The 106,245-nt window shown below is 47.3% G+C and overlaps 2 protein-coding genes and 2 long non-coding RNA genes across 5 annotated transcripts; 1 reads left to right on the plus strand and 3 right to left on the minus strand.

The window, feature by feature from the left end:
• Positions 1 to 4,312: 4,312 nt before the first annotated feature.
• Positions 4,313 to 6,891, minus strand: LOC116964221. Its single transcript, XR_004408619.2, has 2 exons — positions 6,638 to 6,891; positions 4,313 to 5,026 (listed from the first exon to the last, which is right to left on the minus strand). It is a non-coding gene; the product is annotated as an uncharacterized LOC116964221 (long non-coding RNA).
• Positions 6,892 to 16,619: 9,728 nt separating this feature from the next.
• Positions 16,620 to 19,328, minus strand: SUPT4H1 (SPT4 homolog, DSIF elongation factor subunit). Its single transcript, XM_042791845.1, has 5 exons — positions 19,190 to 19,328; positions 18,855 to 18,961; positions 18,699 to 18,754; positions 18,485 to 18,538; positions 16,620 to 17,042 (listed from the first exon to the last, which is right to left on the minus strand). Exons 1-5 carry the CDS (start codon positions 19,256 to 19,258, stop codon positions 16,975 to 16,977), a joined length of 354 nt encoding a protein of 117 aa, XP_042647779.1. The 5' UTR covers positions 19,259 to 19,328; the 3' UTR covers positions 16,620 to 16,974.
• Positions 19,329 to 19,672: 344 nt separating this feature from the next.
• Positions 19,673 to 81,936, minus strand: RNF43 (ring finger protein 43). Of its 2 annotated transcripts, XR_006165257.1 has the most exons (11): positions 81,803 to 81,936; positions 80,372 to 81,698; positions 38,795 to 38,917; positions 34,589 to 34,663; positions 33,159 to 33,290; positions 32,534 to 32,635; positions 31,747 to 31,902; positions 31,081 to 31,183; positions 29,091 to 30,620; positions 22,542 to 22,933; positions 19,673 to 22,352 (listed from the first exon to the last, which is right to left on the minus strand). XR_006165257.1 is itself a non-coding variant. In XM_042791847.1 (10 exons), the coding sequence occupies exons 2-10, from the start codon at positions 80,606 to 80,608 to the stop codon at positions 22,890 to 22,892; spliced, it is 2,502 nt and encodes an 833-aa protein (XP_042647781.1). In that variant the 5' UTR covers positions 80,609 to 81,698; positions 81,803 to 81,936; the 3' UTR covers positions 19,673 to 22,889. The 2 variants fall into 2 exon arrangements, 1 of the variants encoding a protein (XP_042647781.1); XM_042791847.1 differs by having other exon boundaries at positions 19,673 to 22,933.
• A 1,956-nt stretch (positions 81,937 to 83,892) lies between these two features.
• On the plus strand, positions 83,893 to 105,076 carry LOC116964455. Its single transcript, XR_006165239.1, has 3 exons — positions 83,893 to 84,044; positions 84,140 to 84,312; positions 104,858 to 105,076. It is a non-coding gene; the product is annotated as an uncharacterized LOC116964455 (long non-coding RNA).
• Positions 105,077 to 106,245: the final 1,169 nt, after the last annotated feature.

Genomic DNA, 106,245 nt, shown 5'->3' on the forward strand with positions numbered 1-106,245 from the left:
CACCAGGAGAGACTGCTCTGGGCCTCCTGCCCCAGGGGAGGTACCATGTAGGGGGTGTCTTTGGTGCCCCTTTTAGGCACCACTTTCTGAGCACCGCCTTTGAGAGCTTCCTCAGCACAGCCAGATGTGTCAGCTCTTGAAAGAGATGCCACTGGCTATGCGTCATCTCTGCCTGAGCAGAGGCAGCACAGGCAAATCACCTCTAAAACAGTTATTTCTCACCACTGACTGCAAATGGTGTAGATGACCCATTTAAATGGAGTCCTGTGCTGTGGGGAGTTACCACCAGGTCCAAGTCTCTCATATCAACCTCACACAAGACCCTGCCATCCTACCCAAAGCCTGGATCCCTGAGCTGTCTGCTTTTAAGGGCTTGTGCATGGTGGCGGAAAGCTCCAAGCTGGTCATGAGCAGCAAATGCAGCCAACAGACCAGAGGGAAGATTCCAGATCCCACCTTTCTGTGTTTTCTGGTACTTGCGTGCCTTCAAAACACCAGCTTAAGTGACCCCTTCACCTCCAGGAACAGCTCAGAATGAGTCCCACCGCTGGGATCCCCCTTGGTCCCTGCCCATGACTGTTTCCCCCCCCTTCCCCAGAGAGACACCAGGCAGGATCTCCAGGTGCTGCACAAGCATGGAACAAGGCTCAGGCGCTGCACAGCTCGCTGACAAGACAGAACAAGCGGGTTTAATGAGCAGTAGACCAGAGCCAGCAGTGGGAAGGGAAATGCACCACTGATAAGATCGTGTGGTTGCGAGCAGCGCGCACACCGCTCGCAGCTCAGCCTCCTTGGAAACCCTGCTCTGACATGTCTTGTTTTGCATTTCCACTGCCATGTGCTGCTCATCTCATCCGGGACATGCTGAGCCGCTTTCTGCTTCTCCCACTCACTAGTGCCAGACCCACATGGCTCCATGGCACTCCTAGGGCTGGCTACCCTAGAGAAAAAGGGTCCAGGGAAAACCCCCTGGGCCAACCCAGATTGAATTTTTGATCTCCCATAGCCTTCATCGAAGGCCCCAGTTAGGTGAGTTGAAAGCCCTGGATGGGATGTCCACACAGCCCCCACCACCAACCCTGGGGAGAGGATGCCCCCTGGGGCCTTGAGCTTGGGAAGTTGGAGATAATCTTTCACACCTTGGCCAGCCTACAGCTATTTAGCCAGCTGGATAAGTCATGGCTACAGACCATCCTTAGGAGAGAAGAGAACTTTATGTGGGCTATTAAACAAAGACTGGCTCAGAAGCTCTCTGAGCTGCAAGTCAGTTAAGTCTTCATGAGAGCTATGGAGATGGTGTGCTACAGGCAACCCTGGTCCTCCAAATCACCCAAGGATCTGCTGTGGGGCTGCACTCCCTGTAGATGCACCAAAGCTCTTCCTAGAAACATTCTTGAAGCTCTCCCAGGACAGAGGAAACCACAGGCTCAGGGAAGAGGCAATGATATACAGCAACCAATAAAAAATGGGTGATATTGAAGAACTCAACATCAACAGCTCAAGTCTGGAAATATGAAAAAGGATCCCAGCAGAGCCCCCCAGCAGCACCCACTGCTCTCCAAAGGCCTCCAAGGAGCCAGACCTGTGCCTGGTGATACAAGGACAGGGGTACAGTGCATGGTCCCCTAGGGCTTCCTCTCTTCTGTCAGGGAGCAGCAAGGATCGGGCTACTCCACAACAGGCAACAAATAAGAAGCCACACGTGACACCAGCACACAGAGTGCTCAAAACCTAGGGAGCCACCCCACAACTTTTGAGCAGGTCACCAGTAACAGGGTCCCTTAACAGTCCCAGACAAGTTGAACCAGGACCAGTGATCCCAGCCAGGACTACAGGATAGGTGCATGGGGTCCAGTGTGCAAGGCCAGAGACAAGCTACCTGTGACAGGAATTGAGGATCCATCCCGAAGACATGGCTGGAAAGTAGCTCCTTACAATAGAGATCCAGTGGCCATCCAGGAAAACAAGACCAAACAGAGACCTACCCACATCAAAGCTCAAACGAGGACTAAAGACCCAGGGCTGAGTTTAAATAATGCTCCTGGCCCAGGGGCAGCAGGTCTGCTGGGTGGGGTCCCAGGTGAGGCTGCTCAGGTCAATTAAGACCAATTAGTGCCTGCTGACTCATGTTGAGCTCCTCTGGTGCTGGGGATGGCGTTTCGCAGGGATCGAGAGGGATTTGTAAGAGCTCCACTGTGGCCTCAGCTGGGGAAGGAAGGGTGAGGATGAGCACCTGGGGCCATGCCAGCCCTGGGGGACCCACACATGGGTGCGGGGATGGTATCCTGTGTCAGCACTCATGGGCATCTCCAAATTGAGGTGACTGGTGGGTGCCAACCCATTTCCACCTTCTTTCTGGCAAATCCCCGGGGATGGCCCCAGCGAGATGGCCCCTCCTGCCTCCGTGCATGAGCTCACTCTGGTGACTGCAGAACCGTGCAGTGACACGAGTGGGTGCCCGCTCTCCCAGCGCAGTCCTTCAGCACCCGTTTCCCCACTCTGTGTACCCACCCCCTTGGCCAGGGATTTGCTCTGACACGTCCTGGCGCAGCTCTGAGGAGATGCAAGGGGTCAGGTCGCCCACACTCGCTCTTCCCCCCGATCCTACAACCCCCCAGCAGCACACGGCCGCTGGTGGGGCTGTGCCGTGGAGCAGCGCGAGGACCTAACCCCGGTTAAAAATAACCTAGCAGAAAAGGGGATGTGATGGGCTGGCCCTGCCGGAGGTCACGGTGCAGCCGCAGACGTGGTGGCCCGGCACAGTGCGGTGCGGAAACACCACGACGTGCCCCGGGGCTGGTGTGGGAGACACTGGCTCTTACCCTGAACACCCGCAGAGCCTGGCCGGGTGGCTGTCGGTGCCTATAGCCCTCCCCAGAGCCACCCTGACAGCGCTGGGACGGTCACCCCCACCCTCTGCAGCACCCGGAGGGGTCTCAGCCCCAGCCCCAGCCCTGCTCAGGTCATTTCTGGGTCTGCGAAGCAGCGGGACCGCGCTGCCTGCCCACCTCTGCGGCATCAAACAGGGCAAGGATAAACCAGCCGAGGTCCTACGGACACCAGGAGCTCACCCCAATACAAGGAGAGGACACATTTCCTTGCGGGAACCTGTCAAAACGCATCCAGTACAGAGGGAGGGCACTAAAAAATGGAATTTTTTTTTTTTTTTTAAAGAGAAAAAAGTAGCAGTTTCTGTTTTGCTGCTCTCAGCAAGAAACGTGTTTTCAAATGTCTCTCCCGGCAGTGAATGCTGAGTGGCTGCAATATTCATAACCACAATAGTCCTCGATCAAAACCATTTGGTATTTATCCTTCTTAATACTTGAATATTCATCATTAGGAGGTGAACTTTCAAAACTTTTGCATGTTGAAAACTTGGACTTGCGTTTCCTTTCCAGCACACAGCAAAATGAAAGCTGCTCAGAACAGTCTGCACTGGCTGCTTAGGAGTTTTTTTTAGCTCTTTTTCGTTTTTACTGTTTAAAAACTTGCCTCCTTGTGACCATGACGACAGTTTTGATTTGATTTTTTTTTTTTCCTTCCACATCCCCTTCAAACAGTCACAAAGCCAGGGAACGTGGGAAAGCCAGGACAGCAAAGAGAAGCAAAATACCCTGGTCCTTTCTGTCCAGCCCAGGGAGGGGTCAAAGTGAAAGAAAAATACCCCAAACTCAATAAAAACACCCACAAACGCTCCCAAAACCAGCACAAGAAGTTTTACAAAATGTGGAACCTTCCTATTAACATTTGGGCTCAACAAAGGGAAAAAAAAGTGTATTTTTAATTCATTTTTTTCTACTATTTTTAGATGCCCTTTCCCACAGGCAGGAGATAGGGAGTCAAAGCCAAGGGTGAAGGTGCCTGGGGGCAGGGGTTGGGAGCTGATGTCTGGGGAACAAGGACCCTCCTCCTGCATCCCTGGAAGCTGGGTTGGTTTTAGAACCCCCCCGGGAACGACGGGCCAGGGGTGTGTGACTGGAGGGAGACAGGGACCACAGGAGGGTCTCTTCAGTCCACGTGGCCTTGCGACCATGGCCGGGGCTGCAGCCGGACACGGCAGCTTTCCTGGTGAGCCTTGGGGGACTGGAGGTGATTTCCCCGTGTCGATGGGCTGAGATTTGCCCAATCCTCTTGAGCTATTTCCAGTCCCCCCCCCACCCGATCCCACCAAGGCTCCCCCAGGGCTTTGAACATGGTCTCCAGCAGCGTGCAAGCTCACGGTGCCTCCCGCTGCTGCCCATGGCCCTGGGCACTGCAAGTATCTCTTCCCCGGTTTTGCATTTCTCAGGAGTAGAATAAAAAAGTCCACAAGTCAATGCCAAAAGACTTTTATTTAGCAGCCCCTCGCCCTGCTGCACCCAGCAATCATTCAGCAGCACAAAGCAAGCCAGGACCCCCCCGTCCGCCTCCCATGCCGCTCCCCACTGCACGTGGCTGCCCCCTCCCAGCTCTTCCCAGGGCTTCGCCATATGGAAAATGAAGATGGGTGGAAAAAAAAAAAAAAAGGGAATTGGAGGCTTTGCTACCTACCTGGCCTCCCAGCATGGTGCTCGCTCTGACCCGACAGGCCCCTCCACCGCGCACGTGGGGCACCGGGCTGTGCAACCCCTCTTCCCCACGTGGCCGGTCCCCAGGTGCCAGAGGGACAGTGGGGGTGAGCAGAGCATCCGCAGCCCGGGGAGGGTGGTGGTGCCCATGGGGTGGGTGGCCAAGCGTGGGCACCCTCCTGGGAGCCAGGCACAGCCTGTCCTCTGCTCTCGGACCGCGCACAACTCGTGACGGGCACGCGGGTCGCGGCGGTGCTCTCTTCTCCGTAGCCCACAGTACACTCATCCATAAAGTAGGAAACACTACACCCTGCAGTGCTGTTTAGTAGTGCTTTCTACTTTATGGGTGACTGCACTGTCTCTCAGTCGGTGTCCGGCGGTTGCTCTCCTCTGGCGAAGTGCTCGCTTCTGCCTGTGCGGGGCCACCTCGCGCACCCCACGTGGCCCAGCCATGGGACCACCTTCGACGTCGGGCATGGCTGGGGATGCAAATTGCAGAGCTGATCTTGCCCCAGGGACAGAGACCCTCTGCCAGCGTCACCTCCCGCCTCAAGGAGCTGTGCCAAGGATGGTGGACATCCTCATCCCCATGGGGGAGATCCTACCTTGTGCTCCCTCGTCTCCCCTAAAACCCCATCCTGCGCACAGGGGACATCTTCACCTTGTCCCCACGGGTGATACCCTACCTCAAACCCCATTGTCCCACCTGAAGCTCTATCCTGGGCAGAAGGGACATCCTCACCTTGTCTCCAAAGCAAGGAAGCCACCTAATATCCCATCCTGGTCATAGGCGACAGCTTTGACTTGTTCCCAAAGGAAGGACCCCACCTCAGACCCCATTCTGGTCACAAGAATAAGCTTTCACTTTTCCCCCAGGAGGACACTTCACCTAATACTCCATCCTGGTCATAGGAGACCACTTTGACTTGTCCCCAGAGCAGGGGACTCCACCTCAGACCCCATTCTGGTCACATAGAACCCAGTTGCCTCGTCCCTGCTGGTGGGGACCCCACCTCAAACCCCATTATCCCCGCTCAGACCTCATCCTCGGCACAGAGGGTGTGTTTGCTTTGCCCCCATGGGGACACCCCCAGCTCATACCCCATCCCACTCGCGGACGGCCATCCCCTTGTCCCCACAGGGGAGATCGCACCTTGAACTCCGTTGTTGCCCTTCAAACCCCATCCTGGTCTCAAAGGACCCCCTTGCCTGGATCCCAAGAGTGAGATCCCATCTCAAACTCCATCATCATCCCTCAAATCCCATCTGCGTCCGCAGCAGCCCCCCTTGCCATGTCCCCACGAGGGGACCTCACCTAAACAGTACCCTGGTCACAGAGGACTCCTTTTCCTTGTCCCCACAGTGGGGAGCCCAGGGTGATCTCCATCCACATGATGGAGAACCCTTGCATTGCCATGTCCCCATGGTGGAGACCTCACCTAAATGTAACCTCTGGTTACAGAGGACTCTTTTGCCTTGTCCCCATGGTGGGGATCCTATGGAAAACCCCATCCTTGTCACCCTTGAAATGTCCCCATGGGGGACCCCCCCTCACCCCCCTCATCCTTTACCGACAACCCCCTTGCCTTGTCCTCCTGCCCCTGAAGACACGGGAGCTCCGTGACTGGGGCTCCCTGTAGGACCCCACCTCACCCCATCTGCCAGCCACACGGAGACGCTTTCAAAGCCCCCATTGCCCTTCGGGCCATGTGGTGGGGGTCACCTGGAGGTCCCTGTGCCTCAGGTCACGCAGACCCCAGCCCTGCCAGCCTCACCTCACCTGCCCCACCAGCCTCCGTGTCTACCCGGTCCTGTCCTCGCTGCCACTGAAAACCCCCTGGGTGGCACTTCTGCTTCGGGCACTTCCCGCCTCCGCCCGCGCGCCAGCGCGGCACCTCCTCCCCCCACCGCTCCACCCCACTGCGCCCCGCTCCCCGGGATGGGGGGGGCACCCCCTTACCTGCCATCAGCCCCCAGCACCCACCGCCCCCCCTCGCAGCGGGATCGGGGCCGCGGCAACCGGCACCTCAGGAGACCCCGTGCTGCACCTTGAGTGCCACGTGGGCACCTCAGATGGGTCCCCCCATTACCGGGTTGGGGCACAGGTGGCCCATGCTGGGTGCTGATGGCCCATGCCGGCTGCTGATGGCCCATGCCGGGTGCTGGTGACCCACGCTGGGTGCTGGTGACCCGTGCCGGGTGCCGGTGGTGCATGCCAGATGCCAGTGGCCCACGCCGGGTGCCGGTGCAGTGGGGTGCTGCATGGGGTGATGGTGGTGGCCGGGGAGCAATGGGCCCCTGTGGGGAGCAGGGCCACTTTTAACCCCATCCTGCCCACGTGGCCCCGACCACAGGAAGAGCCGTAGCTGCTGAGGAGATAACGGTGCATGGTCCCACCCAGCGCCACCACGCAGCCTGACCGCAGCCGGCCCAGCCTCGGGGCAAGGGGCGGCCGCCTCCGAGCGCCGGAAGCACCGGGGGCCGTTGCAGAGCAGCCGGTTACGCTCTCCTGGGCTTTGCTGCTGAGAGAGACAAACATGTTTGTGCAAAAAAAGAAAAAGGGAAAAAAAAAAAAAAAAAAATGCTCTTCGCACAGGGTGACAGTAATTGAATCCACCCTCCCCACCCCCCAACACGGCTACTTGGGGGCCCCGATGGTTGTGTTGCTCCGCTGTGTCCCCTCGCTCTGTCCTGGTGGTGAGACTTGCAGGGGTCTGAGATGTTCCTGACCACGGAGAGAGCTTATGGAGGGGCCGGCAGCCCGTGGCAGGGGTCTGCAGGATTCAGGGTGTTGCGCGGTGGTAGGGGCGAAGCTGGCGGGGACATGTGGGCCAGCAAGCTGTGAGCCCCAGTCCTGCTCTTTAGGAAATACGTGTTGCCCAAGAGACCTCCTGGAGCCTTTCACTCGCTCGGTGCTCTGCAACACCAGACTTATCCCAGCCCCCGGGCAGCCGTAACGGCTGACAGGGACTCCTCTGGGGAGAAAACCAAAAGCAAGGTCTGCAGGGTTTGCACGCCCGGGTCGCAGTGGCCGTCGCTGCCTGACGGCACCAGGGCTGGAGCAGCCGTGGGATGCAGAGCAGGGGGGTTTGCACGGCCAGCAACACGCTGCGTGCCAGGAGCTTGCCCTGCCCCAGTGCCAGGTGATGCTGCCCATTAAACTAGATTAAAAACTACAAGCTAAATCCCCCAAAATGACTGTAAATGGGACCACATTGGTCTGTGCAATGATTTTCGTGCTGCTCTGCAAAAGGATCTTTTTTAGGCCAACGCGATTCACTCACTACATTGATAATCTGGACGGAAATGTAAAAAAAAATACCAACCTACGGGTGAGGCTTGCAGAAGGCAGGGGAAAAGCAAAGTCAAAAATAACCGAGCAGTGGCACAGTAAGAAGTGATTTGACTCGAGCGGCACGTGTGCTGATGACAGCAGGTAGAAGGGGCTTTGGTGGAGGAGGAGGAATTGGTCAGGAAACTCTTTCCAAACCAAGGTTGAACTGCTGAAAGAGTTTCACTGGAAAAAACCTCAGACATGGCTGGAGTGAGCCAGCCTACCTGCACCCCCGGCCCCCAGAGGGCTGACCTGTCTGCCACCCTTCACTGGCCCAGTCTCCATCCCTTATGGTCACCAGGCTGGGACCATTGTCCTCCCTGTGCCAGTGAGAAATTCAACAGGGAAATCTAAGCAGCCATTGGTGATGTCTCCACAGGGTCTGTTTGGCAGCTGACGCAGTTCTGACCCGGGATAGCATCCCTCTGCCTTGCCAGAGGCATGTGGTGAGCGGCTCCTCGCCGGCGGCAGAGGCCACCCTGTGCAGGGCTGGCCCCACGTGGAGCTGGGCTGCGTGCCGCCTGAGCTCCCCGAATTAGCCCTTCTGAGGACACCTGAAATGTGTGAACGTCAGTTTGGGTGTCTGAGCAGGTTGTTCTCAACCCAGAGACCCTCCCTGGAGACAGCACCCAGCGCCGTCAGCCACCTTGGTGCCGTGGGCCAGTCGCCAGTGGTGGTGGGTGCCATCACGAGGGGGTCGGTGTTGCAGAGAGTACAGACAACCATGCTCTTAGCAGAGCCGAGGAGCCTTTTTTGGGCCAGCCGGAGGGAACTTTGGTCCCAGAGGTGCTGCTGAGGGACTTTCCCCCATGCTCCGGGGTCAAGGCCACATTTCCTGCAGAGTGCCTGCTCCGACAACAAGCCAGCCCCTGCTAAATACAGGGAGCTGGGAGGCAGGGGAGTGAAGGTGAGAAGCCAAACCCTTGCAAGAAAAGGTCCATTTAAGGCTAACCATGTTGCAAAGCAAGATGAAGGTATGTTTCCTAAAGGAAGCAGCTGGGAGAGACTGCACCGGAGGGCAAGCTGTCAGGGGGAGGGCGAAGCACGTGGCCAGTGCCCGGGGAACGCTGTGGGGACCGCAGTGGGGAAGGAGCTGTGCCCTCCCAAAATGGGGCTCTCGGGCAGAGCCCATGCTGCTGGGTGCTGGGGTGCTGCGGAGCTGTGTGGGACGGCCACGGGCGCCTTCCCGGCAAGGAAGTGGGGGGAGGCGGCGCTTCCTCTTTCCCCAGCCAAGCATGGACTGGGGGACATGACAATTTTGGTTGTACCGAGCTGGTTTTCTTCTGCCAGCAACAGCCACTCGCCGCTTGCACTGCCTCTCGGAAAGGAGGAAATCAGCAGATCTGGTTCCTTGGGCTCAGGAGAGGAGGCCTGAAAGTCTCCAACTGATGATGAACTTACCACATCCCCTGGCCATTGGTTAATTTTACTGACCGGCAAATGAGGCTGCAGGAATTTCTGCCTCAGCCCTTGCCCCCGGATTGCTGGTCTTGCTCTGCTCGGCATGCCAGGCCAAAATAGCTCCCAAAGGGCTGAGAGCACAGAGGCTTTTTGGGGTCGGGGGAGGCTGAAATGGCTGTTTCCTCCCCCAGGGACCTTGTGAGAGTGTCCGGTCCCCAGCGCTCTCAAGGTCCCTCTCCGCACCCTGTTCAGCTGCTCAGCATCACCCAGGGACTTGCTGATGGACCCCCAGGGTGCTGCTGCTCCCCGGGGTGCAGCTCCCTAACCCAAACTGTCTCTCACCGTGGCACTGCTCCCCCGGCTCTGCCCTCCCCTGCCCTTGCCTCAGGGCACCCAGGTGCGTGTTGGACACCCGCAGCATCCCCATGCACCCAGGGCTGCTACTCAGTTTTTGCTCTGTATTGAGCACTGAGGGGGCATTGCTGCTGCCATCCTCCAGGACCCAAACTCCCTGCTGCCCTGCGGGACACGGGCTGTTGCTTTTCCAGTAACTCTCCCAGTATCGGCGAGCACAGGGGAGCGGGAGCCAGGGGTTCAGGGGGCAGCAGCACCACCAGTCCCGGCCCACGGGCAGGGGGAAGGGCCCTTGTCGGACGGCGCAGCCCGGGCGCTGTGAAAGCGCTGATATTTCTTATCGCGCCTTGCAGCAACTTCCCCTCCTCGCCTGCGGTCGCGGCGCTCGCTGCACGCAGGGGAAGTGGCGGCCAGGCCAGCTGCCTTCGCCCTGCGCCGTGTTTAAAGGAGACGAACTCGTGCCGGCGCCCTGGCCCGTGGACCCAGCTCTGTGCCGGGTCTCTGCCCCTGCCGTGCCCACATGGCTCCCGTCCATCCAGCATCTCGTGGGCCTGAGAGCTGTGCTGGAGGAGAAGGAGAAATGGGGTGGTCTCACCCAAAGCCTCCCTGAGCCCCCTCCACAGCCCTGGGGCCAGTGGGAAAGGTGGTCTGCTAGCCGCTGGGTCCGCAGCCCCAGTGGCATGGCCAGCCAGCAGCATCTCCTGGCCATCATTGTGCCAGATCCCAACAGACCCACAGTGCCTCAATTGTGTCACTGTTAACACTGAAGCCTAATGAATGCATTCCCGACATGAGCCACCAGCTCCACACTCTGAACAGGGAACAGAGGTGCGGGGATGGGCACAGCCCACTCTGCTCTGCAAGGGGTGGCCTCAAAAAAGACCCACAGGGGGGGTCTGACCTGGCGATGCTCCTGGAGAGCGCGGGGAGGTCTGCTGCTGCACCCAAGAATTCTGGGGCGCCTACACCGGTCCCCGAGAGCTTTTTGGAAGGGCAAAGCATTGTTTGTCACCATCCTTCCAGGCACAACGGGGCACAGGGAAGAACTGTAGCACCCGTAGCACGGCTGAGCACCCTATCTCTGCGCCCAAAAAAGAGGGGCTGCCATGCGCACGGGGCTGGGCTCGGGCTGAGCCACGTTTTACCACCAGGACCCCAGCACCAGGCAGGATGCTGGGGTGGGCTCCCCGCCTGACCCCCCTGCCCACACCCTGTCCCCCCGGGAAGCACCGCTGCCGGCGGGGCCGGGGTTGGAGCAAGGCCGTTAAAAGTGAGTCAACTAGAAACTGCCGGGGTGAAAGAGGCGGCGGGCGGGAGGCAAATGAGAGCGTGAAGGGAAACCTCAAAAAGCCGAAGTGACGCGCCGGGGCGGGCGCGGGGGGACACACGGGTTAACGCGGGCGCCTCGCTTTGCCCATATATAGACAAATCGTGGCCCGTCTGCGCCAATGACGGGCGCGGGACCGTTGGGCTGGCGCTGGCGGGGCACAAAGTGCGCCGTCATTTTCCATGTCACCTGCTGCAACCGGCCTTGCAGGTGGGGGGAAGGGGAGGCCATGGGTCAGGGGGCCCCAGCACCCCCGGAGAGGCCTCCCCGCGGTACCCGGCGCTGCACTGCGGCAGCACGGCTGGGCGACTCCTATTTTCCCCTTTCTTGCCTTAATCCAAGGGTTGCGCAACGTCCCGGGGTGCTCTGCGCCAGGGTGGGCCCCCGTGGGTTGGAGGATGCTCTGGGACTGAGCCCAGCAGTGATATGGGGAAGGAGGGACGAGAGCCACCCCGCTGGGCTATGGAATTCCCGGGGCAGGACAGTCTCAGGAGATGTGGGGCTGAACTCAGTGGTGACAGTCCCTCCTTTTCCAGCAGCCTCTGACCTGCCCCAGGACAAGGTATAGGAGGAGCTGAGCACCTCTGAGGTCCCAGAGACTCTGAGGTGGGACAGGCACCCAGGGATGCCAGGAAGCATCTCCCCAGACCTGGTGTCGAGGGCACCTTTCCAGACTGCCTGGGCCGGGTGGTGCTGGGAGAGCAGTGTCGAAGTCCCCAGCCTGGCCAAGGGACCGGATCCTGTGGCCACCAGACCGTGCTGACCATGCTCCTGGGCTGCTTGGGGACCCACCAGAGGAGGTGCAACTTCCTCGCTCAGCCCGTGTCCCAGGGCTCTGTTTGGGCACTCAGCGGCTCTTCTGCAGCTGCCCACGCAGGAGGACCATTCCCTCAGCTGTGGGGGAAAAGCCCCTTCCAGCCCAGCGCCCGCTTTGGCCAGAGCCTGGGTGATGCACATTTGTCCATGAGGAGGAAGGACAAGTGCCACCTGGGATGCAGCAGGAGGTCCGTGAGAGCTGGGGACAGAGTAAATACCATCAGGTTCTCAAATCCCTCCTGTGACTTCAGCTGTGGTCTCACTCTGCCATTTGCCCTAAGGAATCGTGCCCTCAGCACCCCCAGTGCCCTCCACCGTCAGGGTGGGACCCCACTCTGCCCCGCCAATCCCTGGCAGGTCCCCTTCCCATGACGCAGAGCTGCAGGAACAGACCACGGAGGTGAGAGGTCTCAGCCAAGAGGAGTTTTGGGACCCTCCACCAGCTGCTTGTGTTGCCCCCGCTACAAAAACCCCAATTGTGTTGGCAGACCAGCGGGTTTAGAGGTGTCCACCATGAAGCACTTAAGGCCTCTTTTCAGACAGCACTGAGCTTGCAAGGAGTGGCAGTACCATCTTCACATGCCCTTTGCAGGCCTACTCAGGAACCGATAGCCCACCAGCCTGTGGCTCCTTCACAAAGCAGAGCCTCCTCCTTCCACTGCAATTCCTAAGAGGCAAACACCCAGAGGACCCAGCACACATCAGAGCTCCCTGTTTTCCCTGCAGATCCCCTCAGCAGGGGACACGTCCCAGTTCCTTGCCCACCCACCTCCACCACCAGTGCACCGAGAACCCCCTGGGATGGTGCACGTGGCAGCTGTGCCTCGTTTCTGCCATGCTTTGAAAGCTTTCCTAGCTGCCTGCACCTTCGAAACATGCGCCCATCCCCTCTGCAGCCCGTCCCAACGGCTGCTACCGAAACCTGGCCCCAGGCCCCCTCCTCTCCCCACCGCATCAGACACACTCAGGTGCCTCCGTGGCTTCTGCCCATGGGCCCTGACACAGGGGTGATGGGCAGGATGGGCCACCCGTTAACAGCAGGCACCGAGGCTTTGCCATCCTTGCTCCAGCAGTGTTTCACCCCGGCCCCGGGCAGGCAGCACAGGTAGCAGGAGGACAACCCAGGTCATCTTCCCCTGCACCTCCACCCTGCTAAGGTCTCCTCAGCTATTTTCAAAGGAAAACAATTCTAAGCTGGGGTTTGTTTCTGTTTTGTTTTGTTTTTCCATCCAGCACCTACCACTAAGGGTCTCTGCACTGCTGCAGTAACCAGCCCCCCCCCTGCCCAGGTGCACAAGGACAGCTGAGAGCCACCTGGGAAAGCCTGAAGCTGCGTGCTGGGAGGCAGTGAGGCCACAAGTGAAAGCAGATTTAGGGCAAAGCAGGGCTGGTGCTGCTGCAGCCGGCCCTGGGCAGCACCCCTGCCCGCTGGCTTTTGCACCAGCACAGGGGTGACAACGGGGGAGGATGCCATGGTGGGCACGGAGCATCCTTGGGAGCAAAACCAGGGGGGCTCACCCCGCCACAGTCTCCCTTGGCCGGAGCCCAACGTGCTCTAACACACGACCCCCTTCATCTGAAGCCCAGCTTGTCCAAGCTACAAGACAAAGGTCAATGTGAGCCACTTTCAACGCCGGGCAGTGGGGAGCGGTGTGCGTGGGCACGTCCCCGTCCCCAGGGCGGCACACGGAGGGCCCCCACACAGGTGGGGACGGCTCAGCCGGGCATTTCCCAGCACCGCCAGCAGCTGCTTCACTTAGAAACACCGTGTGCTCTGCGGTTTTGGAAAGTCGCTTTTCTCGCCCAGAGGGAGAACCGGGGTATCGGTTCTCAAAACCCGCACAAAGAAATCCACTGGGTCGTGCTTCCTGCCTGCGCTGCCGGGGGCTGCCCCAGCCCCCCCACTGCCTGAGAACTGCCAGGCTGCTTTGGATGCCAAACCTGCAGGATTTTCAGGCCCGGTTGAAATATTTTAGCGTCATTTGGTGCAGGGGGAGGAGCCGTCTTAAATCTACAGCTCCCTGCCCGGTTGACGCTTTCTCTCCCTATTACAGCCCAGGCTGCCGCCGCACATTTTTCCTTCAGTTTCTTCAACGTGAGAGCTCCCTGCCCTACTTTTCTCAGCAAATAAAGCTCCACATCCGTTTGCTTTTTGCTGCTACAAAACCCTGGCAGCTCCGGGGCTGGAGTCTAACTGAAATGCTCATTTCAGGTGCTTTGCAGAGGTCCAGCGCTCAGCTCCGGCAGCCTGGGAGCAATGAATCACTTGGGCGGCGTGGGCTGGGAGATGCGGTGCATGCGTGGGCGAGCGAGCAAGCTCGAAGGGAAGCAGCTCACCGAGCCAGACCGATTAGAGGCACCAGGTTCTTGGAAGCGCTGCGAGCTGCTGCAGGCAGAAGAGGTGCAGCTCCCCCCGAAAGACCACCGGTATTCAGCCTGAGCCTGTTTTCCTTGCTGTTCTGGCTCTATTGCACTGCAGCCCCCACCAGTCTTAACTCTATATAACTTGGAGCAGTTGTACTTCCTAGCAAGGGGTGGGATTCCTGTGGGGTTCAAAAGTCCCCTCACCTTCCCTGAGAGGCACGGTGACAACCCTGGGGACAATTTCCTAAGCAAAACTCCCAGCCCTGGGTAGTGACTGTGTTACTGCAAGACTGCAGCTTCCCAGGAAGGGAGATGTGAACCACCGTGCCTGCAGACCCATACCCAGAGCCCAGCCAAACAAGCCCACCCTGCCCAGTGTCCTGTGCAGAGCCCTCTTGTCACCTCCTCTGCACCGTGGGGCCAGGGGACAAGGTTGCCTGAGACTGGGGAAGGGGTCCTGGTGTGCCTCCAGCATTGAAACAGCTCCAGCGTGGCCATCCCCATCCCTGGAGCCAGGGAAGAGGGACACAACCTGGGAAGCTGGAAGGGAGCGAAAGGCGCTGTGGAACACAGCGGAAAATGGAGATGTGCCTCGGGTCTCTCTTGCTCGGGTCCGTCCCCGGCAGCTTCACCCCAGCTCAGCACCAGGCTCCAGCCCCGCTCCACAAAGCCGTGCTGCCACCCCGTGGCACTCGCAGGGGGAGGCTTCGAGGGCTGGGCCTGGCCAGGGGCGTTCATCATCTCCTGCATCCTTCCAACCTGGCTGGAGCCAAAACCTCACTCCCCAAACCCATCTCCCTCCAGCCAGAGGAAAAGCTGCCCACCTCATCCGCCTCGACCCTTTTAATTCTGAACCTCGTCAGCTCTTGTCAACCTCACACGGCTGCCCAGGCAGCGCTGGCCGCAGCTTTCCTGTGCCATTCTTCAGGGGATGAAGGCACCCCAGGGGGATCCCAGCTCACCCCGTGCCTCTCACGGCACAGCTGGTCTGAAATTGCCCTCCAGGGCCCAGAGGTGCATGTCCAAACTGTCCAAACCTGAGCATCCTTGCGGAGTCATGCCCTGGGCTGCCAGGACAGTCACACATCTCTCCCACAGACCTGACCTACTGGGCGTTTCCAAGGTGCACCTCCTGCCCAGTCTCTGCAACCGAGCAAGCCTGCAGGATAATTATCAGGTAACTCCAGTGCTTTGGATGCTCCCCAGGGATGTGTGAAAATCACGGTCAACTCCCTCCTCTGCCTGAGGACGTGAGCCTGCAGCTCCATCTTGCCAAGAGGAGGCTGTAACCACCAGGCCAGGGGCTGTAGCACACTCAGCTCTTCCCACAAAAGGCAATAGGTGTCAGCTGGAGCCCAGCACCCACCACCAACTTCACTTGGTCCTGGTCTGCACCGAGCAAATACTCTTGACTTCAGCATCGTGTCTGCAAGTCCCCAAGAGATACATGGTTTAAGCTTTTTCCACGTTGTTATGTCCTGACTAGTGCTACGGCCCCCACATAGCCCCCGCTGGGCTCACAGCAGTCTTCTCTGGACATCAGCTCCAAAACCCCGCAGGAAGCCACGCTCTGGCTGGCCCGTAGTGCTTGGGACTCTTTCGGGGCCCAGCTCTACAAAGCAGAGCAGGACAGAGCACATCACCTCCGGGCCCCGGACAGTATCACTCACCAGCAGCGACACGTTCCCTTCGCTGCAGCCACCTTCATCCCAGATTGAATGCAGTTTTCAGCCTGTATTGGTTTTCTACTATTTGTCTACAGAAAATAATAATTGAGCTTTCCAGCTACAGGATTATGTCAAAAAAAAAAAAAATGCTTATTTCACAGTTACTGATCTAGGACTCTGCCCTTGGAGAAGCCACCCTTGTGATCGGTAGCTGCTGCTGAGCTAGAACAAACCAAATTAAGCAGGAGCCATCAGCTAAGGAGACCAAGTTTCTCAGGAGCCCGTGCAATGCAGACACTAGCCAAGCTGACACTCAAACCAGCCAACCAGCTACAAATATGAGGCTGGATGCATGTTTCCACTCCTGCTTGTGCATCCCTCCCCTCTGCAAGGCCCACTGCTGCCTCCCAACCACACCAGCAACGGGCTCATCTCGCTCCATCTGCCCTGGGGGCCAGCAGTGGCCAGCTGCAGGTCCTTCAAGCCAGCCCCCACATCCCTTGTACAGGGCAGGCCCAGGGCACCATGGCCTCCAGATAACTACCTCTGCGTGAAATACTTACCATCTTACCTATTCCATCCAGCCACAAAGGTGAGGCACAAATCACTTGTCTGCTTATTCCTGCAGCGAAGGCCACCACAGTTCAGGATCTCCCTCTCCAGGTAGGAATGTGGCCCAGGGTGTAAGAAGCGATGGTGGTCCCAGGCTCCTGACAGTCTGGCGGGCAGGGGGCCGAGTGCCCTGGCCACACCACCAGCTCCCTGCGGCGGGAGAAACTCATGACTGAGTAGAGAGATGGACTCAACTCTGACCAGGCAGTATGTTTTATTGAAGTATTTACACAGCTACATCCCAGCTCTCCTCTTTTCTACACCAGCTGTAAAAAAGCTTGTGCATCACCGCTGAACCCCACTTTCCCAGACCCACTCACACCCTCCCCCCCTTGTCAAGGCTCAAAAGAATGTCTGTGGTCTGTGTGGCCAGACCATCGTACGGCAGAGTCCAGAGGTATTGAGCGAGAAGAGCCGAGCCAGAAAGCTCCCTCTGAGTCTGGGCTGGCTTTCCCACATGCTAAAGCAAAAAGGTTTCAGAGCAGAGCCCTGCGTGCCCGCTGCCTCTCTGAATGCAGCACCAGGGAAGCCTGCGGGCAGCACAAGAGCCCCTTAGGTTTTTATAGCTGTGTCTCGGGACTTGTAAGCCACGCCACGGCTCTTCAGCTCTCGGACGATCCCTGCAGCAAGGAGACAAACACATTTCAGTATTCTCTAGGGATAAGGAGTCCTGGAAAAATCTGGTTGCTCTGTTATGTAGCCTTCATTGCAGAGATCGGGAACTGGACAATCATCATCTTCATTTCTTCTAATAGAACTGTTAAGTGTTCCCTCTTCTAGTTTAAATGCCTAGATAGAGCTCCCAAACATCAACTCTTGCTTCGCCTTGGGAAAGAACCAGGTAGATTTTTTAATTTACATTATTTCCTATCTGAAAACGCTTGAATATTAGGACTGTACTGAACCCGTCAAGCTCTTAAGGGTATTTCTTAAATCTTTCAGTCCCTTCTGTGGCCTGCTGGCATGTCCCACTTTCTCACTAGCCCCCTTAAGCACAGGGACAGCAGAAGAGCACCACGGGGTTCAGCACGGCTCTCACCAGCGCCGCGCATCAAGGGGCAGCCAAATGGCAGCCTGCACGGCCCAGGAGTGCAGCCTGCTGGTTACCCGCTCCCCGCTCCTCTCGCTCCTCCCCGTGACGCGACGCGACGCGAGGATGGGCTGAGCGAGGCCGAAGACAGCACCTCCCGCCTGTCCTCCCTCCGCCTGCTGCCCTGTGCTCCTGCCCGCAGCTGCATCGAGCTCACGCCACCATCCGCTGCACTCCAGTTATTTCAGATGTGCCCAAAGCTGCGGCGGCAGGCCCCGGCTCTAAGCCTCGTGATGTTCCAGCTCCTTCCCAACGCAGACGGCAGAGCTCAGGTCAGAAGTAAGGAGCCTGGGATTCCAGACACAAGCAGAGCTTTCACCCTGGGGGATACGGGACTGCAGCACTCCCGGGTTAGGAGTCTGCTCTGGGGCCACGTACAGGGCAGAGGCTCTTGGCTAGACAGATCATGCAGTTTCTGCATTACAGAGATAAGGCCAACCCTCTACTCCCTTCACTCTGTTTATAAACACACAAAACCCATCTTAATGCAAGCACTCAGCACGGTATGATGACAGAAATGGGTATCTGCTCACTGAGACTGCCGTAACAACACTCCATTCTGCAAAACTCTTTTCTGTGGGCAAACCTTCATGTTTCCCCGTAGCTGAACAGTTTGAAATGTGCCCACTTTCTGGAGTCGCCCTTTAATCAGAGTTTATGTCTCTGATAACCTGTCTGGTGTCACATGTTTTAGTCAGCAGCATCTTCAATATCAACTTCTGGCAGGCACAGTGGTGAATGACGGCAGGTAGAAAAGCATTCTGCAGAACCCCGAAAAATCCCTTCACCCACACGGCGTGTACACTGTTCACAATACACAGCGTTCACTGAACCCCCGAATCCCGATTTCATCACACAGGTACAGCACAACGCGCCTCTCTGTCACCTCAGAGGTGGCTACAGCCCCAACACCTAATGTACAGAATAATCCCTCAGCTGCCACCTGTGCAGGAGCCTCCCCTTAACACAAACCTTGGGGCAGGCGGCCGGTCACAGACACTGCGTAGACGCCCGGCTTGAAATTACCTGGGGGAAAGAAAACACTGAGTTACCCCACAGGGCAGCAGCCGGGCAGGCAAGCATCCCCACCAGCCCCGGCAGGAACCCCCACTGCCCCAGAGAAGGGTTTGCTGGAGAAAAAGGCGCCTCCAGCTCCCACATCGGCTAGGAAAAAAAACCCACTCACTGATCCGCTGCCACTTGGAGACCCAGCTGTCCTCAGGGCTCATCATCGCGATGATCCTGCGGGAGGGACGGGAGTGAGGGGACATGTCCCGGCCGGGTGCCACCACGGTGTCCCCTCGGCACCCCGGGGGACGCAGCCGGCCGGGGCCCCACTCACCCGTCGAAGGAGGAGCTGGTGCAGTCGTAGACCATCTCCCGGTTGCCCTTCATCTGCAGGTAGGCATCGCAGTTGTCGCAGCCGTCGTACTCGAACTGGTCAATGGTCTGGGGGGGGGGGGGGGGGGGGGGAAAGAGGCGTCAGCGCGGGGCCCAGCCGGGAGCGGGGAGGCCGCAAGGGCGGGGAGAGCCGGGCCGGGCCGGGCCGGCGGGAGCCAGGGGGAAGGCGGGGAAGCGCCCGCAGGCCGAGGGAGGCCGGAGCCAGGCGGGAGGCTGGGGAGAGGGGCCCGGGCCGGGCGGAGAGAGACCCAGGGCGGGGAGCGGCGCCGGTCGCACCTTGACGAGGGAGCAGAGCAGGCAGGCGCGGAGGTGCCGCAGGTCCTTGGGGACGGTCTCCAGCGCCATCCCGCCGCCGCCGCTTCCGCCGCGCAGGCGCAGAGCGGGGCGGAGCGGGGCGGGGCGGAGCGGGGCGGGGCGGAGCGGGGCGGGGCGGGGCGGAGCGGGGCGGGGCGGGGCGGGGCGGGGCGGGGCGGAGCGGGGCGGGGCGGGGCGGAGCGGGGCGGGGCGGGGCGGGGCGGAGCGGGGCGGGGCGGAGCGGGGCGGGGCGGGGCCGGCAGCGCGGCCCGGGCGGGCTCCGCGGCCCCGGTGACGGGCAGCGCCGCCCCGCGGGCCCCGGCGCGGCCTCCCGGGGCAGCGGGCCCGGCCGCAGCCGCGCTCCCCGCCGCCTCCGCGCGGTTTATTTCCGCGGCGCCGGGCGGAGGCGGCTGCGGCAGCGCGGCCCCGGCGGCTCGGTACAAAGAACAAAACCAGGCGAGCAGACAGGGTACATGGATAAATATATTAGTAAATAAATATATTTCTGAGCACATCAGCATATTCACACATCTTTGTTTCTATCGGACATAAATACACAGTTTTGCATTTATATAAAACGTAGTCTTTTTTTTTTTTTTTTTTTTTCTGGGGGGGGTGTGTGTGTGTGTCATAATTTATTCCCAAGCCCCAAGAGCCAGGACAGACTCAGAAAAACAAAACAAAACAAAACAAAAACCAACAACAAAAAAAACCAAACCTATATTCACATTTCAAAAGGATCTGAACATTACAAAAGGGAGAGCAGAGGATCTGTGCAGGAGGTCCGGCCAGCCCGGCCCGCAGTACCCATCTTGGTGGGGGGAGAGGTCCTGGGAAGGTGAAGGGCTGGTGATGTGGTTTTGGATAGAAGGAGTTTGGGATGCTCTGGCCTCCATCCGTTTACAGCTGGGACTTTGGATGCAATGAAGGAAAATTAGCTCCGCTTCACTGCGGTGATGCTGAAGAAACTCGGTGATGGAGCCCAAGGGTACTGAGCACTCAAAAGCATCACCCAGAAGCAAGAGGTGCAGGAACTGAGATGAGCTGTTCCCCGTTTTCTCAGATAGTGCTTCTTCCCTTCCAGGCAGCCAAGGATGGTAGTCCATCTACTGAAGAGGATCTTAAAAACCACCTTCCTGGAGAGTTCTTCCCTCTCCTCCCACCTGAGAACCCACCAAGGCAGACCTGCACACTCTCACTCAGCTCAGCAACCCCCGGGGAGGGGGCCCAGCATTGAGGATGGCTGTTTTCTAAATGAAAAGGAGCAGCAACATAACATCAGGAAAAGAAAACACTTTAAAGCAGGCATTGCCCTGCACAGCTGGTAATACTGCAATAGGGAGTGGAAGGGGTGCGTTAGTGCTGACCACTTTCTCCAAGAAGCTTGAGGCTTGCTGCAGATTCAGAGCCCTCCTTTTTTTTAAAGATGAGGAGGGAAAGAGAGGAGGACTTTTAGACTGCAGACTAGACGCTCGTTCCTTTGAGGCAGCGAAATGCATCCCTGGAGGCTCTCAGACGCCTTGATTCCTAAAGAAACCAGGGGGGGAACCTGGACTTCATGACCCTCCCCTCTGTAAAGTCATCTGAGCATTCCAGGATGGTCAAAGATGTAGGGATCTGGTTGAGACAAGCCATGGACCACGCGCACAAGAAGTTGAACAGGGGGAATTTAGACATGCTCCTGGGTTTTTTTCCTCTAGTTTAAGACTAACTTCCCTGTATGGGAGAAAACATCTGAGCTTATGTCTTCTGCTTGCTCTGTAGGACAAGGAAGAAGAGTCTGGAGAGGTTAAAATATAATTCTGCTGGTTTCTTTGATGAAAGAAATTCAGCTCTTCTCTAGACGGAAAGGTCCTGCAATGGCCACAAGAGACAAGAAATGAACGCTAGCAAGGGAATAATGTTTTGTTTAGAACAGAGCTATTGGCTGACTTTTACTACCATCACTTGAATGTCAATGACTGATTAGCAGCTGGGACAAAGATGCCTTTTTTGAAGGCAGCAAACCCTGTAAAAACTTTTCCTCAACAATGAAGGCAGGCTGAGGCAGGATTATCCTGAACTGGGACTACATAACCAGTGCACTCTCTTGAACTAGAGAATAAGCTGCTGCTTAAAAGGAAGACACAGAAAGCTTACTGAGCACTGAACAGATGGGGGAAGTCTGCCCCTACACCAGGTTTCAAATTGTCAGGAGTTACCTTCAGCTCCAGTGTTGTATCCTCACCAATGCTTCAATAGCATTAACTCTAGAAACACTTGGTGCAATATAGATGTGCACTTAATGTGGGAATCTGGCTAATTCTTTGGCCTGAATGATCATGTGGAGCAGTGAACTCTACAGCCTATTTCCCTGCTGTATGAAAACTGTTTGGGTTCTATGTTTTGAATGTGACAGGTTTATTTTACTCGAACGTCCCTAAATCATGAGATGTAGGAAATAAGAACTAGTGACATTCAAAAAAAAAAAAAAAAACAAAACTCAAAAATGGGAGTGAAAAAAAGTAATAAACTGAGAGCCTAGCAATTCTCAAGTTTTATCTCTCTACCATCAGAAAGTTAGAAAAGGCAGAAGGGTATTTTGAAAAATTCCTTCGCAGGGTCATTTCCAGTGTCTCAGAAATATGAAGATAAGGCTAGGTGACGGATGGGGCTCTGCTCTGCATTATGGATGCTTTTGCTGGGAATTTCTGCTGTGTCTTGGGGCAATGAGAGAGGAAGGAGAGAAGCAGGAGCCATGGAACTCAAGGATTTTCCATGACTCCTGTGATGGGGGCATCTCAGGTTTGAAATACGCTCAACAAATGAACTGATTTTAACAGGGCTGGCCATCACACCTATATTGAGGGTAGGCAGAGCAGTTAGAGGATGAGTGAGAGACTTGTTCACATTGCCAGATGAGAGGGTGGATTCCTTGCAATGGAAAGAGTCTGACCCAGCTCCTTCCCAGAAATGCTGATATTGTCTCTGTGTCTTCACCTCTCCTGCTGCTGGCAAAATGCAGCAAATGGCTGAGATGGCATCAACTGAGGGATAGTGAAGTGATCAAAAGTGGTGAGAGCTGTTGGTTTTCAGTGAGGTCAGAAGCAGCACCTTGCAGGGCAGATCTGTGAGTGGTGAGATGGAGAATAGCTTGTTCCTGTGTCTGAAATAAGAGTGGAAAAGTTAAATGAAGAAGTCTGGCTTTTGACCTAAGTGAGGAAATTAAGTCAGGAGCTACCAGGCCACAGAAAGTAATTTCTGCAGCTTTTGGTCTTGCAGGCTTGTTTATTTTTGAAGTGTTTAGCAAAACCTTCTGTGGCATGAACATGCCAAAATAGCAGCTTGCACTCACTCCACAAACTCTCCAGACGGTGACTCCCAAGACCGGTCTCTGAACGAGCCAGCCCATGCAGGTAGATGCCACGGGATGAAGATGGGCCATCTGTGCCTTCAAAGGAGAAGGGGACCTGGAGAACACGGCTCTGTGTTTGTGTGACCATCGCAACGTGGGAACGTGTGAGGAGACCACAAGTGTCACATTGCTTATTTTCAGTCTGCACCTTGGCGTGGGCCATGCAGGTCAGGGCTGGTTATCACACATTGCCTGGGCAGAGAGCAAAATGTGAGCTCCTCTACGGCTGGTATGCTGAACATCTTTGTCCATTCCAGCTCTCCAGTAAGCAAACAGACCAGTGTTTTATTAAACTGAGTGCTCATGGACATCCTGGACCTCCTCTTCAGATCCTACATTCAAAGAAAAAGGAAAAAGTGTCAGCTACAAGTAGCTGAACATTCCTGGACTCTGCAGGTGCTGGGGCCTTGACCCTGCAATACAGAGAACAGATGCTGCAGTTAAAGCCACTAAGTTTCTCCCAGTATTTTGGAAGGACTTTTCTGGCCACCCCCACCCCCCACCCCCCACCCCCAATCAGTTTATTCCTCTAAGTTAAAGCACAGTAAAACAGAAAGATAAGACATCAAGCTACTCTTTAAATATTTCAGAAGATACAGGCTAAGGGCATGGTGCCCTGCAGGATTCACATTGCTACTAGATGTTTGCTTTTCAGGCTTTTTGATGTTTGCTCTTTGAGGAAAATCTGTACAGCCATTTAAAAAATTATTAGAGACAGAAAATAACACTGATTCATATTCACACAGTGCCATGGCAGCACCTTTCAGGGACAGGGGACAACAACAGAAACTACAGACAACAAAAGCAGACTGCAAGTGATGTGTGCATGCAAGAAAAGGATTGCACATGCGTTTCATGGTGTTCAAGAGGTCACACAAATTGCTCCTGAGTCCCAAACAAGCCAAACCCAACGAGTGGTAGTTGGCCACAAATGCCAGTCCCTCATGCCCGGCTAGCAAGGACTGCAGCTCATGCTCTTCACCAAGCCCTTCTGCCTGGTGAATTATTGACAGGCAAGTGCTGAGTAGTTTACTTGGAAACATTCAACATAAGGGCTGCCTAGAAATGGTGCACCCTGAGTTACAGTGTCAGATAGTCCCTTTCTCTCTGGCTGAGTGCTGATGCACACACCATGGTCCTTTCCCAAATGTCTCTCAAGTCTGCCCAGAGCTCTCACACAAGCTCAGCACAGCCCAGTGAAGGCATACATGCATAATTTTACACATCTCCCTCTTCCTGAATGTTCATGAAATCAAAAGGAAACAAATGCCCATATATATATTCAGAGAGAGCAATTCTAAACAACTTTTCAAAACAGCCACAACAAATTCTTGTTTGTTATAAATCACCAGCTGTAGGAACAGGACCTCTGAAAATTATGGGAAGAAAACAAGTAAGATTCTGCTTTGAAAATGTAGCTAGTTGACGTGGGAAAATTAATGCACAGACAGTGTTATACATATACATATGTGTGCAGGCATGGCCAAAGGACCAGAAGACAGAGTTTGAGTGTATCTGGCATTTGTGATTTCTGTCACCGGTACGTTGCATAAGCCATTGCCAACTGCTTCTCATGTACACCAGCTTATGTGCAACGCAAAAGAAACTGTACAGCTTCGATCACTCTGTGATCAGTCAGATGCCCCAAGTCTCAAATAGCATTATTAAAACATTTTCTGAAAATAGTGCCTGTGTGAATGTCCTCTGTTACACAAACAGAAAGGAAGATTAAAAAAAGGTCTTGAACTGGGAGAGGTGGTAGAGCCTCAGCTGCTGAACTGGCCGTCGAGACCCACACAGGGCAACGACCTGAAGGAGCACACCTTGGTGCTACACAGAAATCACGGTCTTTGGGTATTAGGTTTTAATGGTGGTCTTTTTCTGCCCTATAATTCCTTTCCCCCTCTCTAGTAAAGATCAAAGACATGACATGAAAGGGAATGGCTAAAAGGATGAGCAGGAGATGGAGGAGAGAGGGAGGATGCTGACGGCGTGCTGCAGGAGGAAAGATTTCCCAGAGAGAAAAATCAAGACATTTCATCAGCCTGTGCTGGGAGTAATCTGGCTGTTCTGGGACAAGATCCGTGTGTGCTGGGGTGGTTTAGGAAGCCATCTAGCTGTAATACACTGCTAGTTGTCTGACTTCTCTTAAAAGGATCCATTCAGCATTGCTTGAGGATTGATTCTTCAGTGAAACAACTAGGTATAGTCTCCCAGGCAAGAGAGGTAGGGATGTATCTTTATGCAAACCCCACCAAAAAAAGCTGGTGGAGGTGCTCAGGGAAGCTGCATAAACTCCAAGGCCATGCAAGCTTCTTTGGGGATCATCTGCAGTGCCCTGGTGATGGCTGCGGGCAGCGTTATTCCCTGCGATGCCGGTGCATGGCACTGCCAGCACAAGTGGAGCTTCTCCTGGGGCTGTGGACCAAGATTCAGCCTCACCTTGCTGCTGGGTGAGGTAAGCACACACCTGGAGGGTGCTGCATCCCACAGGAGCACTGTCAGCTTCTGGAAACCCTGGTTTAGGGACTTCCTGAGCCAAAGAGGGTATTTGCATCTCTGCATTTGATAGCTCTTGATCTAGGCTCTTGAACCCATTTTACTTCTGGCACCTACATCCTCTGGCAATGAGCACCAGTTTCACTACACACCGTGTGTTACCTTATTGGGTGTTTTAAAGCTTCTGGTTCCCATTTGATGCCATCACTTGTTTTGTTATGAGCACCAGCGAGTCTCCCTTATCTGCCTTCTCCCCTGCTCTCCTGATTTCACATCTTCTCTTTCATATCCTCTGCTAAACATCTTTTTCCCACAATAAAGTCTCTATATTCTTTCTGCTTTCTCAGAGAAACCTCATCGCTGTGACTGTGCTTGATACCTTTCTGTACTTCTCCCAGGTCTGCTATATCCTTTTTTGAGAAGCAGTGATCAGTGGTGGATGCTGGCTACGAAAGCACCACAGACTTACACAGCTGCATAATGGCACTTTCTGCTTGTCTCTCATTTGGTCCCTGGTAGCTCCTAATAATAATTTAAATACTTAGAAGCGGTTCTGCTCGTGTCTGGCATTTTGTGCTACTTACATGGGATTTCATCCACCAGACTATTGCCCGATAACTCCGCAACAGGAGATCCTTCTGTAACACTCTGTAACCAGTTTTAAAGCTGACAATACTGAAGGATTTTGACTTTTATAAACTTTGCTATCTCCCCTCTTCATCCAGAATATGAGCTTGCTGAAAGGTGCAGACAGTTGAAGAACTCCACTTGCCTCCTTCTCCAAGTAACTTTCCTCCATTAAGACTGATCTGCACTTTGTCTCCTATTTTTTAGTGAGTTATTTACCTATAAGAGCACCTTCCCTTTTATCCTTTGAGAGCTTCATTCCCCTAAGAGATTTGCGAGGTGTTATCTCTCTCTACAAAAGTAGTATTGCCTCCTCCCCTGGTTTTCACATTTAGCCATGTGCCTGCAAGTCAGACCCTGTATTTGAATTTTTAACAATTTGCTTGGCAGGAAAGTCAGGCTCATCGTTCTGTAGCTTCAGCTATTTCAGGCTGATGTTGCCCTCAGCTCTTCCTCTGGCTCTGAGCATGGGTAGCAGATTGCAGTCCACGTTTGTGATTTAGCAGTTTTGTGCTTGTGCCCCTGCATGATGCCCAAGTGAGTGATCTGTAGCCCTGGCAATTTGTTACCATCCACTTTACTGATACGTTTCAGAAACATTCAAACTGATTATTTGATTTATGAGGGATCCTCTACTCCATGCCCTGCATGAAGATGTGCCAGGGTGAGAACCTCCTCAAGCACTTCTACACTGATCACTAATGCAATAAATTCAGTTTGCTCTTCTGCTATGCAGTTACAGCCCTTGAACATCCCTCTTAGACCTGCATTACTCCCTGGACCTGCAGGGCCTCTGGCAGCCTTCTTCCTTCTGATGGAGTTGAAAATGTTTGCATTAATAGTCTCTTTCTTTTTCACAAGTTGTTCATAGAAATCTTTCCTGGCCTGCTCACCATGGCTCTGCATTTAGCTTTGCATCCAACTCTTTTCGGATTTGTCTAGCCACACCTTTGCTTTGGAAGAACAGCTTCTCGCTTCTAATTGCCCTCTCTACTCTGCTGCTTGGCCAGCCCTTTTCTGGGGCTTTAAATGATCCCTGTGCCCAAAAGCATCTTATTCTTTTGACTGCTTCTTTTAGTATTATTTGAAGAAGATTCTCATGTATATGTAGGCTCCTCTTTTGCAGTCTGTGCTAATGCAGTGTATTATAACCCTAATACCATACTCCTCCTACTTAGGTGCAATTGGGGATTTTTGTGTTACTTGTCATTGGACTTTACACTCTCCTTAATGCATAGTGTCTCTCCCATGACACCAAAAGAGACACACTCTTCTCCTCTCTGTAATTTCACCTAGGAATTACAGGGTCGCACATTTTGTTGTTGGTTTGTTTGTTTTTTGTTTTTGTTGTTTTTTTTTTTTAAACTGGGTTTCTAAAAAGTTTATGTCAAAACTTTAAAGCTGGGCTTTCTAATTCATCCACTTATATTTTTAGCCTTACAACATTTATCTAGAGGCATGTATGCATTTCTCCTTGGTCTCCTTATCTATTTTTTGTGTCCCGCTTACATGGGACTGTCTATTGAGAGTGTTCTTTGCTCTCTTTACTCGTTCTCTATTGATTTATGTCCAGTCCCTTTCCAAGATAAAGAACTGATAAGTTATGTTGTCAACCAACACGTTTTCAGCCTGATGGCTTTTCTGCATAAGCCTTGTCTGAGCTCCAGCTTTCTTCAATGTCCTCAGTTCCTAATAAAGTTAAATCCTTTATTTCTATGTATTTTCTCAATCTCACAGGGAGATTCTGACTCTGGTCCTGAAAGTATCCACAGAAGCTACTGCAAATAGTCACACTGCTTTCATACACACTGGTCCTTCTAGCTCCCAGTAAAGGGAGGTAAGAGGCAGCGAGGGCTGTGTGTGCTTGGCAAAGCACGCTGGCACTGGCTCTGGGTGGGTGTCAGAGAGCCTTCCCCCATCACGCTGTCAGGAGGCGGGCACAGATCCGGGCTGCTGGGACCACCTTACGGACAGACATCACAGCATGGACCCCTGCAACGCCCTGGACACTGCAGCACCCAGTGCCCCGCGTTAGGTGCACAGACTCCAACTCTGGTGCCCTGTGGAGTCCTCCCAGTTTCATTTGGAAATGGGAGCTCAAAGCACCTCCTGAGCAGCCTGCCCTCATGCCAGGAGGGCTCTCTCCATGTGGAGGTCCCTTGCTGTGATCCTGGGAGGGCTGTGTCTTGGCAATATTGCTGCCCACTGCCTCCGACTCAGGGGACATCAGCACTCAGAGCTACCTGCAAACCAGAGGGACATCTCTACACTGCTGCCTCCTTATCTCTTGAAATGGTAGCATCCCTCCGGGGCCTTTGAAGAACCTCTCGTATCACCTATCTGCAGTGTCAGGCACTTCTGTGCCTGGGAAAAAAATAAATCTGTTCCTGGGAGTCTGGGAGCCCAGAGTGCCGCAGGCAGCCAGCACCGTGCCCCATCCAGCCTCTCCCCCTTCCCTGCTGCCTGGGTGTGGTGTAGGGCTGGATAGACAAGAGTGGGGAGGAAGTTATTATCTCTGCAGCACAATGGGCATGGTGAGTCATGAGTTTAAGGCCAGCATTTTAACAGAAATTAGGCGGCTAGATCTGTTTTTGGTACCTAAATCAAAACGATTTGCCTGAGGACCTGCAATGAGTCAGTGGCAGGGCGAGGAAGGGAGCCAGGCTCTGCCCGGAGCCAGCACCTGCCCATGCTGACTCGCAGGTTGCTGTATTCAGAGGAACCTGAGAGAGCAGACCTGGAAGCTAAACTCAGTTAGGTTCTTTCAAACAGCACCATCTCAAACACATCTTCCCTCTCTCAGTGAGAGACGTACAGCAGTTAGGCAAAGGGCCAAACTTTAACTACGTCTGTTTTCCAAAAGACACTAAAAAGTGATTCCCATGCAACAGAGGAAGGTGAGAAACAAGGGAAGGGATGTGCAAATCCATAAACTCATTTTGTCCACTCTACTACCACTGGTCAGTTAGCTGGGGTTGACTAAAACAACTAGAGCCCAATAAGCCTTAAGGATAATGACTTTGCCAGTAAGACATCAAGACTGATGTAAGGACACTGAGAAATGTGGTCCCACCTCTTCCTTTGTGAGATACTCCAGCTGCTAGAGATGTTTAGTTAGAAATAGCTACCTAATTTCTCATCTGTATTATTTTAAGACTGCAGGGTCTGGTGTACTCATTAACAGATTTGCTTATCATTCAAGCTATCATCTCCAGACAGGTGAGGTCTGAAATGCTTCTGTTGTCAGTGGTCCTGTAGGAAAGCCCATTGTGGAGGTGTCAGGTCTACTGGCAGCCAGAGCACCTTCAGTGAACTGCCCTCATTCACCGGCCCGCTGCGAGAAGAGGCAAACGCCAGACTTACCCTGACTACCCTGCTGAGACGGGCCGTGAAGGTGAAGACTCTGACTGTGCCTGGGGGTGCCCGTCCCTGAGAAATCAGCAGGAACCGTGCAGTTCCCCTCCCGTCCTGACAACCCCTCCTCCTGCTTTTTCAGCTCTGAGCCGGACTGCGGCACTAAACACTTCCAGAGCGGCCGAGAGCCCGAGCCGCAGGGCAGGGGAGCGCTTGGGATCAGGGGCTGGACTTCGGGCGAGCAGCGGTAGCCAGCGGGATGGCCGTGAGGAACGTGAGCGTCACAGGCTTTGGGCAAGGCTGAGTCCTCAGGCAGGAGAGTGGGGTCAGGCTCCAGGGGACACTTTCTTTTCCTTCGGTGATGACGGCTCTGTAAGCTGTGTCTCGGGGGCAGCGGGACAGGGGATGTGCCAGCTGCTCCTGATTGTCTGTTGGCACCTACACTGAAGTCCAACCTGTTTGGAGAAGTGGAAGGGGCATGAGGGGGCTCCCGGCCTTGCTGGGGACAGGCTGGCTGTCCTGCCGAAGCTGCCTCCTGTAGCCCAGCGCTGCTTTCCAGAGGCTGCTGACAGTGATGGCTTTTCTCAGTCCTCTTTTGTGTCCGAGGACCCTTGAAGCCAACCTTGGCCCCAGAGTACCGGGATTTGCGCTGCCCAGGCACCTGCCCGGCCGGCCCGGGTGGACATTCTGTGTCTCTTCTGTAGTGATGGTGCTGGTGGTGGTGGTAGTGGACGTGGCTGAGCACCTGGGGCTTGGCTGGAGCAGCACCCCCGGGCACCATCAGGTCCAAGGACCTTGGCCGTGTCTCCCTCAGCAGCCGCGGCTGCTCCTGGCTGTTGTCCATGGCAGGTCCCTCCAAGCTGCAGTACACGAAGGGGTCGTAGTCGCTGCTGAGGGAGCTGCGGAAAGTAGAGCAACTGCCGTGGATGCCCTGCAGACTGACGTCCGTGCAGTTCAACATGGAGTCACTGGAGGAACCATGGCAGGGCCCCGAGCTGGAGTCACTCCCTGGCCCGTCTGCCAGGTACCCGCTGTGGTCCGTGAGATAGCTCTCCCCAGAGCCACTGCTGTTGTGCTGGTGCCCGTGGCTGACCCCCCGGCGCAGGGCGGGTGCACGGTGCTGCTTCTGTGCCAGGGCTGCCTTGAGCCCCAGGCAGGGGGGCTGGGGCTGGAGAGAACAAGTCCTGTGGGGTGGCAGCGTCTGCCCGCACGCCGAGGGGTTGGGGTGCTGCTGGCCCAGCAAGCCTGGGGCCAGGGGGGACGGGTGGCCGCAGGCTAGCAGGGAGGTGGCTGGCCTGTAGGGCATGTAGTGGATGGTGCCAAAATCCAGCTGGGAGAGCTCTGGAGAGTGGAAGAAGGGGTTGCCATGGGCTGGCTCCGGGGGAAAGCTCCTGAGGTTCCTCTGAGGATACGCGTGTGGGAGGTGGTAAAGGGCATGTCCCGGGTGCTGGCGGAAAAGGTGGAGTCGCCGTCCAGGCTCCATGTCCCGGGGGGCTAGCCTGGAGCCAGGGGCTGTGGCCTGGTCCACCGAGTCTCTGGCTGCGGAGAGAGAAAGAAGCATCCAGCATACGTCCCACAGCCCCGCTGCAGTAGCCACAGCACCAGCGAGCCTCCACTGCACTCCCACTATGGTCCCACGTCCCACTCGTGCCCTGTAACCCCTCACTGCCACAACCAAACCACCTTGATGGTCCTGCACACTCAGCGCCCTCCCTGCTGCCCCGACCCTCAGATCCCACCTCCCTTTCCTGCAGGTCCCAGGACTGGAAACCCTTCCTCCTGGTGCGGGTCCCAGCCCAAGCCCAGCACCTCGCAGGGGCTCACACGCACAGGGACCCCTCTCGCTGCACACACTGCCCCGTACACCCACGTGCGCAGAGACACACGCTCCTGCTGATGCACCGACTGTGTGCATTGCCCAAGGGTGCATGGACCTCCTGGGCACAACCCCTGCAGCCAACCCCATCCCTGGCTGGGAAATGCTGCGTCTGAGCCCTACCAAGAATATTGAACATGCAAAGCGGACACGTGTGGTGTTGCTGCAGCCAGGGATCAACACACTCCCGGTGAAACTCATGGGAGCACGAGATGATCCGCAGTTCCTAGAGAGAGGTAGAGAGAAGAGGAGGAGCATGAGCAAGGAGAACTGTGGATGGGTCCTTCTTGATGGAAGCGAGCCCTGTAAGATGGGAAGATGTCTAACAGCGAGCGATTTGCAGCCCAGCTTTGCATGGAGGAGGCTGTGCAGCAGCTGGGAAGCTCTGGTCCTGCTTGCCGTGTCCAGCTCTGGGGTGTGAATGTCCAGAGAGGTGCTAGCCCTTAGGAATAGGGGGCTTTCAGGCTGAGTGCTTTGGAGAAGCAAAACCCACTTTTGTCCCGTTGGTTCAGCACGGACGTTTTACCCTACAGCAACAGTTGGAGACCTGTCTTCAGGGAATCTGAATCTGCAGGCAAGTGACTTCAGCAGGGGCAGGGCTTTTTTAGCCAAGGGGCAGGCAGACTTCCATCCATGCCAATCCTTTCCCAGCCCTCAGGAGTTGCTGTGGGAAACATCCCAAGGGCCTCTGACCCCTGTCAGACGGCTCAGCTCCCACCGCAGCTCCCACCTGACTGTGGCTGGGAAGCTCAGAGCCCTGGCTAACCAGCGGCCGTGCCCGCAGCCTACCTGGCCCTCGCTGAACTCCTCCAGGCAAATCGCACAGACTGGGGCTGAGCTGCAGCTGCTGGCCGAATCCCACTGCGACGCTTGCCGGCACCGAGACTGGTACCTGCGCGTGGCCAGCTGCCCGATGGCCTGCATGGTCTGCTGCTGCAAGGAGTCCTGCCAGGGAGAGAGGAGGCTTTAAGGAGAGGCTCGGCCTTACATTGCCATATTTCTCATTGCCCTTCCATTTTTGAATCTGGGAGGCAATACTCATTCCCAGAGGTGACTTTTTGTCTAACCTGACTTAGCCAGAGTAGGCTTTGTCACCAGCAGAAGACATCTGGCGCTGGACATTCAAAATCACTCAGCAGTGCGGAATTTTTGAGCCCCAAAGGCTTGTCTTTCTATAGGACAAATGGGGTATTCTCAAATCTGGAAATACATCTGACTCTAGAAAGATGATTATTTAATTTGTTAGTTTCTATTAAAAAATACTAGATCTTCTAATTGCTACCAATACAGATGATACTGTTAAAATCAAGAGCTTGTGGGCCAGCTCTGCAGCTTTGAGTGCTGGGACAAGCTCTGAAAGGTGCTGGGACTGCAGGCAGCCGGAGAGCAAGGCCACTGCACGAAGGATGCTGCCAGCCCAGCTCAGGATCACTCTGCTCATCCCTGGGCTGCTCCTGGCTCATGTGGTCACATCTTCAGTTCACACAGAAGCACATTTCCCCTCCCAAACTGTGTCTGTTCCTGCGCTTCTCATGTTTCTGTTTGCTCAGACACATCTGCTCCATGAGATTCCTACCTGAGTCCTGTTCAGCTGGCACTTTGTGCGGACAACAAAAATCAAAATGATGACCACCACAGTGCTGACCACTGTGAGAAGAATCCACACGTCGTAGTCTGGCTGTTGGATAAAACAGGAAAGAAATTACTCTTGTGTGGCAGAGGTGGGAATTAAAGTCTAGGCAGGGGAATCCTGGTCTCTTCCTGGCCATCAGCTTTTGAATACATGATCCTTGGCCAAGCTTTACCTCCTTGCTCTTTACAGGTAAAAGAAAAAGGCCTCAGTCTTTTTTGCACGTGACAGCAGGAATTAAATTTCTCTGTCTTGCAGCATCTCAACTCCCTAGAAGCCATGGTCTAAGGGACAAGATGAGACAATCAAGGCTGAGTCTCACCTGAAGAGACAGGGATTCCCCTTGCCTCACTCACGACATTTAAGCAAAAGAAACTAAATCAGCTGAAATCACTTTTGAGCCTTTATTTGCAGCATGTCATCTGAATGCTGCAGACAGGCAGCTCCTGCAAAGGACTGGGATCTGTGCCCCTGGGGAGGAAAGCTCAGCATCTTTGGGAAAGTTCTATTCTGTGGCACAGCAGCTTGGGAGGGGGGATACAGAAGACAGTGCGAATGGTGTGTCTCTCACCCAAGCTGGTGGCTCCTTGACCTCTATCTTCACATGGGCCTCTCTGTTCTTGTTCACGACACCCATGAGAAGTTCAGCATCGTGGCCCCTGATCAGAACCACAGGCTGACTCAGACCTCTGGGCTTCCTCAGCTGTAAAGAAACAAACTCAGTGAGAGATGGTCCAGAACAACCTGAAACAAAGACTATCCTGGCCCCCTAGGCACGTCTGGTTCCTCCTGATGCTTCTTGCATCAGGCTGACTACTCCCCCAAAATTGCACTGTCCCTTTATGATGAAATTAGATGCAAGCTCCTTCTCTTTTACTAACTTTTCAGCATGACTATCTTGATTTCCTCTGATTGTGCCTCCTCACGCACAGCTGGACACTGCTCAGTGTCTCTTGTGCTCCTCTTTCAAGCCTCTGCACAAAAGTTCTTGGTCTCTCCTCTTCCATGTGATAAATGCCAACAACACTGCCAAGTGCTGCCTTCGCTACAGAAATGCTTCCTCTTCTCTACCTGTGAGACCCATCAGTGTCCCCCCTTCCCTCTGTGATCTGCAGGACATTCAGTTTGTTTCTGATCAGACTGGCAGTTTTCCACCACAGTCCAGACAGCCTGGCATGGGTGGCTTGGAAAGTGTCCAAGACTGCCCTCTCCTCCAGACTGACCTGTACCAGCGAGGCCCTCAGCCACTAAGCACTTCCCATACCCTTACTGAGCAACCTCAGCATCCCCTCATGGGCCTGCACTTGCTGCTGCTTTTCTCAAGCATCAGAAATTAAGTTGTAAGTGCATGAAAGAACCACAAGGGATGGATCCAGCAAGCAAGAGTCAGCCTGGAGTTTTGATAAGTTCAGGCACCAGCTCCCCTACCTGTCTTCTTATCTAATGCTGGATGCTTTTCACTATCCCTTGACTATTTTGATGGGGAACCTATTCCTTTCCAGAGATGATGGTTGAAGGGACCTCTGGAGGTCTCTAAATCAATATTAAATTTACAGTAGGAGTATCACCAACAGCATAGCAGGGTGGCCATGACTTTGGCTTGAAAACTCAAGAAATCGTCTTTCCCCTGTGGTACACCAGGGCTGTCTGTACTAGATGGGATCGGGTAACCTGTGACTTCCCAAGAGGAAGCGTCCAGCTCCTGGCAGAAAAGCTCAACTGACCAGACAATGTCCTTGGAGGGCAGGAAGGTGCCGTGCACAAGGTGCTGGCCTGCTTGTGCTGTGTGGAGACCTGGACGTGCCACAGAGTGAGCAAAAGAGAAAGGCACTGTCTGTGTGCATGGATGAGCTGGGTAGGAGCTAACATTCAAAGCCAGCCTGCAGTATCCTCCTGGGACCTCTTGCTGCGTGTTGGTGGCTGGTGTGTCCTGACCTGTGCACATTTTGGGAGGGGACAGGGGCACTCTGGTTTAGCTGATAATATCAATGGGGTTTGTACCTGATCAGCAGCACTTTCATCATCGGTAATGTCAAAGAGGATCGCACGGGCTCCACGCTCCCCTGCCAGCTTTGCCTGTCCAAAAGAACAGAAACTTCAGTGGATATTTTGTATTGTACATCTGTATTAACACCTACCATTTGGATATGTACCTGCCTCCCTGGGTCTTCACCGGAGAAGTAAGCACCTGCTGCTTAGACTGAGAAAATAATTTACACCTTGGTTTCTGTACTTCTGTTGAGCTGCTGTGCCTGCTCTTGCTAGAGCTCTATGGTTCATGAACAGTTTCTCCTTATAGTTGTGGAGGCAAATTAGTTGGTGGGCTTCCAGTCACAGCAACCCCTAAACCTAAACATTCCTCAGCTGTCTGTGCTGTGTGCCCCTTTGCTTCAGAGCTGGATTTGCTGGGGAGGGATTTGCAGCCCCATTAGCCCTGCTGACTGCTATGCACAACCCTCCTGTCCCAGGACAGCAGAAACCTCTGCAGGTCTCCACTCCTCACCGTGGCTGCACCAGCCGTGGGCTGCCTATGGGCCCGGCTCCCATACACATTGTTCTCCCTGGACTCCATCCCCACATTCATCAGGGAGAAGCTCAGGCGATGCCTGGGCTGCAGGTCTCCCCTAGGATTAGGAGTGGGATGGCTTTCCACAGCCCACCAGTTGCTGTGGTCTGAGGAGGACAGCTTTGAGACCCACCCCAGTGAGTGTACATGCCACCCTGGTGAGGTCAAAGCACACTGCCTGGAGGACCTTGTGGGGTCACCCACGTCCTCCCACCCAGCCCTTCGAGCCCTCCAGGCAGGCAGAGGCAGCCTCTTGTGAAAGGCAGACGGGGGAACGTGAACAAAGTACAGGGCTGGGCCGCTGTTACTCATGCGGAGCCCTTTGATCTGCGCGTCCCCGAGCGCCTGTGCAAACAGGGAGCTGCCGGAGCTGCTGCAGCAGTTTACCCACTGCATTGCCAAACCCCAGCTCAGGGGCCAGAGGTCAGTGCCGCCGCTTTCCAGCTGCAATATCAAACGCAGGGCGCCGGCCGAGCGAAGGGAAGGGGCATTCCTGGCGCAGCAAGCAGCGGTGGAGCAGGTTCAGCTCCATCCCTCGCTTCCAGGCGCTGGTTACCTCCACGCACCTCGCTGGGGAGAAGCTAGGTGCCAGAGGTGGGTGGCTGGGCCTGGGGACAGGGATGAGGATGTGAATGGAGGTGCAGGTGGTTGGGAAGGCCATGGAGGCAGGGCTGAAGGCTCTGAGCTGCTGATAGGATTTGGCACTCTTGGGTTTGGTATACCAGGTGGGAAACCTGGAAAAGTGGGATCAGAGACTCGGGGCAGCCATCAGAGACTGGGGTCCTGCTTGGGATCAAAGAAGCCTCAGCATTTGCCAGCACCAAAGAAGAAATGGGACTTTCAGGTAGTGACATCCACCCGTTGGAGCCAGTCAAGGTTTGATGAACAATGAACAGCTCTACAAAGATTTTATCCTGCTAAAGACACCGACGATAGGGAAACAAACAACTGAGACAGGACAAGTGACTCTTCCCAACATCTTTCTAACTCCTGTTGCAAAGAACACAACTTTCGTTCAAGCTATTCACAGCCTGGTTGCTGTAATCATTTTCTGAGTTCTTACTGTCTTTGTGTTGGATCTCTTCAGCCACATGGCACATCTGACCTCCCTCTTTGAGGACTGAAACACTTTTGGTGCAAATATGTATTTACAGGATGATTTAGGAGGTTTCAGCAGTCTGTCAACCAGACTTGCAATCAGTGGTTCACTCAGAAAAAAAAAATACACCAAAAAAATTATAAATGATGCATCAGAAAGAAAAATAAATCACTTTGAATTGATTCTAGAGGTATTTTCCATGCCTTCCTCTCCCCTGCCAGACCAAACACCTATCCTTCTGGTTTTAGCTTTGGATGATGAAGCAGTGCTAGAATTTAAGAGAGAAGAAGCAGAAAAGTACATCACGTGGCTGGTGAAGTTATCCTCATGCTGGGCTGGACGGGGTTGTCTGTGTGCGCTGCTTGGCTGGGTGACAGCTAAAGCAGAGGTTACGATAACACTTTGCACATGGCTATTTTTATCATCATTGATATGGCCCTGCAATTCAACGTGCAGAGCTCTACCACAAGAAATACATGACAGGAAAACAAGGCTCCTGCTCCAGCAAGCACCAGCCACATCCCACAGTTACATCCCTGCTCTTGAGGAGAAGCGTTGTCCAGGGATTTTGAGGAAGAGATCTGTAAGATGTTGGAGGGAAGGAGCTTGGCATAGGACTTGGGAGGATGGAGAAGCAGCCAGAGAGCAGCAGTTGCAGGGGGATGGAGGAACCAAGGTGTACTGTAAGGCAGGGCCCAGGGATGTGGCCAGCATCTGCCTGCATTTCATGGCTAAACTAGTCCTAACTTGGGGGAGAAGAGCTGTGAGCCTCCCTGGGTGAGATCTTGGAGCAGGACTACCTGCAAGCAGGATGGCAACCGACGTCATCTTCAGCTGGATCTCAAAATCCATTATTGGATTCGGCTCTGGTAACAAAACAATGATGACTAAAGGCCAGTGAGCTGTCACTCTATCGAGTCATGAGCATGGCAATGAACTGAGGGTTTATTTGCCTGGGGAGGGTTAGTGGTCGTGGAGAAGGGATTAAGGCTAGTGAGGATGACCACAGTGCAGCAATCTTGTCTTGTCCTCTCTGTGCAGACCTTCCTCAGCCAATCCCTCAAGTCAGTAACACATGGGTACTTCCAGAACTATGATCAGAGACTCAAAGGTTAAGGACAAAACTAGCAAAACAGTTTTTAAACCTTCTAGGTTCTTAAGTGGAAGATGAGACTTTGAAGCTGCTCCTTCCTCCTGTTCAGGATCCTCCACAGTAGCTGCACTTGCCAAACCAGCCATCGCTGCCCCCACCTCCAGCATCTTCCCCCATGAGATGCAGCAGTGGAACCACTATAACACGATGGCCACATCTGGATGGCCACGGGTCAATAACTCCAGCACACTGGCTTGTGCTAACAACTGGCATCAGCTCCAGAGCAGCAGCAAACCAAACTTAGGCTTCCACCCTGGCCCAGAAAGGGATAGGCATGGCTGCCTGGCTGTCCATGCAGCTGGGCAGATGCAGCTCTGAGGTGGCAAATCCATCACAGCATCACATCCCTTTCCTTGCTTTTGTTGCCACATGCAGGAACAACTGCTTGGTACAAGTTTTGTCTGCTCTCTTCAGTTGAGCTGCAGGGAGGACAGAAAAAGAGCCTGTCCCCATCCTCGGCATGTCACTGCCAGCAGAAAGCAGATAACAGAGGTGGCATCACCTGAAGAAGAGCTAAACAAGGGTTTTTTTCATGTTTGTACAGTGGTTGTGGAGAATAACACACCATTTAGCACTGAGACAATAAAAGGATGCAGTGAACCACTGAAGAAAAAGCTAATGTTAGCCTTATCCACGCAACTTTATCAGAAACAGAAAGATTTTAAGGCTTAAAATGACCCTCGTTCCTACTTGACTTCCTTATTACCAGAGAATTGTACCAGTGGCCTCAGCTTTTGACACAGTAACTGCTGTTTCATGAAGGTACCTCTTTCACAGGAGACCCGATATGAAGACCTCTGAGACCTCCCATCCCTTTGTAGGGCAGATGGTTGCCCGCACTGCTAAAGCGTCATATCCCACTGCTTGTTTATCTGGTTTGCATTTGTCTGGATTGCTCAGCATTGATTCTTCACGTGCCTCATCCAGTGAAATATTACAGTACTAATCTTAAAGACAGAATCACAGAAGATGTTTTGTCTGTCCATGTTTTCTCTCAGGACAGAGGACACGGGGAAACACAAATCTCTCCAACAGGCCAGCAAGCAAGAGACAGCTGAAAAACAGGAGGGGCACGAGGCTGCCAAGCAGTAAAGTGTACTAGATGCTGGGGAAAGGTCTGAGCTGTCCTAAAGCAGTCAGATTAGGGAAAATGCCACACCTTTTACAAAGCCAGGCAGTCCAAAAAGTACAGAGGGATGGGTACTGGGGATGGCTGGCACAGTGTCTCTCCCAAAGGACCCCTTCTGCCAAGGACCCTGCTCTATCCTTGTCCTTTTCTCCACCTTTCAACAGCTTTTTTCCTACCTTGCTGCCTCCTGCTCTCACTCTTCCCTTCACAATGGGTTTCACTTCCCATGTTGGTGCCACTGGGGGCATTTTTGCACCTACCTTGTTAGCCAGTGACAAGCAGGGGTTGGGATCCCGATCCGGCTGTTCAAGCTTGACAATGGTGATGAAGCCCGATTCGGTGTGTTCATCCTCGCTGGTGTTGCACAGGGACAGTGGGTGGGACTGCAGGACAAAAGCAAAGGGAAACTCAGATCTGGGGGTCAGCACTGCAAAGGGTGGCTCAAGCCCACCACAAACTCTGTGCCATATGGACCTGCCCAGCTGCCCAGCGGACATCCCTGCGGTGGGCATCACCACTGCTGCTCCCCTGGCCCTGTCTGAGCGTCAGTGAGGCTCTGAATGCCACAAGAAGCAAGTAACTGTCAAAGTTTTGTTCCACCAGGAAAATGACTCAGAGGAAGTTGGAGTTTCTACCTTTCTGGTGGCTGCACTCAGGTCTGACTTTGTCCCAGTGACAGGCATGCAAAGCCAGAGCAGCCTGTGAGGCCACAGCCCTTGACTTCTGGGACAGAGCATCCCAACAACACAGGTCCTGGTGCTGCAAGGACTGCCAGCATCCTCGGGCCACGGGACTCTGCCTGCAGCCAGCTTGCTCCCTGACAGTGCTCTGCGCAAGGTGAAAGGACCACAATAAAAGGAAACTTCTGATGTCCTCAAAGATTTAGCACTTCCTGTTTCTGAGCCACCAAACAACAACTTTATGATAAATTTGCAGAGGAGAAGCCAAAGGAAGGAGTGAAAAAATGAAAGCAGGTAGAGAAGTGCCAGGAATGAGAAGGGAGAGGAAAAGATCCCAGTAACCACATCCTCAGTCAGTCCTGGAAAAATGTTCATCAGCTTGAGCTGAACCACTGGCAGCGGGGAGCTGAGACAGGACGGGGTCGAGGCACTGGGTCTGGGTACACACCTCGGCAGAGCGTGTGGGGATACGGCGTGCCCCGGCGTGTTACGGGCACACAAGCTGTAGGGCTCACTCCTGTCCCTGGCACTCCGTTTGGGTTTTGGTGGTCAAGTCCACTGGAGGTGAGGCTGTCCTGCCGCCGGGGCAGGGCTCGGTGGGCAGTGCTGGCCGCACCTCATTCTTGTGCATCCACCGTCATGACGCCGTTCACTGAGCACTGCTCTGATCCTTGCCTGGAAGGTGTGTAATTGCCTCTGATTTTTCAGCCTGGCGGTAGAGGGACAATGGTCTCATGCTGGATGGCAGGAGGTTGAAGGAAAGTGCAATTCAGCTGTTGGCTCTCTCTTGGGAGTCCCATCATCTTGCATGAGCCCCCTTGCTCCCTCTGCTCTTCCTAAAAAAGCTGCCTGGCTTCCTCCTCTGTGACTACATTGTGGTGTATGAAGCACACAGGTTATGGTACAGAAAAGCCTGTAAATACTCAGGTTGCTGGACAGCTTTTTTTTACTGCATCAGTGTGTGGAAGTGTGGGAAACAAGCAAGAAAGTGCAGCGTTATAAACCAGGAGGATTAGGGCAGGCTTTGTATCTGGTGTCCATCCAGAAGCATGCCCAGAAAGCTTGCCTACGCTGCAGGTAATCCTGTAACAGCATCCCAGTGCTGTGAAAAAAACAGGCTGTTGCTTGGCAGATTTAAAAACAGGGGGAGGAACTGTCGGAGCCGCCCAGGGACACCCCTCGCTCTCCATCCGCACTTGGCCATGCCTGTGCTGCCCCAGGGGCTGCGAGGCAGCGATGCTCCCATCCTCAGGCTGTTGCGGACCCCAGCATGGACACGGGGTACCCGGAGATGTGGGCTCACCCCTCAACACAGGGCTGGCAGGAGCTGGGGAACGGGGCAGGTTGGGAGACACTCAGATGATGTCTCCTCCTCCCTGCCAGCTGCTTATTGCAGAAATCCAGCTGGGGGCGGGGGGGAGAGGGAGAACGGGGGCTCATTTCACTCATTTCACTTAGCTTCAGACATGCCGATGTTGACTTTTAATGTCCGAGAGTGGGTCGCAGGAACAGGTCCTTCAAGGGAGCGTGACTCACCCGGGCTGTTTTTCCTCACGTCCTTCAGGAGGAGATGCACCATGCCCATTTCTCGCTGCCGACAATAAAGGAGCGTAGGCGATTTGCTCAGATGCAGCCATCTGTATGGAAGCCTTCAAAAGCCGAAGGAGATAAACAGCACCTCCGCTCACTCAGAGATGCAAAATGTCCTTGTTGGCTCTCCTGGGCACGGGGACAGGAGGGCTCTGCCTGTCGGAAGCTCTGCAGCTGGAGAGGTTGGGGTGGACGGCGCTAAAACTGGCTGGGGCTGTGTGCTCAGAGCTGGTCCAAGCTCAAGTTGGAGCATCCCGCCCTGCATCCCCCGCCCCAGCTCGGAGCCCACTGTCCCCGGGGCTGAGAGCTGCAGGTTTTCAGCCCAACAGCTACGGCAGAGCCCCCGGGGCTGCAGCAGGAGCTGCCACTGCCGGGTGGGGGTCTTGGCCGGATCCTGCCTCTCCAGGATGCAGCGGGGCAGCCACGGTGGAGCAACTCTGGGGCTGCTGTTCCCCTGCTTGCAGCCACCAAGGTCCCCCCGGAGCCCGGCTGGAGCCCGGTGGAGGCTTTGGCTGGGTACCAGGGCTCTGCTAACCCCCATTCCCAAGCAGCCCCCCCGGGCCTGCACTGACCCTGCAAGCACCAGGGTTTCCCTGGGAGGGTAATTTGTAGAGCTTGCCCCTTCGATCCCATGGTTGTACCCGTCAGAAAAGTGGAAGGCATGCTGCTGGAGTCACTGGAGTGTTTTTGTGCAGCCTGTGCTGTGATACAAACTGGCAGCAATTCTGATGCACAAGCACCCCCGCACTGTAAAATCAGGAAGCACTATAAAATCATAGTGCTGCAAAATGTAGCACTAAGTCTTGGGCTACAAAACAAGCATAGGTCCTACAAAGCCCTGAAAGCAAGTCAAAATGGTGAGGATTAAAAAAACCAACCAACCAACCAAACCCACAACCACAGACATTTGCAAATTGCCTAGATTTTGAGGTAGGTATCACCTACAGTCACAAGGGCACAAGGAAATCAAACCCCAGACTCCCACCTAACCTCCAGGAGCTCGGAGACCGAGGTCTAAGAGATGGCACCATGAGTCTGAGCTAAGACATAACCTGCTACACTTCAAAATATTGCACAGGGTAGCTCAGCGTTGATGAACTGCTGCATGCCTTTGACTGGTAGTCCCTCATCCATCTTTCTCTTGGGGTCTTCCTTTCTAATCCACAGTGATATTAGAAGAAAAATGTCAAAATGCTTTATAATTTAGACTTCAGAATTAAAGATGCTAGAGAGAGTGCACCTGTACCAAGCCAAGCACCACAGACTCTAGAAATTCAGGTTTCTGAGGGAGCAGTCCAATCTGTTATGACTTGGGAGCACTCAGGGAAGGCTCCCAAATAACCCCGTGCTTCACTCGAGCAACAGCAGCTGCTGCCCCCAGCAAGACCAACACGGCATTGAAGTGCCCGTGATCCCACTGGCTTTACCAAGCGATGTCATTACTTTTATACTTTGTTTGCTTGACTGGGAGTCCTCCACCTTTTGGTTAATATATCATTTAATAATCGCAGAAAAACACAAAACAGGAAATGCTAAGAGCGTGTCTCGTGATATTTCTAATAATCCAGAGATAACCCTCCTGCCAGCGTTATCGAGCCTTCACCGGGTTGCTCCTGGAGCCCGAGGAGCCCAGGTCGCCAGCGCTGGGGAAGAAGTCGCACCCCCCAGCGCTGCTTGGAGCTGTGCCTGCCCCGGGGCGGGGATGGCTCAGGGTGCTGTGGCGTTCCTGGCGCAGTGACTCTGCGTGCTGAGCACGGAGCAGACTCTCTGTGATGAGGGTTGCTGGGCCTGATCGCAGCATTAATGATAAACACAGGGAAAGAGAGCAACAAGCTAAGCCTCTGCAGCTCCAAGAGAGCGTGGGGAGCATATATAAAATGCTGGCAGGCGTTCTGGAGGGTGACCCGCTTGGTAAATCTGGAGAAGGCTTGCTGGTAAATGCACCAAAACCCTCCCTATGATTTTCTATTAAGACGGAGCACTGTGGTCTTTTCCTCTTTCCCTCCGGGCCATCCACCCTCCCTGGCCAAGCAGGGGTCCTTTGCCTCAGGCTTTCCCGCAGGGGCACAACTGCACCCCCTTGGCACGGCAAGCAGCCGAGGCAGCGCCGGGAAAGCAACAGCCACGCAGGATCCCTGCCAGCCGAGAGACTTCCTCATGTGGGCAGCTGCCCACGGGGCTGAGGGGGAGTAGTGGCCCCCTCGTTATTCTGTGACGAGTTCCTCATCAGGCACTAATCACCTCTGGAGGCTCCAAGTCCAGGTGCCTTCCCCAGCGCTCTGTACAAGATCACCAGGGGACAGCTCAGGGGGGTTCTTCTTCGTGAAAGGGACACACGTGTTATCCACCCAAGCAACATGCTCCATGCACCTCTGCACCAGACCACCTCCTCCCTCTGTTCTTACCATCTTCTCCTCCCGTTTGGTGCTACACAGGCAACTCCTCAAGCAGCAGCAAAGCAGCAAGACCTGGCTCTTACTGTCTGCTTCCTATAATCGCATTTCTTGGCACTTCCACACCCCGACCCTTCATTATGAGTGAGTGATCATGGCTGCACATCATGCTTACACAGGACAAGAGCAGACTCGAAAAATAATCTAGGGATGATGCAGAAAATAAGATATTACGAGATTCATGAATGCAGAGGACTCATGCCCCAGGAGGTGGCCTTGGCTGCAGAGTTGGGATCCCTCACTGCATCCGAAACCAGACCTGTGCATACGTGGCTGGAGACAGTTTCAGTGACAGCAGGAGCGAAGGGTTTCTGCAGGCAGAGCATCCCCAACTCTGCTGGGCTGGGCACCTCTGTAGCACCGACTGCCACAGCCAAGGAGCCATTTCTTCTTACAGAAAGCCTCTCTGATCTAGTAGACAAAGGACAGGCAAAACTGGAGAGAGAAGGTATGTTCATATCCAAAATAAAAGAGGTCTTGTGCACGTTGCCTAAATCCCACCATGGTCCTGAGCCGACACCCCCCGCTCCTGGGGGCTCCTGGTCGGCAGAAGGACCTCAATGGGCATTACCTGGAGCCCGCAGTGCTGCCCCAGCTGGGGCTTCCCTGTTCAAAGTGACATCGAAGCTCTGCCAGACCCTTCTCCCAGGATGATCCCTGCCTGGCTCTGTGCTGCTGGGATCCCAGAGGTGGGGTTGGGATGAGCTGCTTCCCTGACAGGGTTTGGACTCAGTCTTGGGCAATTCAGCTCTGCCAGCTCTGCCCATACTCTGGCCCTGGCACTGCTTTGAAGATACTGTCAACCAAATCTGTGAACCTCCTGGCTTTGTCATTCCAGCTCTCCCTGTCACCACGTTCCTCCTGTCATCCCTTCAAGAGGACACACATCCCTACATGCTTGCTACTGCTTTTTTTTTAGTATTATTATTATTTCCTTACCCTATGGCATCTCCTTTTCTGCCTTTTCCGTCCATACCACCTCTCCTAAAATACTGCATTTCTCTTTTCAAACTTATCCTTGCACCTTTCTCACTTTATTCCCACTAGACCCACTATCTTCACACCAGCCTGTCCCTCCCACCGTGCCAGCACGGCTCACAGGTTGTACAGAGCAGCCAGCAGCTCCCCTGCAGAGACACCCGGGATGTGGAAAGGTCCCAGGGAAAGCCAGGCATAGAGAGGTGCTCGATTCTCACTTGGGGGCTTTGTTTCTAAAACAGTAAAAAAAAAAAAAGATGACCCTGAGAGGTCATCTAGCCCACTTTGCTGCCCGAAGGCAGGATCAGCCAGACCTAAAACATTCCTCAGAGACACTCGCTCAACCTGTTTTCGAGACCTCCAAAAAGGGAGACTCCTCACTCACTCCAGGGCTGCCTTCTCCTTGACACCAGAAAGTATTTTCCAACACCCCATATGAATTGATTTTGCTGCAGTCTAAGCCTATTAATTCCCACTGAATCAACTATGCCCACAGAAAAGAGAATATTCGCTTTGGTTTTTTTCCCAAGAACCATTTAAACATTTCTGTTCCCCTTTCTGTTCACAAAAGAGTCTTTAGGGACAAGGGCTGAAAAAGGACTTGGAGAAGCAAAGTCCCTGGCGGCCTCAGTTTTCTCTGTAAGGGAACTCAGATTACTTCACACCCTCCCTTCATGGGGGATGAATGAGTCAAAAGGATTTATTTGATCTGAAGTGGCAGTAAAAATTTTACAACCAACCAGTTGGCATAGAAAAGAGAGGAAGAGAACAGGACAAAAGAGCGTTCACCAAAGGGCTCTAGAAAAATCATGGACTAAACCGATGAACTGTTGACACCAACGTATCACTAAATTGACCACAATACCAGAAGAATTGCAGATGTCAAATACCAAACTGAATTTGAAGAAGTTGAGAGCGATGCAGGGGATGGCAGATCAATAATCCTGGCTTCCTTGCCAAAAAACCTGGTAAAAAACCAGCATAATGAAGGGAAGAACTAACAGTGCTTTGGAAGAGGGTTCCTCAAAGCAGTCAGCAAGTGTGGGAATAAAGGTAGTTCAGTTAATGCCGTACACTGGTATCTCCTCTTCTGTTCTCCTATGAGGTCAAGGCTATGAAGATGACAAAATATCATGCAGTACTACCCAGGGTCATCTCCAGAACAAAGAAGAGAAAAAAGCAGGTCAGCCTTTACAATGGAGTGAACTTACCAGGACAGTCCCAGAAGAGAACTGTGTTGTCTAAATATTCACAAAGGACTTGGAAAATGAGAGGAATGGTGAAGTGGCTGAGTTTTTCAATAATACATAAATATTCATGTGGGTAAATATTAAAACTGGCTGCAAAATATTAAAACGGGATACCGAGTGACAGACTGATAAAAGATGTTAAAGAATGCAAATTTGAAAAAATATATCTAGCCATTTTACACAGGGGTGATCTCTAGGTTAGCTGTTAAGAACCATGAAGGATCTTGGAGTCATCATGGGGAGTTTTATGGAAACCATTGTTGAACCACCCAAAGCAGTCAAAAGGCAAATAGACATTACCGGGAAAAAAATACAGAAAAAAAAAGAAAATCTACTAGTTAAAGCTGCAGTGTGTCAACATCTTGAATATTACAAGTCCTGCTCACTCCATCTTAAACAGAGGGCACTATTTCTGAACGAGAAGAGATTAAATGAATGAGAATTCTTCAGCTTAGTGGAGATGGGGTATGTTAGAGCTACAACAAATCATGAAAAATAGAGAGAATTCATGGAACAAAAGACCATGAGGAGCTGTGAAATGTGAAGATGTGGACAGCAGCCCCAGCTCAGGCCGTCTCTGAGCCCAGCCTGCTGGCAGCCAGGGAGCTGCAGAGGAGCATCTCTTGGTATTTGCCCTTTCCCTGCATGTTTCGGGGCTGAGCAGGGGAACTGCAGCCATGGGGGTTCTGCCCTGGGTGGGCACCCACGCGGACACTCGCTGGGCAGCACCACGGGCTGCACACCCACCTCCTCGCTGGAAGACTTTTCCCACAAGTATTTGGGCTAGAAACCAAGTAATAGAATAAAGCAGAGATTGGTGGTCAGTGCCAGAGAGCCGGGAGAGCTTCTTCCACCCCACGGGCTCCTGCAGAACAGCATCAGAGCCGGCTGCTGCCTTATCTATGGGGGACGGCTCTGTGACTTCTGACTGCGACCCAGCACCAGTTCTCCTGCCCTCCTTCTCACAGCCATGCCAGAAGCTGTCATCCCACGCAAGACTTTGGGGCAATACTCAAGTGTGCAGGGCCTGGAGAAGCGTGCAATGATTTTGCTTAGGACAGCAAGCATTCCCACTGCTGTGGCTCAGGCCAGGAGCAGTTTGCATGCACCGCTGGTGTCACAGCCTGCAGTGGATGGAAATGCCTTGTTGGAAAGACACCCTGGCAGGTGAGCTACACCATAAAACAGAAAGGAGCTTGGAAGCAGTGAGGAGATAAGCCAGGAGGCCTAACGCACAGTGAACAGTGGCCTTTTGAGAGTATGTGGCATCTTTGGCATCACCATGCCACATCTGCTTGTCATTCAGAGATGCCCACTCCCCACTGACCTGCTTGCTTCATCCAGTTGTGCCATATCACTGGCGCAGAGCATGAGCTCATGAGGACGTACCTATGTGGATATCAGGGTCTGGCTCTATACACCCTTTTACCTGCTGTAAATCTGTCAGTGGGGCTGTGATCTAAATAAATTATATTCCTCCAAAGGTTTATATTCATTCACAGGTTTCAGAAGCACTAGTGGAAGTGCACTACTACTCTCCTCCCTGTCTTTGCTGCTAACACTGACCTTGCTGTGAGAATTATTGGGCAAGATCCTCTGCTGGGGTCTATCAGGAGATGGAGATGGGGAACCTGCGGTGGGATTGCCGCAGGAAGGAGCAGGGCAGATGCACCAGCTCTGAAAGCCAGATGTGCATCTGCACGGTGCAGCCCCTGGAAATGTCAGAGCACAGACACTGTCACAACTGCTGGCACCAGGGAACCCTCCGGGGACCTCCGCAGGGTTGGGGTGGAACACGGCACGTGCGCTTCGCCAATCTCAGTTACACACCATGCCACCGAAGCAGTGACGGCCGTTAGCAGGCTTGGCCTGCAATGAGGGGCAGTGCTGTGCTCCCGTGGCACAGGGCAAGCCCGAGGAATGCTCCTGCTAGCCACACTGCCCTGCCAGAACACCCCCAGACATCAGATCCTCCTCCTCCCGGTCTCCCCCTGCACTCATGCTACATGAACAGATCTTTATTCCTGTGTAAGAGAGGCTCTTCCCAGTTTATCCTAACCCTTCAGCTCTGTCAGCTCAACAGAAGCCCCTCTTACACCAGGATCCCCCCACTATGCAGCTGTCACTACTCACAGACACAGCAGCAGGAATGAGGGGACACTATCAAAGGTACAGGAGATGCTGCCAGGCAGCCGGTATGCGGCAACAGCGGAGCTGAAAAGTGCTGTGGGATGCTGCTGGAAGGACATAGGAAAATGAAGAGGGATGAGGCAGGGAGATGAAGTGGATGTTAACTGTGAAGAAGATGGAAATGGCTGGTTGGAAAAGGAAGAGAATGGCAGATTGTTTCAAAGGGCCCGAGGAAAAATTGCAGCTTTCATGACTCCTGGGCATGAAGCTTAGCCATCAGGATATGGGGCTTTTTAATTTACCTGCATAAAGTTTCAAGAGCTGTTATAACAGCAAACACACCTTACCCGCATGTGAGTCACAGACAAACATGTTCACTGATAACAAACACATTATTCTTAGAGAGACTTAAGTCCTACCTCAGCGTGTGAATAGCTCAGACAACCATCCAAGTCCCCTGAAGGAGTGGCAAGAGGTGGGAGAGGAGACAAAGGATCTACAAGCTGCCAATGCAATACTCCTATGATTGTTCCCTTACACGTGCTCATGAGCCTCATTATCTTTGGCCTGTCTCAAGGGTCAGCAGTGCCCGAGGGTTTGATAAAACAAATCAGTCCCTAATCAGTAGCTGCATCTCCTTCTCCTTTTTAATACAAAGCTGGTAAGCAACGAGAGAAGTGCTGAAACCAAAGAGGGATGTTTATTTGATTATCGCATGTGCAGTATTAGATGGTTTAGGTGTTACTAAGTCTGGATCTTTTCCATCTATTTGCACAAGCATGGCCATGGTGTTGGAGAAAACTCTTGCTACACACCACACTGTCCTAGTGACAGCTCTGCTCAAGTCTGCTCTCCTATGGACAGAAAGGTCCAACACAGGGGAAGCAAGTGTCACTTCTAGCACAGCCACCATGATGATAGTATGGGCCAACAAGGACATTCTTGCCAAAGCTCCATCACGATGTCTGGTTAAACTCTCTCTCTCTGGTCTGCACATCCATTTTGGAATATCAAAGGTGAAGGGAGGTTGTCTGGTCAGCCCTGACTCACACCACTAAATGAAAGTAAAGGCAAGCTGGCCCAAGTCACGGGAGAACAGCTCACGCTCCTGCTGCCTCCGAGCACACTGCAAGCAGTCTGGATTCAAAACCCAATGAAGAGCATCCAACCCATGTTGACCTGCTCACCTCGCATACCTCAGAGGGCTCAAATTGTCCCCACTCTGGGGGACAGTGCCACTGGCAATCTCCATACTTCAAGGTCCTCTTACCCAACGACCTGATGCACTGTGATGACAGTGGTTTGGAGGTTAAAACTATTCCACAAAACTCATGCAAGTCTAGCCCCTCAGCAACAGCTCAAAGCACTGGCAAAACCCAAGCTCTGCAGATAGAGCAGCAGCCTGGTGGCATTCTTCCTACCACTCCACACACAAAGCTGTACTGTCATTAGGGACCAGCTTAGGGGTGGCACAGACATATGAGGTCTTCCACAACTGATATGTCAAGCACCTTCATAGGAGGCAGCTCTAACCCTAAAAGCAACTCTGCAGTGATGGGCCAGATCACTCACCCAAACCCAGACAACTTTACTGCAGAGACTGGAGTATCGTTTCCTTAACCAGCAAGTTTCTACAGCGGGTTTCAAAGTTAAAGCCTTGAAAGTGGATGACAGAAAGAGATAGGCAGGAGATAGCAGATCTAGAAGAGCAAACACTGACAAGGAAATTCTCCTTGGGGCAGATTATGCTATAATTTCTTCTGAAGCATCACACATCTCCTAGGGGGGCTGAACTGCTCCTGGAAGGAGACCAGAGGGCTCTCCCGAGGTTGACATGGATTGGGAGATCCTCTAGAAGTCTTCTGAAGATGAAGCTCAGCAGCAGTGTTGCCTCCACCATTGCTTGGAAATCGCAGGGCCCAGATGTGGACCTGAACCACCATTGTGGCTGTTTCTGGAGAAACCAGCAACAGTCCAGGGAAGCCTCACCCGGTCACGAGTGAAACATGGGCATTTGTCACGATTGCATATGAACGTGTGCTCACCAGGGAAAAGCTGCAGGCAGGAGATGGGCATGGGGTGGAGGAGTCACCCCTGCTGAGCCTTCCCCGACTGGCGCTGCGCCCCGGGTTGGGGGGGGGGCGAGCACTGCCTGATCCCCTCCCCCCTGAATATCCCTGGGCTCCACTGCCTCAGCCAGGTGCAGAACAAAAGGAAACTAATGATTTAGTTATTGCTTCAGCGCCGAAGGTTTGAAGGTCAGCCATTCAGCGCGGCGCTCATTGTATGACCAAGCACCGCCTGCCCTGCCTGCAGACCTGCAGCTACAGTCAGCTCCGCAGGGGCCGGCACTGCACGGCTGGCTTCTGAGCGGGGAGATGAAAGGCTTTTTTCTAATGTAATAACTGACGGCCTCTTCAGTGCCGTTTGAACTGTTTACAGACCGAGTTAACGATTACAGGCAATGTGTACCTTGGCTGCTGCCCAAGATTCTTACCCGCCCGTCAGATATTATCAAAGAGCCCTTCACTGCTGGCCTGGAGTCCTTCCAAAGCACAGCGCCGAAATGCCGGCGTAGAGGAGGGGCCTTGGGCGCTCGATCACGAAACCCAAGCTAGAAAGTCACGGATCTGCTCTAGTGAGGTGTCTTGGGGACTGGCCGCCGAGTCACGTAGAGACATGGGGACACCCAAGAGGTTCCTAAAGCCCCTCGTGCCCCATGGGTCCGTGTGGGGTGGGCGCTTCCCTCCAGAACATCACCTTGGGCTTTGCCTGTGCTGGCTTCTAGATTTTATTAGAGGACACCACACAGCCCACAAGCTCTGACTGTCCAGGTTTCTCTCCCTGCATGAGGTCGCTGCCGCCCATACCTCGTTCTTTACACGTAGCCCGGGTGGTTTTGTTAATGCTGGTGGTTACACAGCTTAAAGCTACTCCTGCCAAAAGCGTTTTCAACACCCTCATGTCTAAGAGTGTGGACAAGAACAAACCAGGTGGTGGGAGATTAGATAAAATCACTTCCATTGTTATTTGTAGCTGGAAAAATGCAGGTGTAGGTATAAGGTCTGGCTAGATTTGGGTTAGAAAACAAGCCTCAGCTCTCTGGGGCAAACTGCACTAAGTCTGGAAATCCCGTTGAAACGAAGGGATGAAATCAAGAACTGGCAAGCTACTCTAATTACAGCTGAGTAACACAGAGCCACATTCAAGCAGCACTGGGGCTAGAGAGCAAACTGCTTCCGAGGCAGGAAATACCGCAGCTGCAGAGGACGGCTCCGTCCTACCAATGGTCCTGCACCCACGGAAACCTGGGGAGGTTCAGTGAGAGCAGAAGCTAATCTCTGCACCGTGCATTGCTACTGGAAGTTTCTGTCAGGGGCAACTTCCTAGATACATCTAGAAAAAAAAAAAAAAAAAATCCTCATTCCAGTCCTACTTACCACTGAACTTTAAGCTGTAAAATGCTATTTAATACTGTTTTTAATACTGTTCACTAGACCATCTGCAGACTGAGCTACCATGGCTTCAAGGTATCCACAAACCATTGTTAAAAAACATCTGCTTCAGTCCAGCCCAGAGTTTAAAACTCCCAGCTATACCAGCAGCATGAACTGATGCATCCCACGCCTACGAGGAGGCTGCAGCAGTGCTGGTATGCCATCACCCAAAAGCTCTTTGTGGAAAAGGCCAAATAATAAAAGTGTGAAAATTTATACTAAATTTTTGCTCCTGTGTTCCCAAAACGAGGCATTCTGACCTGCACAAAAATGCAAAAGCATCTCTTTTGCAGGCTGACAAGAGATGGAGTTTCGAGGGATGCTTTCCAGAGAAGGGCTGATGCCTTCACATGGTGCCAACTGTGTGCTTGAAATATGATGTATGTCAGCAGGTCCCAGGCATAAGGGCGAAAATTGAATAGCTAAAGGAATAAATTACTTGCTTTTTAATCGCATACCATACCAGCTTCCCATTGTTTTACTACTCAGATGTAGTTTTTTTAAATAGGGATGAGAGAGTGACTGGTGAAGGGCACAAGTATCTCTCCTGTTGGATGTTGTAGTACTGCCAGGAGACAGAAATGTAGATGCAAATATATTTGCTGTGATTTGATTCAATAAAACTTGCTAGTACAGTGCAGTACACTACAAAAATTGGTTCCTCCTACGCTTACTTGCTAAGACATGAGTTCAGGCCCTCTGGGATCTGCAATTCCCTAGCTGCTATCGATGACATCACTGACATTTAAGGAGCTGCAGGAATGCCGAGAATGCAGCTCCAGGCTCCTGGGGATGCTGAGCTCATCGGCTGCTACAGGAGGAACGAAAGATGGGGTGTCTGGGTCTCAGTCCTGGCTCATTTACAGCCTTCCCCTTCCAATGTACATGCATGCGCTCATTTTAACACCACACAACACATGGTCACAGAAGGTTACACCAGCTTAAACAGCAAAGATGGAATTGTTTGAAAATTTATTTCACCAATATTTTCAGATGCTGAGCAGAAACGAGAATTTCAGCACAAAGACATGGGGTCAGACCCAAAATTCATGTAACCCTGCGACCCATCTCTCAGACGCCAGCAGAGACCACTCAGAGAGTGGTCTTCCACTTTGTATACCTTTCCAGCATTACTCGGGTCACTGATCTGGAGGACGCACCCAGAGCAGGGTGGTTAACAGCCTGAAGGATTTCACAGACATGCCTTGTTCCCTTTTTGCCCATTTATACTTTCTTCCACAACATCCTCTGCAAATGAACTCCACAAAGGATTTCAGCTAAGTCAATAACTACTTTTTTTTTGACTGAAGGTACTCTCACGGGAGACTTCCAAGAGCAGTCTCTGTTAGCTCTCAGATGCACCTTTGACTATTACTACCTTTGCTGCTTGTAACCAAGCTTGCATCCTGGGGTGTCCAGCCACTGAAGTTATCACAGAGATTCAAACAGCTGGGCTGGCATGATGAAAGAAGCTTGAAGCAGGTAAGCATAAAACTCTTCCCCTTAGTTTCAGCCTGTTGAGAGCCTCTGAAGACTCCAGCATTCATCACCAAAGGGCATGTCTCCATACGGAGGTTCTTAGGGACAAGGATGACACAGCTCTTGGCCCAATACTCAAGAGGCTGAAGCCAAAAAGGTGAAGAAATTTCCGTTTTCAGCCACCTCTGCTGCAGTGTTTAGAGTAGCATGGAGCTGTGAATACGCAGGACCAAGGACAAATGGGGCAGAAAGTGAACTAACTTCCCCTCAACAAAATGTGATCTAGTAGAAGATTACCTACCCACTGTCTTTACTCGAGGGCACCCAATAGTTTGACCAAATGTTACTTTAAAACGGCAGAGACTGACTGAGCTCTAACAACATTTTTCACTCTGCAAAATGGGAAGGGAGCCATTCACACACTATTTATTTGAGGCAGTGAAAGTAGGTTAGTTGTGACATCACCTCCACTAAAGGAACCAAATATTGTCAACCTGTGTCTACTTGAGAGGGGACAGATCAAAAAGAGGATGAGTGCTGGGATAATGAGGACATCTGGAATCACAGTAGTTAGGAATAAAAGAAGTTCAGAAAGGAAAAAAACGTCTCATCTGTGGTTATTGCAGATTAGGAGACATGATGGATGAAGCTGCCAACCTGACACCTGCTAATACTGACTTTTTTTTTCTTTTGTCTTAACGATGATGCTGGTCCTTGACAGAGAAAGACCACTGGCAAAAAGACTCCAGCACTCTCTAGAGCTTCTGATACTGCTGCTCAGCTATAAAACTACACTATGTTGTGTAAAATCAGCCATCTACACCTTAAGTTGACTCATGCAGACTCCAGTTCCGAGGCTTGATTGCCTTTTCTCCCGGTTGTGAAGGGTGGAGGTGGTTGTTGCAATCACAGATTCTCCCTCTATCTGCTGCTTCTCATTTTGCTGTGCTCCCCCTCACTGAGGCGGGATGTCTGATCAAGGGTTTATTACACAGCTATGCTAGAAGCACAGCGAACAGTTTTTAAATGTTGCATCTTATCCTTCCACGCCATAAGACTCCATAATTCTGCCCTGATGGCCCGTGAAAATGGCAGGTGCCCATTTCCCAGGGAAGGAGAGAGCTTGTTCTCACAGCTCCCGTTGCCAGAGCCATGCCTGGTCCACGCAACATGAATTTGCAGCTCTCTGCAGAAAGCAAACTCCCCATACAGCTGTGCCTTCCTGGCATTGACATTACCACATAGAGACTGCTGAAGTGTCTGTCCACGACTGTGTCTGCAAACTCTGGAAGGGACAATCCTTCATTACAGCTCAGCTGATTTCTCCCCGGTACAATTCAGTTGAGTTTCCCACCAATACTCCCTAATGTCACACTGAACAATGTGCACTTACACTGCCCAATACACCAAGCCTTTGGTTTCCCTCATGCAAACTGCATCATTGTCACTGTATAAGGACAAAAAGCCATTGTAGCCAAAACCTTAAGGCCTGCAGAGCACGGCTTCCATGGTTTCTGTTGTATTAGGAATCAGTGCAGCACTTGAGAACACAGGGATAAATCATTAACGAGTCATTATTGTTCACAGGTATTTTTGGCAGGAAACCACTGAGGTCAACTTGGACAAACTGCTGCGGGGTAGTGGGGGTGGCACTTTTCCTGAAGAAGCATTCAAATCCTCCTCTATCACCAAAAAATAGTCTGGAAGTGATGCTCTTTGCTGAATCTAATCAACATGAAGAGTGCCACAGCCCCTCCTCCTTCCTGCTCTTCTTGGCCTGAGCTTTCTTCCCGCGTCTGTGATCAAGTCCTTATGTCTGCAAAGCGCCTGCCATTCTTCTGGCACACATGAAATGACATTGCTGTTAATCACAAGCACCCCTCACAGTGTGGGCAGGCTGACAGCCCAAACAGTATTTCTCATTTACCAATCCTATAATCTCACAGCTCACATCAATCACTTCTGCTACCGGGGGCTGGGGAATTCCCAAACACTGCTGCTTCTGCTAGAGATCTGTCCAAGGATGCCTGTTTCTCATTCTTTGGAAACCTGCAGAGATGCCACTTCTGTGCAGCTGTATCAATCATTCCTTCCATTCCCAGCAAAAATCATCATTTTAGTGGGCAATACAATGCTCCTGCAGGGGCACATGTGTGTGTGGGGAGGGGATACGAATCCATATGCTGTTCTCTCCCATGGCCATCACTGCTGGCAGACAGCTGAGCAACCATCGAGAGCCCTCTTCATGGTTAATATTCTGGAGGCTGAACCATCCTCACGGCTTCTAGCACTGTCAGACACTCCAGCTCCATGAAACACTATTTATTCTTGTTGTCATTCAGTTTCCTGCTTCGGTGGCCAGCTGGCCACTGACCCCATTGCTATTCAGCTGTTGTAAATCAAGCACCAAAGGACACTTTCAGAGCATCATGATGTGGCAATCCCTCCGATTATGTGGATGTGGTTGTTTTAAAATTAAGTAAGCAAACAATTCTGACACAAACAGCTCAAAGGCTGCTGTGTGTTGTTCAGTGTGGGCTCCTGGCTAGGAGATAGAGCATCAGGATGGGTCTGCCTTTAAAGCCCTAAAAATCTCCTACAAACTGCCATGGAGTCAGCCCAGCTGCTCAGATGGTTGCATGCCCAGCCAGTTCTGGATGGCTTGGTGGTGATTTTCTTGCTAAGGAAAAGTACTTTCAACTTTGACATTTAAAAACTGCCTTTCGTAAGCACAAAAATACTCCTTTCCAAACTCACCAGCTTCTGGACACATTCATGGACGCCAAGAAAACCAGTCAGGTAACAGAGTCCAGCTCCTGAGCCCACACTTCCATCTTTCTCTAAAAAATATTGACTCTACCATCACAGACCCAGGCAGGGACATTTATACTGCAAAAGGAAGCAACAGCTGTTTTACAAAAGCCTGAAGTATGGTCAGATAACTGAAAATAATTTTTCTGCCCAGCCTGAGGTTGCCAGCCCCCCCAACTCCATGTGTCCTAAAGAGTGGAGCCTGTCTGTTCCTCTACCTGGAGGCCCTTCCTTCTGATGATGTTCCTCAGCAACCTGCCCTGTCTTCATCCTGAAACCGCAGTTGGGCTGAGTCCCAGGTTTTTCTGAGCTTTGAGAAATTTTTTCTTTAAGAGGCTGAGAACATACATGTAATTACAGCCTGAAAGGGTAAAGAAATGAACAATAGCTACTGGCTTCATGGTAAGACTATGACACCTGGGCTACAAACAAGGCTGTAATCTCCACAGAAACGGTGGAAATGGAATTTGGAAGTATTTAATATTTCTCTCACAAAAGAGGAGGCTGAAGGTCATCTCTCTCTGATAAAGATGGCAATTTCTCTATCTCCCACTATTAATCATTTGTAACAGTGATGGCAGATGGGCAGTGATGGCTCCAGGAGATGCTGGTGGCAGTTGTGTTTCAGAGCATGCAAGCTTTACCACCCACGTTTCACACTCCTGAGGACAGGAATGATGTCTGTCCTTCCCAGCTGCAAGGCCAGCTGTGTGCCATGAGCACTCTCCAGTGCCTCCACTGGCAGGGACAAACTAAAATTGGTTGGTTACCTGCATCTACGTGCTACAGTTCTGAAAACTGTGCACTGCAAAACCTGCAGTATGTGTTTTCTTCAAGGAGAAAACTTCCTTCTTTTCCTTGGTAGCCCCACAGCTCTTGATGTTGATGAGACCTCCCCAGGCTCTCATCACACCCCACTGCACCTCTGCACAGAAGAGAAGATTCGTGACAGGGCTGCCACCAAGTAGGGTTCAACTAGATTTTTTTTTTCCCTAGAATGATGACTGACAGTGTTCAAAGAAAATCCTTCTGAATTTGACACAGTCCTATCGACTCTGAGGTACAGCGCCAGCTACGATCAACATTTCAAGGATCTTCATGTGATGGAGCACCCAGCAGAGACTAACCTAGAGTCCAGGCACAGAAGCTGCCGGAGTGTTTCCTCAGCCTACCAGAGCACATGCCAGGGATCCCCCAACCCTTTCTTTCTACGGACTGTTCATTTTCTGGCATGTTGTCCAATTACTCCCACTCCTATAGCTGCACCGGAGAGCTTCACTGACTCTGGAGTGCCCCCAAAACTCACCAGCCCTGTCCCGGCAGGGCTGTGCTACTGGCTGCCATCCCCTGCCTCCACAACTCCCAGGCTCCATTTCCCTGGTCCCTCAAAACCCCTTTCATACCCCAGTACTGGGGATGAACATCAAGTTGATTATAAAACAATTTCTTTTGTTGATAGAAAATTCTTTGCAGGGCGTGAACAGCAGGAGAAAGAAAGGACTCCTCTGAACTGCGAGCTGGCTGGAAACCCCCGGAGGGCAAGAATCCGATCCCTCGTCTTTGAGGAGCGCAGGCCTGTCTGTACAGGCTGCAGGAGCAGCCGGCCCAGGAGAGCTTTGTGTGTGCAACGCCGACAATAACACACAGCAGCCCTTTCCTTGCCAGCGCAACGCGCGAGGTTCATTAACAGCCTGCAGTTTCTGCACCGTGCACGTAAAATGGCTTCATTCCTCCTGTTTGCACTCCTGGACAGACCTCGTCCTCCTCCCCTCGTTAATCCGCTTTCGCAGAGACAAACCTCCTCCCCAGCATCTCCCCAACCCGCCTGCCCCTGCTTCCCTCCCCACCCCCCCGTGCCCTTTGCCAGCCGGATCATCCACCCAAAAATAAATCCTTCTCTCCTGCTGTTCAAAACCTACCTGTGCATCCTCCTGGAGCTGCTCAGGAGGAATAAATCCTCCATCCGCTGACCAGAAAACCTGGTCAGGAACATCCATCTGCCTATTAAATATCAATACCCATCAAATCACTCTGCCGCTTGCGGCAAGCACCGGCTGCCGTGATTCTGCAGATGCCACTGAATAATCTGTGACCGTCTAAATGAATGCTTATTAAAAGAAATCCCGAGGATCATAAAGCACTAGTGTTTTGAAAACTGGGCAGAACATGTTCCGTAGGAACAAGTAAACTGTTAATCAGCACTGAGCATGAGAAGCCAAGCTTCACAGGTTTCGTGTTTTTCAGCCCTATGAAGCAGCATCATTCCTGTATTTTTGATAATGGTTGCTGTGATTCGCAGACTTGGGCAACCAGCCCTGCTCTGCATCAGCCCCATCATCTCTTCCCATGAGGACCAAAGTCCTTCAAAGTGGGACTGTACATTTCAGTAAAATAACAAATACAGACAAAAAAACCACCAACAATGCAGAAATCTTTAAGAGTTGGTTTGAAATTTCCCCTGAAGACTTCTACATCATGAGTAATGGGAACACCACTAGCTCACCAGCACCTCTTCACGCAGCCATGCTGTCCCGGGCAGTCCAGTTAGGGTCAGACCCATTTCAGCACCATTTGTGTCCCACCATCCAGAGAAACCCACAGGGGCACTGGTTGCCCCTTTCTCTCTTTATTCCCACCATACAGCTTCGCTGTTGGGTTTCACAGTCTCTCATGCAGTGCTACTAGCTAATATAATAATACATGTAAATATAATATATAAACTAATAGCTGCATCCAAGCTGTTCTGCTGCTCACAATGTTCAATACCAGCCTCTGAGCAAGAAGAAAGCAAAGCGCAATGGACCTCCCCATTTCTGGACCCCAGCATTGCAACTAAATGTGTGCTGAACGTCCTGCAATTCCCTTTACCCCTTGGTCACCTACGGATTTCAGGTGGTAATGCGGTCCTCATCAAAGCTGGGCAAGAGTTACCACAGCTGCTGTCTGGTTATTTCTGGTGGCAGCCCCCCGGGTTGGGGCTCTGCTCACCCCAGCACCCTCCAGCCCACCAAAGCACTACAGACAGCCCCTGGGGGAGGATTTTCCCACAGGCCAGTTGCAGTCTTTCCTGCCATTCCCATCCTTTCTGCAAGAAACGCTCTGTGCTCATTCCAGCCCCCCTGCCGCAGCCCCCGCACTCCTCTGGCAACGTATGCCCTATAAATTAGCACAGCTTCAAGCCACCCTGGGTCCTGCTGGAAAGCCAAGGTGGGCAGGAGCCCGTGATGGGCGTCCCCCCTCTCCCCATCGCACCATGGCTGAAGAAATGCTCCTGCTTGTTTGTTGCCCTCCTGGCCTCTCTGTAAAGGCTGTCTGGTACCTCCACCACCATCTCACACCACCAGCCTGGACGCACGGGCTGGCAGGAGGCAGAGGGGACCGGGCAGGGAATGGAAGGGCTGGCAGTAAGGGAAGGTCTGGCTCAAGGAAGCTCAGCTCAAGTCTGATTAGGAATGTGACGGGAGCCGAGAAGAAAGCGTAGGGTGTGGAAAAATAAGGAGGAGAAAGATTGTTTTGGAGGAGAATAGGTCCAGAGCTCTGGGCAGTTTCATTAGAGGAATATTAAGTAAATGAGTCAGAGCTTGCGGTGCCTGAGGCTCGGGAAAGCTGCTGCTGGTGTGAAAGGATGGCAAGAGAAAATGAGGTTCATGGCATGCTGTCTGCATATGAAATTCAACCATAACAAAACAAGAGGAAACATGTTGCCTGCCTAATACTTTTATTAACATTTGCAGAGATTAAGTACTGCAGACGTTCGATCAGTGCCTTTGTCTGTACCCGATTCAAGCTCTGCCTCGCGCTGCACTAGCGACTCAAGTGTTTTCCGATTCATTGCACTTTCAGAAGGCAATGCAGAGCACTGGGTGCCCCCCTCTCAGGCAGCACCCACCACACCACACTGCTCTTTTTAGATCCCAAAAGTAATGTTGTATGTCAGGCTTTACACATTCGTAGCTGGAATCTGGATATAAAACTTGCCTCAATTCCTGCACCTAAAAAATGGGATATTGCACTGATATCCAACATGTAAGAATGCTATGCATATCAATAAATGTGTATCTTAGATGTGTATATGTATATATGTACATATGTGTGTGTATAGATATCCATGTAGATAAACATACAGATATATACATTTGTGTGTATACATATATATAAATATCTATCTGGGAAGCCTGAAGTTAAGATGGGTATAATAAAATGCCTACTGTTAAGTTAGAATACTAATTTCATAAGCACCTGGGAAATTCAAGGTAAAGAAGTTAATCCAGAGGATGCTGTAATAATAGAGATACAGGATTAATACAGTAGACTGTACTAATATATCTTTAACTCTATGAATGAATTCCAAAGATCTGTAGGTTGAAATTCTGTGCCTGTATGGAAAAAAAAAGTATTAAAGCTACCAACTGACCCCCTATCTGTGATGATGCCAGAGACCAGGAAAAGCTAAGGAAAGTTAGGAAGGTTACAAACGTGGAAAAGCACAGTATTAATGGGTGACTTCAATCATTGCCATACAGGCAGGGCAAATGTTATATTGAGGTCTGACCAAAAGACAGCTTTAGGTATCTTTATCGACTTCCTTATGGAACAACTTGGAGAAATCTCTAAAGTAGATGCAATCATGCATAGTACACAGGGTTTTTGGTTGAAGACAGATTATTTCTGTAAGAGTGACCATTGTATATTCAAATTCCCCTACTTGTAGGAAAAGAAAATAAAAATTAAAAAATAAATAAAACAAAACTCTCAAACCATAAAAAATTCTAAGAATACGAAAAGTAGATAGAAAAACATTTTAGAAAGCAAATAAGAAGGTAGCATGTTTCTGGGTGATACAGAAACTATTTAGAGATCTGCTGCTAGAGGCTTAGAGTAAACCTATGCCATTAAGCAAACGAGCCTAGCTGGACCCCAAAAGCCCAACAGTGAACAATAAAGGAAAGGAGAACACCAGAAGGAAAAGGCAACCTTTGAAAAGTGAGACTTGTATCCAAATGATGGGAGCAGAAAAGACTGCAATACTGGCAACTTAAGGAGACTGGTCAAAAGAGAAAAACATGCTAGGGGCTTACATACAAACAATAAAGTCTTTTTCAACACATGAGAAGCAGGAAGCCTATTAGAGAGTTTCTGTGGCTAACAAATAACATCGGGAATGAAAGATGCACTCAAAAAATATTTGCAAAAAAAGCTAAATGAATTGTTTGCATCATGGTTCACTACAGAGGAAGTCAGGAAGTTCCCATGCAGAGTGTTTCAGCATGTTCATAAATTACTTGGGAAAGAGTAAATTAATGAGGTGACAAAATCTGCAGATGAAACAATATTTTTTTGAATTATCCAATCTCAAACTGATTGTGAAGACTTGCATGAAGGATCTCAGGCTATTCAGCATACAGTTTAATGAGCGATGGGATGCCAATAGCTCCCACCTCCTCCCGTGCTCCTGACCACATGTTCACCGCTGCTTACTCCATCCTTGACTTCTTCATGAGCTCATTAAGCTTATGAAAACATCAGAAAATGAACCTAGCAAATAAAATTGAGCATTTTCTGCAGTTTTAATGAGTTGGACAGGTTTGGGAAAGGGTCTCACAAGGACTGGGACCACAGCAAGCGAGGGATGAGTTATGACATGGAAAGTAGGGGTGGGGGAAAGCAGTGATTAAGGAAAGAAGAGCAAAGAGCAAGTCACCTTCCTTTCAGCAGCAAGGAGCCATCAGTTGGGATCAGCTGTACATGTAACTGCAGCTTGACTGGCTATGTGATAAAATGACAGGTGAAATTCAGTATCAGTGAGTTCAAAGGGATATGCCTGGGAAACAATAATTCTAATTGTAAGGACAAAACGGTAGGCTTTAAAATAACTAATTAAACTTGGGGAAGATCCTGGAATAATTCTGGAACATTTTCTGGAAACATCACACTATTTGTGTGCACTGTATGTGCATTTTTTTCTCTATATATTTCTGCACTATCCAAAAAAGCAAACGAAGTTAGGAATGTACAGGAAAAGAGGACCAGGAAATACCATCTGTGGTATACTTATAGCTGAACAGTCCATTCAGTAATGGTCACCCTATCTCAAAAGAGAAAAATATTAAAAAATACACAGGTAGCAACAAGGTATGGAACGTCTTGTGTATAAGAAGAGCCTAAGATGCTCCACCCAGAGGAGGACAGCATCACGTAAAATTGTGAACATTGTAAACAATACAAATATAGAATAATTATTCACTATTCTTCATAATGCAAGGATGAAGGGGGCACTTCAAACCACTACCACCAAGTAAAATGTTTAAAGTAAACAAAAATAATTATTTTCACAGGCACAGAGTTACATTTCCTGACAAAAGATGATGCGGTGGTATTAAAGATCCAGAAAACCATGTGGGCAATATGCATCCTGGCTAACAATCCAAGTGTCCTGTCTGTCATTTCTGGTCTGGGTGCCCCCAAAGCCATCAACTCCTGTGATTTGGGAGGACATACTCACCTTGCTCTTTTACTCCTACTGGGCTTTTTCTCCTAACTTCAGGAATCTACCATGTATGTAGTCCACATGCTGCTGAGCTAGTTGCCTCACCTCCCTTTAGAGACAAACCCAAAAACCACTGTGCCTTTATGAAAATATATGGTTCATTTGCTCTGTGATAGACGTCTACACTGTATTAGATCAGTTGACTCCAAGAAGTCCCAGTCCTTTGCAGTGTCTTTCCACAAAAGGGGTAAAACTCATCTGCACAGAAGACAACCTTTTGGAGGGACCAAGTCTAACAGTATGGACTGTATTCCCTGAAGAAATAAGCATCATTGCAGATTTTATTTTTCACTTCTAGGTAAAGACACCTTTGACTTCATGTTCTCCAATAAATGTAAGAAAACTATTAATTTAAACCCAGCAAAGCAAGTCACTCTTCTACACAAAAATTCTGACCCTAAGGAGATGATGACAAAACAAGCAATTTATGAACGTAGGTACCCGTGTTGCTCAGTGTACTGATGGAAGAGGTTCAACACTAATATGCTAATAAACAACATAGAAGAACCTACACAGAATTAAACTCTTGACTCAGGCTTTCATACTTCCTTTAAATCTGGCTGCAGGCTTTGATGTCAAATAATTAAACCAATCCTGCAGTTTAGCAAGACTGAGGTTATCATTGGTATCTCTGTGGGAGGCCCCAGAAGAGGTGCAGCAGTTTCTCTCCTGCTGCCCTCACACTGGTGTAGCTTATTTTTGTTAACCTCACTTTTCAGCATGTTTGCGGGGTCACTGGACACCCCAGAAGAGTGAAGATGCAATACAATAATCTGTATTTGCTTGGCTCCAGACAGTATTATGCCTATATAAACACTGACCGAACGCTGTCCTAATAAGACTGAAACAGTACTACCAGGCAATAAGAGAAAAGGCATTATCAACTTGACTTTTGTTCAGTTAACTGAATTTACAACGTTGGTTTCTCATTTGATCACAAACTTCCAGTTGATAATGGACAAAAGTACAGTGCATTCTTGTGTTACTACAAGGTAGCCATCTCTTCACTTTTTGATGAGATTGCATCGTGATTATCTAGATCACTACAGTGAACTCTGAGGATGCAGAATATAGCTGAATACTTGCTTAGATCATTTTAAGAAAGTGTATCACATCTGGATTCAAGAGACAAAATTGTTTCCTAGTTTATTTAATGTAGAACTTCAATTATTTTGGTTTAGTCATAAATTCCTTTATGGTTTGAATCTTACATATACTCTATTCTATTTCTTTTTCTATGTTGCTCTGCAGCAAGTCAGAACAGTGGCAAACACTGAGTTTATAACACCTGGATTGAATTTTCAGGGGGCTAAATTATTTCAGTGAAAGAACTTTGAAAACCTGAAAGAAACTGAATTCCCACCTCAGTATGTGATGATGTCAAATTTCCAGGCATCAGGTAAGCATCTTGGTTTAAACAGGTTGTGTCTTCGGGGATTGAATTCAGAGAAATTAGTGCTTTTTTTTTTTTTTTTCTGTTTGATGCTCTGAGGAGCTTTTAATCAATTACCTGAGATAATAATATGATTAGGTGAGGGCTCTATGCACTGGTGTATGTGGGCCTGTACACCGAGATCTTGCAATACGTGAAGAGCACAGGAAATCGGTCACTGGAGAAGGCAATTACTGAAATGAAGGGGAAATACACTGAGAGATACTTATCTTGTTAAAACATGGTGGAAAACAAAGCAAAACAAAACAGTGAAACTGAGAGAAACCCAGTGATATCAGCTTACAGGTGCAGCCTGAGTGGAAATGACAGATATATTTTCCCTGTAAATATATCTGAAAGGCAGGTAAATTCCTGAAGTTACTCTGAACTCTGACAAAACACAACTGAATATCAAAATTTAAAGATGAAAGAGAAATTACTTTGAAACTCAAAGTTGTCCCAGTCCACCAGTGCTCATGGATGTCTCTGTGCAGCAGTCAGCACTGGACTCGACCAACTCAAACAAGCTATTTTTTTTTCCTACTAGATGACATTTTTGTTTTAAAACTGGTATGATTGCTATACTGCAAGTTTTCATCATTGTAGCAGTTACAGACAAAATGACACAGATTCCTTCAAAGCTGGGTGAACACATCACTCATTGGGCTTTGCATCAACTCAGCATAACAAAAATAATAACTTCTACAAAAACATTTGATAAACATGATATTTTACTTAGTTCTTTACACTAGTATGTTTCATTTCCCAGCTGAAGAAAGAAAAGGAAATTTGGTAGAGATGCACTTTCCTAAAGAACAATTCAGGTATGCGTAACAACCTGCCTTCCAACATTTATATGAACACTTAAGTATCTACAGGTGAGGCATTAGGTGAAGAATAAATCAGAATGGCATTCAGTAGGCACATGCATCATTCTGTTTTCTTCACCCTGCTCTAATCACCATAGTTTAATCATTTAAATGGAACTGAAATGACGTAATTTAAGAACTACCTATTTAACTGTAAAAGTCAATCAAAAGGAGAAACTTAGATTACTTTGTGGCAATCTTGCTGTAGATAATAAAGTCCTGCACCATCATAAATAACGTCAAAAACAAGGCTTGCCACCAGTTCTGATGTCTTGGCCACATGGAAACAATGGACATTTTAGTACATCCAGATATAGTCACAGACACCAATATAATACAAGAACGAATTGCTCAGAAAATACTCAAAAGATAAGGGACTTGTACCCCTGAAAACACCGACTCTGAAAACAACCAAAGGTCAATGAAAGGACAGTATAATGACGAAACAACAAATGAACATACACAGCCAGCGTGATATCATGGTCAAAAGGTCAAATGTGATCCTCTGAATACAATTTAGACTGAGGAGACTGAAGATCACAGGAATTGCCATACTGGATCAAAGGCAATCCTTACATACACCCAAATATGGACTGGTTTGCACTGCCAAGAGGCAGCCAGACTGTCACAAGCCTCTCCAGACAATGTGATCTCTCCACCAGGACACAGACAAGACACAATTCAAAATAAAATCTTCCTAAATCACCTTCAATCTGTGCTAACATAAACACATCCCAAAAAAATCCCAAAAGGTCTTAAGTGTCAGCAGCTTTCACCTGGGTTCTAGAGGACTTTTCAAGTCCTGCCTAAACTTTACAGAACCATAGGAATATTCGCAAAACATCTACAGATCTTCAGCCCACCTACTTAAACCCATGTTTGGACAGATGCTTAACCAGGGTTCATAAGCGATTAAAAATCTCTCAAAGTTCTTAATGTGGTCAACAGGATTAAATAACCATAAGGAAGTCTGCCTTCATGGAAACATCAGGCTTGACAATACAGGCATTCATCTTGTTTACCCAAAGCAGTATGTCCACTCATAAATACCACTGGTTTCATTTCACTTTTTTTTTTTCTCTCACTTCATAAGTCACGGCACAAGGGTCAGATTACTGCCATGGAAGAAGAAAAAAAGTTTACTATCATTAAGCAGTCTTTTTTGAGATGCACATTGTCAATGTGTATGGATTTGGAACGGTAAGCATGGATATACTCTTCATTGTGGGCCTACACATCCCAACCACAAGACTTCAGTGGAAGTAGAGAGAGCAGTTAATGTGGATTTGCACTATACATCTCAAAACAGTCCTATTACTATCATGTTATCTTCTTCTTCAAATGACAATCCACATACATATTCAGAAGGTGAGTAACTCCAAGCAGTAATTCCCTCTCTGACTCTCCCCACAATAAGTGGGAAAGGGAGTCTCAAACATTTTGGAGTAGTCTGCAAACCACAATCTGCCTAATTTGGCATCATTCCTGGAAGCATTTGCAATGGTACATAGTTTAATGAAACTCCACGTGCCAGCTCTGCAGATATCAAGAATGAAGACATCCTCTGGAAAGGCTATTGTACAACTTGACCTTTGATGGAATTTGGTGATGGCTGGAGGCACGAACACTTAAGCAGTATCATAACATCTCCTGATACAATACGTTATGCAATTACTAGTATCAGTGCACCTCTTTATCTTCCAGTTCATGATATAAATGAACAGAGGCCACCTGACAGGTTTGGTTCTATGCAGACAGGAAGGAGATGGTCTGCTTGACATCAAATGTCTGAGGAGACATACCACTTTGTCCATGAAGGTCCGGGGTTTGCTGGGGGGAAAAGAAGGGCTATTTTCTGGCTCCAGTGAAACTTAGATATGACCTCAGGAAAGCATCTAAGAAACCTTATCTGGGAAGGGGGAATAAAGACACTGGAGGTTAGACATTTAGCAGTGGGTCTTTCTTGCCCTCTGGCAGAACTCTACCAGGAAAATCACATTTGAGAACACGGTTAAAATAATAAACAAGCTGCCACAGGCTCACGTTACCACACTGTCTGGATGGCAAGGTATCCTTCTGGAACCCATGATGGGATAGAAGTCAACACTCTTTTACCAAAGCTCCATACAGAATTTTAGGACCATGGGGTAGAAGAAAGTTGTAAATCCCTCAGATGGACAGAAATAGTTGCTCAGGTATCTGCACAGATGTAATCTATACATTACTGCTCATTAGTCCTAGTGAACAATCCAGAATCACTGAAACACAGGTCTCTGTAGGGATAAGAGGTCTAAGATAAGAGAGGCTGCTTCTAATAACAACCATTATCTAGCATCCAAATCTAGAGGAGGGACTGGAGCAATTGTTTTGACTCCTGTGCGAGTCAGTCTGAGAGGATGGGCAAGCTTCTCTGGTAACTCTGGCTTTAGCGTCTATTCAGCCTGTCCCAGCCAGACTGAAGTCTGCAGGATCACCACTAATACATCTTGTCTTATCCTGTAGTAGGCTTTGGGGGGGAAGAAGGACTAGACAGGTATCAATTAAACCTTCAGACTACAGAATCAAGAATGTGTTTACCAGGAACACAAGAAACAGGCTAGCCTATAGGCAACGGAACCAGTACTTGTTGGCACCTGAGGAAAATAAGTCAGTTTTGCAAAACCTCTAGCTTCTGCAAACTGTCCCTCCAGATGTTATTGCACATTTCTCATTTGTAGCCTGTCAGCTAAAACAGCTTTCTACACTCTTATATTCGGCATTCCTGATACTGGGTTCCCACCAGGCACACTGGATTTCCCGGCTCGATGGCTTCTGACACAGAAAGAACAGAACCCCAGAATATCTTGTTTGACATTACCCGAACATAAACACCTTAAAGTGTAAGTAGGATGGTTGGCAAGGGTTTGAAACTATTTTTGACTTAATGCATCAACTGCTCTTCTTGGTGACCAAATACATGATGTTTGCAAGTTACCATGATTCGCTCTCTAGGCAAGGATAGATGTATATATGCCAACAGTCCTGTAAAAAAAATATATATTCTCTAATATGTAGAGAGGCTCTTATTTCAACCACAGGAATATCTAACTGTTATTGTGATACAGCTATTATAAAGAGAAGCTAACTCCCAAGAGCACGTACTCTACTCAAACACTCTGGTAGGTATCAAAGATGCAGGCTCTGTTACCTACAATATACAAAACGCACTGGGAACGTGAGGAGGGATGAATATATCCAGTGCGAGTAAGCAGTCTCCTGCCACAATGATATCTTGTGACAAAGTCCTTGAAAAGGTCAGGAAGCTGCAAAATTGAACAATATACATTGCATTCTTGCTCCCCAGCCCTGACTGGGTGCTGTGGCGTTGGCCCCAGCTGGGTTCCCTAGTCTGTGCCCAAAATGGGAGAAGAGGGAGGACAGAAATGGCAGAAACAAGTGGAAGGAATAAGATCCCTTGGTTATATCCTGAGATCTCGTGCACAGGAGCAGAATGTTGCAAGGTGCACTCAAAGGTTTAGATATACAGAACTGATAATAGCTTTGTCACAGGTTCTAGAATTCAGCATTGGCTAATGTTGTTGGAGAGGAGTGATATTCCTGATGAATGCACCTGATATTGGGGTCTTTCTGCCAGTACCAAAGATAGGATTCCTAAAGAACATAACCAGCACACGAGTTCTTCCATGGGGTAAAGACATGGTACATTCTACTAGTCTGCACCCTTGAAGTAAGTCTTCTATAAAGACAGTTACCTCTTTAGGAAGACTAGACTTCTAAAGGCATGCTGGATGTACCAAGTCAGGAGTCACAAGAGACACATCCAGTGCTGCCTACAGGACACTTCTTGCCATTCCTGAAGGCTATTGAGAGTTGGGACAATGTCATCCCAATATTAGGAGAAATATACTCAGTTGAACACCTAATCTAATCACAGATGGAGAGCATAGAAGTTGGTTGCACAAACCCTGAACTTTGCCAAAACTGGAATATCCAAGCAGGGGTAGCATAATTCAGAAGAATAATGGTTGTACATTCTGCACTGAAAAGTGCAGAACACTCAGAAAAAATTAAGAGGGTGTTTGTTTTTTTTTAAACAAGAGCCTAAGAAATCTTAAAGTCATCTTGGTACACCTACCAGACAGGAAGACAGACTTTATTCCAAAGGTACACAACAAATTTATATGGGATGACCATCATGAAGAGGTCAAATGTAGCTCTGAAGCTATTAAAGATGAGAATTAGTAGTGAAGGTTTATGACCAAGAACTTCCACATCTTGTCCTATGTTCATGAGATACAAAGATGGAAGAGTAAGAGTAAGAATAAAGAGAATCATTTTAGTCATTCTGAGGGGCAGGTGTTGCTCTGAAAAATAAGAACCTATAGCAACATTTGGGTTGATATATCATTAGGTGAGTACTATTGCATTAAAGAACAGACAAAGGCAGCGAGCATACATGACAATTATAATGGTTATTATCCCAGCAATAGAGCACAGTTGATGGGATCATGCAGATTGAGGGTGACAAGGGAAAAAAATGGTACATCCAGTAAGATATGAAGGCCAAAGTGTTAAGGGCATCAAACACTCGTTAACAGCACCAGTTGAGAGCTATGTGTTGAAAAGATTTGCAGTAACGGATCCCAAAGAACTGTATAGTGTCTTATAAGTGAATGAAGAGCTGAGCTCGATCAAAGTCAGTAATGGATGGTGATGGGTGTACTTATCACACCTTTTCCACAGAGACTTGCTCAAACAGAGCAGAGGTGGACTGGAAGGACTGGTGTTGAAGGCAGTGGGCCTTATGGCTGAAAAGGTGTTCTGTGGAAGATGAGAATACAAGAACAGCAGTGTGGATTCAGACCAAAGGTCCATCTACCCCATGATCTTTGACAGTTGCCAACAAGGGTTTGCTGAAGGAGAAGTAAGAACAGGACGAGCATGCAGGGCTTCTCCCCAGGACACTCTCCAAGCCTCCAACAAGCTGCATTTTATAGACTGCCTGAGGCAAAACTGGGACTGGTTATTTAATAGCCATTGGTGGAGTCTTATCCCAGTCATTTGTTCCAGTGTTTTTTGAACCTCTGTAAGCTTTGAGCATCCATAGTAGTTCCTGCAGCAAGGAATTGTACAGGTTAATTGTACAGTGTATGAAGAGCACTTCCTTTTGAACCTGACTCTTACTAGCTTCATGTGATGCCCCATTATTTTCATATTGAAAGAGACTAACAGTCAATCCCTATTCATGAGTCTGTAGATCTTTTTCATATCACCCTTTGGCTGCCTCTTTTCCAGCTAGAAGAGTATTAATCCAGTTAGTTATTCCGTGTATGAAACACATTTATACTTTTTCCTATCCTCATGTTCTTCTCCAAACCTCTTCCAGTACTGCTACATCTTTTTAGAGGTGTGGGGAGTGGAACTTCACACAATATTAAACATGTGGATGTATCCTGGATTTCTCTATAAGCTTAAATATATTCTCTGCTTTATTCTCTCTTTTTTTCATTCGTATTGTTCTCTTTGTCTTCATGACAACTACTGAGTACTAAGCTGACGCTTGCATGGAACAATCTATTATAATCACAAGGTACAGTTTCTAAGTGGTAATGGACAAGTCAGAGCTCATCACCTTAATGTAAAGAAAGGACTGATTTTCCATGCGTATCTCCTTACAGTATTTAGTCTCATAAGGTTCTTCTGCAGTGCTTTATAGCTGATCATTACTTCAGAATAGTTAATGTATTGGAAAGCTCTAAAACATTACCAAGCACTCAGTTTCCATGTGCTTATTAAACATATGGGAAGCATACACACCTGCAGAACTACAGTCATCAGCTCCTTCCACTGTGACAACTTGCCAGTTATTCCTACTATCTGCTTCTTATCTTCCAATAATTATTAATCCAGGAGCCTCCCTCTTATTCCAGGCCTTAGTTACCCTAAAAGCTTTTGCTGGGGACTTTGGCGTTTTGGAAATTCAGCTGGACCTACCTAACTGATACATACATTGGCTCCTTCTCACCCACTTATTACACTCTGCATTACAGTTTCTACCAACTTACCCTGTACAGATTTTGCAGCATACTGGTCTGGGCTTTTGTCGATGACTTGGAGCCCAGAGACAAACTGGTATCACATCAGCCACCTTCCGTGTTTTTAAACAAGAGTTCATATACATAGTTAATAGTTCAATGATTTCATCCTCCACAACTCTTGGGTGAATACCATCTGATCCCAGCAACTGATAATGTTAATTTTGTCTATCTACATCAACAACTCATCTACAGACATTTCAGCCTGAAACAGATGAAAGCACAGAAAGAATTGCATTCATTTTTCTGCTGTGAGTTTAGCTGCCCTAGGTGTATCTTTTAGATTTCAATTTTTTATAGGTCCTAGAGATTGTCAGGCAAACTTTCTGCTTCTGATGTGACCGAAGATAATCTACTATTAGTTTTTTTATAATTTTCAAGTTAGTTTTCTTTTCTTATTTCCACTATGTTTTTATATACTTTTAGCTTGTTCCTCTTTTTTTCTCCTTCTACCAAATTTTTTGCTTTTTCAGGATGCTTTCATATACTTTCTTACCCTTATGTTTAGGTATGCTTATATTCTTTTAGAATTTTTCAAGTATTTCTTGATAGGTACATTTGATCTTAATTCCTACTGTAATGTCCTTAAATACCTCCATGCCAACTGCAAGGATATAAGTCTTAGCTGCCCTCTCAGGTTCTTTTTAACAACCTTATTTGATTTCATGTAACTCCGTTTTCTGAATTAAAACGCAACTGTGGATGACTTTTTGGCCCCTCTCTCAACATCTTTGCAGGAACAAAATACATTATTGTCACTGTTACAGAGCAGCTTTTCAAATGTAGGATTTTAAATGAGGTTCTGGAAAAGGTCAAGGACAGCATTGCTTCTCTCCCTCTTGGTTCCCTGACTAGCAGCTCCCTGAAGTGTAACAGATGTAGTTGAAGCTCCCCATAACAGCTGCATTACCTGCCCATAGAAATTACCAGCTGGTTGAAAGCTCTGCAATGTCCTGTGGACCCAAGGTGTTCCACTCAGGTGCCTTCAACAAAAGAAAGCTATGGCTGGTTTTCTCAGGGAAGGTTCAGCAGGGACCTGTCCCACAGGCATTCCCCGGTCTTTGTTTTATGAAGAAAGCAACCATAAAAGAGGCAGTCAGTGATGGAGCATGGAGATATGGGCTGGCACCAACTCAGGCCACAACTAGGTGCAACTGTCAGAAATGGCACGTAACGATTTCTCAACCAAGAACCTACACAGATTATTTTGATCTTTTTTAACACTGGGCTTGTATGAGCTGCATGTTGTACAAGTACTGGGGGTTCATCCATCACTTAGAACAGATATCTGCATCTCATGGAGGCAGGTACTTTGTACAAAGTTTACAAAAAGAAGTTTTTGGTACAGCCATCATCCTCTTGAGACACAAAACAGAGGCCACAGATGGAAGAGAGGTACTCTGAAGGAGATAATGGAAAGACCAGATGATCATAGAGAAAAATGGGAGGGGAGCCAAGTGTTGGAAGCAAATGATGCCAGGCAACAGCCTAAACCATTTTGTGCACCAGAAGTGATGAAGACAACCACATACGGAAAAATAACAATAATAAACACTGTTCTGAGAAAAAAGGGAGATGAAAATGATAAAAGACAAAAAAAAAAGAGAAGCTTTGGAGAGTAGATGAGTAGAAAAAAATAGCTGAGTGGAGCTATATGACCTCGGGAATCTTAGGCTTGTATGAATGTGACCAGATGAAGCAGAGGGTGGCAGGGAGGACAGAGACATTTCTGTGACCCTAGAAAAACGTTTGGGTGGAAGTCTCTGGCATTGACATTCAGGGACATATGTGTACCACAGCATGGCTGCAAATGAGGACTACCATTAAAATAAGACATTTATGGAACAAAGGAATAACTGAGGTGCAGCATGACAAGTGGAAGAGGAGGAACTCTTTCCTATCTCTTCAGGATCTTTGTAAGGTTCCACTTATTTTGGAATAAAACCGACTTTGTAAATAAAAGTTATTAAGATAAGTTTGCAAGTAACATAACTCAAAACTGAAGCAGTAACAGATATACACGTATGTCAGCTCTCTTACCATGTTAAAACATAGTCAACAAGTCAACATAGGGTTACTGAAGTTGTATTTCTATGGTGGATGGTGGTCCAAAGAGACTAACTTGCTAAGCATTAACCTCTGATTCAAACTGACATCCAGGAAGTTACAAGAATTGCTGCAATGCACTCTTTGTTATTGACTTTCACATCCTTAGAGATGTTCCCTGTATTTAAACAATCTGGATCCTGAACAAAATTCAACTGATGAAAGAACCAACGTTCTCCATTCATTACCTAGATCTCCTCAAGTTGACTCTTCTGCTCTAGCATGTGGCAATTGCCCCAAACCCTTTTTTCAGACAGTGTCTTCACTGCACCTGCTCTGCTCTATGATTGGGCTTTTTGGCCTTTGTAAGGAAAACCACTTCATGTCCATAATAGGACTGCAGTGCTATTCATCTTTCATATCTAGATCTGATTCAACCCCAGTGTCTTTCTCTCCAGGTTTCTGCAGTGTATGTGTCCCTTCTACAGCAATGCACTGGCAGTCCTGAGCAAATCCACCTAGTTGAACAAAGACCCCATGGAACAACAGCTACTGAAGTACTTTAGAAGTAGGAAGTCTAAATTCTATTATTTCATGTAATTTTGAACTAGAACTCACATACCTTTTGTCAAAACAATGGCAAATTTAATCCCCAAGCTGCTTTGCTTACATTCAAAATTAACATGTCATACCCAAACTTGGTAAAAAATTTATAATTTGTATCACAGACTTTATGGCCAGAGGAATTAATTCAGCTACCTAGCCAGAATTTCTGTGTATGACAATTCATTACATTCCTGTCACTATCCTGATACTGAGCACAGTAATACCCATTAGATTAACCCATTTGTTCACTGGAGACCAAGTTACTGAGATGGGGAACAAATAAATAAAAGGGCCACTAATGCCCTTAACTAGCCCCTTTAGGGTTAGGGAATTGACAAGATGAGAATATATCCGTTGATCTAAGCAGATGATTCATGTCTCAAGCTGCAGAGGAAGAGGATACACACCCAAAATTTCAGGTAATTTGAACCGGGTGGCTGCAGGGAGGAAGAGAGTCTTCCACTTAAATCTGGCAATCTGCACTGGAGTAACCTATACAACCTAAGCATATTCGAAACAATATTCTCTCTACTACCTTTGAACACTGACCTGTATGTTTTAGTGCCTTGTTTTGAGATAAGGCCAATCCCTGATGCTCCTAAAAAAAAGGTGAAAAGGTCCCAAGACAACTCTTGGCCAACTCCCGCCTGACCCATGCTGGCAGCAAGCCCGAAGCTCTGAAGCATGAGATGTGATTATGATTCCTTAATGCAGACTGAAAATGTTATGGGCAAATGAAAGGCAGTACAACACTTCCTGTTCTTTACAGCTGGTGAAATAAGGGAAAAATAAACAGTTATTAAAAACCAAAATAAATCACAGAACTCAAAGACAGAAGAGACCACCATGACCATCCACATCACTTATGCCTACTTTACACCCTGTCCTCCTGTCTATATCTCATCTCAAGACTTAGAATGGAGGGAAGCCCAAAAGGGTGATAAAATATGAACATGCATTGCTCTAGTGTGATATATACCCCTGTACTGAGGTTCAGCTGACAACTCTGCTCTGTTTATAGACTAAAATTTAATATATTTCACTCTTGGCAAAACCTGCACACAGATTTTTATGATGCTGAAGATAGACAGACCTGAGGATTAAACTACACTGCACATTATTCATTGCACTTATTTGTTACTTTTTTGTCTTATAGGTTAAAGCTTGCTTGTTTTCAGGCTGAGAAAGACTTTTGAGGAAAGTCCACAGAAAGCTTTTAGGCATGTTTGAGAGGTCTATGCATAGAAACATACAGAGTTATAACACGTAAAAATGCATGTCGATTTTTGTCCAAAATAAAGTCTAATACTTTAATCATACAAAGTTTGTGACATTTGTATTACTTTGACAATTCTGAAAGTTTTCATTTACAAATAATGAATTCACATGCAGTTCAAAATAGCCTTCCATAATCTGTATGAAATGCCTACCAAACCTTTAATTTTATGGAGTCATAGAACAAAAAGTAATTTCTCTAATGGTTCAGAACCATTTCACCCAGAAATCCAGCCTGGCTACAGCCAACAGGATCGACTGAGGCCCATTTCCCTTCTCCTGTAATCTCACCCCTCTGCCAGCTTATCTTTGGGAAATGTCCACTTGCTTCTTGGATATATTCCAGGGCGGGTGTACATGAACAGAAGTCCTCTGTTGACTGTCACTCACTCCAGCCCTGTGAATTTAGCTTTCTGACCACGTATCTTTGCTCTGCTGAAGTTGGGTTTCTTTCTCCTACTTATGCCTGCCCCATTGTAATTATTTGGGCCTCGAGATCCGTGACTTTTTTAGTGCTGAAAATCTTCAATTCAGGACGGGTCTACGCCTACATGTGTCATAAATAATTCTACTGGGATAACGACCAGCACCAGATGGTATATTGGGGAGCTGGAAGATTTAAGTTTAAAGTCCTTAAAACTCATTCCTTCTTAAACAGAGAGCAATTTCCTGCCACAAGTTTTCTGGATGAGGAAGGGAGAAGACACCATGCAAAGCTCCAGCTCAGCCTCTGCATACGCTCAAAAGAGGGATGGAAGTTCAGAAACAGCCTCTAAGCTCAGCTTTTTCTAGCAGCTAACTCTAGCTGAGACTCCCTACTCTGCATCTGGATTTTAATGGCTCAACTATCAGATACACTTAAATCCTATACTAATACCACACTAATGTACACTGCAGGTTATACTATATACTATGCCAATCCTAAAGTAATACTATGTGTCCAGTTTTTAAAAGATCTGTTTGGCCCAAATGGTTTCTTGAACACTACCAATGTATTTGTATTGGATTACTACTGCCTTTTTGAGTCAACGCTTTGTATGTTTCCCAAGACTGCTTTTACTTTCCTGAGTAGTATCTATGTCACATCTAAAGATATTTTTTTTTTAAGCTGTAAGAGCCATTCGTCTCACTGTTTCACTTCAGTGCAATTTCCCATTCTAAAGGTTAGTGTCAGAGTTCCACTTTTTGGTACACAGGCAACAAATTTTATTATGCTACAGCCAACAGAAGTGGTTCAATTATTGCTAGCTTTGGAGTCAGTTCTTGCACATTACTTAACACTAAGTCAAGAATATCTTTCTGTGTACTCTAGTACTAGCTGTTCCAAGAGGCAGAAATTGCTTCTTTGAACTCACTCTTATTGTGCTATCTGACCAGTTTATTCACAGGTAATTTAAGTCCCCATTATCATTTGGTTAGACTTTCCCACTTCTTTGATCTCTGTCAACATTATGCACTCAACATCCTTTTGTTGATCCAGGAGCTAGTAGTATAGAAGACTACTAATATATATTTACTTTCCTATGGGTTGGGAGCATAACCCTCTATATGCAGTTAAGTAGGTGATTATAATTCCCTAATAGCACTATGCATTGCAACACTGGAAACACTCTCCATTTCCAGGATGATCATGTTGGGTTCACAGTAGCCATTTCAAGGGTTAATTATCATTGATGTTGTGAACATGTACCATGCTGCTTTTCTAAATATATCTGCTTGATTTTCAGCATCTGAATTGCACACAGTACCTAAAAAATGATTATTTGGGATCCTCCTCTAATTCTCACTCATTCCACCCTAAATAGAAGATTGACTTTAAAAATAATGTTTTGTTAATAATTTATTTATTTGGGGGGAGAGGAAAGGGGATAATCCTTGCTTTTGGGGTTCAGAGCATTTAGGGAGCTTGCTCTGTGTTCTCCAGGTTTTTTTCCTGCAGCCATAAGTTAAAACAATGTGCTCACTGGGTAAATGAAAGTTGACTGTCTCTCACAATCACCTAACTGTGTAACTGCTAAGATTATATGGAAATGAAACAAAGTATTGTGACACTTGCCATGAAATAATGCATGTTGGGAAAACGGATTATATACTTTTGCCTGCTAAATAAGACGACTGTTCCGTTGTTCTACATTGCTACATGTTTTTTCTACATGTAGGCATGTAAGGTGATTGGTGATTGCTTTGCCTTCTCTACAGTAAATATGGTAGTTTGAATTCATCTATCTCTTTTTAAATATTGTTTGGGACTTTTCCCAAAGTTTTAATACTATCTCCAAAATACTAGCCCCAGAACTAGAGACTGTAATGATCCCAGCCACACCACACATACTAACAGTATCATCCTTGCCCTTGAATACAAGATTCGGGTTATATACACTCAATGATACTAATGTTCAGTTCTAATTGTGTATGCTTGTATATACACTTTACAAAAAACAAAAACAAAAAAACCAACAAAATCACCACCTTTAAGTGCTGAACTATTTCTCAAATAAAAAGAGGGGTTTTTTCCCCCAATTAGATTTACATGTGAGTTCTGTTGTAATTCGATTGGAAAAATCTTAAATCTCCTCTCAAGTCTCTACAGTGGCTCTCCTTTTCTTTCCAAAATGATCCTTATTTTCCTACCCATCTTCAAACCAACACTGTCGACTCTCTCCAGTATCAAGTGGAGACTGAGGCATGGGCAAGAAGGAAACCAAGATTTATTCCTCAAAAATAAGCTAACATAACAGCAAAAATATCAAAAACGGAGGCTGTAAAAATTGCATTAGTGATCATACTAAAGAGAGTTGATCTGCAAAAAGCTATAGGAACTGCAATTCGGAGGGCATGTTGAATCCTTAGCTGCTCATGGACTGCCCGTTATCAGTAAGATCCAAATACGTTCTTTCCAATCTACTCATCTAAAAAGTTTCATTCTTCCATCTTTAATAAAGGGCCATTTTCTGGCTTCCCTGGGACTTTTTCTCAGAAGTAGTCCACGGTACCACAGTAAGCTCAACAGAGATCTAAACTTCCAGCCATTTGGAAACTGCAAACTACTTCACAACACTACTTCTCCAGTGTTAAGCAACAGTTAATGCTTAGAGCATGTGCTATCTGAACAAGCTTGAAGATGATTTCTGTAAGAAGTCTAAGGTGTTGGTTTTTTGACCTATAAAGTCTTAAGTGGTTCTGCCTACTTGAGAAATTCCTCTCCCTTTGCATCATACTGCATCCCGCGAAGTGCCAGAGGTAGCACTGCCTGGGTTAAACTGAGAGGGGCGGACGGCGGGCAGGTCCCGGGCAGCCGCCTGGCATCTACCCACTCACCCACCATGGTTCAGTGACCCGCAAAACTGAAAATCCAGAGATTTCCCAGAAGAACCAGGCGAGGGGCAAAGGGTGTGAGGAGGAATTTGACACTGGGGTTATTTTATTATAGGTAAAAAAAAATATTTTTAAAGTTAACTTCTAAGAACATAACACACTATGATCAATGTTCATTTCTGTAGATGATCCTACAGAATATGGCAGGGAAAAGGAAACCCAGAAAATGTTCTGGTAGAATTATCTTTGGTGAGGCTCCATCACTTACATGCAGAATTTTCTATATTAAATTAAGCATGTATTTCTAAAAATATATTGACCAGAACACTATGAAGATAATTATAAGTTTAAGAGAACTTTACTTGAATACAGGGCTAACTCTGCACCACTTATCCTTATGCAATCTTATTATAGCACTGAATTAAGAGAACACTGCTTTGAAAACAGGACTGGCCCATTCACTCTTCTTTTCCAGGCTAAGGTCTGCAATTTGTGTTCTCCTGCGATGGTCACGAGGGCTGAGTGCATCTTACAGGGTCCGACATAACCAAGACGACCTATCCAAAAATGGAGTAAAAACCAGACTTCTTAACTCATTAACTGTAAAGATAATCATGTTACGTAACTAAATTACATGTACGGAACCAACTGTGCAGGTATGTGCGAAGAGGATAAAGTTTATTTAAATAAGAGTTCCAATGACATCAAAGTTAAGCACGTGACCTAATGTTTTTGCAAGACTGGGATGCTGACAACCACATGTAAAATGGGATGTCCCAATAAAGCCTAATTCAGATATATTTAATATCCAACTACCTAAATGCGAACTAAAAATAGTTCCTCCCATTAATTTCTTAATTATTTTGTACCTTAACAGTTACAGCTCCATTTCCTACTTTGCCTTTCCAGAGGCAGAAACCCACTGCAGGATTAGGACCCAAACAATTTTAAATGGCATTTTATATTCTGAGTTTCAATATGTAGTGTTAGAATTAGAAACCACATCGTAAGATATACACAAGAGGTCGTAGGTACACTTGACTAAGCTTTCCCAGAGCACAGTGCCTGGCACCAGACAAACATCCTGCTGCAGAAGGCACAGCCTGACCCCCTGATCCCAACATTGCCATCTGAAACCAGACCTGGATGATTTTTCTGCACCGGATTCAGTGGGATGTGGAATAGGAACAATCACCTGAGCACACACGGTGGCAGAATCAAGGCCTGAAAACATATACAGTGCCGGTCAGTATCTGTGTACACAAACTCAGCTGATGAGATCAGTGTTTCTCCAACCCTCTCCAATTTTGAGGATGATTTTTAAAGGATGATGTCCATTTGTAAATCTGACAGCATTCACTGCTTAGTATTCAAAACGTCTTGTTTGTGCTGCTGGGATGGCAGGTGATACAAAAAATCCCACTTTGTATCACTGCATTTAGTTAAAAATGTCCACACATCACACAATAGAGGTTATCATCATCTCATTTCAAAAAGGTGCATGCTCTATACTTTGTGCTCAGTTGCAACACCACTGTAGTTTTTGTAAGGAATAAATATTGACTTTCCTGGACATTGCCTCACGACAGAACAGGACCTTGAGTACATTTGTCTAAGATATTTTTTAAGCCTGGTAATATAATTTTATAGCATAGTTTTTGTTCTGAGTAGTTCAAAAGGCATGGAAAACCAGGCTTTATAAATGTCACAAATTGACCATTTTCATTTTCAGACAGGTGATCATGTTCTAGAGCTGGCTCTACTGTATTCCTTTTCTTATAAGCCTATACAAAATGTATTACTTTACTTTAAATTTCCAAGCTACAAATTTAATTAAGGTTACATCATACCACATTTGGAAAGTCAAGACTGGAAAAAGCCATGCAAAAATTAAGATTTAAGCTTAATGCAGGCTATTTTGTCATTTTTTGTCTTCAAGAATAAAGCACATGGACTGCCAAGCATCTTACCAACAGAAAAGAGAGAGTACACTCCGGGTCTCAAAAAACTGAGCTCAAAACTTAGCATATGCAGGAGATTGGTCTGTTCACCAAATAGCTCAGCTCTGACTCTTAGCAGCATCTGCACCTCATGGCGAGATGTTCAGATGTTCTCTCCTTAGTAAAGGTCAGAAACCAGCATTAATTTCACTTATAAAAATGCATGGTGGTGACACCACAGGAACCACCGTATGGGTAAAATTCAACCTTCAGGTACAGGCAATACACAAGACAATAACTAGTGGGGTCAGTGATTCTGGTGAGCAAAGTCTGGATGTGCATTTCCGCTGTTATAGAACCCCAGCTATCAGCAGAAGTCTGTAGAAAACCTTACGGATTTCACAAAAATAAAATAAAAAAAAAAAATCATGCTTTCTGTCAGATGTTGGGACGCTAAACATGTGACTTGTCACACTCAGCTTTATAACATCAATTTAGATACGCAATAATCTTCATGGGATCAACTGACCACATCCAAAATCCAACATTAGTACAAGCACAGCTACCCATCGTGACTGAATGAAGAATCAACCATTTGCGCGATCCCTTCTGCCTGAACACAGTCTGCAGGGCTGGGGAGTAGGAACACAAAGGAACAAAACACACACACAGGTGGACAGCTCACATAAAAAAATGCCTCATTGCTTCGGTTATAAATCTGCAGTCGGGAAAGAAAATCCAGCGCATCGCGCCGGGAGCTGAGACAGCGAGGAGAGAAAAGGGGGAGAGGCCAGGAGCGGGAAGGTAAGGCAGATGGGGTCGGATAAAACGCAGCTGCTCTTACCTGGAGCAGTTTCCCTTCGGCCGGGGTCACCTCAGCGACGTTTGCGAACTCCCCTTCCAGTATGATGGGCTCCACTTTCAGGGGGATCACCCTGATGATGGCTTTCTGCGCCGCCGCCCGCTCCGACTCGACCGCCGCCGCCAGCGCCAGCCCTGTGCGGCCGAGTCCTGCCTGCAGGGTCGCCATGAGCAGCCAAGGCCAGAGGAGAGCCAGCTGCAGCTGGGGGCCAGCACTCATGCTACCAGCTGCAGCAGCGGGCTCCGGCCACACATACCGCTCGGGAACGCGTCCTCACCCTGCGGCGGGCTCCGGCCGTCGGCAAAGCTCGTCGGGTCTCCGAGCGCGCGGTCCCGGCGGCGGGGAGGCGGGAGAGAGAGGGGAGAGGGGCTCAGTCACCGCCAGCGCTGCTTTACCGGACGATTTCTCCGGTTCTCGCCATCACCGTTTCTCTTCCTTGGTGCCACGTGCTCAAAGGCCGCTGGGAACTCAAAGGCATATTTTAAACAAACAAACTAAAAAAAAAAAAAAAAATTATAAAATTATCCTCAGTTACGAGTCCCTCCTCCAGCAGATAAATCCGGAAAGATCAGCGAAACAGGTTGCGAGCGAGAAATCAGTTCAGATATACAGGAACATCAGGAAGCATTAGGAAATCGTCAGTCCCACAGAGATGAGGCGCGGGGAGATCTCCCTGTGGACATGGTGTCCTCGTGTCTCCTGCTCGAGAGTTAGGAAGATCCACAGGTTCCAAACATCCATCTCAAAAACCCTTGAGAGACACCTCACCTTCCTGCCAGCATTTCCCACAACGTAAGCTTGGGTGTTATCTGCAATTGTCGGTATCTTTCTCAGAAATTATGCAGGAGGTATTTCTTGAATTCACGGTGAAAATAAAGTTTGCTTCTGTACCGTTCTCTTCCAAATCGAGCTGATCCCTTCCATCCTTCTCATGCCAGAAGCACTTCATTCAAGTCTGGAGATCAACTTTGCTTTTCTCCTAGCAATCCATGTTCAGAGTCAGACTCCGGGTGCAGTTCTTGAGGATAATTAATAAAGCGTGGAGCTTCTCTTCATAGTTTCAAGTTCCCAGGAAATAAAAAGGCCCCAAAACACTTTAAAAGTTTAGATACCAAGCCAAACAGGTATCAAGCAAAAAGTTACAGCATATCTGGTTACTCTCACGCTATTTCTGTGCACGCCTGAGTTCCGGTATGACCACTTCCAAGCACACATTAAGAAGATCCCGACTAAAGGCCCCACAAAATAAAACAAAAAGTTCCATGGTCTGCCCAAAGGTCACATGAAACGTCTTGAAGAGTCTTCATAACTGGGGAGAATTCAGACAGAAGACATTTTAAAATGAAAGTTACAGTGATCACACAGCTACGAAAACGTGATTTAAAAAAAAAAAAAGAAGAAAGATCTGCAAACCTGTTAGGCAGTGTGCCTGCTGGAGTCCACAGGGGCCAGGACAGATGGAAACGTTGCTGTAAATCCTAGGCAGAAGTTATTTCCAGTAGCTTAAGAAAGCTGCGTGGGTCTGATGATGTTTAGTTTTGGTCTTTAAAAACAAGAATAATAAAAGATTTGGTATTTATAATTTAAAAATATTAAAAAAAAAAAAAAAAAAAGAGAGAAATCACTCTCGCACACATGCAGCAGGCAGGTAGGTGCGAGTGGAGCTCCACAGCCCGACAGAGAATCCAGCGAGATCAGAGGGAGAAAATCACTGCAGACAGAAAGCTCCCGGGGCCGGCATGGCTGCAAGTGAAGTGTCCGCATGCAATCCGCAGACCTGAGAAAGAACCCCCCCAAACCACTTCGGAAAAACTCCTCTAGGATACCAAAGCCTCTCCCCTCGCCCCGGCGAACGCAGTTATCGGCTCCGAAGGCGGGGAGCACGAAGGAACAGAAAACCTGGCACATCGGCAGCGAAGCCCGGCGGGCTGCCCCACCATTACCGGGCGGGCGCGGGGGCTGCGGCCGCCCGGCGCTGCCGCGGGCCGGCCGGGAGCGAAGGCTGCGGCTCGGCGCCCGGAGCGGGCAGAGGCTGCGGCTGGCCGCGTCCCCCGGCCCGGCCGGCGCTCTCCTACCTGTGCCACGGAGCGAGGGTGGAGCAGCCGGAGCCGCCGCCCCCCCGCGGGGCCGGGACCGCGGGCTCCCCCTCCCGCCCCGCCGCCCGCCTGCAGCGCGGCCCGGCCCCCGGCTCCCGGGCCCGGCGGGGGGCTCTGAGGCCCGGCCCCGGCCGCCGAGCGGGAGCGGGCCCCCTCGGCAGCCCGGGCGGAGGGAGGCCGGCCCACACCCCCCACGGCTGAGGGCAGCCCCGCGCCCCCGGCCCGGGGAAGGGCTCCGGGCGCTGCCCCTCTCCAGCCCTCACTCATTTCGGCTCAGGAGCCCTCCTGGAGTTGGCTCGGGTCAGGCTGATGTCAGAGGTCTGGAATCCAGCTGTCCTTCCCTCGGACATCACGGAGAGGTGAATAATCCCGGAGGTCAGACCTCTAACCTCAAGGCAAGGTTGGAGCTGGAAGCCCGCGCATCGGTCGGCAGGTGAGGGAGCGCGGCTGCCCGAGGGCCCCGGGAGTCACCGCAAAGCCAGCGCCGGGCCCGGGGAGCCGATCCCCATCGCCCCGCTGCTCGGGGACCCGGAGAGCGAGCCGGTTAACGCGGGGGGGTTTTGTTACACGTGCAACCAAACTAATCCCTGGAGTCACTCCACAGAAATTAATAAATTAGGCAATGAATCGGTCCACATTTTTTTAAACCTGTCAGCGTGGTAATAGCTATCTGTTGATAAAAGTGTCAGCAAGCACTACTGAAACGTGAAGCATTTTTTTTTTTAAATGTTATACTCTATCATTTGTAATTTAAAACACAGAAAGTATAAATTTATAAGTACAAACACCCATTTCAGTTTAAAAGTTTAATTCATTGCAGATTGCTGCAACCACGCTGCCTAAGCAGGGTATCCTTGAGGAAAACCAAATCCCACTCTCTTCCCATTAACAAGAATACAGTTATAAAAGTCTTGTTACAGAAGTTACTTCTTATTTACTGACTGAACTACAACCACTTTGAGGTGCTGAAATGCTAGACATTCAATCTGGAGTTACCTGAGACTTGCAAGGCCTTGTGCAATCTTACACTGATTTCTTAAAGTAGTGAGTGCCCTTTCTCCTGCGCTCCCTCACAGTGCATTGTGGAGTTGGCTAAGGATAAATAGAGTTTACATTCACTTGTATTCTGGAGGTGCTGTGCTGCAGAAGATCTAGCTTCATAACCTTTTAAAACTAGCATATTTTAAAAGTTTGATACTAAGATTTCATCAATTGTCTTTAGAATCATAGAGCATTAAGACACTAAGGCTACCCTAACTTAGATCTCCTAAAGTATCAAATCTTTTGGAGGTAAACAGGAGCAAGAAAGGTAAGCTAAGAATTTCCCTTTGTCTTTTATTTGAATTAAAGAGGTAGCAGCTCCAGTTTGATGAGGCTGAATTCCTGTGATCTCCATCTCCTCACAGCCTGACGCCAGGAAGGCAAGACCGATGCTCTCAAGTCCTGTTACTGTGAACGGCACCAACTACCACAGGAGACACAGCCCGTCCACTATTTCCACGGTGTATTATCCAACGGACTCAAGCTGTGTCAGACAGGGAGCACAAAATCAAACTCAGGTGACAAAGCTACAGTGATATTCTCAAACATCTTTTAGCTACCTGAAAACTCTCATTCATTTAGAAATGCTTTCCATATTGTTTCATTTGAGTAGGAGGATTTGAACGGAAGCACCTAGCCCTGACTATTCACATCAACTGGAATTGTGCTGCACATATGTAAGACATGATAAAGAATAACAAATCTGAGGACAGTCAGTATGGTAACGCTCTCACTCACCCTACCTGAAAGCAGCCTCAGACTGCATTTGTCTAGTTTGGACTGCTGGTAAGTAATTAAAGGTTTCACCTCAGCTTACCCTACTGCTCAGTGTTCACTTAGGACGTCCTGACCATAGCTAGAAGCTACAGAAAGCTCTGGAGGGATAACTGAGGTGGTCCTGATAAATTCTTTCTGCTCCTTTCTTGTGCATTTTGCTCAGAGCTGGCACTGATTATACAAGCAGTGTAAACATGTATGAAGCAACTTAAATTTATGCTTGAAGTTCTCTTCCACATGTATTTCCCTAACACCACAAATATAGAATGTGCCCCCTTTATCCTTCAAACAGTATTTTAACATAAATACAAATGCGTAACTATTGAAAACTTAAGATCTACTATCAATATGAATACAATACAATTTTTAAAGTTAAAAACCTATTTTGAAGACCTATTTGACACAATGTACTAAAAACCCAAATATTTTATCACAACATATACTATTAGAATCAAAAGAAAATCATTAAAACATAAGAATTTCCCATTAATGTAAAAATCAGCAGCTGTCATATGTAATGGATACCCACCAGAAAGGATACACTTGCTGCTGAAACAGAGAGTTGGTTTAGGAAGGAAGAGCATTTCCTGGTTAATCACTCAGAAAATTAGCTCATCTTTCCTATAGCTGCTCTCCTGAAATCCCTGACCCATTCAGACCTAGAATCTTGTGACTTTCCTATGCTTTTGTTTCATAGACAATTCCCAGTAAAGGGCCACAGTATGACTTCAAGCAAAGACAGTGAGAGCACCAAACACCATCTAAGCTGAGCAAACTGTAGCTTCCAACAATGTTAAAGAGATTCCAAACACAGCACTAAAACCAATTTACTTCCCAGTAAGAAAGTTTTGAGAAAGTTTTAAAGGCTTCCAATTTACAAAAAGTTCAGACTTCATGAGTCTAAAGAATACAAGCAGCTAAGAAAACTAATAAATACTCTGACCACTAGATCCTTTATAGCCCGACAGGTAGAAAATGTAATGGAAGAGGTGTAAAAAATGGAGTAACTAATACCCTACAAAGTTAAAATGAAAGCAAAAAAAATAGAGATTTGGTTTGGGTTTGGGGTTGTTTTGTTTTTGTTTTTGTTTTTTTAAAAAAAAACACAGTTAAAATCATCCCCAGTGACTGTTGTGTGTGAAGCATTGCCGCTGGAGTCTGACAAGGGAACCCAGCTGGCAGCTGCTGCAGATTTTCACATACTTGTCACCCACTTCTCACTCTCTTGTTTCTTCCTTTGGAATGAACCCCTGCTTGCAAGCTGTATCTGCCAGCAGATGGAGATCTAGGAAGAAAAGGGAATACCAAGTAAATATTAGTCCTTGTATGTGTTTCACTTGGCAACATACATAGCAATTGTACTTCTATCAGGTACTATAAAATATGGCCTGAAAGGCAGACTACAACTTGAGAATTTGAGGCCTACTGTTTAAAGAATGGGAATTATTATAATTTTTCAAAACTTTAAATATAAAACAACAAGAAAACAAATTATAAGAAAAGTGCCCCCATTCTTCAAGATATATTATTTATATGTGCATTCACTACCATGGATACCAACTGCCAAACGTTAATTACTATGAAACCCTGGCAGCAGCTACAGAAATGTCTGTTCTGTTTGTGACATACACCTTCATTTATCCTTAAGAGGCACAATTGCCTCAAAGTACCCCATAGCTGGTGCCAAGATCATAGAGAAAACTCGTGGTGTCACAGACAGAACAAACAAGAGACTCTCTTTTTGAAAATTGCTTTGATCCATGGCAAAGTGGAGATCCTTCCAATGTATGGCCAGATTTTGCAGGTCAAGAAAGTGAACAAGTACCCTGATAAAGTCACAACAATGCTACCACTGCAGATGTCACCCACACAAACTTTAATCTCTAAACGGACACATTCACATCCTAGGAAAACAATTCCAGACCTTGTTCGTTTTCTCTACCACAAAGTTCCTGCCCAGTAGGCACCAGTACTGCACTTTCTGACATTCACCTCCTGCCAAAGCAGACTGTTGAGAACAAATATTGAAAATGCATAAGGATAGAGAAATGAGGGGGCTAGTAACAATGTAACTCTAAATTATGTAAAGTTAGGAGACAGGTTATAGCATCCACTTATCCAAAATAGCAGACTGCCAGGACAGGTAATTTGGAAGTCCTTCACTGAATATATAATAAAGGAAATGACAACTGAGCTGGAGCAAGAATCTGCAGTTCAAATTCTTGAGAGCAACTTCACTTTGGGTTTCAGACAGGAGATACTGAAGAGTTCAGGGCCAAGCCTGTCCCCACATTAACTCTTAACACCTTTGCAGGATATCTCACTGTAACCTGCTAGGAAAATTAAATGAACAGTAAAATTATTTTTGCTGGAAGGTGCAGGAAATAGTTCAGGTGAATGTATGATGGGGTGGGAGACCTTGCCTGAATTAAGATTTGTCCTTAGCAATTTCACCTATAAATCTCTTTACCTTGGAGTGAATGAGAGGAAATTCATACTGACAGAACTGCAGTGGCATGGGCGTGGGTGGTGTCTTGTGCACGTTGCAAAAAAAGAAAAAACAAACCAAAAAAATAGAGGAAGTTGCCAGATTATTTGAAAGACTAGATGACTCACAAAAAACAGAAGGCCAGCCATTGAGAAAGAAATTTATTCTTAATGTATCAGTATGCCTAAATGCTTAAATCCAAAAGTAACTAATTCTACCTGCTCCACTCAGAAATCCCTATTTCCAGAAAGAAGGGCTGCAAACAAGAATTTCTCCAATCAGAATCTGGTCCTTCTTATGTCCTCTTTTAGAATAGGAAGCACAAACCACAGATATTAGGCCCAGTACAAATATATTCACTAGCTGAGTGTATCTGTCGAGTACAATGCAGAAGAGATGGGGAGGGATACATGAAGAATTTACAGAATTCCTATCAATCATTTGTGCAGTCCAGAAGGACTCCTGTTGCAAGTGTGGATGCTGCCAACATAACCAGATAGATTTATTCCAAAAATCCCATTTTACACATGAGCTCAACTAGAAAGTAGCGGAGAAAAAAGATGCATCATCAGCACCTTCAAATCTATGTCCTAAGAGCAAGCCTGGGGCTGAAAAAAAGCACTCCCTGAAAGGTGAACTATCTCTCACACCTCAATGTGATAAACACACCAGGAACTGGAGAACCATACCCACTGTCTCTCAAGAAAATAGAATGGGAAGGGAACATATGACACAGCCTATACTCATCTGCAGTGACGTATCTTAGTGCTGAATTAAGTCCTCCCCACTCTGTCTCAGCCTCTGACTCCTGAGAGGACTCACAAATAGTTCTTCTTCTCCTGCTGCTCCCAAAGAAAATGGGGTGCCTCTGCCAAATTGTCAGATACAAAGACAATTAGTGCATGAGGAGTAGAGATGTGGTTAAAGCAAACATATTCAAAACAAAGAGGAGGTTTCTTCACCCATGGAGTAATTAACCTATGGTTAATGACATTAACTTACAAAAAACACAGTGGACACTAAATGTTTGCATGGCTTCAAAAAGTGACTAGAAAAATTAATTGAAAAGAAGTTTACCGAGGCCTATTCTACTTATTAGTATGAAAATGGCAAGATATTGTTGAAGACGGGACAATGCACTGGGGTGACCTTTCATCTTGACCCTGGTTGGCAGGATGTTCTTAAAACTGGTAAACTAGAATTTAGCTGAGAAAGTTGTTTAAGTATACTGTTTTGCATTTGAAGAAAACAGATAACCTACTTCAGTGATCTGATGCTGCCGCAGAGATGGGGGGGCAGCAGTGGAGGGAAATCCTGAAGACGATGTTTTAGTAAAATGATGGCTGTCTTTCTCGCTACAGAATAGCTGCAAAACGCAAAGAAATATGATCCAGCTCTTCAAATGAAAGCAACGCCTTTTCCAGAAGGGAGGGTTTCATTCTTGGCCCATTTATACAGATTATCACCTTGGTTTCAGCCCAGAGCTGCTCCCAGTCACAGAAGTGACTTTTCCTTCCATCTTCATTTCAGTGGCCTTTGGTACCACATTATGTTGGCGCTTGCTGTGTGATACCTAGAACTTGGTGTCACCACATAACAAAGAACAGTGAAACATATCAACAGCCTACTGAATGAGATGGAACAAAAGCCTTTCCCATAGCAGGGTACATACCAAAATGCAGGCTCAGAAAACTTGCAAATGAGTGCCCAAAGGAAAAGAGGAAAACAGATGGGACTCCATCACAATGAGAGGATAAGTTGTGAAGAAACACCTGGAAGTTGTCATCATGCAACATTTTAGCACAGAAAAATTAAGGAAGAAGTTGTTTCCAAAAGCTCAGAGGGGAAAGGCAAAAAAAGCATAGAGCAACACAAGTCAGCTTCTATCTAAACCTCTCTGCTCCAGGTTTACAGCTGAGATACAGGAGACAGGCTTTGCCAGCTTTGAGGCTTGTATCATGTGCCCGGTTTGGTTTGGGCCAACAGGAGCCCCTTTGGCTCAGGTGTGCTGTCTGTCTCTGCCCTTCACATGAACACCAAGCCTAAAAGGTACAACAGTGGAAACGTAGAACTGGATGACTACCACATTTCCCAGAGAGTAGACTACGCTAATTGTTGCTAATTAGCTTTACTATAACTGTTTCATCTCTGTGGAACAATCCCATGGAAATGCTTTCCAAAATGTTCCTGTACATCACTCTACAACTGGCATATGAAGCAAATGTTTTGCTTTAGATATGAAAGCTGAGAAGTTCGATAATTATCCATGATATCAAGAATTAATTGAACAAGAACTCTCAAAAGTCTGTGTTTTAAACAAAAACCTGTCTTTCAAGCGGCAGGACACAAGGAAAGGGAATGAAGCTGTGTCCCAGGAAGTTTGGAATGGACATTAGGACATTCTTCACGGAGAGGGTGGTTGGTTCCTGGAACAGGCTCCCCAGGGAAGTGGTGGCAGCACCAAGCCTGTCAGAGTTAAAGGCGCACCTGGATGACACTCTTCATCATATGGTTTAGTTTTAGGTAGTCTTGTGAGGAATGGGGAGTTGGAATCGATGGGTCCCTTCCAACTTGACATATTCTGTGATTCTAAGATGGCATCCAACCTTTTTTCTCAGCTTCCTGACAGAAAGAATTTATTCCTTACTTAAATGATTGAAACTGATGGGTGTTATGAGCAGAATGATTAACTACAATCATTCTCTGCAATCTAGAAACTACGCTTTGAAGTGAGCAACAGCTCTTCAAACTCTAAAATCAGCTCTTTGATGAACAGCTGTGAGGGAAATAGCTTCTTGTGAGACTTGCAGGCTATGCCAACTTTTCCTGTAGAACAGATCCAAGATACTCCTTGTGTTCTCTTATGTCTTTCTAATCTGTGGACATTTAGGTTTTTCCTTTAGCTACTAGATTTGTGAATTTTTTGGCCTCAGACATTCTGCTGCTTGTTTTTCTCATGTGTTTCAGCATACAAATTAGCAGACTGGTACCACATTTTTTTAGTGATCTGAGACAAAAAATTCAGACTTCTACACTAACTTCATCACTTTGGTGGGTTTTTTCCCCTGTTACTTTAGTAGTCACCTCCATACTCAGCATTTCCTTTGTAGAACTGTCACGCTTCAGCAAACGTATCTATGGACTTCATCTCAATATTGTGACATCCAGGTTTCTGACACAACTCCCAGAACTTCAGGTTTTATTTACTGATGTAATTTATACCCTTTTCCACATAAGGGTAATTAATGTAAGTGTATCTATAGAAGCGTGTTGGTAAGTACACTAAGAAGTTGCACAAGTATAATATTCTAACTGAAGTTACCATGAGGTACTTATACTGCAGACAATAACTAAACTATTCTGATCTCCCCCTTCCTGTAATAGTTTCAGAGTAGATGTCTTGGTAATCTCTGAAAAAAATGTAAAATTTCTTACCAGAGGACTTGCCCTTGCGTGAACTGTGTCTTTTCTTCCTACATTTAGGTTTAATAGATTAATCCATCTCTTCTACAGATTTATTCACAGGCTCAGTTCCTGAAGTAAATTGTATGTCTTCTCTCTCTGGTGTATTGGATTCATATTTAACACTGGTATTCTCTTTCAAAAAAACAAACAAAAGATAAATATAACCAAAGATCACTCAATATCTTGTAATCATATTAGGGTCAAAATAATAATTATTATTCTCCACTCCAAAAAGACATCCAACAAGTGTTGAACACTGCCTAGGTGGTTTACATAATAAGTGTTTTTGACTCAGAATTAAGGTTGCCAAACTGAAACTCAAGCTCTTACAAAATGTCATATTAAGCAAAACACGAAATCAGAAAACTAGAATATGCAAAGTCTGAGTACATGTCCTCACAGTCTGAACTTTATCCTCAGTTATCAAACTAGCTATAAGGAATAAGCTAGAAGAAATCCAGGTGCGCTCATTGTCACCAACACGTGTATTAGTAATGAGAGACCTAGCTCAAACAACCTGACAGAGCTGTGTGATGCAAAACCACACATGCAAGCCACACATTGCCGGTTGGGAATCTCACCCCACCCCATCCGATTGTTAAGACATTAAATTATAATGTGTTGCTTGCTTTTTGGAGCCCTCTGCTGCTGCTCCATATGTATTTTGCAGGCAGCTATTTACTGAACTGGTATATTTCCATGATCATGTGGCAAAAATCTGTAGGTTTAAAAAAAAAAAAAAAAAAAGCCGCCAAACAACCAAGTTATGTTTCTATTTACTGAGTAATTAAAGGCCCAAAATTAAGCACTTGGAGTTTAAACAGAAAGATATTCTCACTATCACTTGTTCTAAATTATTCATCTCCTCTGCAAATATCCTATCTATCAATATCCTAAAGATGAATGATTGTTCAAAATCTGCAATATTTCTTTCTATTAAGGAAAATAAAAGCGCCTTTTAAAACTGGCATGGGGAAGTTTACAGAGGACTAAAGGTCATCACACTTGGTAATACGATATTAGTAATTCCAAAAATCACACTCTCCACCCTCAGTCTGTCGTTACTCAATGTTAAATATATAAAAGCAATGCGTATGCATATTAATAGGAATACATATACTTTCTTTGTCAGAGTTGTATAATAATGTTCAAAAAGGCCTGTACGAATACAGTAACTGAATACTCCAGGGAGAGCTAGTTCCCCCAACATGCCTCCTGCACTTGCCATGTAGCCCCTGTACTATAGTATTTGCTCTTTGAAATGTGTTGTCTGCAGGTGTTGAATTAGAACTATTAACAAGGCCATGTGAAAACCATTTGGGGAGCAATGCCCTTTGTCCAACACCTGAACTGCAACCCCTCCCTCAGCATAAAATCTAAGAGAAGGAAAGAGGACTGTAGTTCCCTGCCTTCACCCGCTAGAACCCCCGTTTCATGAGTGATGATCTAAACCTGCCCATTCCTGGTGATATTTACATAACAAAAGTTCTAGAAAAATGACTAAGCAGCCTTAACTAACTAGTGATGGAAAGGAATATTTCTCAAGTAAGTATTCTAATTTGGATACTCCACAGGACAACTGTTCTATAAACAATTCTACAAATTTAATTATTAAAAAAAAATATATAGATACACTATGAACTGAAGAGCAATATCAGACAGAGGATGTAGAAATCAAACTGCATAGTTTGATAAACAAAAAGAAATGCACATTGGAATAACAATTACTAAGAAATTATTACTAGCCTACATGCTGAAAGAAGTTTAAACACAGTCTAGCAGTTCTTCCACAAAGGCCCAAAACAGAGGAAAAAATATACTTCTAAAAATGCAGTTCAAAAGTTGTCAAAACTGACAATGTTTAAAGTGCAGTCAATACTTAATATAATGAGTGGGCATTCATTAAGGAGTAATGTCAACTCTGCATGCACTAGCACAAGGACGTGCTCTTTTTTCCTAAGAGGATTTCTAAGCTAGAAACTTTATTGAAGACATCAGGGTACTGATATGACAATGAAACACTACCTTCAAAATATACACACAAATGAAATTTTGAGTGCCTACATGCAAGGTAGTGTCTCATGCAAGGGGAACAGATGCAGACAATCTCTTGCTTTTACTTTGTTTTCAAAACAAAAATAGTAGAGCATACATTTGCTGCCTTAACAGAGTAACATCTAAAATGCTCCTCACTGCACGTGACACATCTTTGTATACAGGAAAGACCAGGCACAGGTAAACCAATGGACAATTACAATTTCTCAGACACAACAAAGTGTAAACAAATAAAGGTGCTTTGTACCATTCAAATGTCAATAAATTATACTTTCCACAGAAAACAGAAACTTAATAACTGGTTATCAGAAACAATGCAACCATTTACCTGATTATCCTCAGACCTTCTTGCTGAGGCAATGGTTAATAAACTTCCACAGAGGAATAAATTAGTGAACAGGAAGCCCCAACATCACCTACTAGGAAAGCTGTATCAGATCAAATTCCAGCAAAGGACTTGGTCTGTCAGCAGCATGAATATCAGAAGTCCCTGAAGGAAACACCACAAAGAGATGAGATCCCCCTTCCTCTGGGTGCATGAAGTCAAGTCCTGTCATGAATTCATGTAGATATGCCACGTCTGCAGAGAGCAGGTTTAAACACAATCCCTTTCATTTAATATCTTTTTTCAGTAGTATTTTTAAAAATATTGACAAGGTGTTTCACTTTTGATGCACTGCTTGCTTACTGTCTTAAGTAGACAGGATTTTAAGTAAGATCTGGGTTACCAAGACAACTGTCCAGGGATGAGATCATCCCTGCCCAAAACCAACCAACCAACCAACCCACACTGCAACTTCTTCTGCCTCTTCTTAGGTGACCTCAGCTTGAAGCTGTTATAACACTTATCATCATCTTGGATGCACTACAGGTTCTCATACGCATTTCCAATACGAGAGAAAGTGCCCCCACAGAGATAGAGTTTAAATCCTTTTAGTTTGTCTAGAGAATATATGACAGACAAGGATGGGAGGGAGGCAGCAATGAAACAATTAAAAGTGATAAAAGATTGAGGAATCAGGACTCAAAAGACCAACAGTTTGCTGGTCATTTGATCTCAAGAAGAAAAATGATCTAATTTAGCAGAAGTGGTGAAAGGGAAGATGGACATTTCACTTATAAGATTAATATTGTGCATGCTGGAAGCAAAACACAACCCCATCTTTTCAGGGACTAGGACTAAAACATTCTGGCTTGAGTGCTTAAGCAATCATTCAGGAGCAGTTCAGATTCAATTTCATTGTAAAATAACATGGCTGATTCTCATTCTTATTACACATAAAGGCAAACTTCTTAGGACTGATTTCAAGGTCAGGAAAGTTTTTCTTCTTTCTTTTCTCCCACATTTATTTATTGTTTCCAGTTACTGCTTTCTTCAGTTCCACAGAGATACTGACAGCCAAATAACAATGCTAATGGTAACAACAACAACAACAAAATTCACTAAAATCTGGTATGTAGCCTCAGTTCACACCTATGGTAAAACAGCAGGGAAATACTGCACTAATGGTTGTGAGTTGCTAGAACTGTACCATTCAACAGCATTGCACTTAAATCCTGCAACTAGTGGAAGATATTGAGTATATTGAGTGGAACGATACAACGAAAAAGTTCTCTTTTTTGTGAAGAGTGATAAAAATGCTTAGTCAGCCAGAGTTGATTAATTTTACCACTTTTGAGGACTTGTGCAAGTGGTTACTGATGATCAACACACAAGCTGGGTAGGATGATCAGTGCTGTAGCTGGCTGCCTCCCTCAGCAGAAGTTTGGGGAAGTATCTACCCCAGAGCACACAAAAGGTAAACAGATTATTCCCCCCAGCTCAGTGAGAACCTAAGACAAACTGCTGTCTGCTGTTCCATCTGCACAGCCCCTGTCACCATGTTCCGGGAGCAGTGATCTATGCTATGCTAAAACTCAGAAATCTCAGGAAGTCCCGTTGATCTGTTCTGCACGACATTTGTGTTCTCCTGCTCAGAGACAGCCGGGTACTGGCCTGGCAGAACTGACCTGCGCCACTGCTGGCCTTTGGGCCGCTCACACAGCGGGTTACCTTCCAGCCACCTCTGCCCAGATGCACCAGCAGCTTTTGACTGGCAGTTCCCTCGTTAGAGTTGTATAATCAAAGCATCCACTAGTAAGTGGCCTAAATCTCTTCTGACTCCACACATTGCCCATGGTCTTCCTTCTCCAAACAACTGATTTTTACTATACCCTTTGGACAGTATATTTATATTATCTTTCAATCTAGCCACAAAACCGCCTTTGACAACTCCTTTGGAATGATCTGCTATCCTAAACACTGATCTCAGCCTTCTGAGATAAGTTATTTGATTGTGCCTCTCCATTATTCAGACTGATCCTCATGTCCTGGACGAAAAAGAAGCTCCTGATGAAAGTGAGAGGACAAAAATGTACTCTGTGAAAAATAAATACTAAAGTATCAATGGTGTTATTGACCAGTGGCTATATTGTTATACCAACATGTTATCCTGGCCATAACCTGGCCATCTTCAATAAGAATATATATATATATATATTATATATATATATATATATATATTTTATATATATATATATATATAAATATATGTATAAAATCATGAATAAAAGACAAAGGTTGATATTTGCAAGACAGGAAACTGGATGATCAAGCTTGTGTAGGTCAACCCTTTTTCAACATGCATAAGCATAACTTGCTTTGCTTGTCCTCTGTGAGGAAAAAAAAAAAAAGTATATGTATTATGCTGTAATAGAAAAGGAAGCCCTTGCATTTTTACTTCAGATTGTTTGATATTTGATAAGACAGTCCATCCAAATAAGTTGCAGTTTCCACCAGAATTATATAAAGCATTTACAGTAAGAACTGCTGTTATCTTTAATAAGACATCTCTGAGGTGGGGCCAATTCCAAAAGTCACCTTAGTTTTTCTCATTCATCAAATGAAACTCAGGACCGCAGAAAGCTGTCTGGGACATAAAAGTGGAGCTGTTTCCCAGTATTTTCGTAATATTAAAGAATCTCTTTTTGTCAAGGCAAGGACATTCTTCAATGATAAATGTAGACTTGTTAACTAAAATCAATTCTGGTGAAATCAAGCAAAAAACCTATACAGAAAAAATTCACTCTACTGATGAGGGCACCCTCTATGCTGCTACCCTGAAACCTAACCTGAATAACAAAACTACCTGTTCAATGTTCAGTGGGTCTTTGAAATAGATATTTGTAAACCACATTACTTTCACTTTTTCAAGCAGATCAATTTTCAAGTTTATATACATCATTCCAGAAGTCCATGAAGCTGCAGTTCATTCATAGTCTCCTCCGCTTTCACCTGATTTCAGCATGCCCCACTCACCTGGAAGAAGCTGCAGTGGGTGCACGTGGAAGCCGTAGGTCTGGCACAGCCAGTCACAGCATCTGTGTGGGGAGGTGGTGAACAGCACTGAAGTGCAGCTGCAAGAATTCAAACACAGTCGTCAGGCTTCCAGAATTTGTGTTTGGTGTGCAGAGTTCTATTGCTTACTTTGATTAAACAATTCAATAATCACACAGTAGACTAAATTCCAGAAATATATTATTAACTACCAAGTCATTTTAAGACAGAATAAATAATTTTTAAGATTAAGAAATCAAATATACGTGTACACAAATATATATATTATAAAATTGATATACACACACATAGAAACTTCATAATCACAATATTTTGTATCTTAATATGACTTTTTTGATTTGGCTGCTTGAGTTTCTCATAATAACCTGCAACGTGCCACACACCACAAAGTGGATTCACATAGGAAGAGCCTGGATGTTCATACACACACACACACTGAAATAAAACAGTGGCTTTATTCTAAAAAGCAACTTTGTAGATGAGACAGTACTCTGCAAGTATTATTTTTTGGTGACACACAGAGACAATTTAAAAGTAAAGACATTATTTGCAGGACATATAATCTTTTAAATATGCAATCATTCCGAGAGAGAGAAATCCTTGATGAAATCAAATTTAGTACAATGTTCATAATAAGTAAACGTAGTAAGTATAACTTGAGATGGCAAACAGATCTGATCAATTTATTTGCAATGCCTGACACTTATATGGGATTTCAGATGAGACAGCTGCTATGATAACAAATAGGAGGTTTTAATATCTACACGTATTGCCCATATTAAAATATGATGTTGCTGAAATTTAGTGCAGTTTGGAACAACAAACACAGGATCTAAGCAACACAGAAAGAGCTAGTGGGCATCCTTCTAAAGAAACATGAGAGGTGTGTATGACGCATGTTACTTCAAAAGCTAATTCTGAGAAACTTTATGATGAGATCTGGACATCTTTCAGAAGAACATGCTATGACCTGTGAACATATTACAATTCTGGATATTGATTCAAAAAACTTAATAGTATCTGGGTTTCACTCACTGGAAACTCCAAAATCTGTTTACAAACCCAAGAAAACCACCAAAGAAAACTTTGAAGGGCTGTTGTATAAACAATCCAACAGAGCAATGACAAAGGAGAAATTACTTGTAACCTGCTGGAGTGATTCTAAGGAAAAACAAACACGTATCACAAAGAACCTATTTTCTAAGAAAAGAGAAGAAAGGACCTGAAGGGAAAAAGTGCTTGCGAAATAGTAAGTGTAAAACACTAAGTCCAGATCATATATTATAAAAAGCTACAAGTAAAACATAAATTACAGTATTCTTACAGTTAGTAGAGCTTATAGCAAAAGCAACTCATTAATCAAACAAATTGTTATGTTTGTAAATCATACTGAGGAGAACAAAAATAGCTGTGTAGAAGACTGGACTGATGACCAATTCTGAATGGTTCACAAATGCAAAAAGTTGCTTAAAAGAATGGTTTGCACTCACGAGAACTTTTTTTTTGCCAGATTATAGGCTATGGCAAGAACAACTGTACCACTGGAAATACCATGGGAGACACAAACATAGTGTTAATGGTAGTTAGTTAAGAAGCAAATCCACCCTAAGATGGAGGTCAATTTTAGATAAGTACCACTCAACACCGACAGTCACAAAAGGAGAGTCATCATATATACAAACAACTTTTTAAACAACATTGAAGAAAGCATTTACTGATGGACAGTGTTATCAAAGGCAAAGGTGTTGATCCATTTATAATACTTCAAGTCTTCAAATTGAATCAAGATTCAACAAACCTACCTGCTTCACTCACGTGGTTTTGTCCTACTCTTAATTGGAGAGAAGAAATTTCTAAGGTGTTTTGGCTAAGATACAGTTGATCTAGTCATATCCAGAAGAAATCACCAGCTAAAGCCCATTCTGTTACCGACTGCTATGAAATAACCGACAATGAACACGGATCTCATTTGAATACTAAGGAGGCAGAGATGAATGGCATCTTATGAAATAAATTAATATTTTCTAAATAAATTAACAAAGAGATACAGCCCCTTCCACCAAACAAGATGGATCAGCCTCAAAATAGATTTGGTTTCTGCCAAGAGAGACATACTTTTGCCCATACAAGCTATGGATGCAAAATTTCACACATTCTTTAGGACACAATATGGGGAATATGAACACTGTTTTATGAAAATGAAACTGCTGTCAGCAGGGCTATAACCAACCCAGCAATGGACCCCTGAGAGCAAGCGGAGATCAACGAAGAGCACAGTTCAACGAACAAGGAAAGGACTGAACACTCTGCATCACAAATATTTTTTGCACAGAAGTCAAATAACCATATTTCAAACATACTGAAAATGTCTCTGGGTATCCAAAAAGGTTGCAAAGAAATCAGGAAAAGGAACAAATACATCTAAAGGAAATTACTTAGAAGTATGTTAATAAAAAAATTTATAAGCAAATACAAGTCATAAATCTGACAGTTGAATAAAAAAAATTAGAAGAAAATACAATGGAACTAGTTGACTCTGGATAATATATAATGGAGATGAGTCAACAAGACTTTTTGTTTAAGAGAAGTCACCCTTCATTGGCCTCTTGAAAGGCCTCCAGTAGGTAAACAGACGCGAATAACTGTGATCTTGATTATATGATATTTAGATTTCCAAAAAGCTTTTAACAAAGTCATCATCAGAAACTCTTATGAAAACTGAGCAACAATAGCATGAGAGGGAAGGCTGTACATTTAGAAATATATCAGTTTTAAAGATACAACACAGAAGATATGAATAAATAGTCACTTTTCACAGGCAAGTAAGGTCACCAGTGGAGGTCCCCAAGGACCTGCACTGGAACCCTTTCTGCTCAACTTTTTAATAAAGTACTTTAAAAATTGAGTGAGTGAGCAGTGAGGTTAATTCATGTCAGAAAAGAGCAGTCAGCTATGAAGGTGTGAAAAAAAACCCTTATGAATGAGTTTCCCAAAGTCACCACTCACCAGATAAAGCTCTGCACTTAGGAAAAATAAACTAGTTTCACACAGAAAATGATGGGTTCTTAGTTGTCAATCAATAATCAGGAACTAGATCTTGATATAGTAGATAGTTTCAGGAAGGTATCAGCTTGACACTCAGCAGCTGTCAAAAAGACCTCCAAACTCACAAATGAAACAATCAGATTGTTAGGAATTAATACAAAAGGAAACAGAGAACAAAATAGGAACATTATTGCTCCACTGTATAAATCCATGATTCACCCATACCTTGACCACCATGTATAGTTTTGGATTCTACATCTCAGTAAGAAAATAACAGCGCAGGTTACAGGGCAGGCAGCATGGATGATGTACAGAACACTTTCCTGAAGGAACAGCTGAGTAAGGCAGGACTCTCCAGCCTAGAGAAAATGCAACTGAAGGAACTAAGAAGTATTTACAATCACAAACGGTGCAGTAAGAGGAATACAGATATAGACACATTCACATAAAAACCAAATGGAGACTTAATGAACATGAAGTAGGGTCAAAAGAGAGAAGAAAAGGCTGCTCTTTGCACAAAATGCAATTAAACTGGGAAACGAAGTCCTCATCATAGATGATATTTAATGCCACAAGTCTACATTGGTTGGGAGAAACAGACAAGTTCACAGAAGTGAAATCCACTGAGGGCTATTAAATACAACTCCTGTTGCAGTTTATTAATTCCCTGAGCCCACACTGTTGGAGTAATTTGGAAAAGCATCAGTCCATGCTTGCTCTACTGCACACCTCCTTGGGCACTACTGTCAGAGGAAATGATGAGCTATGTGGACATTCAGTCTGATCAAGGCTAGTAGTCTTGTCTCCAAAGCAGAGTACTGTTCATTATAGAATTACTGAGGCTTTCACTAAATCCTGTTTTCTCAACACTGGAAAAATCGGATGAATTGTGTAAAAATAAGCACGTGAAATTTAGCTGAAGGGATAACAATATTAACATCACGTTCCTATACACATCTTCCTCCTCTTGAGACAATATTATTTCGTGGGCTCTCAATGTTTCAATAGAGAAGAACAAATCAATCATAATCTTTGCTGAAGACATGAAGGCTACAGCTCTACCAGTAAACTAAAGGCATCCAGATCCATTCTCTGGCACAGAGTCTGTTAATATTATTAAAATCACTTACTCTTCCAAGTCAACCAAACTGCTGCAACCAAACAGCCTGTCAGGAACAGTCCCAAGCCCACTCCAACTGCTGAACTAAGCATAATATTTTTAGGGGGACAGCACTAGTGAGGATAACGGTCTAATGATAGAGCTGATCAAGACACCCAGGCACTTTTCCTGGCATAGTCTAATACAGTAGCATAGACACAGACAGGTATGCTTGAGCTCAGCCACCATTTTAGCAAGGATATATCTTGCCAGATGTATCTGGAAGTTGGAACCTAAATGAAAATAAAATCTAAGAACATCAAAAAAGCTCCGTGTTTACAGTTCAATGTGTACACATTTGTACTGCATGCTTTTTACAGGTTTCAACCTTACATGCAAGCTCAGGAAAGCTGAAAGGCCCAAAATAAATGCAAACCCAATATGATCAGCTGCAGATTTTTTCCAGGCTTGAAAAACCATCATCATTTCTCCAAAAGTCTGTTGGAAATTGAAGGAACGCATGTATCATCTCTATGCAATCAAGATAGCAATAGGCATTAATAAGCATTATTATCAGTTCCACTGGGCCAAAGGGCATGAGACTGACACTCTCCAGCATCTGCCTTTCCACTCAAGCATGCACTACATGGGAAATACCAAGAAAGAACCTTAAGACCATCCTTTCAGCGTGAACTTATCACGTCAGGTCCAAAAGCTATGCCTAAGAGAAGCTGGTTACTCATCAGACAACTGGGTCAACAGTACTCAAAGCTGTGCAGCAAATTGGGGAATGCAGCTGTGCCTGTTCCTGCCAGATCGCTGAACACATCTGAGTGGGCCTGAACACAAAAACTGTGCAAGCTCTGATCCTTTACCAACAAAAAGACTGGTGAAAATGAAGAGGATACCCAAGGTCTCTTCAGTAAAGGGAAATGGGAAAGACAATGCGATTTGAACTTAGACATTTAGGTGGGATTAATTGCCTTGCTGCTGCATAGACTCAGATGTCTGGCAGTTGTCTCCGCACAGTCAATGAACAAATAGGCTCCTCAGAAATAAATGAATTGTCTTCCAAAGGCACATGTCTAAGAAAGTTGGAATGACTCAACCTCTGGGAGGTGCCCGTTTCTCTCTACTGACTATATATGTAATCTAGATGACAAGCCCAGGCATATACAACTAACTATTATACGTTCAGATGAATCTTAGGCAAGATGAATCCTACAACTAGTTTTACAAGTACATTACTAATGCATCTAGTCTTCTTTTCTCAAGGGAAAATATGGTGCTGTTCATGCTGTGTTAAAACACATGTTTTCAGCTGCTTATTTATTTTAAGAATCCCCTTTTGACCATGTGAATTTTAAGCCTTACATACAAAGAAAATTATTTATCTTAACAGAGGGTGTATAATTCAGAACAACATGACCACTCCTAAGCTACCACTCACCAGAAAGGTTATCATATGTAGATAAACCCTACAGCCACAGATGTATCTGAAACACATGATTGGACTTGCAATGTCAGGTGGCACCAATAACTAACATTTCTCACATAGTCTCCTTGACTGATTTTTTAATTATTAGGATACTCTCTGATAATAAAGCTTCCCTGCATTTCTTTGATGCAATCCTACTGCTATCAAAGGTTGTACAGATAGTTGAAAGCAAACAGAACTAAATCCTTAAAATAATCAGGGTCTAATGCTAGTGGGGAAAAAAAAGATCAAGATGAGCATCTTGTATTTTACTGCCCTTTCAATGAGAATCATAATGAAAAACGAGGGAAATCTTTTTGTCACTAAAGTTAACAAATAAGTCTGAATATACATAAAAAGAAACCTTTTGAAAAAGTTCTACTTTGATTTAATTTAATGGGAATTCAAAAGTGAAATTAAAAGAGTCGATAAGAAGATTGAACATATACTCTTTAGTCCCCTCACTTATGAAATATATATTTTAAGACTAACTATCACTTTCCAAATAAGCTAATCTTGGTGCTGTGCTCCCAAGATGAAGGAAAGCAGACTTTTTCATGTGGACACATGAAGAAATATGCTTTCAGCATTCTGTATGTTATAACATACAGAAGAAAGGATAGTGGAGAGATTAAGAGATACACAGGAACAGAAGTAAAACCACTGAGACAGTCCTAAGTGACAGTGAAAATTAAAAGATTTATAATACTCTCCAGTGAAATGTCAAACTTACCTTCACAGAGTATTAATGAATTCATTGGAGTTTTCAAAAGCCTCAGATTCCATACATTTCTCTATTTTACTTTGAATTACACCTTAATTTTTGTACCTTGCAAAATTTGGTATGCTTCCATCGTGCCCTCCCCTCTGCCTCCCACCCTGGAATATTTTACCTGTACCACCTAGCCAATTTATCCTTTAACCTCTTCATAACTCCAGTGAGAGAGGTTAATGTCATTCAGTTACAGAGATCTACATATTTATGTCCAAGTCTCAGCTAGTCTCCCTCAACTCCTCTACAGCCAGTACTGCAAAATAGGTACTTCCAGGACATGAGTTATCTCACCCCAATACAAACTCTAAACCAAGCTATCAGAGTCGCACCCTAGAGGTGCCCATTTCCTCCCCTGGGCTGTAGGAGAGGTCTGGGGGACTAGCTGGGATGCAGACATCTAAAATTCATTATGATGAATTTCAGCCTGTGCTCTGTAACTGGTAGAAACACAAAGTGGTGACCATCTCCCACCTTAAGCAGGTATTCTGGATAAGGTTTTCAGCAACCTGGCCTAGTGGAAGGTATCCCTGCCCATGGCAGAGGGAGCTGGAACTGGATGGGCTTAAATGTCTCTTCCAACCTGAACCATTCCATGATTCTCTGAATCTCAGGACACCCTGTTCCTGGGAGGAGACTTAATAGTTTGCAGCTGGTAATGCAGCCTCTAGCCACCATAGTAATCTTTGGAAGTAGCACAGGGCAAGGAGTGTATGCCAAAAGTTGCCTGTCTCTTAAACATTTAAGAGTGCCCATGAGTAATGCCTAGCTCCAAGAATCCTTCCTTGACAAAAATGATGTTATGGAAACTAGTGACTATTGTCTGAAATCTTCTCAGCAGACACACAACAAAAGATGTGAAGATTTCACTGTGTACTTGGAGAAAGACAGCATCCATTACATGTAGGATTTCTAAACAGGGATATCTATCCTGGTGAAGGTGCGGCTGCCAAGGGAGGAACAGACAAAAGGAAAAAATAATAACTGGACTTTAGTTTGTTCAAGGAAAGAGTCACTGTTCTGTGTTTCAGAAGTTTTAGGAAAATTAAAAACAAAAAAACCCAAACAAACATACAAACAAACAAAAAACAAAAAGCCAAACACACGCATCACCACCACCCCCCAAATAATCTATCACATGATTTTTCCGGTTCAAGATAAAGGCAAGGAAAAGAACAATAATTTGCTTCAACTTCTCTTCTGAAGAATACAAACACTTAGGTGGGACTGAAAATTTTAGCAGAAGCATTTTAGACAAAAGAAAGGAGTCAAGACTTTTGTACTTTCTAGTCTTCAGTGCATTAAAAATATACTACATAAAGTTAAGCAAAAACTTAAGATAAAATAACTTAAGATAACAAAATAGTGTGAGCAGAATGAAATATTCTACACAATACTATTGACTGATCTTTGACTTTAAAAACTTAATCTGGGAAAACATGAGACCAAGGACTAGTACACTGCTTTTCAACAAGCCAATGTCAAAATCCTTTGAGTAGCTTTGAAAGTACTTTATGACAAGTCATTTGTGAGGAAAAAAAAAACCTCAAAGCCCACTTTTTTTCCAGTCAGCTCAACTAGTTCTGTTTAGATTAAAATATCCCAAACTTTGTCATTTTGTTATTTCCTAGATGGTCCTTCTATTCTTCTCTTATTTTACACTCTTGGTCAGTTATTATTTTATGAAGTGGTATATCCCCTTATACCGTGACAGCTCCATTTCTATCAGAGATTTTGGTGACTTTTTTGAAACACTGACAGTAACACTGAGAATGCCTATGCTCATCAAATTCCCAAAAGAACTACTGAATTTGTGATTTTTACACAGCACTGTATATAGCCATGCTAATGATAAGTTTCAGGATAATTTACGTCAGTAGGGTTTATCTAGAAGCAAGGCTTTCTCAGATATGTACTTCCCAATGCTCACTCTAAAGGGCTTTTTGAAAAAATAGACCCACATTTACTTTTTTCACTCCTCTGATGGGAACTAATTCAATAAATGGGTAATACACAGTCTTTACTATGTAAGTTCATATTAAGTCATTAAGAATCACTAAGTAAATACTGCCTGGCCCTGAAAATTTAGTAAGAGTTGATGTATAGAACTGTTTATTCCCTGTTCAGTATTTTTACCATATATAAACAGAGAATGAACAGAGGCATGACAATTCCTATGTTTATATTTTACCTTTAGATAGGGAAATTAAGATTATCTAGTCTTGACATCACAGAATGCCAAGTTATGAAGCACTAGTTGCTTTACAGGAATTGTTCCTGGATGTTTAACACAGAGTTACATGTTGCAAGACATTTGGAACAGACTGATGCTTTGCAAACAGAAATATCTTTTATCTATCAAATTACCTCACATTTACAGCAAACACATGCCCCTAAATAGTCAGTACAGTGCGCACAGTAAATTGTCAGCCTGTCAGAACTCGACTACATATAAAACCCAATGTTTTCCTTGTTCTGACTTTCTAGAAAATGACAGAGAGCAAAAGCTCTCTAAAACTGCACCCATAAAAACAGAGGCCAAAAATTTAAAAGGCTGTATATTTCTTAGCATTTACTCTAACAATGGCCTATATTACATCAGTCAGATAAGATTTCATTGAAGAAGACTGTAATGACTCATCTTAGTCTTAACAATGTTAACACCAAATCTTTAATTTAAATGCTTCCTAGCCTTGGTATTGAAATAAGGTTCCTTTGCTTCTCAAACACTTTGTTTTGTTTTCTTGGTATTACAGGTGCAGTTTCACACACATCATTGAAAACACCACGTGAATTAGATGACAATTCCTACTCTGAAACAGTAACCAAGGACAAACACCACGATCCCCTACTCTGTTCTAAACGCGGGCTGGTGCTGCAGGAAGCAGTACCACCAACTGCTTCTCCCCCTCCCCTGGTCGCACAGTCCTGCCACTTCTCCCGCACCGCACCGAGCCGCACAGCTGGTGCATCGCCCTGGGCCGTGAGCCGCCCGCAAAAGGGCCGCTCAAGTCTTCTCGGACCATTGTGCTGAACCAACACAGTTGCTGTCTCAGCTGTAGGGAAGATGATGGTTGACACACGACCAAGGGAGCGGGAAGTAGGACGGCTCTTCTGGTAGCAGTCCGCAGTTCGATCAGACTAAGAGCACTGCAAAACAAGATATTCACGTCTTCCTTACACTGCATCAGCTACAATGCTTTTCTGCTTATATGGAATTTGTGGAATAATACTCTGAGAGCTCAGGCTTGTCTTGGAAAACTCAAATCCTCTCAAGGAGGTTTAGAAAGAAAGAAACATGTTATGGAGCTTTGCAACAATGTTATTTCCTATTAAGCTCTCACCTACTCGTTCAATCATCTTTATAAAACTATCTAGCTTGTAATTCTTTCCCAGGAGACAACTGACAGAAGTCTTACTAACAGGTCTTTTCTCCTTTGCACAAAACTGACAGGATACTCTAGTTTTCGCTTCACATGACCCATTATTTTACACATATTTAATGAGAGCTTATTGAGCATCCCTAGTGACGGGCAAGGAGGAGTAACGTCCATCTGGTAGAGCTGTGCCAGCTCCGCAGAGATCAGGCGAGGGTGTTCTTAGTGTAGTACACAGCGGGGACCATATTGTAGTCTACAGGCAGTCTGAAACACACTACCCACAGTTACTGACAGCAGAACGACCTGCGTGAACAGCCACTGTTTTCCCATACCGACCGAACTGAGAGGCCATCAATAAAGACAGGTAACCCTCTTCCCTTGGTGGGGTGATTTTCAGACCCACTGTGGCCCCACATGGCCCTCCCCGCCTCACCGGGCCCGTCGGCCTCGCCAGGCATCGCGGGCAGCAGCAGCGGGTCCCGGTGCAGCCGCTGTAAGCCGTTGGGTGGGCGGCTGTTCGCCTCCAGGCCGGCCGCCATCTTCGCCTCGTTGGCCTTCGTCAGGCGCTTCACGTGGATGAGGAGGTCGGGGTGGTCGCGGCGAAAGCGGGGGCTGCCGAAGTGGTGCAGGGGCCCGGGGGAGCCACCGCCATCGCCATCACCGCCCCCTGCCACGCCGCCCGCCTGTCCCGGCCTGCGGAAGCCATAGAGGTTGAGCTGTCGGATGAGGCTGGTGAAGTTCTTGCTCTTGAAGAGGCCGGTGGC

Source organism: Tyto alba, unplaced genomic scaffold (assembly GCF_018691265.1).
Source record: "Tyto alba isolate M040663 unplaced genomic scaffold, T.alba_DEE_v4.0 Super-Scaffold_19, whole genome shotgun sequence".
In the NCBI taxonomy this organism is placed as follows: Eukaryota; Metazoa; Chordata; class Aves; order Strigiformes; family Tytonidae; genus Tyto; species Tyto alba.

Excerpts from the sequence above, each read along its gene's own strand:
- SUPT4H1 (XM_042791845.1), bottom strand. The coding sequence starts at position 19,258 with ATGGCGCTGGAGACCGTCCCCAAGGACCTGCGGCACCTCCGCGCCTGC. Across the intron at positions 18,962-19,189 it reads TGCTCTGCTCCCTCGTCAAG|ACCATTGACCAGTTCGAGTA; the intron begins GTGCGACCGGCG and ends CCCCCCCCCCAG. Across the intron at positions 18,755-18,854 it reads ACCAGCTCCTCCTTCGACGG|GATCATCGCGATGATGAGCC; the intron begins GTGAGTGGGGCC and ends TCCCTCCCGCAG.
- RNF43 (XM_042791847.1), bottom strand. The coding sequence starts at position 80,608 with ATGAGTGCTGGCCCCCAGCTGCAGCTGGCTCTCCTCTGGCCTTGGCTG. Across the intron at positions 32,636-33,158 it reads TCAAGGAGCCACCAGCTTGG|CCAGACTACGACGTGTGGAT; the intron begins GTGAGAGACACA and ends TTTATCCAACAG. Across the intron at positions 31,184-31,746 it reads AGGAGTTCAGCGAGGGCCAG|GAACTGCGGATCATCTCGTG; the intron begins GTAGGCTGCGGG and ends ACCTCTCTCTAG.